This window comes from Pteropus medius, unplaced genomic scaffold, assembly GCF_902729225.1.
Source record: "Pteropus medius unplaced genomic scaffold, Ma_sr-lr_union100, whole genome shotgun sequence".
Taxonomy (NCBI): domain Eukaryota; kingdom Metazoa; phylum Chordata; class Mammalia; order Chiroptera; family Pteropodidae; genus Pteropus; species Pteropus medius.
The window spans coordinates 11,146,275-11,290,453 of NW_024340849.1; the positions used below are offsets into that span (position 1 = coordinate 11,146,275).

The window sequence follows — 144,179 nt, forward strand, 5'->3', positions numbered from 1 at the left end:
GCTTCATGTCTCACTTTAACTTATATCTCATACTGATCATGTGTAATTCCATCATCGATCCTCTAATTTACGCCCTCCGGAGCCAAGAACTGAGGAAAACCTTCAAAGAGATCATCTGTTGCTATCTGCTAGGAGGTCTTTGTGATTTGTCTAGCAGATATTAAATGGAGACAGAGAAGGTACTAAAAACAGGCATAAGAGACTTTTTCATTCTTATACAACCTGAACAGTGTGCTTGCTTCAGCAACAGCTTTTTCTTCTGTGTAGGGCATTGGTTGAGAATATGTATTGTATAAATTTAAGTTTATGATTTTTGATATAAAAAAGCTTAGTCTCTGTATATTCTTAATGTCATGCTACTCTTTGGCTGTACAGTGTTAATCCATATTATAGTTTGTGGACACTGTGGATTTACAAAGAAAGTCCTTATTAAAAGCTTAACAATGTCTCTTTCTTATAACTCATGAGGATTTGATACCTTGCTTGCTTCAGTAACATAGGAATTATTAGATATAGTCTAACAAGTGGTTTTTTATATTACACTACACAATATTGAGATGTAGAGAGTTGACTCTCACATTTAAGGGGAAAATATTGAAGAACAGGTGGTTAGCCATTCAAAAAATCAGCTGAAATTTTAAGTAATTTAATGTGTTCATTCTCCCTTTGCAAGAAACAGAAATGAAGTTCCTGTTGAGAGAAAAAAAAGTTCCTATTGGGGGAAAAATAAAGGTGAGATTTTGAGTCAGAAAACTCTGCGTGTTTCTCAAAGACACAGAGATTAGTTTGCCCAAGCAAACAGTTTGATTTTCCACACAGGCAAGCCAGTTTGGAGGAGGGGGAAGCAGCTATGGGGATTACAGTATTCTGGAAAAACCTGTTAACATGTCAAGCTAAACTTCTTGATACCAATCTATCTGCAATCATCATTAATAAAAACAGAGAATAAGCTCTTTCTGACCCTTTTAACCAGGGACCAGCATCTGCTGAACTACCCAGAAAAGGTGGTGCTCCGAGAGACCTAGCTTCCAATCTCTAAAGAACAGTACTGTTAGTGTCAAGTTTTTTCACTTTTCCCATGGAAGTGACTTGCTGTTTACTGATTGCTTACTTTTGAACTGGAGTGTAATCACTCATTATCAAGGTTTTTCACTTTAACAAAAAAAAAAAAAAAAAAGATTTTTAATTTTAAAAATCAAATCTATTGCATAAGTATTTTCAGGTAAAATTTGTGACTATCTAAAGGAAGGGAACCTCTCATGGCTGATACATTTTAAGCAGGAAAGAAAGCACTTACTGAACCCCAGAGGACGACCTGACATAAATTTACTTTCTATAACCACATTTTGAAGAGGAAATACTTATCTTGCTCCAAAAAGAATCCTACAGATTTGGCTGCTAGGCAATATAATCTATACTTTCCAATTCGTGTGTACTTCAAAATAAAGAGAGAAAATATATTAAGCTGAGGATTGTCAGTAAACTATCTTTTAATTTAATTTACAGTATCTTCAAATGTTTATGGGCAGAGATAACATGCAAAGGCACTTCTTAATTCAAATCTAAATGTTTTACATATTGACAAGTCCTGAGAAACAGTTTCGGCATTCATGTGAAAACATTATATTAAATATAATAGAGATGTTAAAGTTTACAAATGTAAGTTTGATTCACCGTATTCCTCTATTTCGACACAAAAATAAGTGTGAGGATTTTAATATAGACTGATATAGCAGTCAAAGCCCAAAGCTGTAGCTAAACACAGATCGTGTGCTGTCTTTGCTTCTATTCCTGTCCCTTCTTTTGTGTGGGAGTGTGAGAAATCTCGGGAACCATAGATATCAAAAAGGGAGCTATAAGCATGTCCCCTCTTCTGTGGTGGCTGTCCTCCCGGTGCATTTATTTCTCCTTCAAGTGTCACTTCAGATGCAACTTTGTTCCTTTAGAACCAGTCCACTTCTCCCACTGAAGGAAATCAGCTCCTTTGTCTTCATCACACCTCGACAGTGTCAGGGTGAGTGTTAGCCATGAACCTGCCCTGCCCCGCCGGCTGGGTCCCCTGCATGCCTGTACACAGTATTAGGCTTCGGTTTCTTTAACTGTGTCTTCCTCATTTTTTTGTTCTCCAAATATCCCTGCTATGTCACTTCCTCTCTCTCCAGTAAAGCCGAGATTCTCCCAGAGGGGCATATCCTTATCACCCAAAGTGCACACTTTACATTGCGTCCCCTTACGGTGTTGTAACTCTATGTGTTTTGACGAAGGTATAATGACATGTATTCACCATGATAGTGTCACGCAGAATAGCTTGACTGCCTTAAAAATTCTCTATGCTCTGCCTATTTACCCTCTCCCCCCCCCCCAAAAAAATCCTGGCCACCAGTGACCCTTTCATTGTCTCCACAGTTTTGCCTTTTCCATAATGGCATATAGTTGGAATGATACAGTATATAACCTTCTCAGATTGGCTTCTTTCAATTGGTAATATGCATTTAAGATTCCACTATGCATTTTCATAATTTGGTAGTTTATTTCTTTTTAGTACTAAATAATACTTCATCCTATGGATGTAACACAGCTAATTTATGTATTCACCTACTGAGGACCATCTTGGCTGCCCTTAAATTTTAGCAATTATAAACAAAGTTGCTATAAACATTTTTGTGTGGGCATAAGTTTTCAACTCATTCTGAGGCACAGAAATTAACTTTTTAAAACTTTGGTATAAATAGTGTGATATATGTGTCTATCCTTTAATATTTCATTAAAAGTGATTTGTTAGTATTTGAATTATGTTGGTCAAGAATATACATTCCAGATGGAGCTGATAATTGGCATCAGATACTTGTATTGAAATTTTTACCAGAAAGTTCAATTAATAATTATAAGATATACTGGAAATAATTTGTCACTAGTGAAATGAGTGATTTTCAAGACTTACTGTTAACTTAAAAGTTGTAATCACCAAAATTTGCATAAACAAGTACAATATCTGTGCCCACTGAGCAGCTAGCTTAACACTCAGACTCTATGCCACAAATTCCAAATAGTCCCATGTGTCCCCTGCCTGCTTTGAGAAAGTCTCTGTTGCCCAAACTATTTTGAAATTATTTTAAAATTGTTGAAGAATTATTTCATAACATATAAATACAGCTTCTGTTTTATGTTATAAGGAATACACAAAACAGAATGTTTAGTTTGATACCAACTATCTAAAGAAAGTACCACCAATCTACTTAGATACCGTCTACACACTACTTTCCATAGATCGTGAGTGATCAGTAGTCATTTTCCTTGGGTGATGATATCAAGGGACATGTTTGCTCTTTATTGTGTAAATTTACAATGGACATATTTTAATTTGATTAATTTTTTTAAAGCACTCATAAACATTACAACAGAAAGATGGCAATGCAATTGCCAAATTATCAATGATCTGGGGAAAAGAGTAAATGTGAAAGATGTTAGTTTTGAATGAGAGCAGATCTCAAATATGATCTCATTTGACCCTCGAGGCAGACTCTGGGAGATGGCCTCGTGTCATATGGCAGTGTCAAAGCCTGAAACCCAGCTTCTGACTCCTTCTCCAGATTTCCCTGTACCACAATTTAAGAATCTTCTTCTGTAGACAAGTAATTCTCCTCGTCATAAAGAATTAGTACTGAATTCTGATTACACCAATCTTTAGCTGTGAAATTTTAGTGAAGTTAGTTTTCTTCTAATTAAATGTGTATAATAATATCTGTCTGATGGGAATCTTCAAAGAATAAAAGGTAATTATAAGATCAAGGATGTAAAGTTCCACAAAACAGTGCCTAATACATATAGGTATTCAAAAATGGTAATTATCAGTATTTTTAAAATACAAAGTAAATAAATAAAAAACCCATGCATGAATGAAGACTGATTAGTTTTTCTGTCTTTTATCTTTTTCAGACTCTCAACAAATGGGCTTAATTATATAACTTTTCTTAGGTCACATTTTGTAATTTCCTTGAATTTGACCCTTTTTTTAATAAAAAATGGATATATTTAAACATGGTAGAAACATATGCATACCTGTGTTCTAAAAAAGTAATTTGTCACCAATAATGCTAATTGTTTTCAATTTTGCAGTGCCACATTTAATACTGAAAAAGGCTAATCAGAAAGATAATGTGCCAAACATGAAATAACCAATTAGCCCATTTCTTCAAAGATTAATTGATACTCATTAAACTTTATGCCATAAATTTAAGTGTTAGTACAAAAAAAAAGACATTATCTAAGTTGATACCCCTGATATTAAATGCAAACCCTTGAAAAAGACCACAAGAAATAAATTTATAGTCACATCTTGATGCTCAGTTACTTTATTAGTCCATCACATATTGATCGAAGTTAAATATATGAGAGCAGAAAGGACATACAGTGTGCACTTTATGCTCTTTGTACTCTTTGTGCACTTTTTTCTACTACTTTATGAACTTTACGAAGAGTGGCTTCAACTCCCAGATTTGCCAGCTGTAGAACTTTGGGCAAGTTACTTAACTTTCCTAAGCATCTATAATCTGAATTTTGAAATGCAGATAATAATAACCACCACCTCATCATATGGTCATCGATAAATATTAAAGAATGTAAAATTAGATCATCGATTTTAGTGGATCTGGTACTGTGCTTGTCACTGTAGGTATCTACTACTGCAATGATCAAACAAGTCACACTCAAACGGTCATCAGAGCCTAAATCCTAGGAGAGGTTAAATGATGACACAGACATGGATGTCCTCACTTTCTCGCTGTGCAGAAACAGGAATCCATTCAAATCTGTTTTCCGTATTTCATTTATTTCTAACAAGCAAAGCCAGTAAAAATAAATTCCTATCTTTATTACTTAAAGAAATTTTGAACAATCCAAAAAAAAAAATCAGGGAAGGTAGGAGATAGGATTAGGTAGGAAGACGCAAATTGTTTTAACAGCTTCGGTCATGTTTTAATATTTATGAATATTAATCCATTGCATAATGGGTTTAAGGTATGCTTTAATATTATGCTCCACAACTCAGAAATATATGACATATACTCTGCTGTAGATATTTAATATTATATGAAAATTAAATAAATACAACACATTTATTGTGTATGTGCTTAGTGAGAGAGAATATGCAAAATTATGTTTGCTAAGAACGAGAGTTCTTAGCACAATTTAATGTTGCCAATTTGGGGGGGCAAAGAAGAGTTTTGATTTATCATAGTCATAGGTGAATCTGGTCCTGGGTTAATAAAATTAATAATCCTAGTTTACAATTATTAACAGTGTTTTCATTGTCAAGAGACATCTGGAAGCCCCACAAATAAAGCCAAGTGGAAAAAATTCAACAACTCAATCAGTGAACCATTCAATGAGGTTTTGTATGAGGCTCAGCTGCGATGAAACTATTAGGGTTTGATTTCTAAACTTAACATCCTAAACAGTGTGAGAAATTTCACCCTTAAATTCAAACCACCACTGAATGAAATTAAAGAGTGAAAATATGACAATAAATTTGTTCATAATTCCATTCGAGGAAAATATCACTTAAGGTAAAATTTTATTGGCAAAAAGTTTAACTCCTCATTTTAAATGTGCTTTATTTGTAATACTAAAGGTTCAAAATGGCCTCATTTAAAAAAAAAGAATGCATACAGATTTTATATAAATCTCACAATATCCTGAAGATTTTGCTTAAAATAACTTTACCAAGTTCTTTTATTCAAGAAGAAAGCAAGAAGCCTTTAGAGTAATTCTTTTTGTGATTTTGTTTACATAAGATAATTTATAAAAGTCGAAATTTGTGCTCCGGATGTAATTTTTACCTATTAGTCAGATAGCTATTAGCTACTTACTATCAATATTAGAAAGAAAATCTATACATTTTCACCTGGGCCCTACCTCGGATCTTGCTAAGACATCAATCACATCTCTACATTTCTACATCAATGCCACATCTCCATCTAAACTTTAAAGTGGCTAAAATTGAAGTGTTCGTTGACACAAATATGACTCCTTGTTTTTACTCTATGCTTTCATCATTTTCTCTGGAACAGAAACTCAAAACTTTGCACTTTCACTCCAAAATTAAATGAAATTAGTGAGATTTTGAATAAAGATCAGGTACCTAAGGCCTGATACAAATGTCTGTGCCTTTTTGTATACACAATAAAGAGATATGGACAGAAAATTGACTCCTTTGGATACATAATTCTTCCTGGGAAAAACAGGAAGACATGAGCATGCTTGATTTACTCGGGTTCGGTGGGCTTTTTTGATAAGACCAGGCATGGAGAAGTCTGGGATATACATCTGCATTTGAAAGTCGTGAGCATGAACAGAGATAGTGGAAGAGACACACATGAGTGATTCCGCAGCATGCTGGGCCCCTGCAATTCTTTCCTCTCATCGTCTCTTAATCTCACTTCTGTGAGGCTGTCATCCCCATCACTAAGCAAAACCTGTTCTTGCTATTATGACCAGGATACTTCCAATTACTTAATCCAGTAATCGGGTTTGTTCTTATTTGATTTGGACTAAACACAAACTTTAACTTGTTGGTCACTTCCTCTTCCTTGCTATATTTGGCTCACAGGACACCAAAATCCTTGGCTTTCCTCGTACCTCAAAAGTATCTTCTCAGTCACCTTCGAAGATTCTTCCTCTCTCCCCGAAACACTTAACAGCTAGATCTCCCGCAGCTCAGGGCTTTATATCATTCTATTCTCCTCTCTAGCTATACTCACTCCTTTGGTAATTTCAACCAATCATAAAGCATTAAATACTATCACTATTCTGAAGACTCTAAAATGTGTATCTTCAAATTAGGTCACATCAATTATTTTCGGAATAACTATACTTGGTTTTCTAAAAGAAATTCTTAGTCAGGCTGCTCTAACAAATTGCCATAGACTGGGTGGCTTAAACAACAAACATTTATTTCTCATAGTTCTGGAGACTGGGAAATCCAAGATCAAGGTGCCAGCCAGGGCAGTTCCTGGTGAGAGCCCTCTTACTGGTGTCAGGCAACTACTATCTAGCTGTATTATCACATAGTGGAGAGAGAGAAAGAGCTAGTCAGCTCTCTTCTTCTTTTTATAAGGACACCGATCCCATCTCAGGAGCCCCACTATCGTGACCTGATTACCACCCAGACTCCTCATCTCCAAATCTCACAACATTTGAGCTTCAACATATGCATTTTAGGGGGAGATGGCATTTCGCCCACATCAGATCCTAAATTTACAAGTCTATTTTGAACCTTTGTTTTTTCCACCCCAAAATTCTCTCAGTGCGCTGCCCACATCAGATAATGACAACTGTACCCTTCTCGTTGATCAGACCAAAATCTCTGGTCATCACTAATTCCTCTTTGTCTTACACTCCATTTTGGATCCATCAGGATATATTGTTGGCTTTATCATTAAAATATATCCAGTGTCTTTCCTTTGGCACCTAGAATAGAGCTTCTGTATAAGAAGAGCTCAGTACGTGTTTGATGACTGAAGAAAAAAAGGAATATAAAAAAAAAAACAGAAGACAAAAAGCTAAGATTGGATACCCTTTCAATAATTGTATTCAAAGCCTTGGTGACTGAAGAATAATAGTCCATGAAGTCATGATCAAGAGGTAACAGAAAAACTAGGAAGGACGATACATCTAAAGCCAAGGAAAGAGTGAATGTTAAGGAATAAGTTGTCAATCATTTCAGTAAAGAAAGAACTGAAAGATGTTCAGAACATTTTCCAACTAGAAAAGTAGCATATTTCATTTGAGAATGGAATTGCAAAGATGACCAAGGTTTGGATGAAGAGATGAAAAATAGAAAACATGAGAGGAAGAGCCAATTTTCAGTAAAATATTGAAACAGATACCAGATGCTTTGGATTTCATATGGAGATATAGAAATCGAATGGGAGATGGAGCAAAGAAATAGTACAGACTCTCCTATTAACAAACTATACCGAATAGAATAGAGCTTAGTATTAAGGAACAATTTTCTCAAAATGCATTAGCTTCAAGGAAAATAAAATGCCGAGGCGAAGAACCAATACAGATTAAGAGGTTGAAAACATTAAATATTTACTGAAAACTTTCAGCAGTACAGCTAAATCATTTTCCCATAATTTTCTATATGTGATTGACTTTTCTTTTGAGTTATATTTTTAGTTATGCCAAGAAGTAGCTCTGTGAAGAGCTCTACTTAGGAATAGTAACCTTCCCAATCACCAGCAGACGAATTTGAAATGCCAACACATCTCATACTCCAGAGGGCAGATGACAACTCAGCACTCTCACCAGGGAACAGTGACATCAGTAAGGCCTAGGCACACTTACTGATAGAGGAATGTACCTGGATAAAATCCTGGCTTAATTGCCCTTTGGTTAAAATTCTCCTCTAAAATGAGAGCAGAGTGGTCAACAACCCACCACTACGTCCTAATCAGCTTTGGTCACCTTACCACCTCTTTTTTTTATTAGCATAGAAACCACTTCAGCTGAAGTCATAATGGATGCTTATTTTTGCTTGATTTATTCGTTCGACACTTTGCTAATTGCTCTTATATAATATTGTTACATTTTTATTTAGATGTTTTGTTACATATTTTATTGTAAACATTTAAAAAATAAGGTCTCGCTTTTATGTAATTATTTTAGATGAAAGAAAGATGATCAAATTCAGAAACTAAAGTAGAGTTAAATACTGAATAATAAAGAGGCCTTTGTCTTTCAAGGAAGATATGAAGAAATATATACAGAAAATTCTAATGAATGATGTTGAATACACACACACACACACACACACACACACACTGGTGTCCAGAAGTGTGTGGGCCAGTTGAGAGAATGGAAAGTGGGCCAGTTGAGAGAGTTTATTTCATTTGTCAGTAATTTCCTGAAATAGCTTTGTTAACTGTTACACTTATTATTTTGCTACTTAGGGAAACATTGAATTGCTTTGTCATTAACTTCAAAACAAGGAGACACAGGTCACCAAGAGGAAGTGTCACCAAGAGGAAGTGTCTCAGAAGCCTGGTTAGCAGAGGTTGTCCAGTGGTATCGCAGATCTGGAAAACAAGTGCCAGCTGGGGGTTTATGACTAGGCAGCTTTGATTATTTTATTTTATTTTATTTTATTTTATTTATTATTTTAGGTGAGGCAACCCTTGATTGACCTCATAGACCACAAGGATCTTGTCAGCTTACAATCCCTTATTTTTTTTATATTTTGTGCCTACGGCACCTGATCTTCCTAGGTGGTCTCTCATCCAAGTACTAACCACGCCCAACTCTGCTTAACTTCTGAGATCAAACGGGATTGGGTGTACTCAGGGTGGCATGGCCGTAGACCAGCTTTGATTTTAGAAAAAGTGACTCATTAAGAGGAAGAATGATCCATTAACCAGGAAAATGTCAATAAAGACTCTTCACAGTGGCCTGCCAGTTTTTAAAAAGAGTCACAAATAAATGCCCATGAGGGGTCACGACACGAATGGAATGGCACATCACTTGGCAGGCAGTGCCGCAGTGGAGAAAACTTCAGAGAACTGCATGAAACAAGGCTATCTGGATTAATTTAACCTAACGATGGAGAAAATGTGGGACACCAGCTCTTAATTTGATTATTCTAATCACAGGGGGATGAAAACATTAAAGCAGCGAAAAACAGAGTATAGCCCAAGAGGTTTGCTTGTTGTGTTCCTTTAAGTGTGGTGCCAATTATCAGTGCTCTCCTTGGCCTAAAGCTCACATTCTCTAATCAGCAAATGGTTTAGGGCTGCAGAGTTGGCACTGTTCTTTCAAAGACTGAGGACGGAACAGTGAGAATCAGCACCTACAGAAGCATTTCTGCAGGCTACTGGTGGCCGCTATTACTACCAGCCGTTTCATTCTTTTGTTCCTCTCTTTAGGGGAAAAAATTATAAACTCTTTGGGTCATGTTTCTCCTTTCATTTTGTTAGTTTATTGGGTTAGTTGGTTATTTTTACAGAAACATAAAGCGAAAAAAATGATCCTTTCTAAATAAGGGCTGGTATCACCAGAGTATTTGCCAACAAAAAATATTCTTTTCCATTATTTCAGAAAAAATATTTATCATCCAGGAAGGAACAACCGGATGCCTACGAGACTTACTTTTACATAGGTGTTCTATACTCACAGTCCCTGCTACATCATGAAAGGAGAAACAAATTCATGGCAGGAACAGACGATCTTCTGCTCCATGAGGCGATTTTCTCTCTCATGGGTCTCATGACACCCCAATTCTTATCTCAGAGGCCAAGGTTTTGTAGCTGTTTTTGAAAGTAGACTACATCATGTCATGAATCAAAGTATTATAACCCCTAAATTAGAGGGACATTGCTGTGAAGCACCAGGATTATTTTATGGGCCTGTTGTAATTCTGTAGGATCTTGTCTCCATCCAATATCCTGAGAAAATCTTCACCCAGAGTACCACAATAAGTTGATACCAACTCCACATCTAACAAACTTCATCTCCATAATGAGAAACAGTGTTTAAAGTGGTGCATAATATATTTCGTACTAGGCGAATCCAGTATCCTGGAGGTTTACAGAGGTGCGATTGACAAAGGACCCTGGATAAAAATGTCAGCTGCTGTAGTTCCTGCTGAGATGTGCCTTCTGCTACTGTTGTCACAGACGTACCTCCCTTGGTTGTCTTCAGCTTTTCCCATCTCTTTTTCCCAAATCGTTCTTCTTTTACAGAGTTCAGCTACTGCTCGGTTTGGTTTCTTCCATCTGACAGGTCTCCTTCCTGTCAATCCAGGGCACCAATAATTCTCCCTGGGAAATTTTGCTATTATTAGATTTCTCTTGAGATTTCTCACCTAATGTAGTCAATGACAAAATGCACATGTTTGGCAATAGTTAGATGCAATCCTTTCTCTTACAGTTTATCTAACCTAACAATTTCTATTATTTATGATTATAATGCAATGGATGGAATACCCACCTTAAATTGATTTGAACAATGAAGGGAATTTATTTTCCCACCTACTTTCACATTTCATAAACAGGCGTGGTTTCTGGTAAGACTTTTTCCGAAGGCTTACGTAACATATTGGGATTCAATTTCTCTCTTTTTTTCTAAACTGCTTCCTACAGAGTTCCATTCACAGTCTTTGCACAGTGGCCTCCAGGTGGCTCCAGGGTCTCCATTCATAAGCACAAAAATGGTCATGCCTGTTTCTGGTTTGTATTTTTATATTTTGCACCACATAGTAAGAGAAAGAAGAGGTGTCTCCTGCCCAAATTCTGGGATTCATCCACCCTTATTGTCGCTGAATGACTTACTGCAGCCAGGCTTATGGGATGTGTCAACTGGCTTCCATCAAACAGTGCCAATCCATGAGGAGTGGGTGAATCTCCCAAAGATACTAGGGTACCATTAGTAAGAATGGGGGAGTGGCTGCTTCAGTGACACTGAAAGAATATTTGCATATTCACTCGAACATCTCCTACATACATACGTCCTCTTGGAGTAAATCCATGATGACTTTACGCAGGCCAACATTTTTTGCAGAATTCCTTTAGATTTCAGTCTTCCCTTATGGCTTAGAGCATTGCAACAAACCCTAGCCCTCGTATTTTTAACTGCCCACTGATAAGATTAAGAAACATATCCCTGAGGTTCTTCTCCATCTGTCCAGGCACTAATTCACACTGATTAGCCATTTTGGCCATTGAATAAGAATGACCACTTATGAGCTTTGTTGAAAATAGCTGTATGACATTGTGCTTCTCCTAAACAATACTTCATTATGCACTTAAACATTTACTAAGAGAGCAGATCTCATGTTAAGTGATCTTATCACAATTAAAAAAAAAAGGAGAGGAAGAAAAGGACAATAGCTACTACTAATTCCTATCCCAGATAATTTTTATTCTTAGCAGTTGGCACTACGCATGGCCCCTGGGATTTCCTCTTCAATCTTCCTAACTGAAGTTGTTAAGAGAAAAAGATTGTGTTCCAGAGTTCCTGGCCAGCTAGCACACAGGTATAAAAGCCAGATCCACTGAATTTTTAAAATAGGTTTCGAATGTCAAAGCTAAGTTAATATGTTAAAATTCCAGTTTAAAAGAAAAGAAGTAGCCTTCAAAACTACAAAATGTTCACATTGTGAAAAATACAAACCAGAAGATGATTCATAAAATGTATGGCTCCTTTATCTTCTGATGTAAACAATTCTGCCTTTTCCTGCTGATAGATTTTCCCCCGATTAGATCTTTGATTTTCAAAGTGTAGTTCTCAAATCGGCATCACAGGTAGGACTTGAGAACTTGTTAGAAAAGCAGAATCCCAGGCCCCACACCAAACCTACTCAGTCAGAATCTACATTTTAACAAGATTCCCAGCATGAATGGCACATGCAGTAAAAATTGAGAAGCATCATGCTATATAACTGGAGTCCATTGCTTAGGATGCCTTTAGTTGCAAGTAACTAAAAAACAAAATAAAGTGTCTTGATAATAGATGGGGAGAAAAGCATTAATCTACGTCTGTATCTTGAGAAGCTGGCAAAAGAAATGCAAATTAAGCTCAAAGAAAGGACACAATAAAAATTAGTAACCATTGAAAGGGTAAACAAATGCACAGTAGAAAAACTCAACAGTTAAAATAAGTTATTTAAAAGGACTGATAAAATTGGTCAAATCCTAGTACAATTTATCAAGGGACAAATAGAAAAAAACACAAATGGTCAATACTAGATATAAAAAAGAGGATCCCATGACAGCTCCTACATATATTAAAAGGTAATGAGTTAATTTTGTCGAGCTATACATCAACACATTTGAAGAGGCAGATTAAATTGATGAATTCTTTGAAAAACATTACTTACAAAAACCAATAGAAGAAGAAATAGAAAAAATCTGAACATTTCTTTATCAATGGAAGAAAATGAGCTAATAAAGGCCTTCCTATAAATAAAAGCCAGACCAGGATGGCTTAATGTATAAATTTTTTCAAACTCTTAAAGAGGAAATAATAGTCACCTTGCACAAAATTGTCCAGAGATGAGGTAAAAAATAAACCTTTCAATTTATTTTATGAGGCCAGCAAATTCTTGCTACCAAAACTTGACAAAGCCACTAAAAGAAGGGAAAATTACAGACCAATCTCGCTCATGCACATAGATACAAAATCCTAAAGATATGAGCAAATCAAGTCAAATAATACATATAAAAGGATACTGCATTAAGACTAAGTGACTGCACATCCAGAATGCAAAGCGTATCTTAACATTTGTACATTTCCACATGAATTTTTTTAAAAAGAGAAAAATTTTATGACCATTTCAGTAGATGCAAAAAAATGTGTTTGATATAATAGAATAAAGAAGCATGAAACTTTTAAAGATTAATTTAATAAAATATATGAAAGATCTCTACTCTGAAAACTACAGAATATTAATGAGAAAAATTAAAGAAAACCTAAATAGAGATCCCATGTTTTTATGAATTATAAGATTTAATATATGAAATATGACAATCATTCCCAAACTTGCCTATAGCTTTGATTCAATATCAGTCAAAATTCCAGTAGGTTTTTGTGGATATTAATAAGCTGATACTAAAATTTATATGAAAATACAAAGAACCAAAAATAGTGAAAACCATATTGAAGAAAAACATAAATAAAATATTTATAAGTTACCAAGACTTGTTATAAATGTATAGTAATTATGACAGTGGTTTGGGTGCAAGATTAAAAAATATATAGACAGTGGACCAGATAGAGCTTAGACACAGAGCCATACTATATGGTCATTTAATTTACAGTGAAGTATAGTGAAAAAGAAGGATCTATTTCAGTAAATGTGTAGGTCACCTAGATATCCCCATGAGAACAAACTGATTCTTTTCCACCTACCACATCATACACAAAACTAAAATTAAAATATGTCAAAGATTTACTCATAAAAGGTAAAATAATAAAACTTGTAGAAAAGAACATAAGAGAATATATTCACAAACTTGGAATAGGCAAAGATTTTTTTTTTAAGTCAACACAAAAAGCATTAAAATTTTTGATAAAAATTAACATTAAAATTAGAAATTTTTCAGTCAGTATACACTACTCCCAGATTGGAGGTCTTCTTAGTTTCAACCAAACATTCAGACTTACAGGCTTAGTAGGCTATATTTGATGTGAGTTTACTCAGAAGTGTATTGGTCAGGGAACATAGCTTGTCAAAGTCTGTGGAAGTCTTTGAAGCAATACACAGAGCAGGACAGGATAGCTCAGGTATAATGAGATGAGATCCTCACCAGGGGGGTATAGAATCCTCCCTGGCTTAAACGCCTCAGTGCTTCAAACTGAAACTCTTGTAACAAAATCAAAGGCATAGCTTCCTATGGCTCTGCAAAGGACATGCCCATTTACAAGACTTACCAACCTCAGGGAGTGACAGTATTTACAGTTCTCCCCATTCAATGCGGTTCACCAAAAGCAACACAATTGACATCCTACCCTTATTACACTGCCAGATGAACAGAATTAGAAAGTTAACTAAAGGTCAAATTCAAATTCTCCAACAAAACAGAGCAGTGCTATTCAGATACACACACACACACACGTACACACACAATCAAAAAGAAAAAATCAGGCACCTAATTTTAAAAAAGTGGGCCAAAGACTTTCAAAAGAGGATATTAAGCTATATAAGAAGGGCTCAACTTAATTAGACAACAGGGAAATTTAAATTAAAATTATAAAAAGATATATCAAAATTTGCATGTGTTGCTGTAGAATTATAATTAGGTAGAATCTCTTTGGAAAACTCTTCAACAGCATCTACTAAAGCTGGACATATTCATATACTATGGTTCATCAATCTTAATCTTAGGCGTATGCTCAAGAGAACTGTATGTGTGTTTTCATCAAAAGACATGTGAAATAGAGATCTAATATGTAGCATACTGATTACAGTCAACAATACTATATTATAAACTTCAAAATCACTAAGAAACTAAATCTTAAAACTGTTCTCAGCACAAAAAAAGAAATGATAAATATGTGACATGATAAAGGTGTTAGCTAACACTACTGTAGTAATCATGTTGTAAAATCATTTGCAAAACTAAAATCGACCCAAATGTCTATCTATAATAGAACTGATTTAAAATGATGGTTTATATTAGAATGGTATATAATGATAAAAAATTGTAACTTATCTTTCAAACAAAAATTGAGTAAAGAGGCCAAACACATAGAATTACATACTGTATAAATCTCTTTCAATAAAGTTATAAAAAAAAGGCAAAACAGAGTAGCACTCCAGTGTTAATGGCTAGCTTTGTGGATGAGAAGACATGAGCGGTGCATCTGTGGTTCTGGGATACTGTTTCTTAATTGGAGGTGGCAATTACATGAGTATGTTCACTTTGTGAAAATTCATCAGGTGCATAATCACGATTTTTGCACTTTTCTGAATGTGTGTTAGACTTCAATAAAAGCATTATTTGAAGGGGGAAAGGGGAGTTTACTGGCTCTCAATGTTGAGAAGTTTAAAGACAGAGCAAGTCACACATGGCTTGATGGGAGAGTCACCTGTGTTTCTCTGAGACCCTATGGGCTTTTTCTTCCTTCACAGGTTAGATTCATTGTTAGCACTGCTTACCTTATGTTTGTGGAAAGGTGCCAGAAGTAAACAAGGCTTTTATTGTTCATATCAAGGAGAGAAAAGCTTGTTCCCCAAAACATCCAACAAAAGTTTTGAGCATCCTTCCCATTGTCCCAAACTGAGCCAATACGTGGTCATGGGAAAGCTTGAGCTAATTTGTGTGGGCTGGGTCACTTCCCATCCCTTTAACAATCACTGGGCAAGGGAGATGTGACTATGTTGGTTGACTTGTCGAGTAGAGCCTGCCTAAATAGCTATGGATGAAACTAATAGGGTGCTACACCATAGCAGAAGGGCAATTCCCCCCAAAGACAACTACGCTCTTAGGAAGGGGGATGTATTAGGGTTCCGGCAAGTCTGGATGTCAGTTCCCGAAAAGTAACTGAAAAAGGTTTAACTTTGTAATATTTACAAAGTTGTGTGCAGGGCTAAGAAAAATGAGAGATGCTAAAGCACTTTATAAAGCAACATCAGGGAGCTGGTAACGCCCCTAGCCCTGAGTAAATAGGGGAGGTTATAGTTGGAGAAACCTGGAGAGATTAGATATAGCTATACAGGGGCACGCTCAATCGAATCTGAGGCTTTTGGAAAAGGAACTCAGTTGATCCTTAAAAAACACATTAGGGAAACGGCCGGGGAAATGAACACCTGACCTCATACTTTTCCTTACCACTAATCTCCTGTCCAATTTTTCTGGAAGCTAGAGGGAAAGGTGAGCACTGATAAAGTCTATAAAATTAGGCTCCCTCGGCACAAAGTAGGTGTAGAGGAGTAAGGAGCGAAAATCTGAAAGAATGAATGGAAAATGTCCAATGGAAAGGCAGAAAGGATGTCTGGGTAGGTAATTTATAAATACACACTATAAAAATTACGTCATAAAAACATACGATTTAAAAGCATATCGTAGGACAACTGACAAGACTGCTCTTTTCAACCCAGCAGGCAGGCGTTTTGTGTCTTAAACATTTTCAGTTTATGGAGACTCACTAATTTTTGGACATTGCAATATAGGACCAGAAGTCATTGGAGCAGAATCACGTTAACAGCAGCCCGTTGGGCAGATGTCCATGCTTTTCTGCCTTCCAGAAGCTGGATTATTCGGCTCTTCCTTTGAACTTGTGACCAGTTGTTTTAATAAATCCAAATTTTCCTTCAATTGGCCAAATCCTTTCCCTCTTGATTACGAACTTCAAAAGAAAAATTAGAAATGAAGGAACTTTTTAGAACTAAAGAAAGGACAGTGGGAACCTACTTAGAAAATATATTTGCCCAGAGGGATAGAAACTGTGAGAAAAAAAAGGCTGGATGATAATAATAAAATACTGTCAGCATTTTGGGAGAATTGAAGTGCGATATTCCCATGAAAATGCTGTTTCTGTGCAGAACAAATAATGTGTTTAAATATTTTATGGACACAGTACCTTCCTAGACTTCCCTTTGTAGGACTTCTCTTTATAGAACCCCTGTAAGAGTTCTATACATTTTTTCCCATGAAGTTTCCAGTCGGTACATGGTTTAATATAGGATAGTTTAAACCCAACTACGGTCAGCCTACTTTTCTTTCCTACCAAGGTTCTAGTCCACATTCTAGGAAAAAGCTATCATTACAGAATTCAGATTTTCCGAGTTTGAATTGTGTCGTAAACATTTCTGTACGTTATATTTGGTGTCACTTACATTCTTATTCATCTTTCTGAAACACGCACGCTTAGATTTCAAGTGACCCACTAAGTGTTGTGAACCGAAATGAAGAATCTTCATCATCATACTTCTCAGTGCAAAAAGATGATTAATATGCAAGCGGCAGACTGTGAAGAATCAACCTAAATTGGCTGAGATTACTGTATTGCAAGACGCATTCGATCAGCACAATATGACATAAGTTTTAATGATAGGCACAATACTTGCATTCTATGGCAGTTACACAACTGATATGTAGTTCAAATAAATGCCTGCACTCAGCAAGTTTTGCCAAACAAAACTAAGTGCATTAAAAGCCCCAGGGTAAAATTAAATCAAAATTTGCTAAAAGTAGACACAAAGCCCTCCAAATGTCCTGAATTTATACGTAAGGGTAGGTTGTGGCCTTTCCCGAAGATATTTTCCAATATCTTTAGGTTATCCTGAGAGCTCATAATGAAAGATGGACATGGTTGTCATGGCAATTGAACTCCTAACATCTATTTCATTCCAAATAATTGGTCTAAGCAAGTCATAGTAATTGTATCCCCTTGCCAAAGGTAAGTAAAGACATGGGATCCAATCCCGGTCAATAAGAATCTCTTCACCACTGAAATAAGAGATACGAGGTAGTGACGGCCCTTCATTTTACTGTTGCTATTGTTTTGTCTGGACATAATACATTGAACTGCTGGATCATTTTGCAATCACTAGGTTAGTCGAGATGAGAGAAAATATCGATACCGTAAAGACAGCAGAGCCTAGAGATAGAAAGGACCTGGTTTGATGACAGCACTGAGCCAAAGAACTAACCATTCCTGGAGCCTGAACAACCCAGCGCCTCATCTTTCTCCTCTGTAAAATGGAGAAGATTATAATGCTTACTGGAGAGCTTACTATCAGGGACAAAAGAGTCACCACATATAATGTGCTTAGAATGATGCCTGACATATAATGTGAACTCAATAAAGAATAATTGCTATCCCCCTAAATCTATAATAATAGTTGTATAATTCATTTATCTTTTATCTTTTTTCAGTCAGAATCTTCTGTTTAGTTATAGCAGAAAGTATCTTAACTGATACAGTAGACCTCTTTCCAAGTATATAAGGCCGAAAAAGATGAAATTCCAAGTCATACTTATTTTCCTCTGGACAACTCTCATGTAGGTCCATTCTGCTTTATTTAGCATTTGAGAAAGATGACCAGCAGTGATATGGAAGGGGAGATGATGATGGTACTTTGGGAGGATTACTGACATGACCTCATCCTCTCAGAATCAATTTTAAATATTAGCTGAAAACTAAGCGATGTGATTTAAGGGGCTCTAGTCCAAGATTCCTCTCTACCTAAAACTCTATTATTTAGGATGGTAATTTTTTGGAGAAAAAAAAAATTCTGAGGAGAGTGCAGCTAGGTAATTTGTCATTCACATCTCATATTAAAATTAATTCAATAAGGATGTTTTCCTAAAATTTAGCTTACTCACAGTAGAAAAGAAGGGAGGGAGAGAGAGGGAGAAGGAAGGAAGGAAGGAAGGAAGGAAGGAAGGAAGGAAGGAAGGAAGGAAGGAAGGAAGAAGGAAGGAAGGAAGGAAGGAAGGAGAGAGGAAGGGAGGAGACACTGCTTTGAAAGAAAAGCGATATAAAGTTTTGAAAAAGAGCATTTAAGAGAAGACCTACCTGGCCAAAGGAATTTCTATTTAAAGATAATAGTATTCTTAGGATAAAGCAGCAAAATTTGTGTAATGGGTCTAGATAAAGGAATGAGAAAGAGGTGATTTAAAGGGATGTTGGAAAGTGATAAATAAGAGTGAATTACAACATAATACATAAAAACTGATACTAACAATACAGAGACAGTAGATATGTTCTGACTCAGTACTATTGTGTGGGTCCCCTCTCATCCTATCAGATCCTGAATAGAATGAGAACAGAGTTTATATTTTATACTTATTTTATAATTCTTTTTAATAGTTTAAGCACATGACTAGTTTTTAAAAGTCTTGCTTAGTTATAGTAATAAAAACCACCCAAACTCATGTGCTCCAGTGGAAGTCTTAACCAACTTTTGCATGCGCTCTTTTTTGATATAGCTTTCACAAATAATGCAATGACCTTGAAAATATGTTTGCTTTTTATTCCAAAAATTTTTGTCTCAACACATTTGAAGTCATATTTTCAAAGTATGCATTTTATGTTTACTTTTAAAATTAATTTCAAAGGACAGAGATTTGAACTGACTTAAAGCCACAAAGATCCATAAGGATACTGTTTTGTTTTATAGGTTGGAGGGCTGACCATACCAATTAAGTCTTCTGGAGGCTTTTAAGAACTGCTTTGTCTACTCCCAGTGGCTACCAGATATATGAGATCTGTCTTAGTCAGCTCAGGCTGCTATAACAAAATACCACAATCAGGGAGGCTTCTTAACAATATAAACTTATTCTTCACTGTTCTGGAGGATGGAGTCTGAGATCAAGGTACCAGCATGGCCAGGTTCCATGAGGGTCCTCTCCAGTGTAAAGACTGCCAACTTCTCATAGTATCCTCAGATGGTAGAGAGAGAAAGCTAGCTCTTTTCATAATCCTATTCGTGAGGCCTCCACCCTCATGACCTAGCTACCTCCCAAAGGCCCCACCACCTAACACCTTCACATTGGGGACTAGATTTCAACACAGGAGCATTGGGGGGACACAAACATCCAGTCCATAACAAAACTGGTTTAGGGTAAGTCAGTATGCTAAATCTAGAACAAAAGTGCTGTCATGGCAAAAATTTTCTATACAGACATTGTATGACATTTTTTTCTGTTCAAGAAAAATAATTTGAGCCATCTTAGATTGAATAGCTATTTCAAGCTCAAAATACATTTTTAGTAATATTTTACATTTCGTGTTAACTCTTTGAAATGTAATGTTACTAGTTAGTCAGTAAAAAAAAAAAAAAAAAAAAAAGATCTCTTGTAGAACAAAGTTAGACAGCATGAATATTTGGTTTCAATGTTCCAATGCTAACCATGATAATAAAACTCAGATAGTAATTTATGTGATATTTTATTCCACTGCTACTCAAGTAACAGATTTTAAACCTGTGATATTGGTTCTTCCAAGCCAAGAAAAAAACAAGCAAAAATTAGAGAAATGAAGTATTCAGTCATGACAGGGAAGGACCAAGCGGAGCAAAAACATCGTCATCACCGGTAGCACCCACTGAGAGTGGGGTTTATAGTGTTTAGCGTCAAGAAATAGAACATGCCCTCATGAAGCCGATGGCCTTCTTTGGAAGACAGCCCTTTGCCTTTTTCAATTTTAATTATTTATTTTTCTTTTGCTATCCACAAGTTCCAAAGCAATGACGAAATCAGAGCTTGTACACCCAAGAAAACGTGAGACAAGAATGAAGAAGTGATTCGAGCGAGGTCTTGAAGGGAGCGGGAGGGTAACCGAGATGAGGAGAGGGGACCGAGCAGACAGGGCCAGTGTCACCGTGTGTACTTCAGATCCAGAGACTAATAAATAGTTGGCTTTGCTGAATTGTAGAGCTCAAGTGAGGAAGGGCCGAAGTTTAAAGCGGTAAGTTCTGCACTGCGGAGGGGCCTCGATGCTCAGGGACCCCTCAATCGTCTAATGTGGCATTTTACTAACGTTTTCTGAGCATGTGTCTTAGGAATGAAAATCATATCGATACTTCTGAAAGTGACAAAAATATACTGAGCACATTCTATCACCTTAAAACAGCGTGAAGCATTTTAACTAATTTAGCTCATATAATTTTTGTAACATCCTTGAGATAAATATTTCCTCCTAAAATTGAACCTGGCGAGGTCAAATAACTCCAGGTTGAGCTAGCCAGGAAAAGACAGGTAAAGCCCATCAATACGGAGCACCTCTGAAATATCTTCCCTCAACAAACATGAGTGTAGAGAACCAAGTTTAGTTCCATGATCAAATCTAGGATTTCTAGTTTGCAGTGTGGGCTCCAAGGAACAGAGAGACCGCGGGTGGCAGAATTGGTGTCATATTTCTTTCAGAAGCGCTCCGTGGAGGAACACACCCCAACACTTCCGCCTTCCAGGGAACAGGTCCTAGTTGGGGAGATAATTGTATCTTTTCCTAGAGTCTCAAGGCATCTATTTTTAGGCATCGTTAATATATTCATTAATTCTTTCTTCCTGGTCTGCAATTAATCTTCATCATAAGCAACCCACTCTTGAATCCATGTGATGTTTAAATTATAATTAAATAAGGAACATTCAAAGGCCACTTGTGACATTAAAGTAAAATTCCTCACAAGTGTATTTAAGTATACAATTTAGAAAACAATAGGTCTAGAGATATTAAAAATTGATAACGCTTTACTCAGTTCAGCTGAACCAATAGGGATGCCAGACATGACTCATTAAGCATAGGACATATCATCGGCAGGAAAAAAAAAAGGTAATGATTCAGTTTGGGGTAAGTGGATGGTGTGACAATGTTTTGGCAGTTACCGAGCATGCTTTAAACATCTGTAGCATGTGGGTTTTAATAATTTTCGCAGTGTTCCGCTGTCTAACTTGTCCTGAGCTGTAATTTCAGTGTGAAATTTTCCTCTCTGCTCTTTCTGAATTGCAAACAGGTGCAGAGAGCTGCAGCCTGCAGGGCTTTTATTGTTGTTCTTTTTATACAAATTTAATCACCAAAGTTTTTTTTTTTTTTTAATCTACTTCTTCCATCGCATTTAAGAAATTCACTATTGAGCATGTATACGATTAGGCTTCGATTCTAAATATATTCACAAAGCAAGTTAGGCACATTGTCAAAACACCCATGGGAAAGAGGATAAAAAATCATACTTCCAATCCTTTCCCTGGGCTCCAAGATTTATACCCAGGAGCCTGGGTAGATGCTAAATTTTCCTTTCAAGCAATGCAGGTTGAATTTGTTTCAGTGTTGGCCTCTCCACATCTGCTAAACAGCTAACTAATTGAATCTCAAAATAATATTACAAAGGTATTTTCATTCTGTCTTGCATGTCTCTTTACTCATACTTCAGTGTTCCCTGTCCTATTCATCTAGCTCCCTACTTCTGTAGTCTTCCTTCACTCGCTTTTGAAGGCCTCGTGTAGGATCAGCTTCATCCCAAATCTGAGGGACAAGTCTCCCCTCAGGCAAGAGGGTATCAGAAAGGAATTCTGAAACGCTCCACCAAATCACCCTGGTTAACGATCAACTCCTTCTCTGCATCTCAGCTCTAAGCATTGGTAACTGGGTTCTGGCTGGCTTCCTGTGCTTTTGTCTGCCATGTGCCCTAGCCTCCAGGATGTAAAAGTGACTACAGTCCAGCCATCTGCTGTCTGAAGTTACTGCCTGCTGCCTGTGAACAGACCATCCTGACCAAATCTGTTTCTGAAGAACCACCTGACCACATGAGTGTCCCCATTGCCATACTCACCGGGGAAGAAGAGAAGGTCCTTCCATCCTGTGCTTTCTACTGCTCACTTATGTGACACTGTCCACGCCATAGGCATCAAGGGGTTATTTTTTGCCCTACTATTTAGATGTTTTCTTGCTTGCTGAATTTCACCTCTTCCTGGTCCCACCCATCAGCCTGTTGGCACCAGCAGCCCCAGCCTCAGATGACAAAATTTGGGTACTGGCTTCTACTATCTCATACTGCCCCACTGAAGTTATTAAATCATTTCTGACAGTTTGCCCTGGGCTCAATTCTCACTCCTTTTACTTACATGCTGTGTAAACTTAGCAAGTTACTATATCTTGCAAAGCTTCAGTTTCCTTATCTATAAGGTGGGCATAATACACTCTAGTCATTGGTTTGTGTGTTTATATGATACATATAAAGAACCTAGGATAGTTTAAAGCAAATAAAATATATACTCTCAAATATTAATTACTTTTCCATTCATCGTGAAGTATAACATGAAATGTTATCAAAGCTAAATTTATGGAAACAAAAAATTGAAAAGTAAAACTCTATTTAAGCTATTTTTTTCTTTCCATTTTAGATAAGTATTTAAAAAGAAGAGGGTACCAAAAATTCAGCAGCAGTGAGTGGAACTTTGGTTTACCTACTTCTACAGAAGAAACAAACAAATAAGAAATATTTAGTAGTTTCGGTGACAACAAACAAATTGTTGTAACTATTGACACTGCTTCAAGTCATAATATGGTCATTTAATTTGTACAGAAGTCTGGGGCACTTATGCTGTACTTAGGGATTTTTTATTTTTCATGTGGATTTAAACACTACTGGCTCTGTCCCAGGGAAATGTTTGGCTAAAATTTTACTTCCTGGGTGGCCGGAGAGAATTGTATTCTGCAACTAATAAGGCTCAGAAATCTTAAAAGTGCTTGGACAAGTGGCTTTCCATGGCCTTTCCACATTTCCTTCAGTCAAGACTGCAACACTGTTTTTGTGAAGAATAAATCCCAGGACAAGGCCACGCTTGTAAGCCATGAGGATCTTCCAGGATTGTATGGGGGGTGGTTGGGGGTGGGTAACAATTTCTCCTTAGAAAGATTTAAGGAAGTAGGTTCTCCGTCACAGGTGGGAGGCAGAGGTCAGGGTGAGGATCATATACTATGGTTTCTGAATGAGAAATTGTCTTCTGAGTTCTTGGGCTATCCTCTGACGCCAACCACTTTTAAGTGCTCGTATTCTGCATGGAAATTATTTTGGATTGACCTCGCTTATTCTGCAAGGTAAGACACACCTGTAGGCCATATATGGTGATTTTGTGGGGAATAAAGGAAAGTGTATTTGAACCCAGATCAGCACCTCTGTTGCATCTCCTTGGAGTTCTGTGCAAGGACCAAGAATGAAATGAAGGGAGGTTGAAGAAAGAGCCACTGAAGAAAAACATCCCAAGTAAAGAACTCGGTGGCAGATGTGGGACATCCCGTTCCTCCCCATGTCTGCTACCAGAGGTTACTTTGAAAGTGGGGAAGCTGCATTCAGCTCTAAATTTTTCCTTCTGGCTTCCTGATAAAAATCATAGCATAGATGGGAAAAGTAGAGAAATACCGATTACAGATTCTTATGAGCTGAATTGTATCCCCTCTAAATTCATATGTTGAAGTCCTAACCCCTAGTCCTCAGAATGTAACTGTCTTTGGAGACAGGGTCTTTAAAGAGGTGATTAAGTTAAAATCAGGCATTGGTGTGGGTCTTAATCCAATCTGACTGGTGTCTTTATAAGAAGAGGATATTAGGACACGGACACGCACAGAGGGAAGAACATGTGATGACCCAGAAGGAAAACGGCCGTCTGAAAAGCAGGGAGGGAGGCCTCAGAAGAAACCAATCCCACCCACACCTCGATCTCAGACTTCCAGCCTCCAGAACCGTGAGAGAACAAATTTCTGCCGTGTAAACCGCCAAATCTGTGCTATTTTATTCTGGCAGCCCTCACAGACTAAGACACAGGTAAACCTAAGAGAGAATCATCCCGCATTCAGAACGATATGAGAGAATTTTGGACTCCTTTTCAAGAGATGTAAAATACCCTGTGTCTCAAGTTGGGAAAAGGCTACCAAAGTAGTTGGCGGAAATGCTAGAAAATGACCTCAAACAACAGATGAGTGTTTTAACTAACCTGAAGTCCGACGTGAGGCTTCCCTCAAAATGTAATGAACATCGTCCTCTTTAAATCTACTCCACTACCACATCTTATGGTACGAATTCAGTACTTAAGAGAATCCGATGTGAATCGCGTATTCGCTGTGTGATCTTGGATAAGCTTTTTCACTTTTTTGGCAAAAAGTGTCCATCACATCATGTCACTTCCTTTCTGAAAACCCTACATGATGGCCCATCCCATTTAGACTAAAACTCAAATGCTGCTCCTGCAGACCCTCTGAGCTGAGGCCGCTGCTCCCGCTGGGCCTGGGTCCCCGGGCCACCTGAGTTTCATGTCCACCCACTCTATGCTGTTCTCCCAACAAGGCTCTCTCCTCAGGCCTGTCTACAAGTTCTTCCCTTTTAAGGAAATAGTCCTCTCTAGATATCCCCACGTTTCATTCCCTCATTATATTAAATTACCTACAACGTGACACTATCTAAAACATGGTCCCATCCGTTCACTTTCCCTTCCCATATTTTATTTTCTATGCCACTTCTCACCACCTACCATTATGTCAAAGATCCAGCTTTGAGTGTGCATTGCCTGTCTTCTCCACCAGGAGCAGGCCAGGGAGAGCTGGGTCTGGGACCTTCCATCCGCTGCAATACCCCCAGCACCTGGGACAGCGCCCGGCTACAGGCATTTATTTGGTTTACATTTGTTGAAAGAATGATAAATAGGGATATTAGCTGTATATCGTTCACACTTATTTTCGAGACTACTTGTGCATAGAATTATTTGTGTCAAGTCCTTCATAAGAAAAATAAATGTTTTTAGCTATTATTTTATAGAAGAAATAGATAGGTAAATAAAATGCGTGAGAGGCAGGCATGATATAGGTTTTATGCTAACACTTCAGCTAGGAACAACTTTGTAAGCCCAAACCAGTTTTTCTTCTCCACACTCAAGCACATGTAGTTTAAAGAGACAGTAAGCTTGAAGGGAGACAAATATAACCTAGCAATGGCTTGGAATCAAAATGAGTGACATGTGATACTCTCAAACCTAGCACGTCCAGTGTTTGAGTTGGAAAACAGGATTAAGGTTGAGAGGATAAACTGTTTTTCAAAAGTGTGTTTTGCCAATAGAGGTGAATATAATATTTTGCTTGAAGTGTTACAAATTCCAGAATACTCTACATATCCATATCACTGTAAACCAAAATGTCCATCTAAAGCCAAAAATAAATTATTTTTTGGATTACCCACATCACTGCTCCCTTCTATTGGCATGAATAATTAGGAAGTGACCATATGACTCAAATGTCAGTTTAAAATAAGCCAACCAGAATATGAAATGCCAAGTACCTACCCCTCCCCAACTGTGTACACTACTTCTCTATTTTCAAGTCAATAATCTGTGTGTGGAAAATGTGAAGCCCTACAATGTGAATATTACACCTTGATTTCAGGAAATGTAACTGATACATTTGCATCCACTTAACAGTTTACTTAACCTCTTCCTTCTCGTCCTTGGCAAAGTTTCCTCCATTTAATACCCTTAATTTTTTAGCTCCTAAACCCTCTTGACTGTGAAGTTTTCTCTCTTTTTTCTTTTTTTCTTCACAATCTTAAAAGAAGTGATAATATTCATATTAATAGATAAATAGGAAAAACATTTTCTAGGTTTCTAAGTGGAAATGAGATGGTCCCACATTTTCTTAATTATCATAGCTCTGCAGTAAAAGAAATAAGAGCTTAGTGGATTAAACATAGAGAATTTTGCGAGCTACCATGAACAAATGGTCTGAGCAGATCTTTTGAATTTAGAAATTTTTAGCTTAGTCACTGTGATAGAAAGCAGCATTGTGTAAATTCCTACTGGATGAGTTTATATAATCCTGAGAGTAAATGCTTAAATGTGATTAAAGTCACATTACAAGTGAGATCTGTGACAATGAGATATTACGGGAAAAAAATAAACATAGTAGCCCAAAGATCTCACCTGAAAACCAGTGCTGTGTTCTTTAAACCTCCTGTAAGTAAAACACGATGGGAGAGAATGTTTTCTTTTATGGAGGGAGTTTGAAAATAATATAATTAAAGTTATACCAAAATGTATCAGCACGGTTAGAGAACTAAGAATAGTTAGACAAAACTGGAGTAGGCGAGTGAATAATGGAATGCTATACTTTCAAAACAGACTTGACATTAGGAAATACTTAAACATATACATAGCAGACGTGAAGGGTAACCCTAACTGAAGAAGTTGGTCTCTTTTTATAAATTGCAGATGTAAAGTAAAAGCATATATAATCATTGACTAACAATATCATTTCAATTACATGTACTAACAGGAAAAAAAAGTATTCAGTGATTAAAAAAAAAATGAAATCCCACTAAAAAAGGACAATATTGGACTTTACTGACTTCTGGTCAAGATGGCAGCGTAAGCAAATGTTGTGTTTGTAATAACCATCATTAAGAACCATCATAGGGAGTGTGTGACTGATTTAATTTATTTTTCCAACAAAACCACTTTTAGAATATAGGGAATTTGCAATATTTCCCACAGATTCATGCATGCTCTCAACAAATAAGTCTTATCTAATATACGAAAGAAGATATCAATTCACGTATATTTACACATTGGTATTTAATGTTTGTGGGTGTGGAGCTTTTCCTGAGTGATAAAATATTTCTCTATATAACTTGCAAATATTTAGCGGTGGCATCAAGCCCAAGAAACCAGTCCCCTCCAACCACAACAGTTTGCTGTCCTTGTTTATGGTTCCACATCTACCCAATAAGGAAAACCTGCAATTGCGGTTATCACGCCCTACTCCTAATTGATGACTTACGAAGAGTGATTAACACTGTATTTGCAATATGATACATGGCTCATCACTATTTGCCATCCTCATCGCCATCAGTGTCAGGAGTAGCCATACCAGTTAGGATACCCTTATGGGTTCAGTGTGTGAAATGACTACTGAGAATGTTTTCCAGGTGGATCGAACTCGCGATCAAAACTGTAGGGAAAGTGAAGAGAGCAGGTTGACTAGAAATGTCATTTTGTTACCATGAGTAAGGATAATTGCTTTGTCTCAGGTGCAGCATAAACTTCCTGAAGGAAAAATTAGTAGACATTCAAGGTGCTTCGAACCTGAAAATCCCAAGATTCTATGAATAATCAAAAAGTAAGAGTTTTTTTTTTTTGGCTCAATTTATAATCCCGAATTAACCTTTAGTTTACATGGATTATTTCACTGATTTTGGACATAATTGACTTCAGATTTTAAAAAGTAAGGGGAAGTACAGGATGATGAAAATTAATGGTTGAAAAGCCACAAGTGTTAGAGCTAATTTTCTTGATAAGTGCTCTTTTTCACACAGGTAGAGGTTTTAATAGCTTTGTTCATTTTTTCTGTTCATTTTTCTCTGATTATGTTGTCTTATCATTTTTTTTCCTTAGTCTTTGTTTATCAATTGCTGAGCTGAGGAAGAACAATTTAGATTCAAGATACTGCTTTCATCTCAAAGGAAAGAATGAAATGAGAATTATCTCAACTATCTGCAAAATCTTACAAGTACACAGCAAAAAAACAATTATTTTCTTTTACTGAACTTTTCGAATGGAAAGAATGACACATCCTTGGGTTACAAATTGTAAATAAACCTATTTCCTTCTGTATATGAAGGAGCCTCAAATGTCAATGAGTTTTCTTTTAAAGCCTCACATTCAGTGAGGAAGAGAAGGAAGTATAGCTTGAATCTACTACCACTGTGAGTCCTTCTATGAGTTCATCTCAGAACGATGGTCATTTATTCCTCTGCTGCACAAGACGCTCTCTTGTTCTCCCTCCTCTGTCCTTTATTCTTCTCACAATTTCTTCTTTAATTACTGCTATTTCCTTACTCTTTGTTTTTCCCTTTCCGCATCACTGGTGACATTATATAGTTTTAAAAATGATTTAAAATGATTGAAAGGATTGACTCAAAGAGTTCCCTCAAACCTAGTTCAAAGAATACGAGAGTGACCAAGAGAAAAATCTCCTCTCCAAGCTTTAGAACAAAGCTCTCAGCCAAATGGCTGTGGCTGGGAATCTCTTCCCACAACTTCCCATTGAGGGCCCCTTCTCACCATTCAGGTCTCAACTCAAATGTCGTGTCCTCTAATGAAGATCAGGGACCTAAAATAATAGGGAACAAGCTTGAGAGTGGAATTGAGACAAGGGTCCCTAGTCAGCACTGATTTGGGGGAGGAAACAAGCACATGTGTAAAAATAAAAACAAGTAGTAGGCGTTTGTGACCAAGGGTGGCCATCACCGGCCCCGGGCTGCAAGTATCTGGGATCCCCTGGAGTGAGTAGCCGCCCTGAAGCCATGATGAAGCCTTCTTGCCACTGCTGCCCACAAGCAAGAAGATGTGAGGTATGAGGACCATCAGCAAAACGAAAGCCTCCCTGCCCCAGAAGGAAGCGGGAGTCAACATAATACAGGATATTAATAGAATGAAGGGAAAAGAAAATGCGTGATCATCTCAACTGATGCAGAAAAAAACACTTGACAAAACCCAACTTTCAGGATAAAATCACTCAACAAACTAGAAATAGAAGAGAAGGTCCTCGACTGGGTAAAGGGCCATCTATAAAACCACGGTGTTTTTGAGCATGGCCCAGATCAGCAGGAGTGGGGAAGTGCACTTCATACACGTAAACAACTGTGGAGGAAGTATGCTGGGATTGATGACAGCTAAAAATGCAGCCGTGCATGCAGGCGGACTTGCGGTCAAGGCAAATGCTTTTTTGCATATTTCTTTTGTTTGAGCCGGGGAGATTTTAGGAGAAAAGCGAGAGAATAAGAGAAGCAAAAGGCCTTGAGATGAGGGCTCACGGGTTCCAGAACGTAGATTGAGAGATCGACCTTTAAAGGCAAGAAGGCCACTTTCTCAGTTATGTCAAGAGATAAAAAGAGAAGATAGATGCAAATATGAGTAATTCTGAAGATGTGTAGGAAAACAGAGGAGGTTTTCTGTAATGGTTTATTACTTTGTCATTAGGGTATGAGTTAAACCATAAATTTTGAGTATGACGGTACAAAAAAGAAAAAAAGATGGCATAGAAGGTTAGGGAGAGAAGAGAAAGTCTGCAACAGTTGGCATGGAAAGTGAGAAGATTTAGTTTGTAAGAGACAGAATATCGAATTATTTGGCAGTGCTCGAAGCCCAAACGACACTTCAGCACAGACACTTGAAATGAAATCAACGAGTTCCTTGGTAAGGGTGTTTTCTTGCCATGCTCACCTGCATGAGTGCGGGTATAAAGAGGTCATGTGGCAGAGATTGTCTAGGGTTGGGTTTTACAAGGCGAATACGACCCTCGGAATGTGGGAGAAGTGAGTTGATGGTGTTTGTTTGTTTGTTTGCTTGTCTGGAAAGAAAGGCAGACTGCCACATGTGGCGCCTCATTTGGCTGTGGCTGCAGTCTTGGCTGCCCTGTGGTCTCCTACAAATAGACCTTGAGTGCTTGTTTGGTGGATCTAGCAGGGGAGCACAGCTACTCACACGCCCTTGATGGAAGAACGGCCCTCTCTTCCGCAGAGTGGACAGCTCTGAGAAGGACACACATAGAGCAGTGAGGGAGGAAGGGGACACCCGCCTCGCTGGCCGGATCAGCCGAATCAACCCTGGCGATGAATGAGGTGGCAGATGCCGCAGCCAGATCGCCCTCACATTTGAGTTGACAGTTATTTTAAGGGAGGAAAGGGTGGCTAATACGATATGGAAGGAACATTCACTGGAGTTCAGGTCAAGAACTGGAAAGACGAAAATGTAGACCGGGCATCGTTATAGATGCTGACAGGAAATGGGTTGGAGAAGGAGACAGAGAATCAGCATTCAGTCTCCAACGCAGAAATAAATGTCCAAGGGGTCCTAGGATGACAACAGTGAGAAGGTGGACTTGGGGCTATGTCTGGATGTGTGAACAAGGGTTTCTGAAATAGAGTTAAATTAACAATGGCCTGGAAGTGACAACGGATGATGCTGAGAGACTTGAAGGAGGAAGGAGGACAGTCATCCAGTCTCTGGCCCCAATGAACACAACGTGTAAGAAAAGAAGCTCACCCACTTGATATGATCCAAAAGGAAGCAGCGACTTTAGGGAGCAATCAAATTCAGTTAAAGTGAAGAGGCTAAGAAATTCATGATATACAGAAATTAGCTATTCGTATACCAGGAGTTCCAGTGCCACACCCTAAGGATTTGAAAAGACAAGGACTGGAGGATGTGTCACATTAAGAAACATGTCCAAAACAGAGACTCATGGACATGGACAATAGTGGTTATCAGACCCCGGGGGGCGGGGGCAGTAAGGAGGGGGTACATGAGGTAAAAGGAGTCAAATATGTGGTGACAAAAAGAAATCTTACTAAGGACAGTGAACACACAATGCAATAAATTTATGCCTTACTGTTGAATTGTACACTTGGAACTTGCTGGATTTCATCAACCAATGTCACCATAATAAAAAACAATTTTTTAAAAAGAAAAGAAACATGTCCACATGTGGATGAGACTTCAGGTATTCATGGTTGATTAAGGTGCCTTCTATTCCTTCTGCTAATGACTGAAGCAAACAAGAGTGACCAATGTATAACAGTGCTGTCCACTGAGACATATAAACCTGAACTTGCAGTTTGTCCTAAAATTCTCCCATCTTTTTTTTATCAGTCCAATCCAGTTGGTCACCAAGACTTAGATTTTTCTGGAAGTTATCCCTTCTCTTCCATCCACACTGCCTTTTAGTTCAAGCACTCTACCTCTCTCCCTTGTAGTCCAGTAATAGCCTGATAACCGATATTTTTGCCACCAGCCTCAAACCCATACCTTTAAGCCCATCATTCGTGTTTCTGACGAGCCGATCTTTCTTAAAAGCAAATGTGATCAGGTCTCTCCGTTGACCGCCACCACCCCCCCAACCCCCTCCGCCACCTGCAGGGGCCGCTGTGAGCTCTTGTCAGGACACACCCAGTCCTTGCTCATCCAGCCCTACCTCTCTCCAAAGACATAGTGCTCACGCCTTCCCCACACTAAAGCTTTATTTCTGACATGCTCAACTTTTCACAATATTGGCCAGGGTCTCCTTCCTCACTGGGTCTCTGTCAGCTATGCCATTCCCTTCTTCCTTCATCCAGTTAATTGCCACACCTTTATAAAACCTCAGTTCACGTATATACAGGGAATCGACACTCACATGTGACCAGGTTGGGTCCTCTCTTCTTCTGCAGCATCCTGCCAAGGGCTTCACTGAACTAGAACTGCTCAGGGTAAAAATACGAGTTACACATGACATGTTTATCACACTGCAGCACAAATATATTCTCTCTTTAAAAGTTTAATCCTTTTGTTCTTACTGCTATAATGACTGATTCTATTTGGTTTTTGTCTCAATATATCTTTATAGCAGAAAGCTAGATTATGGAAATGATATCCTGGGGGAAAGTTTACTTTAGCTACCTAAAGAATTCATGACTCAACTTTCACGGGAACCAGTCATTTCTTGTCAGTTACATTGTCACATAAGGTGAATCACTTGTGTGAAAATCTGATCCCAGGAAAAAATATGTGTGAGAAACAGGAACAAATGTATCTTTGTCGTCTGTGCATTAAATGAGGCCACTATCATTTAATGGCCTTGTTAACATTTTACAGAGACAAACAACCACAAATTATACGCCCGACTCCTGGGTCGCCACTCCTGGGTACCTTCACATGTCATTGCTCACAAAGTAGATGAGGTGAGAGGAAAGATGAATCCAGGCAAACTCAGTCATCTGTGACGCAAAACCATTTAGAGCTCATGACATAATGAGAAACCTTTTGGCAACATTTCCACACACCGAATAAAACCCACGGCCCAGGCCATTCTGTAAATTTTAACTTAGTGTTTATGAAATCATGGGAGCAACATAGTTTCATCCTGTGGTTAGTGCAGCGGAGTTTAGAGAACACAATGACATGGGGTGGGGTCATTGCCTTCGGATCCATCTCTCTGTATCTTGTCTAGAGATATCAAAATTCCTCTGTCAGTTACAACTATTTTCTTCACTCCCTACTTTCTCCCGCAGAGGATTTCTGAACATATGCCAGAATGCATAAAATAATTTTGGACTTAAATACATATGATCATTAATATTTATTGAATACTTCACTATGTGCCAATACTTTTGCTAAGTGCTTTGCATAAATTGTCTCTTGTGATACTTCCAACAACATTAGCATGTATGAGCTTTTTACTGTGCCGACTTCGCCATGACAGAAAATAAATAAATAAAATCAGGTTACAGGAACATGAAAAAACGAAATCTCTCAGTTATGCCTCTTTGAGACAGGAGAAAACATGTCAGTTCCTGGTGGTAGGCTAATATTTTCATGTACTTTCTCGTGTTACCTTTCACAAAGAGAATGGTCAATAACTTCAACAATACCCCCATAATAAATTCATCAGCAGGTTTTATGGCGCTGTTTCCTGTAGGATTTTTCAGTATGTGCTTAGGAGTGAAATACAAAAGCCCTAATAAAGACACTTCTGTAAGGAAGATGCTGCATGGGACCTGCATTCCCCTCAACAACCAGTTGCAGATGTCATCAAAGGAGACACACAGATGGTAAATAAGCATGTGAAAAGAGGATTAGCATCACTTGACATTAGGAAATTGCTAATTAAAACAGTGAGATACCACTAGACACGTATTAGAATAGCTAAAAATCCAAGCCCATGACAATACCAGCTCTGGGTCATGATGCGAAGCCAGAGAACCTTCTATCCATTGCCGGTGGAAGACAGTTTGAGGGTTTCTTATAAAGCTAAACACAGGCTTACCACATGACCCAGCAAATACGCTGCATCCGGTGGAGGGACCTGTGTTCCCCCAGCCCCCAGGACGCTTGTCATCCCTGGTTCTCCCAGAATTTACACTCTCACCAGAGCCCAGAAACTCTTAGAACCATTGTCTGAACCAGGCTGAGTGAGTGGGGCCCTATGTGCTGCTCATGTCTACCATTCCAGGAACCACCCCTAGCTTTTCTTCCACTTCCAGGCCATATTGCATTCCATTTTGAACGTGGAGACATGAAATATAGGACTTCCCTAGGAAGCTTTACCCAGAGAGATGGATTGCCAATAGCGGTTTTCTTGTATTTCTCTTTACTTATCTAGGTATTTCTTTTTCCATTCTCACCTAAAACCTTTTGATTCTTGGGTAGGAATTAAGATATCCCTATGTGACTCGCTATCCCTTTTTTTTTTTTTTTCTATTTAGCTTCCAGGCTAACAGATGCCTTTAAAGATAGAAAAGTCTTTCCCTTCCTGTGCAGCAAAAGCTTCCCATGGATCATATCCTCATCTATTCTACTCAATGGTTTCCTCTATGCTTAACTCTCTAGGTTGAATTGATATATGAAAACCAACTTAGAGAACATTGAAGAAGTATTTTTTTTTTCTCTCTCATGAAATTCAGGCTTTCCAGATCATTGTCCTGCTGTGGACTTTAAAAAAAAAATCCTTTAAACTCAAGGCTGAGCAATTATTTCTATGTTCTAGACAGTTTGTGCTGTTCCTTTCCAGAGGCAATAAATTTGAACTTAATGGCAGAAGGGCTGCAAGCAATGAACAAAATAATAATTCTCTGCCTGTGGAGGATCCTCATTGCCTATCAGGGCAACCTGTTGACAACTACAGACATAATAAATCTCCTATATGTACCAGAATGAATGAGCTACATTTTCTTCCTCCAATCCTCCTTATGTATAACTCCTTTCAACTCTTTTTGTAATAGTTTTACAATAAGCAATTTAAAATTCTGTTTTCTGGCCAGGTTCTCAGGTGTACTTCATTCATGTAGGGAATCGGGTATTTAATCAGTTACATTTATGATCAGATGAGCATTTCCCCAGGAAAACAAGCCTGAAATAGGAACAGGATGTCTAACGGAAGCAAAATGTCATTCTGTGACTTTCTAACCTTCACGTTTGTAGGACCGCCCATGGTTTACAAAGGTCCTGTGCATACGTCAGCATCACATGCCGTGAAAGCTTCCTTCCTCAGAAAGGGTTGTCCAACCCAGTATTCTCTTTCCTCCATTGTTAACAAAAACCATGATCATAAATGGTCGAACACTTCTTATGTATCTGTCACTGAAATCAGTATATGAATTCACTCGTTCAATCTTCCTGGCTGTGCTGTGACGTCCTGGCAGTATATCTTCCTTGCACACATGAGAAACGTGAAGCTTTAACAAATAGAATGGCATGTCCAGAGTCACTGGCTGCCAACTCGGCATCTGAATCCAGAGCCATGTCCAGAGCTCTTACTCTGCATAACATGATTACAATGTCACTCGTATCCTACCAGATTCTTTACTACAAATAGAGATAAGAAGTTTACCCATTAGTTTATTTCCGATGATAATATATTGTACTCCGTAGATACATGCCATTATGCAAACATTTTGCCACTTTAAATGCCATTGATATTCCCAACCTGTGTTTCCTAATCCACAGAGGAGTAGATTAGGAGAATTATGAAAGCAGAGCCCTGTATTAGAGGTATGTGTGTGCAGTTAACATAGAGACGCAGCTTGTAGAGATAACGTTACCTTCCTTTACAGATATTTTAAACACAGATATTCCTGGTATACTTTTTCAAAAACCGTAGATTGTCAGCATGACTTCGTTACTCACTTCAAGTCCACGCGGACCTAACGAAATACACATTCTCTTTAAGTGTCTCAAAGCGCTCAGCTAGGAACTGAAATGGCCTCAGACAACATTTGCCTTTGTACCTATTTGAGAACTACCAGTAAATGATTTGCCATGTCTTAAGCATAATAAAATTCATAAAATTAACTTCTCTTTAAAGATGCTCACTGCCTTACTCAAAATATTTATTAAAAGAGAAAAAAAAAATCTTGTGATAATGTCTGATTCTTGGAAATACATAAAAATCTTGGAAATGTGTAAATGTCTCATTCCATGGGATGAAAGAGATGTACAGGAAAGCTAGAAGTAAAAAGAAAAGAAGAGAAGAGAAGAGAGAGGGAGAGAGGGAGGGGTGGGGGAGGGAGGACAGAAAGGTTAAATTAAGGCCTTTGAGTAGAAAGAAGGCCCTGGAAGTGACATTAAACATTATATCACAAACTAACTGGTTAGTCCTTGTATTTTCCATCAGGAGACCAATTTTTCAAGCTAGGAAAAAATGGCACAAAGGGTTACTCTAAAAGAAATATGGAGGAGTCAAGAGGACATTTATTGTCACTAATAGAGGATGAGTATTGCTCCTGATAGGCAAATCGAAACAACATTTCTAGAAGCATCTGAAAACATGCCTATAAAAGCTCTCAATGCTGCATTGTTTCTATGAAGGAGGACTGAAAAGAGCCCAAACGTGTATAGTAGAGTGTGGGTTCCATAAATACACATACACACCATAGAATACTATGAATTATCTATTTTTTCGATATTTTTATAATGATAAGGCTGCACAGACTGAGTCAAATTTCAACAACCTCTGAAAGTAATCCCCAGGAAGGACAATGGAAGAGACAAAATGTGTCAGGAGCAGATTAAAGATAACTTTGACGGTATGCCAAAAACAATGGAGCTCTCTATCCCAAAGCACACACAAAGACACACATAGTTCTTTCTATTAGACACGTATTTCAGAGAGGAAAGAAAAGCAATATTTACCAAGCTAATACTTCTCTTAACCTTCCATTTTCACGAAAAAATAAGCCACTTCCTTTTTTTTTTTTAAAGGAAATAATTTTTTGTAAAGGAATAATTTATAATTTTTTTTAAAGGAATAATTTATAATTCTTGAATTCTTCTCTTATAATTCTTGAATTCTTCTCAAAGGTCAAATTCTAAGTTATGGTTGCTATGCTTTTGGTTTGAATAAAAGATTAAAATTGTAAATTGTGACACGGTCACATGTATGACACTTTTTTTTTTTTTTTTTTTTTGCTAATAATTGTTTCCAACCTGGTTTGCTAATATGGCACATAGGAAACCCAATATGATTTAGGAAATTTCAAGTTGAAAATGTCACATCAATTTCTTTGTCCTCATGGCAATGAAAGTCTTCATTAATTTTTAAAAATGGGAAAAAAGAAAAAAATTTAATTGAATAGTGATCTTTGAATAAATGTTGCCAGATTTCTACCTGCAGTGAAACTAAGGTTTTAATACTCAAAAAATTCTTACTGTATTGAAAAGCTTAGAGACTTGTTTGCTAATCTCCTCATATGCAATGGCGCTTTTAGCTTAAATAACTAGTAATTTTTCATCTGGATTTATAATGGAGGATGTAGGGCCTTGAACAAGAAGATAGTCCTCTTTTTTCTTTCTCTCTTTCACTCTCTCTCTCTTTTGCCAAGAATACGTGCCAATTCAGCCAAATCATTAATAAACTGCACCTGGAACAAGTTCTGGGTAAGCTTTATTTTTCTCTTTAAAATGTACCCCCCAAAAGCAGAGAGGGACATTTTGGTAGAAATTTAATAAATATTTTTTTCCCCCTCTGGTAGAGCCAGAAACACTTGTACCATAAAAATGGACACGTTTCATATTTTGTTCCCTTTTCTTCATAAAACTCAAATGTGGGCAACCTAAATCCTTTTTCTGACAATGCACAACTTTCTTAGCGACATACAAAGTAATTAAGAACTGAGGGCAAGGAACGTAACAGCAATTCCTGCTAGCAAAGGGGGCCTTTTTCTTTATAGAATAGAAAAACCAAGTGTGTTCTCAATCTATTAAATTACCACCTATTAGAGTCCCAAATTTTTCTTTCGGTTGAAACTTTGCTTGTTTGGAAAGGAAATATTTTTACCATTACAGAGTAGTCTATCTACTTGCATTAAATATCTACTTCTGTGTAACAAATTACCCAAGGCTTAGCAGCTTAAAACAACAGTCATTTACTATCTCAAGTTTTTGTTGATCAGGAGTTTAAGAGCAGTTTAGCTCGATGGTTCTGGCTCAGGGTCTCATGAGGTCACAGTCAAGGTGTGATCCAAAGTTATAGTCACTCATAAGGCCTAACTGGAGCTGAAGGGTCCACTAACGATGGCTCATTGGCATGGCTTTTGGCAGGATGCCTCACTTTTTTGCTGAATGTTGGCTACAGGATTTATCACATGAGCCTGCCATGTCCTAGGGATACACATGACATGGCAGTGGTGTACTCCAAAGCAAGCGATGTGAGAAAGAGCAAGGAGAAAGTCCCAATGCCTCTTACGACCTAGTTCTGGAAGTCACACACTGTCATCTCTGCTCTATTCTACTTATTAGAAGCAAATCACTAATTCCGGTGGTGCGAGAGGCGTGGAATTTGGCTCCAGTTCTTGTGTGAGGAGTATCAATGACTTTATGAACATGTTTTAAAACATCATAAGCTTCGCATTTTTCTAAAGGGCCACTAGATTATGAAATCTTTGAGGGCGACAGTGTGTAAGCAACAAATGAAACCAGGAACGAACTGCCCTAGAAGTTATTGATTATTTATCCTGCCACTTGCAGAAGAGAAATTAAATAATTCTTCTAAGACTATCGTAAAATTTTTATAGAAACCATCTAAAAGAAATTCTAGCATGGACAGCATCATTCGAGATAGACGTTGGTATGGTTTTTTCCTTCTGTTCCATAGCTCTACATTTTTATTTAAATTCACTAACGGGTTGAAGAACCTGATCAATTAAAGAACTAAAGAGAATCAACATCAAAGGAAATCTAAGAAACTTGGAAGTATGTGTCAGAGGTCTTCTGGCCTCAGTAACCTCTGTGGGCTACTTCTTTAGAGTCATATCTAAATTCATAATAATTGTTCTTTTCCCTATTATGTGCCACTGTTAGCTCTGCAATTACCTGTATCTTAGCCAACTTTAGTTAGAAGTGCTTTCTTCTGGTTTAAATAAGCACACTATAACTTATACTGAATTTTCAATGCTAATACTGAATTACCCATTCTAATGGAGTCAAATACTGATGCAGATAACTGAGAACAGACTTTCAAATGGGTTAGAAATGGGTTTCTGTTTAACTTCCATGTGTAGAAAGGCCATTTTTACAAAAGACTTATCTTCTCAAATGTGATTTCAGGTTTTAAATTGGTTTTCATGCCCCGATACACACAATTTGATATAAAGAAAAATATTGAGAAATACCTCTATTGGCAAAAGATGTTGATTTAACAATTACTGTAGATATTTCATAAATGAAAAAATTGAGGTGCCTACATAAATTCCATGTTATTATTAAAAGTTTTGTCAGTTAATGATAGAAATAAGTTCGTTTAGTTTCAAAATATGAGTTTTGTAACTGGCCTTTTGTTCATCTGCTGGTTTAGGCTGGGCAAAGTACAGACCTGTTTAGACTTAGATCAGTGCCCTGAAATGTTACCAAAATACTTTATTTTTATCCCATATTTAACACTGGATATAAGTTGGCCTCTAAATAAAGTGGATTCCTAGGCACAGTGAAGTTAATTTCTTTGCCGTGGGAAAGGAGGAGGGTGTGATTGACAACAGATAAAATCCAACGAGGAATGGTGTTTCACTTCTGAGCACTAAGTAGAGGTATATGTGGAGGCTTCATAGAAAAGGATTAAGAGAAATTCTGAAGTACTGGCTTAGGTGAGCTGTCAGTCACACTTGGTTATCAGAAGGTACTGAACTGCCCAAGGCTTTACTGTCAAGTAGACCAAAAAGTTCTTAATTGAAATCAAAACTTCCTATGTGGTATTATGCTTCAGTAACTAACTAGGCTGGGCTAAGCATCCCATAGGACGTTAAAACAAAACAAGTCTCTCAAATAGTACGTAACAACTTACCACAAGGCTCTTACTCATTATAGCAAGCAAAACAAATACAAAATCCTTCTTAAGAAAACCAACAGTTCACTCAGTGATCGGCAAATGTCATTCGAGTAATTGTTTAAAATGAAAGGGGTTCCGGTTAAACTGCTCATCACTATTTAAAAGCAAACCTCCATTTCCTAATGGTTTCTGTGGACTTAGCTGACTGAATCGGGCTGACTAGTGAACTCGACAGGGCTGCACCGACTCCCACTGCCTGGTGCTGCTTTTGTTGAAGTCCATCCCCCAGACGGTCCTCTCTGAGACCTGGTATCATTAGTGTCATCCAAAGTAAAGTACCTACAGGGACCTGCAAACGACTTAAGTGAGGAAAGCTAGTTGGATTGGTAAACATTACAGAATGGGGGAAATTGTGACAGAATGGTGAACTTCAGCCCTGTCTATAGAGATTATGGATACATAGCCTCAACCCCCATCAATTTTTGGCAAGTGGAAATGTGTACCCAAGATTGCTCGATCGTCGATTTTTTTTTCAAAAGAAACTGGAAATCTGAATTATGTGAAATTGTCCGATATTTAAATGTTGCCAACGACTTTTTTAAACCCGTGCTACACAAACGAAACACTTCTGCACGCGTCCCTGGGTGGCCGTTTTGCAATGTGTTTCATGCCATTTCAACCTCTTCTTTGCCCGTATTATTATTACAACTTCATCGGTCAGGACAACAAGTGAAAATAAAAAGTAAAAGGTTTTAGGTTTTCCTAGCTGATGAAATTATAGGAATTTAGAAGAACAGGTGGATCATCAGAAGAAAACATGGGAAGCTGCATAAAATGTCTTATGTCTGGAACAAATTCTCTTAGCCTATTATAAAGTATTTTATAACCTAACAAAATCTCCTAGTAGATCTTTATTACTATCAATACTCTTCAGTTTTGTAGAAATGTTCTCTTTCTAGATATCTGAAAACTTCCCCAGGAATGACTGGGAATGTTGCCTTAAAATCGCCATTTTTTACTGTGGTATAATTGGAATATTGGATAACTCTAAACCAAGACAGATAACTGAGCTGAAATGTAAAGAAATTTTTGTCAATTCTCAGGAGGAAAAAATATTAAGAAAACATATCCCCAAATCCATTTCTTCAAGAAATATTTATTGAGTGCTACTGTGTATCAAGCCTATGCCATATGCTGAGGACACAGTGGTGAGCAAGACAAAATTTTTGCATTTGCTCATGAAGTGTACACAAAGCAGATGTGTCCAACAACGAAAAGCAAATAAGATGGGGTGCAATGGTGCAGTACAGGGTATGTGCCGTGTGTGGAGGTATGCCGCTCAGATTCTCTTCCAATGAGGGGTGTATTGGCCAGCCATGGGAAGTGTGGTCAAGAGAGAGCTGTCCACACTCCAGCCATTGCAACTTCAGGCTGTGCCTCAGCTGCCAACAGTTGTCTCATCCATGATCACCCCTATCCTGCGGAGGGCTGTATCCAGTGCGGGAACAAGGAGGAAGATATAAGATTGGGCCATTCCAGCCCAAAGTGAAGAATTCCAACAGGCAATGCTCACTCCGGAGCACCCTGCCAGGCTGGCTGAGGCTTCCTCAATCTTACCTTGCAGTTTGATTCCTCCCTTTGCTCATCATGCTCCCTCTCATTTCCTTTCGCTGGAGTTGATCCCTAATAAACAAATTTCACCCCAATCTCCATCTCAACATCTGCTTCTAGGGAACCTAGCCTGCAACCCAATGAATAGCAGAAACATTTACCACGGTAGGACGACAACAATCAGAGAAAGCTTACCAGAGGACATAGCATTAAATCTAAGATCTAAAAATGGATAAAGGTTAACCTATCATTTAGCAAAATAAGGGAGAACAAAGGACAAGAAGAACAAAATCCAAAGTTCTGGGAAAAGAGAACTGTGGAAAGAGAGGGGCATGTTTTGCACAGGGAAAGTAGGAGATGAGAGATTTAGGAGTCAGACCTAAAAGAACCTCCCAAGTCAACTTAAGGTTAAAATATGTCATAAGAACAATGAGAAACCACAGAAGATTTAATCAAGGGGAGTGATCATTCTGCCTGCAGCAGAGACACACATTTGGAGGGGGACAGTGCTAGAGACAGGGCACCCACATAAGCAACTGATGTAATCTGGGTAAGAGATTGTAATGAAAACATCTAGAGTCAGGTCAGGTGGAGAGAAATGAATGGACACAAGAAACACAAGTGGTAGAAGTAATAGGACTTTTTGATTTGGTAAAGGTGAGATGGTTCAGAGAGAGAGGAAAACTGAGAATGTTAATATGTTTTCTAATTGGTCCTTTCCAAGATAGGAAACGTGAGAAAAGGTTTGTGCAGTAGGGTTCTCCAGAGAAACAGAACTAATAGGATACGTAGAGAGATATATATGAGGAGATTTATTACAGAAATTGGTTCATGAAGTTATGGAAGCCAGGAAGCCCCACCATCTGCCTTCTGCAAGCTGGAGAATCAGGAGCTGGTGCTTAATTCAGTCTGAGTCCAAAAGCCTGGAAACCAGGAGCTCTGATGACATAAGACAGGGAAGATAGACATTCCAGCTCAAGAAGAGAGAAAGGATTTTCTTCTTTTGCCTTTTTGTTCTATTCGGGCCCCCAGGGAACCGGATGAGGCGTGCCCACATTGGTGATGGCGGATCTTTTTTGCTCAGTCTCTTAAATCAAATGCTAATCTCTTCCAGAAATGCATTCACAAACACAGCCAGAAATACTGTTTTACCAGATATCTGGGCATCCCTTAGGCCAATCAAGTTGACACATGAAATTAACCATTACAGTTTGGTAGGAATGATTTCAGCTTTGGATATAGCGGCATTGTTATAGAAATCTGTCTTTCAAGAGAGAATCATCAGCATTATCAGAATACTATCATCATATCATCACCATAGTATTAGCATATCATTAACCAATTGTATCATTAGCACATCATTGTCATATTATTAGCATATCATCAACATATGGGTACTCGCTAATGCTATGGGATTGGAGAACATCTTGAGAGAACATTCGAGTGATAAAAGAGGAAGGGCTTGGGCAAAATTTTGAGTTCCACCAGCACTGAAGATGAGCAAAGTAATGTAGCCTGCCTGGGAGAGAGGCCAAGTAAGAAAAGGAAGGACACTATCTGCAGAACTTAGCAGCACCTTATTCACGCAGAGTGGGTAGGCAGAAGCCAGAGTACAAGGAGTTCGGGAGAGAATGAGGCACTGGAGACATCTATTATAGAAACGTTTCAGGACACACAATGTGAAAAGAGGGAGAACCAGGGAGAGCTGCTGATGCTTTGATGATAATAACGATGCTTCGTAATTGCTGGGTTTGTTGCTGTTGTTGGTTTTGTTTTAATGGGAGACATTGGTTTAAGTGGTTACAGGAAGGAACCAGTAATAGGGGAGAGAATATTGAAAAGAAAGGAAAGGGAGCAATAAAAATATCCTGGGTAGGGAGGAGCATATGGGCTCTGGAGAACAGGTGGAGGGTGTACCCTTAAAGGTGCCTCTGTTTTGCATCCACGTCTTAATTTATAGAGGTGACTGAGGGATGACATTGAGAAGTCAATGCTTTTGTAAGTTTGGCATTACAGTTCCTCTAGAAACAAAAGGTACAACTCACCGTGCAGAGCCACAGGAAGGACACCAGGGTTTGGCCAGGAGGCAGAAGATGGGCACGTGGGCAGCGCTTAGGTCACCACCTTTACTGGGGTTTCTGTAAAAAAGGTAAGGCAGGGCAGAGTGAATAGTTTGGGATTGGCTAGCTCAAATAATTCTGGCAAGCTCAGGGATATAGGGGTGATGTCTAGTTGCTTGGTACTTGGCCCTGGGATGATTAAGGCAGAGGAATACTGTCTCTGGTGGTATAATAGGCCAGATGGAGGAGATGTGGCTCTGGACTGGCTAGTTTGCACATCAAAGGGACACTCCCAGCTGAGTCCTTTGCTAACTCTAAAAATTGGCTAGCTCTTGGGAGCAGCAGCCTCTGCCTAACCAGAAATGCTTTTTTTTTTTCCTTTTTTTAAAGGATGTCAACACATCATAATATACAGAAAATAAAATAAAAAACAAACCAAGCTTAATACACTCTTGAATTGTAACATGAGAGAGAGAAAGAGAGAAAGAATAAGTGGACTCACGTTCTAAAGTCTAGAAGAAAATATGAGTAGTTCACTTTCTTTGGACTCTATGACCTCCGTAGAGTAGGAAAACAGTGAACTGAACAGAGAGCATGGGCAAGGAGATTTGGCAATAGAGAAGATATTTTGAAAAAGAGCTTTGGAGATTAGCGGAAAGAGCTTATGACAAGAGAAACCAAGTAGGTCTACTGTGCAATTGAAAAAAACTTTCTGCTTCCACTGACTATTTACTTTCTCTTAATCTTTTAAATAGCAGGGAGTTTTCACTCATCACAGCAGGTATTCCTAGCTTGTTCATATGGGCATCTGTTCCCCATTGCTCCTTCCATGATTATTTTAATAAACAAACATTGAGTAACACCCCAGGGCAAATTTGAAAAGAAAGTCAAGAAACTAGCTTACAATGTTGCTAAAGAACAGAATTCATAGAATCATAGCTGCAGAATTTCAAGGGACCACACTGGATGACCAGTCCATACTGATTGACCAGTCCTATTGTTATCCCAGAGAAATTGTCATCAACATAAGTTGCCTCTTGATGGGCATGCAAGAGTTGAATTTCTGAAGTACCAAGATATCTCATTAAAGTAGATTTCAAATAGGAGATGTCTTCTGGTAAGAAATGTCAGGAGAGTTTCTTCTAAAGTTAAAAGCTGGATTCAGTAAATCACCACAGATTCTAGCAGATACTATGCTAGCTTTCACTGAAATACGCTATGTAAAAGTAGAGTCATAAATAAATGAATCATGGAATGTAAATATCTATGTCTTATGAATAACCCATACAGAAATATCAGCATTTATAAAATAAATGTGTTAGAGGATTATTATTTATACTCTGAAATGGTGGTTTTCTTTTTTATAGATTTCCCACAGGAGCAAATTCTTACAATAAAAATGTGAACATGTTTGATCTAATAGAATCTCTTAAGGGAATTTTTATCTTCAGTCACCCCCTCTTTCATTTTTCACCTCTCTGTCTTATTTCCATGTGGCTCTGTCTCTTTCTACAATGATTACCCATATGAAAATAGAACAAAGAAATTTGATTTCCACATAGATATAGACAGATGATGATGATGATGATGATGATGATGATGATGATAGGTAGATGACTGATAGATTGATAGATAGATAGATTTTCATAATGTCTCTCATTTATGTACAAGTTACTTTAAAATATTTTACTTTTTTCTACCACCACCTTCCTACTGCACAGTGAACCTCCTCTCTCTAGATCATCATTGGACTGCAGACAGTCAAATCTAAGAGTTTATTGCCTCTCCAACAGCCTCTCCCTCCCACCCCCAAGATTTTTTTGACAGGAATCAGGTGATTACATGTTTCATGACCACAGCAGCTCGTTCAGGATCCATTCCCTCGACAGTGAGTGGCTTAGGCATGGGTAAATGATGCAACTTTGGAAAATGAGGTACTTTAACACATTATCACAAACTTAGCTGTTATTATTCTACTTGGGTCATTTCTTACATGCTTGGTACGTGACAGACATAGCAAAGTGTTTTACATACATACACTTACTGAATTCCCATAGAAAGCTATTAAAATATCTCAGTTTACAGATGGAAAAAAAAATGCTCAAGGTTATATAATGCTATAGTCATGTTGTTCTGTAGTCTATGTTTGCTATGGACTGAATGTGTCCCCCTAAAATTCATATATTGAAACCTACTTCCCTATGTGATGGTATTTGCAGGTGGGGCCTTGGGGAAGTGATTAGGTCATGAAGATAGAGTCCTTGTGAATAGGATTAGTGGCTTTATAAAAGAGGCCCCAAGGAGCTCCCCTTCCCTCTCTGCCCTGTGAGGACACAGAGAAAAGACAGCCTTCTATGAACCAGGAAGCAGGTCCTCACAAGATACTCCATCTGCTGAGGGCTTGATCTTGGACTTCCAGGTCTCCAGAACTGTGAGAAATAAATTTCTGTTGTTTATAAACCCCTTAGTCTATGGTTTTATTTGTTTATTTATTTTTATAGCAAACTGAACAGGCTTTGGCAATGTTCTACTTTTCTTTATCCTTTGGAGTATTTTGAGAGCAGGGACCATGCCTTATATGGTTTCGAATACCCAGGGGTAAAAAAAAGAGCTTGTTTCTTGAATATTTGATAATTGAATGGAGCACTTACTGAATGAAGACATCTGTGACAGCGCAGGTATATATGAATATAAAAAATGTTTTTGATGTCTTACACTCTGTTTTGGAAAACAGAGCATGAAAGTTTGGTACAATTATGTATTAATTTCTGTCTTCCCCTCCCCCCACTTTCCTGTGAGTTTCTTAGTGCCACAAAACATGCCATATTCACCCCGGATTCCATGTGCTTATCACAGGTTCTTGACAGAAAAATCAAAAAGTTACTCATCAGAAATTAATGTTGGCTTTCTCTCTCCATTTTATTTTGTGCCATATAAATGCTCAAGACAGTAACAAATCTTTATTAAATCTCCAGTATCACATCCAACACAACAGAAATCAGAATTGCTGCCTGGCTAAATTTATTTTAGTTCCTTGTGACCTGCCACAATCCATCTCTTCTCTATTTTTTTTCCGGGGGTCATGCAAGTGAATTGAATGGGGATGTGGGAGAAACACCACTCAATTTTCCCAAAGCAAATAAAATGCCAATATTAGCACATGTGCCACAATTTGAAAAAAATGAGATGCGAATCCACTTTAAGAAATACGTTTCCCCTAATGTTATTTTTCGCAGCACTTCGCTATTCCTTTTCTTAGACTGGGATGCTATCATTATCCTGTTTTGTGAATCTATATCAGACTTGGCAAAATAGATTATGAGCTCTTTGATGGCAATTACATTCCATTATGAACAATGCACACATGAATGCTTACAGATTATTCCAGTATCTCTGAGATATTCTAAATATATATTGGAAAATAGAATTGTCTCTTTAAGTAGAATCTCAAAAAGGCATCCAATCTAGAGACATTCAGGGTATTTCGAAGATAGTGAGTGTTAACTGCATATCTGGATATTGCGTATCAGACAACTTTTAAGAATTCCTGAGGTGGCAGAGTTGGGAAGCATAATAACCAAGAGCCCTGAAGAAAGGAGAAACAAAAATACTCCTGAGGAAGGAGGCACAGGTTATTGATTTATAGTAGCTAAGTTTTAATTTACTCCAAAAGAGGAAAAATGGATAACAAAGAGAAGGACCTTGTTCTCAGAACTACTCTGGTGAAACCATCAGATAGATAATGTGGTTACATCCGAAGTCAGCATTTAGAAAAATTGGAAGTTTTAACATTGAGGAAGTCTTGCTGTATTGTCACCCTGAAGACACAAGGTTGCACAGGAACAAGATCAAAAGGAGTTCAGCAGAGAAAAAGGGCTGAGTCCTCCAAGGTTTGCAAACGCCCTACGAAGTATCTCTCAATCACAGCTGAAATACCAGAAGCTGGAAAGAAGAGGCTGTATTGACACATGTCGGCTTTTATTCCTCTAGTCTTTCTTTCTAGAGAAGAGTTCTTTCTTTTCCTTTCTGTCTCTACAATTTTCCCACTATTCTTTACTCCTCTCTGCCTCTTTCCCATTTTGTTTTCTCTCCCCCTTCTTTATAATTCATCATCCTTTTCCCGATTTGCATCCCCCCATCTGAATTCACAAGGTACGAGACTTTTAAATAAAATATATTTATAATAAGATAGATAAGTTATGTATAAATACAAACAAAATCAACTTGTAATAAAATAAAGATTTGTAAATAACCAAAGTTGCATTCATTTTCTAGTGTTTACTCTTCATTTAAGCAGCAGGTGAAATGAACGTATATTTTTCTACCACTCTAGAAATTCTACAGCAATTTGCAAGTAAAAATATGTTCTTACCCACTTCAATTTAGACATGAAAGTTCATTTTTGACAGATTACCTAAGAAAATTGATTTTTCTGCTTGGAGACCTTCAAAGGAAATTGCACTGAATTACCCTGTGTTTTAGTATATGTTATATAACAAGGATGATCATTAATCAACACTGATTTTTCTTTCTTTCTTTCTTTCTTTCTTTCTTTCTTCCTTATTTTTAATCTGACTGTCCTATTTTCTAGTTTGCATTTTCTTCTTCAATGCAAGGAACTAGTTTTCAGTTACCAGTCAATATTTTAAATCCGTTTAAAATATACTGTTAAGTTCTTAGAAATGTAGTTTAAATTCAACTTATAAATTGGTATTGATTATATTTGAAGAACTTCTAAACGATGATGTAAAATATATGTAAAAGTTGCCTTACAATTTTTCATGCAGGAGGTAAAGTTTAAGTCCTAATTACTATTTTTTATATGTTGTGTTTCATCAATAAACTTGCCTGTTCTAGAACTAAAGATTTATTGAACAATTTAATAGATATGTACAAAAATTTAAGCTCTTTACTCTTACTCCAGAATTCATAATGTGTTCTGAGGAGATGGCAATTCTGAAAATATCTAATCTTATCCCCAAATCTAGACAGAAGCAAATTGTAAACTTTATTATTTTTTTTCCTTCAGTCTGAGGGAGAGCATAAATGGTGACATGGAAGGAAAGTGAGGATGTCATAAAATGAACAAAGAGGTGACTTTCTCTGAAGGAAGCAAGAGCTTCGGTAATATATCCTGCATAGGGGGATATCTAACATTGAAATGGGATGCAGTCCATACTTGGAAGTGTGAACTATTGTCCCCCAAATTTAAGAAAATATCAGAAAAGAGCATGGCTTTCAGATGGCCTAATGTAGGTTGAAGACTTTGCTTCTAAACTCTCTTACTTTTCACATCATTCCTTTAGGCCACAGAATGTGTGACAGTCAAGCTCTGCAGTGAGGGCTCATGGTTCAGAAAAGAAAAAAATAGTTTTAGATACAGTATAAGGTAGTAATTAATCTATTTATTCTACTCCAGAGTGAAAAAACATATATCTATGCAGAGTTCCTGAAACAGGAACAAAATGAAAACAAGTGGCATGACAAATATGAAAACACATCAAAACAATAATAAAAATCAAAAAACAACTAGAAGAAAAATGAAAGACATACAAGACTGATAAAAAAATTGGAAACTTGATTTCCTTAAGATCGACAATTAAACAAATGGAAATATATATATTTGAGGACATGATGCAAAAAAAATTTCCCTGAAAAAAAAAAAAAAGAAAATCTGTATTTGCAGTTTAAAAGAGGGCGTTGTAACCCATAAAATTTAATTTAAAATGCTCAATTACTAATACATGTCCTACTTGTATTATTTATCTTTAAAGTCTGTCAAACTTTAAAAATAAACAAAACGTGCTTTAGTCTTCTAGGCACAAATATCAAATCTATAAAAGGAAAAAATCTTCCTTCCTTCCACTTTTCTAAACACTAACTGTTGAAGACAATGGAACAATCTCTACAAAGTTAGAGCTTAACCAGTCAAGATAACAGTTAACAAATTAACAGTATGCAAAAACTAAGAATATATGGTATCCAAATCATCCTTGAGGAAAGAGGTTCGGTGTGGTAACTATTGTGTCAAATCAACAAAGAATTCAGCCTTGGATAAGCTGTAGCAAAGGGGTTGATTGTGAGTGATGAGTTCATTTAAATAGTATCCACTGAACAATCATGGCCATTATGGTTAAGGAACAGTACAGCTCATCTATTTGTACAATGTAAGATATTGATAAAACTGCTTAAAATAGGAAAGCGGAAATGGGAAAGTATATAAATGTTAATTCTCTGTTTATTGGAGCAGGAAAAAAATAAAACTCTAAAAATGAAATATCTGTGAAAAATACTATCACTACCTCAAGTTTCTCACAATATTTTTTCTTAGCTTTAAAATTATCTTTTAAGAAAGAATGTCTATGATTAAGAAATGCTCATTAAATTTAATAATTCCTACAGCTTTACCTGTCTTTTTGATTGTGTTAAATTCAGGTAAAAATAAATATAACATTTTAGTTATGAATAGTATTTTTAATATATCATATTTATGAAAGCATTTCTATCCACCCAGCTATCCCTGTGTCCATTCTTCTGTAGAAATGTCCAGAGAAAGATGACTATGTTGATATATAAATGACAGAACATGAACAATATTTCTGAGTGGTGAAATTTGAGGGCTTATCTTTAATCTTTGTGCTTTCCTACACACACACAGTCCAGTATTCTGCAATATAAGGAGTCCACATGAAAGGTTCTACAATGCAAGGATGAAGATGATGTTTAATCCATGCATGCTCATAGAATAATCAATGGAAGAGTTTTACCAATTGACTAAGAATGGAGCAAACAAATGGGAAGGTGGTCTAGATAATTGCTGCAAAATGGTTCGCAAAACCTCAAAAAATGTCTAAAAAGAGAATACATTTGTATTTATTTTTATAGAATGTAAAACAAACATGAACCTATAACCATGCATTGTATTTATAAAGGTCAAGAATTTCGTGGTACAGAGATGGGAGAAAGAATAGGAAATATGTATAAAACATTTTATCTTAGATAGAGAGAGCTATAGATGTGTAGAAAATGGTTCCATAATTCATCTCGATTTTACAATTAGAAAAAGTAATATTAAACAAAGTTTTGAAATTTTGATTTATTGCTAACAGAACTTAGTATAAATTCTGAAAGTGTAAATTTGCAGTTAGTCCAGAATTAACATTGTACTAAAAGGTTTCTTTTCAAGTGATTCTTCATTTTTTTTTTAATCATGCCATTGTTATTATTAAAAAATGCTTTGGTCTCATGGGTGACACATGGGGATGATGTGACGTGACAGGCTGCATATAACTAACTAGCTGCTGATGTCAACAGCAGCCTGATTCATGAGATATGCAGGGTTGAAAGTAATAGATGGGGCTTTCAGCAGCATTTAAAATTTTAATATTCTCATAAAGTTCATGTTACAAACATCGCTTCTAAGTAGAACATATTTCAAATGTACAATCAGAAAGGGAAATTTGAAAAAGAAAGTCACTGCAAACATAAGCACGTAACAGTGATGGAACTTTTATAAATGAAATATTTTGTCACTTACTATCTACTCGATTTTCTAAATATGCTGTTATAAAAACTCTTGACAAATGATTTTACAACACCCTTATCTGTAGAAAAAAATAGAAATATCAGTAAATAAAAGGACAATACATTAATATTAATAAAAGTTTTTGCCATTTTAAAAGAAATTAGTAGGCATTTTAACTTGTAATTTTTTTAATGAAAAGTAACTAAAACATATTTATTGCCTGAAGGATGTAAGGTTTTATATAATTATTTTTCATGTTATGTAAACTCAGATATTTTTAGTTGTCCCAAAAGGAGGGCATATCCACATTCTTTAATTGGCATCTGTGATATGTGTAATACCTTGGTTGAATAAGCATGACTATGGAAAAACTGAAAATGCAACTTTATTTTCATCTCACAGTCATTTAAAGTTAATTTCATGTGGATAGATTTCTCCTGCTAACTAGACAAAATTCAGGGCCAGGTCCATGATGTTTCTCATTACTTTTAAGTAATAAAAAGTAATGCATTTACCTCTATTTATGAAAGAGTTCAGTTCAGTAATGCATGTGTCCAGGAATAGCACAATACTCAAAATATTCAAAATTCATGTAAGTTATGGCATCTCTGCCCTGATTTAGGCCTGCTGTGGCTGTCCACTAGCAGTAAGTAAGGGTGACTTTGTCAGGTTTTCTGTTTCCTTTCACCTGGCACTTTATTCTCTCCTTCTCCATTCGCTATTGCATTTTCTGCTACCTGTCAGATCAAAACGGCAGGAGAAGAAAAGAAAGGAAAAAGTTCTTATTTACAAAAATGGCTGTGAAGTGAAATAAGTCCACTTTGGTCTTTGTTAATGTTTAAAGTTATCTAATACAAATAAATAGATAATAGATAGATGACAGATAGATCGATAGGTAGGTAGGTAGGTAGGTAGGTAGATAGATAGATAGATAGATGATAGATAGATAGATAGATAGATAGATAGATAGATAGATAGATAGATAATTGATAGATAGATAGATAGATGATAGATAGATAGATAGATAGATAGAAAGAAAGAAAGACAGACAGACAGACAGACAGATGACAGATAGCTGGATAAATGGATAGATTGATAGATGGAATGATGGGTGGATAGATAGATAGATAGATAGATAGATGGATAGATAGATAGATGATAGATTAAATAAAGTCATCTAATAGAGCACTAGGTTAGGTTTTGAGGGTTTTTTTCCACTTCCTGTTTTGCTATGGCTCTTTTTTTTCCCTCCACTTTCCTCAATGAAAGTAAATGCATCTTTCTGGCTGATGGATTTTCCTTCTTTCATCAAACATGCTAACATTCTACCTTTAGAGATAAAATTTATAAATAGAGAAAAATACTTTTTGGACTTTCTATACAATGGTGTTGAAAATTCTGCACTTTATTTAGGCACATCTACTTATCTAATGTGGAAGCGTTACCAAGAGCATGATGCTATCTGTTTCCTTTTCATTTACAGTCTTAAGAAAACATGCTATTGAATTATTTATGATTTACAGTCTAAATAAAAGAGATGGAAAAAAACAGACTAACAAACTTTTTTCTTGCAAAACTGACTTGTCACATTTAGTTTACAAGAAACGGTTATTCTTCCTGTAAGTCCCCAAGAGAATGGAGACATTAAATTCTTAAGCCTGTGCTCTTCAAGTTGACTTCAAGAACTGGAACTAGAAGCTCACTTATTCTAAGAAACACATGGAAATCTCCATCTATTTATTCCAGCCTCTGAGTAACAAGATGTTATCACTGATAAGAATAACATCATTGATCATACTGTGTAAATGTACTTAGAGTTTGGTTTGGATGGGTATAAAGTATAAATACAACCTAACAATGCTGACGAAACTAATCAGTCAAATTCTTAAAACTCAACCACAAGAACACCTGATTTTTTTAAAAACAGGTGAAAGATCTTCACAAGCACCTCACAGATGGACATATGAAATGATGCTACACATCACACACAATCAGGAAATTGCAAATTAAACAAGGAGACACCACTTATGTGGGAAACATACCTATCAGAACGGCCAAAATCCAGTACACTGACACCACCAAATGTTGAAAGGATGTGGAGGCACAGGAACTCTCATTCATTGATGGTGGAAATGCAAAAGTGTACAGCCACTTTGGAACACAGTTTGGCTGTTTATTACAAAACTAAACATACTCTTAACATAAAATCCAGCAATCTTGCTCCTTGGTATTTACCCAAAGTTGTTGAAAACGTAAGTTCACACAAAAACCTGCACATGAATATTTATAGCAGCTCTATTCACAATTACCCAAACTTGGAAGCCACCAAGATGCCCTTCAGTAGGTGAATGGATAAATAAACTGTGGTATATCTAGAAAGTGGAATGTTACTCAGCACTGAAAAGAAATGAGCTATTAGGCCATGAAAAGACATAGAGAGATTTCAAATGTATATTATTAAGTGGAAGAAGCCGATCTAAAAAGTCTATATACTGTATAATTCCAACTATAGAGACAGTAAAAAAATCATTGGTTGCCAGGGGTTGAGGATGAAGAAAGGGACAAATAAGCAGAGCTCAATGGATTTTTAGGGCAATGAAACTACCCCGTATGACACTATAATGATGAATACATATCATTATACATTTGTCCAAACCCACAGAATGGACAACATGAAGAGGGAACTCTAAGGGAAACTAGGGACTTTGATGGTTATGATGTATTAATATAAGTGTATCAATTGTAACAAATGTACCACTCTGGCAAGGGAATGTTGAAAATGGGGGAGGTTATTAAAATAAAAATATTCACGAAAGGATCAATAAACCACAACTCTAGAAAGCTCTCACAGACAAGAGTTTTCCCAATTTCATCAGTATCCTTACTTAATCTTTTTATACTAATCTCATCTCTGCTCCTTCTCCCTCACTGTGCTAAAATTACTCAGGAGAGAATAGAAAATAAGAAGAAAGAAAAAGAGAAAGTAGGAGGGAGTTGAGGAGATAGGGAGAGAGCTTTAAGAGAAAAAGGTAGAAAAGAAGAAAGGGAAATAAGAAGAGAGAGAAGGGAAGGAAGGAAATAAATACTAGAGAATCTGGCCATTCGTATCTTCAGGAAAATTTTAAATGTAGCTAAAACTTTATGAAGTATTTGACAGTTCTTATACTGAAGTTAAAGTAGAACTATATATATTTAAGCATGAGTTCTACTATTTATTTAGTTTCTCAGACTTGCTGTAAGCCAATCTGTATGAAAATGGTCTAAATAATAAAGTATAGCAAAAGGCAGGTGAAATATTTAAATGTTAAAAAAATAGCAAATGGAAAATATTAGTAAACTATCAATTTATAAGTCTAATTCTAATGCCAGTCAGTCACTTATTCACCCATTGAACAAACCGTTGACCTCTTACATTGGACTGCACTAAGGTTTAAGAAAAAAATCATATTATATTATTTATTTTCTTTACCTTTTATCAATAAATGTATGTTATATTTGTCCTCTTCCATAAATTTGCAAATGCTGTTAATTAGAAAAGGTTTATGGAAGTCCCTGATTTAAGCCTACAGACATAAAAATAGGATCCTTATGTAAGTAGTTACAGCTTTATTGTTATAAGTTATTTTTGGTATATACGTATATATACGATACATTGCCTTACCACAATATCAAAACAGTGATGTTTTCTAATAATTGCTGCAATAATTATGTATATGTTTGCAGTTTTATTAGCTGATTCCATATGGCTGTAGGCACAAAGATTTTTCTAAGAGCTCTAGAATAAAGTAAAGTCATACTGTTTTTAAAATTTACCTTTAAGCATGCTTTTTAAAAATCCAATCACAATAGTTTATTTAGATCCTCCAGGGTACTTCATAAAACAAGATGAAGCAGAGCATATAATTACTTTCTAGAGCAACAGATATGTTCTCAAGAGCAATTTCTATCGATTTAAAATTTTGGCTTATAACCCTTAAAGCTCCCTGTGCTGTCCTTTTATTTTAATTTTTATTTATTGTCTCATCGTTTCCACCATATAGCTCACAATATACCCAATACTGATTGTTTTCTCTTCTGGATATATGCCGCTCACTAATTCTATAGATTCGTTTTTACATTAATAAATACTAACTTTTTGTTATTTTAACCAATAGTCTCTACTATTATTTTCTATAGGAGCCTTCTGATAATCGTAATGTTGATAAAAGGATTGTAAGTCTCAGTTCACTCCCATTGCCAAATTTTTTCGTCACAGAACAAACAGGGTTTTGTGTTTTGTCACCTGTGAATTTTCAAGTTATCTGACTAAGATGAGTACTGGAAATTTATCTTATATTTTATTTGGATTGTCTATTATATTCTATGTGTAAGAAAAAAATTGTGGGATTTTTATATGATATGTGTCTTAGTCCATCCAGGCTGCTATCACCAAATGCAATGGCTGAGTGGCTTAGAAACAATGGCAATTTACTTCTCACAGTTCGAGGCTGAGAAGTCTAAGATGCAAGCAACAGCAGAATTGATGTCTGGTGAGAACCTGCTTCCTGGTTCATGAGCAGTTGACTTACAGGGCAGAAGGAGCCAGGGAGCTCTCATCCTCTCTTGTAAGGGCCTTAGCCCTTCCTGGGGGCTCCACCCGCATGAACTAACCACCTCCCAAATGCCCCACCTCCAACTTCATAAAAATTAAACGAGAGAATTACGACTCTACCTTTTGATTCATTTAATCGGAGGAGCACAGGGTTTGGAGCCAGAATGCCTGTGTTCAAATCCCATTTCCACCATTTAATAGCTGTGTCACCTTGTGCTTAAGTTGCCTCACATGCAAAATGAGTGCTCTTGTAAGCATTAAAAGAGCTCATATTTGTAAAGTGTTTAGAGGTGTAAGGAAAATGTTTGTTATATATACCCATTTGTTAAAGAAAGGATTCTTTCTAAACCAGGAATGATAAGAATCATCAATACTTTCAGATTTCTGTCAATCACACCAATCTGGTAAACTGTGTCAGTTTGGTTAAAATAATAATTGGAAGAATGCAGAGAATATAAAAGTAGGCTCCATGAGAAACTGTATTACATTATTATTTGCCTGACCCTCATACCTAAGAAAGCAGGTATCAAAGATTTATCATAAACTGAGATTTGTTCTTTTTGTAAGTAGAAGCACATACTAAAGGAATCTTCAAAAATTCCTCAGAATGTCTGTTATCAAGTGAATAATGGGCATTTTACATAAATAAAGATTTCATGAATATTTAAATTTGCCTTAATTACCTCTTTTCTCATAAGAATCAAGGATATTTTTCAAAAGCTCTTTGAATATTTTATCTTTTACTTAATAAAGTATTTCAATTTACATAGGGTTAAAACTTTCAAAACTGAAAACTTTTTACTAGCTCTGATTTTACAGTATTACAATGTTATCAAAATGTCAAATTATTCAATATGTAAATTAAATTATGTACTCATGGTAACAGCACAGAAGTCCAGAATTTGTTGTTCTCTGTCATGTGATACATCTGCCTACCACCCAGTGGTAGATTGGGACAAGCGGAAGTAAAGAATATACAGATGTTTAATAGTGTTTTGAGAATGGGGTAGAATTCAGAAACTAAGAATGCAATTTAATTCCCTAGTAGAAAGCAGAGATAGAATTTATTTGATATAAAATCTTTTGTTACCACTTTCTTTCAGATTTTTTTTTTTTTAATTCTGCTTCATCCCTGCCTTGCTTTGAATGTTAGTTTTGAGAAGTGTGAGGCCAGGGTAATTCTCTTGCCCTGATAAATTATTGAATCTTTTAGTTTAGAAACTCTAGAGATTATTTTCTTTATTTTAAAGTCTAATAGTGTCATTGGGGTATACATGCTGGGTGATTGTTCTGGATCAATTCTCCCAGGTAACTGGCAGGGCCAATCTAAAAAGATTCAGGTCTTGTAATTCGAGGAAGTTTTTGTGGATTAATAAATAGTTTTAATTATTAATTCTATTTTATTGTTTTTACCTTCAAGGATTCTAATCACACGTAACTTGCTTGCCTTCTTCCATTTCAACCACTTCCTCTCTGACCTGTTTTCACTCCACGGTTCTTTGTATTATGTTGATTCTCTTCGTTGTTTTTCTCCTTTTCTTCAATGTCCGTTACTTACTTTTACTGTTACTTAAATGTATTCTACACTGAGCACTTTGTAATTGCTTTTTGTTTAGTCATTATTTTTGACATAATATTTTTTTCTTTGTTCAGACAGCTCTCATTTCCTTTCTCCCTGTTCTCTCTCTCTTTTTTTTTTTTTATGATTTTCATCTTTAAATTAGTCATTTAAGGTCTTTTTCCTATCCCCAAATGTTTATATGAGGGTATTATTTCAGTTTGGGGCATTGTGTTACATTTTCCTTCTGTTTCATGTTGGGTTTTTTGCAAAATTTTTCACCAGTTGAAATATTTTGATTCACATTTTAAAGTTTCTTCTTCTAATAGTTTTGAGTGTAAATAATGGGCTCTTCCTGTTTCTAAGCATTTGGAGGACAGAAGCCCAAGTTCAAGAGGTTCAAGAGGATTCTCTCCAGTCAGTTGAACGAGTTTCTCGAATAGCTGATGGTAATGTGGTTACAGAAGAGGGATAAGGCTTGACATATCATGATAATCATTTATTTCCGTGAGATCCTTAGTGATCACCTTATTTCCATCTTTTCCTTCATAGCCATATCTCCATGCAGAATTGCCCCTTCTCTATTTACCTGATGTTTCCCAACAAGTAATGTTCTTTGAGGCTGCAACTTCCAGGCTTGCTTATTTTCAAGCTCCTTTCTTGTAGCCAGTGTTGTGAACTACAGGATCCTAGAACTGTGCTAAATACTTAGGCTTTTATCATTGAATTTTCTCCTTCTGTGTGTAATTCTTCTGCGCTTCCTCTGAGACCTCTCTTTCTTATGCCTTCCTACGCACTCTCCATACCCACAGGCTGCAGTAGCAGCAGTGGCAGCTGTGATCAAATGTGGTGTTTATTTCTTCATTTACAGGTTATTCGAAGGTCGTGGTATTTTCTGCCTCTAGGCAATGCTGAAGATGTTGGTCTGATGTGGTTACATTTGTGTTCCTTGCTGATTTTTATTTTAGGGGTGGAGAGGATGTTTGGGAAGATTTGGAAGAATGCAGCCGCCATTATAATCCAAACCTATAATCCCACCATAGAATTAATTTAAAAGAGAAAAGAATTGATTAATATTCATGTTGAGATGGGGAAGAAAACATTCTTTTTCTTCTAGACTATTTCCCAAATGTCCGTGAGTGTCTTCTCTCCATTGTGGAATCTCCCGCTGGAATCTCGATGCTGATTATGTCTCGACTATATCAATCCAGCAGCCTTCTCTTGAGTCTTATCTGAGCCAGCTCTTCCAACCCACACATCCTCTTCCACATGCAACCGGGGTTCTCTTCCAAATCATGAATTAGGACATGGTACCACTCAGCTCAAAAACTTTCAATTGTTTATAAAATAAATAAAAACACTAAATCAGTTACTTTGATAAAAGCCAAAAGCTCTTTTTCAGTAATTATGTCACTTTACAATATAGTTTGTCAAGTCTGCTTCAAAAATGTAAGTTGTGAAGGCTTACATTGATTACAAGAAATATAAAATTTTGCAATATTCTCACCATATTCTTTCCACTAACATTACAATACTGTAATTATATCACATGGTAAATCAGCTTGCCACTGCGGCCTTGTCCTCTGACCTTTGATAACTTAGCTATAGCGAACAGACCTTTTCCTCCTCAGAAGATCATATCGGGTTGAATATGGGTTCCGAGTTTTCGCTGCATAGGTACTTCGGAACCAGGCATATACTTAGAAAAGCAAAGAATTTTGTAGTCGGCTCTAACTTTCCATTGTCAGTTTGAACCAGAGTATTTCACTACTATAGGACAGTGAATTTGTCTTTTGATCCTCACACACGTTAGATTCTAGCATTATAAATGCCAAAGATTTGGCAAGTAACAGATGAGGCTATACATGACTATGAAATGCCCACCTCTCCAGAAATGAACAAGGACTCTATATCTCAAACGTTCGAAGCCTATAAAGAAACATTTCAGTACTACAGGAAGGAATCTAGAACGTCTGTTAACTAACACTAGACGTATGAATATCATCCAAAGTTTCATTCACGATCATGCCACAAATAATTTTGTGGACCTATTTCCATGTTAATATTTTTACTAATACCAATAATGAAATAAAAATTATGAAGTAAAATCCCTGTCCTTGGCCTCGTTTTTTAAAATGTTTTATAGTTTTAGAATTTACCCCTATCTCACAATTAAGATCTGAGAAACTATGAATAAGTAAGCAGACTCTTAAAGGCAGAATCATAAAATATATTTCTTTAATCTAAATAAAATATATTTTATTTCCATTGCTTAAAACTTTATTTAAAACTAGTAAAGCTTTGGGGATGTAAAGTATGGCATAGGGAATACAGACAATAATATTGTAATAACTAAGTATTTATTGTGCCAGGTAGGTACTAGACTTATTGGGAGGATCACTTTATAAATTATATAAATGTCTAACCACTGTGCTATATACCTGAAATGCATATAAAATAATATTGAATGTCAACCATAATTGGAAATTTTTAAAATGATGCTAAAAGGAAAACAAAGATGTAAAAAATAATGAAATAAAATAACATGTAGAGTTCAAAAATAAAAATAAAACTAGTAAAACCTGTCTTCAAATTAGCTTGAATAAACTGCTTCTCAACAGAAAATAATGTGTAGCAAATTAGTTTTGATTAAATTATCAGCAAAATTTATATCCTTGTTTAGAAATTTTTCAAAACTGTAGTTAATTTTCTGATTTTAATATTTGTTTAACAACTATCCAGGATAAAACTACGGTTTTATCTTGTAGAGCAGGGATTCTTAATCTGAGGATTCATGGGTTGAAAATAATTCAAATTTGTGTCTACATGCTGGTCCTTGTGGCCCAATGTGCTTTTTAAAATGGCAAGAGAGTGTAACAGACTTTTAAGAACTAACCATGTTAAAAACTCCAAATAGAAATATTGCTATTTTGAAATTTTACATTTCTCTCTAGACCATTGTCTTCGGTGGCGCCTTTAAGCTATAAAAATAGTTTGGGATATCCTCCGATTTGAAGTGAAATATGAAATATTTAAAATAGCAGGGCCTGATCAATTTCTTTATGACAATGCATAATATCTAATGTAAGCTAATTTATGATTATAGTCCATAGCTATACTAGAATGAAGAGGAGGTAATGATTTTCTATTTTCTAAAAATTTCAAGTATATTAGTAAATTAAATTTTTATTATTCCTTTCATCTATTTATAATTATAAAGATCAATTCATGCCTGCCATTAGTATGGTATTATCTTATTACCTTATGTTACATGTTAATAAGCACATGTAGCTTATTATTTTTGGTAAAATTTAACTGGCAATATCAATGACATTGATTTTAATTAAAATACCCAGTCAACCAAAAAAATAGATTGACGTACTGCATTCCTTTCACAGTTAGATATGGCGAATAATCAATCCTGTCTAATTGGAGAAGATTTAAAATGGATTAAAATGGTTTCCTTTAGTAATCATTGAGCCTCAGGTGTCCGGACGATTTTTTTAGTGTGTTATCTCCTATTGATTGAGAGGAAGTGCAGACTTTTTTTAGTCCCAAATGACATCATTTAAAAAATATATAATAAATATTGGCTGATAGGAATTGCGGTAAACCACAACCATAAAAAAAAGCCTAGAACTGGATATGGTAACTTCGAATAACTGTTCCATCTCAGAGTCATTTTCAGCTACCATTTATCTTATTATTTTATAATTGTAAACGTGTGGCGTTAGGTAGTTTTCAAATTATTCCGGAGACCTGAGAAGCAATTTCAAAGGTTGCTGACAGATTAGTGTGACAGAAAACTTCGTGTTATGTGCAGATTCTGCTTTTAAAACATTGCCTAATGAGATGCAATGAGAAACTTCTGGAGATTGCTATATAAGAAGAAAGAATAATTTTCATACTGAAAAAAAGTATTGAGGAGGCTCTGAAACAAGCAGTGTTTGGTACCACTTTGTCCCTTTGATTGGGAGGAGTGTTCATCAATGGCAATAAGGTGTCGCAAGCAGAGGTAGATTAAATGCCAAGAGAGTCAGCTGAGTAAGGTGCAAGCAATCTGACACGATTGAGAACACAGGAGCAAACAGATCACGATCTTAACTCCATCCAGAAAAATTAAAACGGAATGTTTATTTCATGCTCATTCTGGGATTGGACCACTCCCCTTGGACAGGTCATGTTTTCCTGTGTTTCTTTGTTTATAAATAGGGATATAAACACCAACCAAACTCAGATTTATTGTAGGAAAAGAAAACATACAAATAAATACAATTGCAACATATTTTGAAAATAGAAGGTGAATCGGTGTCCTTTCCTGCATTTTCTAAGTATTAGCAACCAAAATCTTTCCTTCTTCAAATATTTCTATTTCATTAATCGGCCAATATTTATAGTATATCTAACAGGGTTTACATTGTACTTGGTGCATTGTAAGGCACAGAAGTAAGGAAAATATTAAAATGTTTATCTCTTTCTTTAAGGTTTGAAGTACATGGCAAAGTCCCTTGCACACATTATTCACTCCATTGCTGAATTTCTTCAGTTTTAGTAGGAAAAGGTTAAGGAGCATTTATAAAGCATTCTTATTAAGCAATTATGGCAAAATCATGTGTTCGAAACTAAAAGCAAGCAAGTACTTCATGGTTTTCTTTCTTTTCTTTTTTTAAAATCAAGTTTATTGGGGTAACATTGGTTAATACAATTATATAATTTTCAGGTATACATTATCATTTGACATCTGTACATTCTATAGTGTGTTGACCACCCAAAGTCCAGCTTCCTTCAGCTACCATATGTTTGTTCTCCTTTACCCACTTCACCCACACTTCACTGATTTTAAAATGTGGAAGTTACTATAAAATGGAAGAAAGACTCAAAGAATGTGTCTCCCACCACCAAGAAACCGGATACTAATGGGAGCAAAGCACAACCTCAACAGTAGTTTTGTTTCTGGAAAAATAAACAGAAACATCAAACTTGATTTTCAACAACAAAAAGCACTGCAAAATCCAAAAGAAAACTGAACTCCACCTTCAAGGGGAAAATAGTTCCTATAAGAAATAACCCAGTGGGAATTAGAATCCAATTTTATGTGATTAAATTAATAAAAGTAAATAAATTTTCATTTGAAAATTAAATATGCTTTAACATTCAGAAGCCATGATTCTACACTTCTTTACCCAACTTGATAAATTGCTGATTAAAAAGTAATCACTAGAATGGGTCATAATTAAAGTCTCAAGAGATAATTTTCATATTTATTACTAGAGTGCTGGGCATATTCTGTTACACTGAGATTATTAACTATTAACTACCTGAAGGGCAACTACAAAGACAAAAGTTCCTGAGACGGTTCACTGTTTTGTTGCTGTGACCTGGGCATGCTGCTCTGTGCCAGGGTGTAGGCCACACGTTGTGCCAGTACCGTCAGAGTCCTTTGTACAGTAAGTTGCTTAAGTGACTGGGCTAAATGGTGGCTGACAACGTGACTTGGTGAGCTGAGATGTGGACAATGAATGGAGGTCAAAACCAGATTAGTGGTGAGAGCAGAAAGAGCATTATTTGACCAGAAATGGTCACAGCTAAAGCTATGAGAAAAGCAACGAAGAAAAGCTGGATCTGGGATTTAATTATCTAAAATGGTTTAGATAGCCCCAAGTCAGCTATTGATGAGGCAATCTATCAACCGCTTTAAATGGATGCCAGGACTCAGCATCCACATCGGGCAGTGCTGTAACTGGGAGCTCAAACTGTGTGGTCCGAGTGTAGAATTCTCCTTCTAACCTTGGCATCTTGTTTGTTCATCAGGAGCCCTGTCAGCCCCAAGGCCTATGGTCAGTCCTTGAAAGAGCTTGACAGCTAGAATCACACCAAAGAATTGAGTCTTCTCTTCTTACATCCCCATTTGCCAGCATATGGTTTCGGCCCTTCCACAAAATAAAACTCTGTTCTGTCCAAAGGAGAACTCTGACTTATTTTTCAACAAGTCCTTTTTCTATGGAGAGTTTCCTTGCACCTGTTAACTAGAGTTTTTTTTTTTGAAGAAGAAGAAGTTAATAATATACTATTGCAGACCACCCAGATATCAAACTCAGTGTATGACTCTAAAGTTGAGACCTCTTGGTTCCTCTTTTTTGTCTTTGGACTTGATGCTCCCTTGATTTATTTAAAATGGCAAACATGAATTTTTAGCCTTCTTTTATGAGAGGCAGGATAGCATGGTGGTTGAGAGTGCAGACTTAGATTGCCAGTGTTCAAATTCCAGCTTTATCATTTACTAGGTGTGTAATCCGGGCAACTTAATTCTTCTGTGATTCTGTTTCCTCTTTTATCGGTAGAAATAAGAGGAATCTTCCTTATAAGGTTTATACTTGTAAAGCACTTAAAACAATGTCTGGTACACTCTGTGAATATGAGCTGGAAAAAGTCTCCTATTTTCTAGACTTGTAATATCTTTCAGACAGCTCATACCTGGCTGAAGTTCTGATGCTGCTCCCCAACCCCCGTCATCTCTGCCTCATTGTTGCTGATGCCCCCAGGTGACATTTATTCTATTATGTCCTAATCTTGGTAGGACACTCAGTAAGGGAATATATTTCCTATCATGCTAAAATCTTATTTAGAAGATTGTTTCAGTTTCTCATCAATGGGGGAAAAAAAGTGTCAGGGATAAGTTTCACAACACGCATTTAATGTAAGAAAACAGCTGAATGCACATTTCACAACCCTCAGGCTGGCACTTTATCTAAATTATTCTCCTCCTCAGAAGCTTTATTAGTGTTTTTTCTTTATGGGCAGACACTCTGCACTGCTATTATACTCCCAGATGGGGATGAGAACTAGAACGTCCCTGAGCTGCTCTTACTGAGCATGTGTACAGATGAACAGAGCAATTCTGATCAGAAATCTGAGAAAAAAGTAAAGCCTGGAAACGTCATAAAGAAACTAACTCTTTCCGAAGTCAATGCCAGTGACCCTGATCTCATGCCAAGTCTTCAATTACTGTTCTGCTGTTTCCTTTATGAGAAAATGGATGACAAAACCAGCTACCCTTGGATGATCCATCCGTAGATTTTTCTATTCTGAATATCGATTCAGGAACACGTTTTGAACCATGGAATGTGTTCAGCTGACATCCTCCGTGATTAGCAAATGTTTGGTGCTGTCCATAATAGCCACAGAGACATTTGGTCTGCACAGAAAGGTCCCTGAAGTGTGAAAAGACAAACAGCAGAGCCATGAACAAGTCACCGCCCAGGTTCTCGGCAGTTACACTCAAATATGGCCACTAACCTCACAGCTATACCTATAGAATCAAATCTGTATCACTGAAACTTTTCACAGATAGAATGAATATCAAGCCAATAATCAGGTCGATAGATATATAGCTAATTCTTGAATAACATTGGGGTCAGAATCACTGACCTCCTCGTAATCAAAAATCTATATGTAACTTTTGACTCATCAAAAACAGAACCACAGTCATCCCTCAGTATCCACAGGAGGTTGGTCCTAGGATCCCATGCAGTTACCAAAACCCATGGATGCTCCAATCCCTTATGTAAAATGGTGTGGAACTACGCATATATTCTGCCCTCCCCATATGCGATTCCCAGCTGGGAATGTGAATCCTGGGGATGCGGAGGGCAGACTATGTACTTATGGGGGGAAAATCCACTTAAAAGTGGACCTGTGTAGTTCAAGCCCATGATGTTTGAGGGTCAACTGTACCAGAGAGCAATTGCTCCTGGACTTCAGAGGAACCCTCCAAACCTCATGACAAAGAAGAACATGAATCTACGTGAAATTCAAGAATTCTCATAACACCCATAAAATTTGAACAAAGCTCAATGTCTGTATTCTATAATGAATCATGGACCAAATGTGTCCACGGATGTTTTGGATGGGACCAAATGTACTGCAGGTCCTCAGTAAGTGTCAATATTTTTCATTCTTCTGGGATATTTATTCCTCTTCAAATTTTTATTTTCCCCAATTATAAGACACAGAAATGTTTCTCAATTATCTTGACTTTCACCCTTCTTAGATATCTGTTATGGGCTGAATTGTGTCCTCCTCCCCCAATTTTATATGTTGAAGCCCTAATCCCCAGTACCTCAGGATATAACCATATTTGGAGAGAAGACCTTTGAAGTGGTGATTAAGTTAAGATGAGGCCATTAGGGTGGGCCCTAATCCAATCTGACTGGCGTTCTAATAAGCAGAGGAAATGTGGACACAGAGAGAGATACAGAGGGGCATGTGCACACTGAAGAGGCAGCGAGAGGCTGGCTATCCTCAAGGCAAGTAGTGAGACCTCAGAAGAGACTAGCTCTGCCGACACCTTGATCTCTAACTACCAGCCTCTTTGATCACTTTCTCCTCTTTGTAAAAAAATATGTCCCTGTTGTTTGAGACACTCAGGCTGTGGTATTTTGTTTTCAGCTAATACAGTACCCCATTCAGGAAATTGCGAGCTCTTGCACCAGATTTAATTAGTCAGCCAATTAAATCCATAGGCAGAGCCCCCAAATCTAAATAATTCTACAGCAAGTTACAAATGTCTACATTGTGTCAGGTCAAGTAAGCTTTCTGGAGTCTACCACCCACAGTTAACAAATCTTGAAGAATTGGGTGAAGACACTGATTTATTTAACTTTCTGATTTGGTAAAATTACCAAATTAATTTGAGCAGACTGTGATTATGTTCCCCAGATGTTTAACTCCACCTTTTTTGTTGGAAGAAGCCAATGGGAACTGTATTAAGTTTCTAGGGCCGCTATAACAATGTACCATAAACTGGGTGGCTTAAAACAAGAAACATTTATTCTCTCTTAGTTTTCACGGCTAGAAGCCTAAAATTCAGGTGCTGGCACCTATGCTCTCTCTGAAAGGTCTAGGGAAGAATTTATTCTATGCCTCTCTCCTAGTTTCCAGTGTTACCGTCAAGCTTTGGCATTCCTTCACTTGTAGACACATCACTCCAATTTCTGCCTCTATCATCGCATGGCAATATGTCTTTCTCTGTGTCTCTTCTCTTCTTATAAGGACACCAGACAGCTTATAATAAGGCTCCTTACTTCAATATGATCTCATACTAACTAGTTACATTTGCAACAACCCTATTGTCAAATAAGATCACATTCTGAGGTTCCAGGAAAAACAGGAACCCAGTACAGCATCTAAAAAGAGCAAATAGATATCCATGCCAGATATTGACAAATGACTGGCAAGACCCGAGATACACTTTCTTTGCATTATTTGGACAGTTGTGGGTCTTGTTTCTCTAACTCTAGGTGGGAAAAGGATCACAAAAAATTCAACAACAAAGACTGGGAAGAGAATAAGGCAGCAGTTATAATGAAGAAAACAGAAAAGAACTTGTTCAAGAAATGATTGTAGAAATTTTTCTGCAATCCCTTTATTAAAAAAATTCTTTACACAGCAAATTATAAAAGGTTATTCTAGTTTAATTGTTAAGACTAATAATAAAAGTCAATTCTGAGGCATAATTACCTGCTACATTTTATGTAAGTGGTAGAGCAAATTTCTGCTGACCTGTTGGCGACTTTCCCATTGTCAGAGTCCTAAAGCAACTTATTTAAATTTTCTGAAACTTAGGACTCTCCCTAAGATCTGCTAACCCATCTTTCTCAACTGAATTAGACTCAGAGGATGCTAGTGGAAGAAGATATTCTTTTTCTCTGAAAAATGTTAAGCCAGATCTAAATGGTGAATCTTAATCCTTATCATCTCATTCACCTTGGACAGTCATCACACTTGAATGTCTTCTAACTTAGAAACCACCTTTTCTTGCACCAACATCCACCCGAAGCAAACAAAGGCCAGGGCTCATAAAAATATTGTAAGCCTGCCCTTGGAAGTTTTGCTGTGGCCCCTTACAACAACACGCATCTTTTAAAGAACTGTTCTGTAAAACTTTCCTCATTACACATTTAAATAGCTGTCTTCAGTTTCTGTTATACAAAGACCTTCCCCAGGCCAAACCACAGTTTGCTCCTTGGATTTTCATTGTCGATTTCCTACTCTTTTAGTGCCCAGTCCCCTTCCAGTCTATTAATATTTTCCATTCACTCTCTCATCCATTTTTTCAGACAATGTCTATACTTAGCACTTATTCCTTTTTTATGGGTACTGATCCAGGCAGAACTGAACTAATGCACCAATATGCCCTCCTTGGGGGAAGCTGATACCGAAATATTTTCTCTTATATCATGATGTCATGAAAATGGTCCTTGTTATGTCTACTTCCTCATTCCTATCACTCCTCCACATACTGAAATCCAACATCGATTCTACCTGGTCGACCGAAGCTACCCTCTCATGTGTCTCTTGATGCTGTTGAAGATTTTCTTCATTCGCATCCCCACGCCATTTTCTGCTGGTTCTCTTAAGTTCTTAATTTACTCTTTTGCTACCTACTTCCCCTTTTTCATGCTCTTAAATAATGGCTTGAGGTATTTGTTAGTTCATAGTATTTATTGAGCACCTACAATGCATCATGTATGTTGCTGGATACCGGTGACAAAAAGGAATAAGACAGACATTGTCTTTATTCTTGTGGAAATTAGATCTTTGAATATTAAACACCTCCTAAGTGATGTCCCACAGCTTTAGTTACTTCCTGTGAATCGATAATTTTTAGCTTAATAGTCAAGTTATATGCAAACCACTACACTCTATGCAATTCCTCCTGATGGCTCCAATTACGAACAGAATAAAGTCTAAATTTTAAAAAGGACCTTAAAATATAAAACCAACATACATCACTATTACAAAGCAAAAACAGTCAAGCAAGCTAAAAATTAAAAGGCGAATAAATCGACTAAGATCTGGGGAAAAAAAAATTTTATGAGACATAAAAAGAGCAGAAGATTAATCGAAACATGTAGAACTGCATATCCACAGGAAAAAAACTAACCTCACAGGAAATGATAAAAAGAACTGGCTAAAAATTTTACAGAAGACCACCAATGATCAATAACCATATGAAAAGGTATTCGGTCTTATTGGTAATCAGGGAAACTCAAATTAAAACCACAAAGATTCCATTTCACACTTACCATATTAGTGAAAATTTTAGTCTTCTTAGTGCCAAGTATCATTTGCATAAGAAACAAGATAAATACTCACCACTGTTGGTGGGAGTGTAAATTGACTTAACCTTTTAGGAAACAAGATTCCTAGCAGAACTGGACATGTGCATAGCCTACCTTGATCCAACCACTCCGTAATATATTCTAAACTCTTACACATACATAAGAAGAGCATGCTCAGAAGTATTGTTCGTTAAAAAAAACAAAATAACTCAATTTCTCATCAACTGAAAAATTATGAAACTAATGAAACTATGAAAATTATAATACATCCTTACAAGAGAATACTACTCCTTCTAGTATATAATAACAAGAAAATTTCGAAAACATAATATCTTTCAATTAAAACAAGTCACAAAAGACTACACATAGAATAATTCCATGTATAAGACTTTGAAAACAGGCAAAAACAACACAGAAGTTTAGGGGTATGCACTTGGGAGAGTAACACTAATACTTAGCATTCTGATTAACTGTGGGAGAGAGGGTGGACATGCAATCAGGAGGAGCAGACTAGGGATTTCTAGGGTGTAATAATGTTCATTCTATTATGATTTAAATTCTATGCACGTGATTCCATTTAATGCTACATTTTACAATAGGAAATAAAGATCACCGGCATCTGTGTTCTACATTTCCTGTTATCCTGAAATTCTCAGCCATGAGTTGTCCGCCAATATCACCACAACCAACACACACACACACACACACACACACACACAATACCAATAACACCATGGTTTACTCCCATTGTGGCACAATTTTCCATTGTCCAAAAAAACTACTTTCAACTTTCTCTAATTTTGCACCTGCTATTCCTTCCTCCCCACTGTTGGGGGAGTCAGTTTAAATGGACTCTTTGTAAAACTTTTCCCAAATCCCTGAGGCAGAGTGAATCATTTCCCTTTTTGAACTCCTGTTCCCTTCTGTTTAGTATTTTTTTTTTTTTGCTGCTTTCTCTAAATCATGTTAGTTATTCGTGTGACTTCTCCTGTCCAGCATGTCATGAGTACAGAGATATTAGCTCTTGTTTATCTCTTCAAAATTCTCATTTCTACTCTGGCATTTGATAAGTGTTCATCGAATTATTTTATTTGAAAGAAGAGAAATGAAAATAATTGCTATATTTGAAACATAATATTATGTAGTTCTTTGTTGCACAGTGACACAAAATCTATTATTTACAGGGCAAAATTTATGAAATATACAAGCATTGTATTTAGAACAATAGAAAGAAGATTACAAAAAATAATGTCAGGGACCAGAGTCCTTGGCAAAAAAATAAAAAAGGAAAATTATGAGATACATGATCATAATCTTACTCAAAACAGAGGGAAAACTTGAAAAGGTCAGAGATTTGATCCTTTCAAGTACACAATTAACTCTTTAAAATGATGACTGAAAAAAATAAAAACAAAAATAAATAAAAATAAATAAGTAAAATAAATAAAATGATGACTTAAGACATATTCTCAAAGATAAACTCTAGAACATTTTCCATAAAGTCTGGGATTGGAGTGTTTGAGTACTAGAGATGGAGGGGAAAATCTTTGAAAGAATGTGTTCCTAAGGAAAGCAGTGTCAAGATCTAGTGTTTATGGAGGATGTGAGCCCTCGCCAACTGTAGAAACTGCCATTTGCCCAAGATCAAGAAAGCAAGTGTTTGCAAGTCACAAAAGGGAGGGCATTCCAATGGGCAGTCTACACACCTTCAGAGGAATGGTTGATGATTAACTCTTCTTGAAAACTCAGAGTCAATCCATTTTACCATGTGGAAGTACCAGCTGGAGTACTTCCACATTAGGATAGTACTCCACCTGCTAGTATTTAAACTAAAATATGATTTTCAAATATTACATATATTTAATTCAAAAGATTTTGTTTCAAGTGACTTAGACACCTACCTTCAAAATCTGAAGATTTGCTACAATGAAGGATGTTCATTTTAATGCATATTTATGATAAAAGTGACTAGAAACAAGAAAGCCCAATATTTCTGTAATGTAAATCTTAAAAGTTCTCAGAAGAAGAAAAACAAATTGTAAGTATTGTATGTGATGGATGTTAACAAAAGTTATTGTGGTTATCACTTTGTAAAATATACAAATATCAAATTATTATGTCGTACATCTAAAACACAACAAATTATTGTGTTATATGGCTAATACAATGTTATGTCAGTTCTATCTCAAGTTTAAAAATTAAAATTAAAAGATTAAAAAAGCAATAAGTTTCATGAAATCATAGTTTTAAAAAGATAACCTACAAATGTTAAAATGAGACATACAAATGCCTTTTAATCCCTTCCCTTTGACAATCTACTTTTCCTCACATGAACAATTTGCTCCATATACTGAAGAGTAATGAAACAACAGAGTAGAGAAACAGCAAATATGAGTATATCATTCTCAGCTGACTTCCTCGATACATTTCCCATGGCATCTTTTTGTGTGTGTGTGTGGTATAGATTTGCAGTGAATCAACATCAGGCAAAGGTTCTCATAACATTAACGATGCATGTGGGAGACACATGGCATCAACGAAAGTCTCATAAAATGAGTGCTTGCTGTTCTTTGGGATCTCAGTCAGTACGCGTTAAAAAACCATGTGTAGTTGGTAGCACTTTAAGAGCCTCTCAGTGGAAGTTAACAGCAGCCAGAAGGGAGTCACTTTATTTTGCTTTTGAAAGAAGACATGAAAACATGTCCACCCAAATTCATGGGCCATGCCCGTAGAGCCAAGAAGGAACTAATTTAAAAAAACGAAAATTATTCCAGGCTGTCAGGAAATTTACCCAGGAAGGTATTCCCTTTTTCTTTCTTTCTTTCTTTTTTTTTTTTTTTTGTCCTTTTACATTCTGAGACCCATAAACAGCAATTCGGATTGATCCACTGAATTTTAGTCACAAGATTAATTTCTAACATTCTTACTGGAATACCCAAGACAGCTGTGGCTAGGAGAAATTGATGTAACTACTCATATAATAATCAAAACCTCCCAAAAGTACACCAGCATGACTCCTCGAGACCATATATAAAAGACAATCTACGTTTATTTTATCCAGTGATGTATTTACACTTCATCCAAATGGAAGATCGGCTTCCACACAGATAATTTGGCACTGTAATATGAAAAACTTTTCCATAGCCACAGTTTCCCAGCCCCAATGTGCCATAGACACATTAAAAAGATGACTTAAAGGCTAACTGGCATAGATACGACAAATGTCGATTGTATGACATCGAACAGAGTTGTGGTTGCTTGATAAATATTTAGTAAGCATTTGTGCATATATTTGATCTTAATATCAAAATACTGTGACATGAGATATGCTGAAAACGTATCATGTCCCATCATTGTCATTTATATATTGTGTTAGATCCACTGATTCTTTCTTATAAAAATTTTGTCTTGGTTTATTCTTGGGCTACTGGTTGAAGAGCAAAGAGTTTATCTTGTTATTTTCATCACACATTGCTGTTTTCTCTTTTGGTAAAAAAAAATGTAGGCTCCTAAATTCAAATTCACTTGTAATAAAACTGAGTCATCTCCATCGATACGCAGACTATCTCAAAGATATATTTTTTATCTAACTGGGATGTAAAACATGAAAAGTATTTTATAAGATGTGATGATAAAATAATGAAAATTATTCTTATTAAGATAACAAGAATATACTATATGAGAACTTGCTATATGAAAAATTTGGAAGATGTTTTCTTTTCTACCTCTGTAATATAATAGAGCTATATATGAGTTGGAATAAAAAGAATTTTTATTAGATTTATTTGAGAAATTTGGTTTACTTTTTCTGGAAATACACACACACTTCAAATATTCAGAAGTATTTTCACATTTTCACATTAGAAATCTGTGTTACTTGACTTCTACTTTTGAAAAGAGTGTAGAAGTACCTTTCCTTATTCCTTCTATTAAGTACAACAACAAATTCTGGAATATATATATATATATATATATATATATATTTAATATATATTTAAACATAAATATTTAATGTTTAAATATAAATATTTGTTTAAAAACATATTTAAACATATATATTTAAACATTAAATATATGTATAAATATATATATTTAAATATATTTAAAATATTAAATATTTTACATTAAATATATACATGTATAAATATATACATATATTTATACATATATTTATATATACATATATTTATACATGTATATATTTAAACATAAGAAGACTCCGAAAGGTGGAGAGAAGTCAGACCAACTAGAGACCTTGAGTCCCAAAAAGTGACACAGTGGTGAGCTCCCTGGTTTTTGTTTTGTTTTGTTTTGTTTTTGATGCATATATCCCAGATTTGGAGCTGGAGAAGCCAACAACACAGAACATTTAAAAAAATCCAAAAGCCTGTTCTCTCAGGCCAACATACCAAGAAAAGGGGCAGCGTAGCAAGAAAGAAAACTTTTAGACAATCACCCCACTCCCACCTCCAAACAGCACCCAGCAATAATGAGTAATAAGGACCCGTCTTCCACCACTGCCTCCCACCCCCACTACTGGGGTGGTGTTGAGGAAGCCTGGTGGAGAGACAAGACTTTTGCTACCACCCAGCACTAATGAGGCTGGTCTCTCTTCAGTCCCCCTTCACACCCAGCCACAGTGATGTGAGCTGAGGTCTAGTGAAGAGCCAGAACTCCCAGACCCATCCAGCAGTAATGAAGAGTTCAGTCTCCCATCTCACCCCAAACCCTCATGCCAGCCGAGGCCAAGTGAGGAATCTAGACCTCTACCCACACCTGGCAGTAATGAGGCTGTGACCCTCCCCCAACCCATTCCCTGCTAAAGTGGTGTCAAAGGAAGCCACATAAAACCGAAGATTTAAATAAGATCCAGAGTTCCATAACATAATACCCCAAATGTCTATATTTCACTGCAAGTATCATTTAACATACTAAAAACCAGGAAAATCACAACGTAAATGAACAAGAGGCATTGAAAAGGCTAACACCAAGATGAAAGAAATGTTAGAATTATCTGACAAAAAGCGCAAGGTAACTATTATAAAAATGCTTTAAAGACACTTAAAAATACTTTACAAACACACTTAAAACAAGTGAAAAAAGGAGCCTCAACAAAGAAGTAGAGAATATAAAGAAGGATTAAATGGAAAATTTGAGAACTCAAAAATATAATAACTGAAATTTAAAAAATTCATTGTATGACCTCAAGAGTAAAACAGAGAGAACAGAAGAAAGAATTAGTAAACATGAAGGACAAGAGAATTTATTCAATCTAAACAACAAAGAAAAAATACATTGAGAAAAAGATAATGAACAGAGCTTCAGGGACCTGTGAGACTACAGAAAAATATCTAATATTCATGCCATCGGAGATGCAGAAAGAGGGGAAAGAGAAAATGGTGCTGAAAAAAATATTCAAAGAAATCATGTCTGAAAACTTCCTCGGTTAGAATTTTGTAAACTCTTTTCTTTTCCTTTATATGCAAAGTAACTGATTTGACTAGACTGTCCCGATTTCATTTCTTTCTTTTGAAGTTAACCTCAGCTGTCTCAACCAAAACATTTTCACGATGTTCTTTCTCATTTCTAAAACTCATTGATTCAAGATGAGATATATTTATGGAATACATTCGAGTAAGGAAATATAAATCTATTGGTAGACAATAATATAGTAATAGAAATTTAAATGGATTTGAAAGCACAAGAAAAATAGCTAAAACAAACAAGAAAGCAGAAGTAATGACCTAGAAATAGTATAACCTGATGCTTAAGAAAAATCACAAGTTGAAAATTTAGAATTGCAATAAAACAAATATAAGATTCCTTCTAAAATGTCAAATGTCTATGTATTTTTCACTCTTTTGATCAACTGGTTGGATGTTATATATAGTAATTCACTAGAAGAATTTATTAAGAAAAAAATAATAAGAACAAACCAATAATAATCATAATCATTTATTGAGCTTTTCCTATAACCAAGTAGTGTTTAAAGTACTTTACCTGCATTAGTTCATTTAATGCTTGCAACAACCCTATGACATATTAGTATTACCTATTTGATGAATGAACAAAGTTAGGCAGAGGAAGATTAGGAAATCTGCTCACAATCGCAAAGCTAGTAAGTGCCAGAGCTAGTCACCCTGGCAGTCTGTGTGCAGAGGCTGCAAGTATAACCAATAATAAGATATATTGTGTCTTGAAAAAAAAATCAAGGAATAGAACACCAAAGAACATTTTCAAGAACTTTCTTCACTAGTAAAAACTCAAAAAAAGTTTTCAAAAAATGTATCAGCTTTAAAGAATAACTAAAATATTAAGTTAGCATGTGTTCATACCCAAGTAATTGAGAAATACATTACTAAATCAAGCAGCTTAGAAATATCAGCTATAAAACTATTAAGTGTCAGGGAGGTAAACAAAGGCTTTCCTACTTTTGGCCCTCAAACACTTCCTTATAAGAGCAGATACGTTTCTATCACTTCCAGTCAAACAGACCAGGAATAAAGATGATAACAAACAGCCTAACACTGAATGTAGCAGCTCCCAAAATAATTAATGATCATTTTCAACGTGACTAGGAATATTGATAGAGAAACTCTTTTCATAGAAAGTATTATTAGTAATCATAGGGTTCATCTTACATAACAATTGCAACATTCTATTACATAAAAAGTATGTGAATTTACTCTAAAACTTTTAGAATACCATTATAATTTATTAATCTATAGAGATGCTCTTGACATGATATAATATTCTAATTATCTTAAAGAAAATAGTCTTTATTCAACTCTGGAAGAGTTTAGAATTTTCATGTATTCAAAACTCTCCATATGGAACATCTCCCCACCTCAGTTCATACTAAAGTGTGCATGACTAACAAAAGTTGACGGTTTTACTTCCCTCTCAGATATATCTTCCTTTCACTAGGACTAATTTTGAAAAAAATATCCTCTAGTTAAAATGATGAAAATGCCAGTATGAAATTTAAGACACTAACCAGTAAGTAACAGATAAATTTTGAGATATCTTAAGAAGTCCTCAAATCACAATGTCAGAGAGTTCTTGATTTTTTTCTGTATAAGGGTGATATAATGCATAACAGATACATTAAGCTAGAGGAATTTTTTCCAAGAAAGATGAGGCAAGAATAAGGGTAAGTCTTCAGTGGGGCAGGGGGTGGGGCGGGGGGTACGGGGGTGCTGAGGAGAAGCGAGAAACTGTGACCAAGTTTGCTGAATTAAAAAAGAAGACACAGGATAATTTTTAAGTTTGTTGTGATGTGGTTATGGACATATCTTGTGATTATGTAAACCTTTGTTTTCTCCATGCATAATGTGAAAAATAAAATGATAATAGTAATGTCAATCTAACAACAACGAATAATTAAATAAGTCATCCATTTGTTCAGCAAAGATTTCTTGAACACTTTCCTATATGCTAAGAAGCTCATGAACAAGAAGAATAAAATTAAGTAACTTTTTAATAAAAACTTTAACAATGTGATACTCTTTCTGAGAATACACGCACACACGCACACACACACACACACACACACACACAAAGTACCATGGGAACACAAATAAAGAGAAATAAATTCTGCTGAGTTGTACATTTGGTGAAACAATAATAAAGATATAACATGATGAGCGTCATATGGAAGCCTGATAATTAGACAAATTATAGAAGAGTTTTTCTGATAGAATGACGCAGGGAAGAGCATAAAGGTGTTAAAGTCCTTGAAGTATTTTTAGAACCACAAATGACAATCTAGTGTGGCAAAAACACAGGGAGCATCAGAGTCAGGGAATGAGGTTGGAGATGAGAATAAAAATACAGGTTGTAGACACGTATGTCGTGAAGGTGCTAGTTGCTTTGATGAGCAATTCAAACTTATTCCTTTCTGCCGTTGTTGGAAAGGTCATTCATGATGGTTATAAAGCAAGAGAGAGAAAACAACAGTCTGCAGGTCAAGTCTGGCCCGCCACCTGTTTCTCTGCAACCTGTGAGCTAAGAATAGTCTACGTGCTTTTAAAAAGGTTTTTAAAACGAAAAGAATAACATTGCGTGTCACAGAAAAATTATATGTAATTCAAATTTTAGTGTCCATAATTAAAGGTTTATTGGAATATGGACACACTCAATTGTGTATACACTGTCCATGTCTGCTTTCATATTACAGCAGCAGAGTTGAGTAGTTATGACAGGGACGATGTGACCACAAAGCCTAAATTATTTACCATCTGGTCCATATAAAAGATGTGAGATAGAGAATAGGCCGAAATCATGAAGACATTTGTAAGAAAGTTATTGCGATGGTCTAGGTAGTTAGAGCCTGTACTAGGGCAAGTAGCATGAGGGGTTGGAGGAAATGCATATCTGAGAGACTTCTAAGTAGCACAAAAACTTCTTGACAGATTGGTCAAAAGAGATGAGAAAAAAAGATAAATCAAGGATGACAACAAGATATATAGATAGGTATTATATAGACAATAAATGTAGAGATAGCGAAGACACTATCTACACTAAAGCTAGCAGGAAGGGCCAATTAAGGAAAAGAAGTTGGAAAAAGTGAACTAATTTTATACATGCTAAATATGGAGTATTTGTAGAGGCATCTTTCTTTACCTTTTATTCTTTGCATATCCAGTAAACGAAGAATTGTTGACCATATGTGCCCTTGATTATAAAATCTTGTTGCACACAGACAGGTCTGCCAGGTCTGTACAGTGTCTCAACCAAGGAACCCAGGTCTGTCCACTTATAAAGGATTTCTTTCCTACGTGAAGTCTGTCTGCTTCCTAAACTGAGGTGCCTGTGTGCACAGAAAGCCACAGCTTTCGTCCTGAGGTCCCTCCATTCTAGTTTGGCTTTGAGTGACTAGTTTTTAGTTCCCATTCTACGAAGCTGGAGGAAGTCTAGCCATGAATGAATATTATGGGTGTGGATTTGACTATACTCAACTTTGTACCCCATTCACACAAGGCCTTCCCTCTGGATTGTGCCATGCTTGGGTTCTGCATTTCCTTGGAACCCCAATTCTTCTGCTGATTGACATAAAACAGCAAGAATGCTCTCAACTGCAACTTTAAATCTTCATTGAAAGATGAATTTTTATTTAATCTACTTTTTTCCTGTTTTGCTAAATTAGTCATACTGAATAGTTAACTATTTTTCTACTGATTTTGATAGCAAACTAACTACATTTTCATTTTAATTTGATTATATGGCTCAGGAATCACTATTCCAAGAAACCTTTCTGACTTCAGCCTCGTCGTTCTGCTTCTGTGCTCCCATAGTTCCTGCCACATGAGCAGAAGCCACCTTCATGTAGTTCTCTTTACTTATCTGTCTTGCCCACTTGACTGGGCACCCCTTTAGGACAAAGATTAGTTCTTTTCTATACTCAACATCAAAAAGTTCCTGAAAAGTGGGCAGTTTCCATATTTTCTTGAATTAATAACAACAACAATCACAGCTAATGGTTACTGAGTATTTACTATGGACACAGCACTGTGCCAAGTGCTTTGCACACAGCCACTCATTCAATTCTAACAATGACCTTATGATATAGGTACATTTATTATTTTCATCTTGCATTTCAGACTTTATACATAGAGAAACTGAGGATCTAGAGATTGCATCCTTGAGTAGTATGCCAGAATGTCTCTCTTGCTATACCTCCCTGATTTAGAAATGGATGGATGGATGGATGGATGGATGGATGGATGATGGGATGGATGGATGGATGGATGGATGGACAGACAAATAAATAAACAGGTCAGCCTTGGGACTTAACTAAAACATTATAGAATATGTGAAAAGTTATGAACTAGGGATGAAATATACAATAATGTAAACATATGTTTCCTCTTTTCAATGCACTTACATTATAGTAGGGAACATGAAATGGATCCAAATTACCATAATACACGTTAGAATGTGATAAATACATTAGAAAGGTATACATAGAATGCTACAGTTAGTCCAAGTGAAGCTGCTCTCAACGGAGACAATTAGGAAAGACTTGATGAATACTGTTTATGCTTATTCATTCAGTTATTTATCAACAAACATGAATCCAGTGTAAAGTATCAACTGGGTAAATATAGCAAGTTATTCTAAATTCTTAATTATTAAAAATAAGCCAAAATTACTATTTTTAAATGGCCAGAAAGCAATTTTTTTCCTTTGGTCTCTAAGGCCAGAAAAGTCAATTTCCCATTTGTTCTCAGGGGATCATTTTAGCAAGTACTTTCCGTTTTGCAGCTAGCTATACGTCCCCTTTCTCTGCAATTTTAAAGGCAGCCCTAAACACTTGTAAAATAATCCAAAACTTCAGGCAGATATTCTAATTATTCTGAATAATGATGTGTCTCTTCATTGTGTAAATTAGTGGGGATAGAGATGGCAGCAGATTTCTAAGAAATTATGTCAACTGATTTTTTTCTTGTCTGTTTATTGATTTATCAGTGGATCAGAAGGAAAATGGGGTGTAGAGCCAAAGGCCAGATTTAGGGGGATTTCCACAGCAAAAAGAAAAGTAGGTCACAGAGACACAAAGGCGATGGAAGACATGAAGAGAGTGTGATGAATGCCCAGTGACAGGCATGGTCTCAGGAGCACGTGTTTTGACACCAAAGTTAAATATCCTTCTTCTGCAAAGTGTCGTGGTCATTAACATTTGCTCATTCTCCACAGTCTCTTGTTGGGGAACAGCTGGCCCTGGGCTAGTGTTCAGGAGAAAGCTGCAGAGCAATGTGGAGTAGCAGACCAGAGAAGGGCCAGCCACAACCAGGACCAAAGCCCCCCAAAGAACCCGAGGCTGGATTCCTTAGTCCTGCTGGGGTGTTCTGGATATTACATTTGCACATGAAAGGAAAGGGTGGTCCCAATGGGCTAGAAAACATGGGGACACTGCAGTTCTCACAAATGAATATAATGTGGTCTCTGCTCTCAACAGACTCTCTGTATTGGGCCTCGATGAATGAGTAAAATTCAAACTCATTCTAGGCAGGTGGGAAAAATATGAACAAAGACAACAAAGTGGAAAATTCCAGAGCATGCAGTGTTTTTCTGTTTGTTTTTTAAATTTAATTGGGAGAAGAAAAGGATTTTCTCTGTTCCAAAAAACTTACTTAAAACGTACTTTTGGATCCAAATCCATTTATAAGGAGGGGACTTACTGAATAAATTAGGAAAACAAAATGTACTAAGTCTTCACAAATGCATGGCCAGAAAGAGATATTTCTAACCCAGAAATGAAAACATGGACAAATAATTATTTTTGGTTTCTAATTTGCAATCAGAAATGAAGTAGCATATTTATTCCATAAATATCCATCATTATCAAGTTCCATTTATAGTCTTAATCTAGAAGTATATTTTAAAATGTTTAACTATAAATATCTCGTTTAACCAACTCATATGATTGTAGCAAATCTTGCCTTTTCATTAATCTGCAAATTTTCAGACTCTTCTAATGCAAACATTTGCCTAAAAGCAATGAAAACATAAGTATGATAATAACAAATATCTTGTTTAGAAAAAGATGGCTTTTAACAAATTTTAAAACATTTGCATAGGTACTGTTCTCATCAGGTTCAAAGGTCTTTCTCATTATATTCTCTCAAAATCTTTATAAAATACGTTGGGCAAGAGATAGCTCCATTTTTCAAAAGAGGAAATTGAGGCACAAAGGTTGAAAAATTGACTCATCCAAAAATAAATCCATGCCTTCATGCTCATTTAATATAAGATGAAGGAGTCAAGAATATACAATGAGGTAGAGACAGTCACTTCAATAAATGGTACTGGGAAAATTGGACAGATACATGCAAAAAAATGAAACTGGACCATCTTCTTACACCATATACAAGAAAAGACTCAAAATGGATTAAAGACTTAAACATAAGATCCAAAACCATAAAACTTCTAGAAGAAAACATAGGCAGTAATCTCTCTGATATTGCTACTAATAATTTCTTTCCAGACATATCTCCTCAGGCAAGGGAAACAAAAAATAAAATAAATAAATGAGAGAACATAAACTAAAAAGTTTTTGCACAGCAAAGGAAACCATCAACAAAACAAAAAGACAACTGTTTGAATGGGAAAAGATATTTGCTTATGATACATCTGATAAGGGGTTAATATCCAAAATAATATAAAGAATCCATACGACTCAACAACAACAAAAAAACAATCCAATTAAAACATGAGCAGAAGACCTGAATAGATATTTCTCCAAAAAAGAAATACAGATGGCCAATAGATATATGAAAAAATGCTCAAGGTCACTAATCATCAGAGAAATGCAAATTAAAACCACAATAAGATATCACCTAACACCTCTCAGGATAGCTATCATCGAAAAACCAAAGAACAAATGTTGGTGAGGATACAGAGAAAAGGGAACCCTCATATACTGTTGGCGGGATTGCAAATTGGTGCAGCCACTATGGAAAACAGTCTGGAGGTTTCTCAAAAAATTAGAAATGGATATACCTTTTGACTCAGCAATTGCACTTTTGGGTATTTATCTAAAGAAAACCAAAACTATAATTCGTAAAGATCTATGCACCCCTATGTTCATGGCAGCACAATTTATAATAGCCAAGATATGGAAGCAACCTAAATGCCCATCAACAGATGATTGGATAAAGAAGTTATGGTTCATATATACAATGGAATATTACTCAGCTATAAAAATAATGAAATTTTATCATTTGCAACGGCATGGATGGACCTAGAAGTTATTATGCTGAGTGACATAAGTCAGACAGAAAAAGATAAATATCATATGATTTCATTTATATGAGAAACGTAAGGAACAAAAAGAACAAACTAATTGAAAATAGATGCACAAATACAGAGGACAATCTGGTCATAGCCAGAGGAGAGGGGTGTCGGGGGTCTGGGTAAAAGGGGTAAAGGGATAAAGAAGTACAAATGAGTAGTCGATAGATGGTCATGGGGATGGGGAGCACAGCATAGGGAGCACAGTCAGCAGTAATGTAACGGCTAGGTGTAGAGCCAGAGAGAAGACAGAGTAATAGGGGGGGATCATTTCATAAACTGTATAATGTCTAACCAATGTACTGTATACTTGAAACTAATAATAAAATAATTTTTTTAAATTGGTTCATAACTCCAAAATCACTTACTGGTTTTATCTCTCAACTTCAAATTTAGAGGTCTTGATAATATGTCAAAATGCTTTTTTTGTGTCTAAAAGAATCCTGTGTCCCCTACATTAAAAAGTCCCTGATAAATAATAAGACCACTTGAATTATAAATTTGAATGAACTATACTTTCTAAAAAATCAAACTTATCATTGATAATGTTCTATCAATTCAAGCAATGTAATAATTCTGGGAGACAAGCAGAAATCGAGAACAGACACATTCATGATGTGGAAGAATTAATCTGTTAATATCTAACAAATATTTATATTCCAAATTCAGTGGTGTTTGACATATGTTGTTAGTTACACATAGAAGAAGAAACCACATATTTTAAAGCTTTGCCCTCGGCCAAAACAGTTGTCAGGCACAATTTTTTTTTTAGTTATATTGTATCACAGGTGAAATCAATATCTCCAGAGGCTGATAATAAAGAAGAAAAAGTATAGACATAAATTGATTTAGCAAAGGAAATGGATGTAATTATGATGCTATGATCAACCCAAAATTGGGAAGAAAATTGTCAGATAAATTCTCTCAGCGGTACAGTTTCATGCTTGAGGTAACACGACCTTCACTAATTGGGGCCACTGTTCCCCAGCAAGGAAATACTGCTACTTTTTTTTTAAATGAGGAAATTATGTTGAACATAGGGAGTAAATGGATATAAAAGATGAAAAATCACAGTTTCAGATGACACATAAATATGCAGAAGATGTATATTTAGAAATAGTCATTTTTTTAATAGAGAATATTCTCATTGAGGAAGTGGTAATCTTGAGAAAGAGAATTCACTTTAACACATGCTTTTTTTAAATTCAAGAGTCTGACAGGCACACAAGAGTACCAGTCTCTGACACAGAGGACAAGATAAGAAGTAGAACTTGGTAGACTTTCTTATTTACAGACTGCTCACCCTTCACAGGTAGGGACCCACCTGTGTCACCAGAGCCTGACCTACGAGTTTGGTATTTAATAGGCACTTGGTAAATAATTTTTAATGTATGAATAAAGTATTCTGGCTAACTGAATTGCCTGACTCACTAAGATTTATTTTACAAACCCTATGTCGATTGCCAATTTTCAAGGTATTAGAATAAATGAAACTGTGTTTAGCCCCAAAGCATTTCTGATCATTTTCTTTTATCACTTGAAATATTCATAAAAATCCTCAGAGTCACTCAGTGACTCAGGGCTGCTTTTAGGGACAGCATTATTGTACAGTGTTGAAAACTTTTTGGGCTACCTGCAACTTAAGTTCTTGGTCTAGATTATTATCTATAAGTTACAGGTAATCTATAAGTCGACTTATATTTGGATAAATTGTTGGCTAGAGTATCATTTCTGAACAAGGAGCGATTTATATTTGATATCTGAGTTTACTCACTCTCCTCCCTCCTTGGTAGATTGACTCCCTCGATGTCATTTTCTTACACAAGAAGAAACAACTGGAGTGGTTTATTCACTTAATAAATATATTTTTGTTGAGCCCATCTTATGCACCAGAGGCACAGCAGTGAAAAACACAGAAAATACTCCTGCCTTCACTGAGTTTACTTTCTACTTAATAAAAAATAAACAGTAAATAAATAAATCATCAAAATTTGCCAGAGAATAAAGGCTATAAAAGAAATAAAGAGAAGTGGTTGGGGGTGGGGGCGGGATAGGGTGGTGTGAGGGATGGAAGCACAATTCTACGTAAAGCAGGCCAAGAAGGAGTCACTGGTATTGAGTTCAAACCCCAAAGATGTGAGGCGGTCAACCATGCCAACGGCTGGGGGAAGAATGTCCCAGGAAGATGGATCAGAGTTTAGAGGCCCTGAAGCGTGAGCACATCTGGTGTGTGTTTAAGAAACAGCAGGAGGTAGTAAGGTTGGACAAGCAGGATGAGAAGGAGCGTGGTCATGGGAACAGGCTAGGAGATGAGGTCACAGAGGTTACGGCTGTGCCGTGTGTGGTCCGGATAGGCCGTCGTGTGGACTTTGGCTTTTCCTCTAAGCCAACTGTAGCCAACAGAACAGAGAAGCTACTCCATCAGACTTCTATGTTAAAAATTGCTCATGCTACTGTGTTAAGAATACACAGTGGAAGAGAAGCAGCAAAAATCCAGGCAAGGGGTGACTCAATTGTGAGACCAGGGACTCAGGAGCATGGAGATCAAAATATCGGTATTATTGTTGGTTAAAACTCAGTTTGGGACAGTGAGGACAACAGTGAGGTTTTCCTGATACTGAATCTCATAGTTACCCACGAGGGTGGGGCACTGGTCAACCATAGAGTCTAAACTAAGCTGACCACCACATAGGCAAGGACAGAAAGGACACAAGCTCTCCTCCTGCAGACACATTGTAGGAGAAAGGCAGGAAAGGGCTGAGCCAGATTCCTTGTCCCAGTGATATAATTTACTCCTTTTCCTCTGGTGAGGATGAGTGAGGGGTAGAAAAAAGCCAGAGAGGTGCTGTAGTACAGATCCCTCCAAATGGAATCAGGAGAAGGAAAAAATATATCCCTCTCCACCCTGCCTTGCTTTGGGTTGACTGAATGCATTGAGTTTAACCATTAACCTATGATTGAGCAAGAGTACGAGTTATGGTGTTGGGCAAGAAGGTGAGCAGCCTAGCAGCGTGGTCTCATTCCCACCCTCAGGAGGCTCCTCTCCCAATACCGACCCCTGCTCCATTGTGGACCCACGTGAGAGACCACTGGTGAGCATAGTAGATTTTACTCCCATCTCTGAAGTGTCTATCAATTAAATCAATTCAGGAGGTTCTTTCCCAAGTCTAGACTGTCTGCTCTATTTACTATCTCAAATTGTATTTCCAGCCACAGTGTGCAATAGTCATCAGAATTTCTGCAATGAGATAAAATGTTAATATAAAGATACCTCATATAGTACAGGACAACAAACCAAGGATGCCTCAAAATTTGAATATGAAAATTTTCTAATTTAATTCCACCTCAAGAAGGGTTATTTAACAAAAAGATTTTCTCGCATTCTCTCAAATTCCCACGGAAAAATAAAATCTGAAGATAAAATCCATTTGCAAATTAAAGTCCAAAGACATGTAAATCCTGAAGGCATGAAGTCTGAAATTAAATTATCTTGCCTTTGTGAGTTAAGAGTCTAGAGAAAGGAATAACTTCAATTTCTTATTTTGTTCATTCACAACAGAGGGGATTTTTTTGCAGCCTATGTGTACTGGGAGTTCTTCGAGCAGCTATATCTTGAAAAGGTGAGAGATACAAGCAACAAAAGAAAAATAAACTTTCTCTTATCTTCATGATTTTACAACAAGGAGCAATAGCAAGATTATACTTCAAAACAATGGTTCCCAGGTCCCCGAGAAAGACATTCCTTGGCAAAAGTTTAAGATTTATTCATTTAAAAGGGACAGAGAAAAAATTATGACTACAAATTTCTTAAATAAATGCTCTAAGTAAAGAGGGGGCCAGGGACCTATAGTTAAATAGAAACCTGTCTAAAATTTAGTGAAATGGAGGTAGCATCAAGGCCATCCTGGTCAGTTGACACCAATGGACAATTTAAAAAAATACATCTTAGCCAAGGTATATGTATTTATTTAAAAAACAAAACTTTGGTGTTTGTTAAAATTTCTTCCATGAGCCTTACTGGAAAAAAATCTAATTCTAAAATATTATTTATATAGGTCACTTTTCAAAGTAATTTGATAGGTAACTATAGATCTTATAAAGGAAGAAAATGTAAGCAACCAAAAAGAAGTAATATTTCGTTTTTTCAAAAGTTTTATAAATGAGCCTAGTATGATAAGTAAAAATGACTCAGACTTTAGAATGTTTATCTAAAGGTCCACAGAGATTAACCAAAAGAATTATGGTTTTTTAAGAGAAAGCACAGGTTGTTATATCCAATGCATTTCTGAAACTCAATTATAGTCGAATACATGAAAGTTACAACAAATAGATAGGCCAAAATAGGGGTTCTATTTCAAGATAGTAAAAATATTGCAGTCCTTAGTCCAGCTCTTCACTCGGATGTCAGGCTCACTGTAGAAGCCTGCAAGCTCACGGTTCCTAGGCCTGGTTCAAGCATTCACCAGGATTCTAAAGAAAGAAAGAGAGAGAGAGGGGAGGAAGGAAGAGAGAGGGACTGACAGAGACCACGGATAACAATAAAACACACCATCCTTCCCATGGCTAACATCTTTCCCTACACTCTCCAAAAAAGAAAGTAACTTTTAAATCACTAGGGGCCATCACCCCATGCAATGCCTACTCCACTGACTCACAAAGTCCTGCTAAAGGACATTCATATGAAAACTCACATAGCCAGCAATCGTTCCTCGTTTACAAACAGGAAGGATTTTGATGACATACTTGTTATTAGTCATTGCTGCTCTAATTTAATTTCACCTCAAGAAGGTTTATTTAACAAAACATTTTCCCATTTAGATTACCTTAAATAAATTTTGTGTAGGCATATTCAACATCTTTCTTCAATTAAGTTGGAAGAAACTGATTCTGGCTTACCAGTGAGCGAAAAGCTCTCGGTAGCGGAAAGATGTTATTGGAGCACTCAGAGTAGCAGACGAACTAACCCTTGGCAAGGACAGAAATCAGAGATGCTCAGGGCTCTCAGAAAGAGAAAACGATAAACCTTTTCTCTCAAGCTTCCCGATCAAACATGTCACCTCCGACTGCGTGTTCTTTCAGTGAAACTCTGAGAAAGCTTTCAAATTTCTAAAAAAGAGACCTCTTGGCTAACCATGGATTGTAACAAGTATCTCTGTCATTAGATACGTCCTTTTTTTTTTTTTGAATTGTGTATAAAATTAAGACTAGTGACATAAAACTTATTCTTACGCTAACTCCAAGGCATTTTGAAGAAAAGGAATAAATATGGCCAGAGACTTGCTCCTACCATGAAAAAGAATGATAGGAGCTTGTGTATAATACAACCTTAAAGATAATGCTGTATTATACATAAACAAATAGACCAATAATAATACAGAAGAGAGTGAGAGAGACAGGCCCACATATCTATGGAGATTTGATGTGTGATAGCGACAGCATCAAAGAATAGTGATGAAAAGGTAGATTATTCAATAAGTAATACTAAGATGACAGAATAGTCATATGGAAAAAATGTAAAGCTGTATCCCTACCTCACATTATATGCAAAAATCCATTCCCATTGGATTAAAAATTTAAATACAAAAAAATATTTTTTATTCTTAAAAGAAAACACAGAATACAAAGGAATATCAAATGATAAAATTTTTCATAAATAAGATACAAAAGGCATAATTCATAAAAAGAAAACATTGATAAATTTAACCTTTTCTCAGAAGCTAAGCAGGGTCGGGCATGGTTAGTACTTGGATGAGAGACCACCTAGGAAGACCAGGTGCTGTAGGCATAAAAAAAAAAAGTTTAACCTTCTGAGCATAAGAGGATAAAATGTATAATCAACAATTATAGATGAATATTTTTTTAAAAAAAAGATAGATAGAAATCCAGAATATAAAAGGACTCTTATAAGATGAGAAGAAGCGGGGAAAAAAAAACAATAGAAGAGTGTATTAGGGTTCTCCAGGGAAACAGAACCAATTGGGTATGTATAGATTCATGTAAGAGGAGATTTATTATAGGAATGGGCTTACGGGGCATGGAGCCAAGAAGGCTGTATGTCATCTGTAAGCTGGAGACCCAGGAAAGCCACTGATGTAATTCAGTCTGGGTCCAAAAGTCTGAGAATTGGGCCTGATGGTGTAAGTCCCGATGTGAGTCCCAAATCTCAAGAACCAGGACCACCGATGCCCATGGACAGGAGAAGAGGGATGTCTCAACTGAAGCAGAGAGAGTACATTTGCCCTTCCTCTGCCTTTTTCTTCTATTAGGGCCCTCAGAAGATTGGATGGCGCCCACTCACACTGGGGACACCCTTTTTCTCTAACCCCTTCACCAATTCAATTTTAATCTCTTCCACAAACACATTCACAGACATGCCTAGAAGAAATGTTTACCAGCTTTCTGGGCATCCCTTAGCCTGGTCAAGCTAACATATGAAATTAGTTACGACAAAGAATAATTTGAAAATAGGCCATTCACAGAAGAGAAATTGCAAATGACTGATAAAAACAAGTAAAAATGTTTTAAAGTCGTTAGCAATCTGAAAAACACAAATCATAATACTAATCGATTCTACTGTACCCGTAAAAGTCATAAAATCATGAACTGGAAAGGATATGGAGCAAAGGGAATTCTTATACACTGCTGGCCAGTGTAAATTGATAAAATCATATTGGCGAGCAGTTTTGCAATGTCTCAAGGAGATGAAGTTGTATATATCTACATAGATAGGTATACATATACATATAGGGACACACGTAAATATCCCATACCCAAGAAATTTCACTCATATATCTATAGATTAACCAAACTCGTACATGTGTACAAAGAGATAAGCAATATATGTTTATAGCAGTGATTTTTATAATTAAAAAAATCTGAAAACAATCTAACTGTCCATCAACTGAATAATGGCAAACTTATAATAGCAGTGAAAATAAGTGAAATAGAGATACATGTATCAACATAGATGAATCTCACTAAACTAATATTGAGCAAGAAAAAAAGTAGCATAAGAGTAAATGAAATATTATTCATAAAAAGTTTTAAAATATGCAAATCTAGGTTGCATGTATTACTTAGGAACATAGTTTGAGCCTTTTTTGTAAGTATCGAACTTATTATAAAAGATGTTTACCTCCCACATAATTACAGAAATGCAAGTGTTAACAGAGGTTGAATTACCTAGAAACTACATTAATGTGGAAGCTCTCCTTCTTTGAGACATTTCTTTCCCTGGCCTGATGAAGTAAATCAATGTTTACACTTCATAAAGCTTTTGACACACAGAATCTTAAATTGCAAAAATTAATTCAGCATAAATGAAAAAAGAATAATTAGTTCTGTTCATGAAGGTAATTATTCAAATACAGTGGGCTTGTAGACTGTGATGAGCACACAGAATAGATTTGTACTTTTTCAGAAAATTTACAAATGTAATTTAATGTGGTAATGACACATACAATTGCTTCACTACGACAACATTTTAAACATATAATACATTAAAATGTAGTACATGTTTCACAGGTCAATATTTCAGTGCCTACATTATTTAGACCTAACCAGATATCATTGACCATGTATTTTTTTTTTTTAAAGATAATTCTAATGGGATGTTTAAAAAAAAAATTAGGCTGAACCCAGAGAAGAAAATAGATTTACTCAAATAAGCAAATCGTTTGTTTTCTAACACTTAAGGGATGACAAAAGGAAAGAAAACCAACATTGCTGGGTACAGAGTAGGCATAAGACACAGGTATAATTTTTCACACTTTATAAATTAAAAAAAACAACAACAACTGAGGATTAGAGAGGTCAGAAAATTTATATAATGCCAAACAGCCAGAAAGTAGACAAACTGGGGTATAAATTTCATTCATCATTCTAAATCCCATACCATCCTGCCTGGGAAACAGCTGGCTAATAAGGAGAAAATGATGCAAATAATATAGTTTTTTTTGCCCACAGTTATGGCATTTTCCAGACTAAATATTAGAGAAGACCGTGTGTGTGTGTGTGTGTGTGTGTGTGTGTGTGTCCTTAAGACTATATGATTATAAAACTGATTTTTTTTTTAAATAGAGATTATAATATCCTTCTTAAAGATTATTGGCAGACCAATAAATATACTCGGGACTTTTTTAAATGGGTAACTTTCAAGAGCATGTTTGGAAAAGCATGAGCTCGGGTTACAGAACACCCATCCATATGGACTCTGTGACCACTTGGGTGGCTAAGAAGGAGTCACATAATTCTGTCTGAGTCTCAAATTACTCCAAGTTCCATGGTGGGTGTGGGAGGGCGGGGAAAAGGAGGAAGAGGACAACAACTACTCAGAAAATTTATGAAAATACGAAAAAAATTAGATCATTTATATTAAAATACTCTGTAGGTGCAATTAGTATTTATAAATAAAGTTATGTCCCTTTATATAGTATTTTAGAATTTACCAAAAAGTCTACTATTTTAGATATAATAGACTACTTCCTTTTAAAGTTCGGGCATCAGATATTTTGGGGGTTGGTTGGTTGGTTTGTTTTAGGAATACATACAGATGCTGAATTCAAAAATGCTTGTATTCTTAAGTAATCTATTATGTCTGAATTTCAGTCTACTTTGTCTTTGGTATTGCTATGCTTCGCCATTATTTTGCAATGAGGTTGGAAATGAGGGCTGACTATGAGAGATATCAAATCTTTAATTAAAACCTTTAGGATCTTATGTACTGATAAAGGAAGCAGAAATAAAAAGGGGTATACCCGGCATGGTTTCCCCGGGTTGTAGCTTCTCTGACTGTATGAATGCTCCTGCCATGAACCAGGATAGGGAATGGAGCAATAAAATCAGATTTATAGAAAGAAGACAAATTAAGTTTTAGATATGCTGAATTGGATGTATCTATGGACAAACTGAGGTTCCTTGGAGTTCATTTCTCTAGACCTCAGTAGGAAGGTGGAGGCTGGGCACCAAAGAACTTCCAGTATTCATTAGCTAATATCTACTTTACCTGTCAGTCCCAGAGTTAGATTCTTGTGACCCCAAGATGAATAAAACATAGTCCCTGCCTTCATAGGCTTGCATACGAGAGAGGTTGTCAAGCCAAATGATATATATTGTGATGTGTGCCGTCATATGGGCACATTAAAGGCATGTGGAAGTTAAAAAATAAGAAGTAAAAAGCCTGAATCTTCCCAGAGGCATCAAGGGTATTTCACAAAAGTAACCGTTGACCTCTGTCTTGAGATGGGTGTTAAACATTCGAAACACATATTTTAAAGGTTTCTTCTTGGATTTGTAGCATTACATATAGGATTGCCTGATTTAGCAAATAAAAACACTGGATTCCCAGTTCAATTTTAATTTCAGATAAATAATGAATAAGTTTATAGTATGATTATTATTGTTAATCTGAAATGAAATTGAATGGATATCTGTATTTTTTTCTGGCAACTTTTCTTAGCAATCAGTGTCATCCAAAAAGTAGTGGAGAGAGAGATAAAATTAGTTAAGTAACAAATGAAGCAGTTATTATTAGAAGTTAAATAACTAAAAAGAATTATAAAAGAATAGACAACATATATCATAAATATTCTCTGTTCCAAATGCTTCTTATAACAGAATATATGACCATCGATGCTTTCTAAAATCTCTCTAAAGTCATTGTAGGAAAAAACACAGACATAAATTAGGTTTTTGACATTTGCTTTACTGATGCTAATGGATAAGAATCTCTTCAACCTGAATAACATTCTCAAACAACACTACTCTTACACTCTCAGATAACTTCAGCAACTTCACAATTACAACAGCCAGTTCTCCAACATCGTGATGACTGCTGTGACTTCTTAACTAGAAAACGTCATTGCTAATTTCATGTGAGCCATATTGGTGAATCTGCTTGTGCAACTATGTACAGCCCAACAGCATCGATAGTAATGAACAGCAGAGGTTACAGAAATCCTGACATCCACCACGATAATTTTTAAAGTCACATTTTTACCATTAATTTTAGCATTTCTTACCTCCAGGTTTTTCGAGTGGTCAACAAGTCAATTAATCACCTGGAACTTTATTACTCTAACAATGAAATGTAGTGGTTGAAATAAGTCGCCTCTGAAATCTGAAAACCTGTATTTCTCTGAATCTTTTTTAAAATGTAAGCTTGAAGTCATTTAGCAACAAAAATAGTAAATAAAATAAAGAACAGTATTCAAAATAAAAATGAAAGTAAAATCATTTCCATAAAATCTTCTTAACATACTTAGTAATTTTTATTACTAAGATACATCAAACACATGACTACATATAATCAGCAGTTTGTTTTGATGTTATTTCTGTCATCGTGTTATTGAAAATTAGTAAAAATGCTTCAAAAATCTCAAAAGTTTACATCTAATTTAACTAGTATAAAGTACATTCTACCAGCTCAAATAAAGCAAATATATTTGATTTTTAACAAATATTTATATAGTACTTAGTATGTGTAAGAATTATTCTTAATATTCTATTCTTATCACTAATTCATTTATTCTTCATTTATAATACTGGTAGGAAAACAGTGGCCCAGAGATTCCCCAGGATGAAATAAACTAGAGTAGAGCAGGCCCAGAATTAGGGCCCAGGCAGGCTGCTCTAAAACAAGGCCCTGGACCATAATGGTTGGCTGCCTCCCCAACACCAAAACGTTGATAGTGTTAATTTACAACTGCGTTCAAATGAATCTAGGCCACTATTAAGTGCTGACCACCTACCAGACACTTTACCTAAGTTATCTCAAATCATTGGCACATCACAAGGAGGTCTTTTTTTTTAATCATCCCTAGGTCATCAGCAAAGCCCAGAGGTTGAGACTTGAAGACACAGTAGGTCGTAGCTGCTAAACTGGAGGTTTCAACAAAGGTCTCAATGGCTTCAAAACCCAAGGACTTTCCGTTCTCTAAGATGCTTCCTTATGATGATTCAATGTAGTTAATCGGGAGCTCTAAATTCTCAGAAATATTTTTCCCTAGGATATATTTGCATTAAAAAAAAAATGCTACAAAAATACTCATAATTAAATAAAACAGACCAAAACACGCAAATGGGCATGCACACATGCACAGAAAAATCAGCTACAGTTTGACTGTAGGAATAGTTTCTTCGGCTGAGAGTTCACTGACAGGAGGAACTCTAGTTGATTCATGCTCGTGTTCTCAGAGTTTGAGACAGTGTCTAGAATAAAGTTGTGCTCAGTAAATGTTGGATAAAAAAATGAATGACAACATCTCCACATTCCTTTAAGAATTTTCTAATTCTTTTTAATTTAATAGATATAAATCTACTACATAGTGGGTCCTAGGACTAGGGAACCACTTATAATTTATTCACTAATATCAGGTTCTAGTAAAAACTACAACTCCTACCAGCACCTTCTCCCAACCTCCAAATCAAAGCTGTATCTCTTCGAACCTATGGGTTAATAAATCCATCTCTGAGCAACAGAAGTTTAAGTTATCATTAGAAAAGGTGGCTACTTGTATTTGGCTTACTCTTATTTTGAGCTAAATATCCTTATTACTGCTTTAAAGTTTACCCCCTCCATGATGCTGCAAATAATAGAATGAATGTATTTCCTAAAGGAGCTCCCAAGAAATTAACGATATGAGTGGTAACATGAAAAATCAAAATAATATTTCAATTCAAGTAGAACCAATTAAGCACTAACTCAATGTTTTGCTTCATATCTTCGCCAACATGAATATATGAATATAGATAGTTTATGAGCAATATGTTTTTACTTGTAAAAATCAGACACATATACACACTTGTATTTATATATTTATATAGAAAGCATATTGAGCATATTTACATGCTATGCATGTGTGTGTATGTGTGTGTATACACATATGTTAAGAGGTCCTCGACTTAAAAAACAGTTTGTTCTTTGTTTCTAGGTCAACTTTTGGAGTTTGGATGATACATTTCTTTGAAATTAACCCAATAAGTTGGTGCTATAGGGCTGAAAATAGATGAGGCACAGTTTCTGTCCTCAAGGGAGACATGATATATTCTTACCACATAGTAGAAAAGACAACTGTATATAAACATTATAAGAAGGACTTCAGAGAGGAAAGGAAGAAAGCTTCCTGATGTGTACTGGACATGAAATGATACAGAACGCTGCTTTAAACTGGTTATCGTTCTTATAGTTCAATGGGTCAACTTAACGCCCCATCGTAGCACTGTGATCATCACAGGGTCCTCTGACAGACTGAAAACAAGAGACAAATGCACACAGCGGGGCCTCTCAAACCCAGTTCAGAGCAGCAGTGCCTTAGGCAGATGATGTCACCAAAATACGACATTTGCAATGAAGAGCTTAAAAAACTACCTTCATAATTAAATAAAACAGAAAAACACACAAGTGCCTCATTAATGGAAATGACTCTTATGCCAGATAAATCTTCCAGTGGCCTCTCCCATCATGTCTCTGCACTGTTTGAAGACATTCTCTGTCCTCCTCAAAAAAGACGGAACTGAAATTATCAAAGTAATCTCTGACCTTTCTAAAAGTAAATGACAAAACACTTGAAACCATCTTACTAAACACAACACTGAGTATCTTCTCTTTAAATAACAAAGTAGATTTGTGATATATGGTTAATTGAGTAGTTTTTAGCTTAAGTTCATCTTCCAAAAAGCTGTATCATGTCACCAATTTGAAAGAAGCATGATGAAAAAATTTTTGCATGTTTGTGTGAATGGATGTCTAAGTGCAAGACAAGTATGTGATATTTAAGAAGAATCAAAGTTGAAGTGTCTTTAAGTTATATTTTCAGAGATGATTCATTTTCTGCACCTTTTCATCACTTGTCTATCCACAGCAATTGGCAGCAAAAAAAGCAATTCATGCTGCTTTTAAGGCTAGTTTTAAAGGGTTTCTACTTGTATAAAGTATTTATTCTATGTTTCAGCAAGCTATATGCCAAATCTCTCTTATTCACTTGGATCTCCGCCATAATAATATGCAGTATTGTTAATATGACAGCTGGTCATCAATATCATTAACAGGACCAAAATGTGTGAAACTGTTTTCATGTATGTGGTGTTCTTTTGGAGGCTGTGCAGTAGAAAAAAAAGGAAAAACATTGCTTATGTGAGTACTCTAAAATTGGTAACATTATAATTGCAATTTGTATGTGATGAATAAAAGCGACAGAATAGAAATTAAGAAATTTATATTTAAATGTCATCTCTGTAAATAAGTTACTATGAACCATGGAAAGAGAAGAGAAGATTGATTTGGGGGATCCTATAACCCAGGGGTTCTTAACCCCCAGGCCACAGACAGGTACTGGTCCATGGCCTGTTAGGAACCGGGCCACACAGCAGGAGGTGAGCAGCAGGTGAGCGAGTGAAGCTTCATCTGTATTTGCAGCTGCTCCTCAGTGCCAGCATCAATCACCGCCTCAGCTCTATCTCAGACCATCAGGCATTAGATTCTCATGGGAGCACCAGTCCCTGGTGCCAGAAAGGTTGGGGACCGCTGCTATAATCCATTCTATCACTAACATTCTATGACTTTCAATGAGTATCATATATCACTGCATGGAGAAAAGTGATCCCTTTACTTCTGTACAAAAAGTGTCAACCATTTGGCTCAATGAATCACATAGATCTCGCAGACATCACGCAAACACTTAATGTAATTGCTCAGCAGAGAGAGCCGGTTTGAAAACAAGCACATCTAATATATCACTCCTTTATGCACTTGGTGTTCCAGTCGTAACCTGAAGAATGTGCATCACATTGCCTCGGCTCATATAGAAACTTCTCACTCCCAAACTCTAACATTCCAATATTCTTTTGAAAGGAATTATCCAGCCTCAGATGACACTATGATTCCCTTTATTATCTCAGCCTCCTGACCCGCTTTCAGTGCTGTTAGCTCCATGCTGTTCCCGATGCCTTTGAAAGCTGTTTGCTTTTCCCTTTGCTTAATTAATTCCTTCTCATCTTGCGGATCTCAGCTCCAGCATCATTGTCTCAGGGAAATCTTGCTGGGACCATCTGTCTATGTCCAGTATGCACAGTATAGGCATCCATATCGACATGAACCTCATCTTGGTAACGGGTTGTCGCAATTACCGGGTTAAACTTAATGTTGCTTCTCTCATGAGGCCACCAACTCCGTGAAAGCACTGATTAAGCCTGGCTTTGATTATCATCACCCAGTACTGTGACTATCAAAGAGTGGACTCTCAATTACTATTTTTTGAATGGAAGAAATACTTTTAATACTACTATTATAATACAATATAGTAACAAATTTTGTATTACATCTTATTGTCAATAATATTATATTTTATTTCTCCCCATAAGTTCTTCCTAAAGCTTGATAAAGGACTAAATAAAACGAAGCCTTAAAATTCTACCTTTAGGAATTATGTAAATCCATGGATCCCTGAGTCTACAATTTTTATGGATACACTCAATTTCAATGACATGACTAAAAATCTTAACCTTTGAAGTATTCTTCTTGCCCTTCACACTTACAGTTAAGATGAAAACCCAGTATCACTGAACCTTACCAGTTACCGATCCATTTATAACGATATTGCTTGAACTTGAGTCAGTTTCAAAAAAAAAATACTCTTTAAAAAATGCCAGATTAAAATATGAAAGACTTTTTGTAGGGCAATTTTGACAAAGGCAATAAAAAGAAAAATATTTCCTTTTTACATAAAACAAAATGTGTCTTATAAAATTACTAAATCCAATCTATAGTTCATTATCTATTTTTAATATTTTATTCCACTGCAGAAGAATTTAAATGTCATCCAGCCCCGCCTGACCACACACATGGAGTGCATACACACTCCAGAATTTCAGCCAGCAATGGCCAGTGATGTAGGACAGGCGAATGTAATGCTAATGACACAAACATTTCTATGTCTCTGCTCTTTTTATGAGAAAGGATAGCTTTGCCCTCTTTTCTACAAAGCTATTTCCCTTTTGAGTTTCTTCTCAAGAAGTTTAAGGTGGTAAAGATACTTCAGACACCTTACTTTAGATTATGGGACATTTCTCTCCATTTAAAAACAGCATTGTTTCGTGAAAACGAGGGAGTGGAATTACAGCACACTGGATGATGTACTTTGTCTTATCTTCCCTCGCATCTTAAGCTGTGGTCTCTCAAGTACAATACTTACAATGTAACTGAAACTTTGAGGCTGCACATTACCTTAGGGTTGCTGGTTGTTAATAATTCCATAAACATGGGAATAAAATAAATATAAAGTCATTCTCACACATTGATAAGACAAAATAAACTCTTTATGAAACAATGTTTGGGGAACGAGGAAACTTTCTACAACTGGTATCCTATTACTTTTCTAATAAGATTTTTCACATTTCTGTAGAAAATTATTCTATGATCCATATGGTTCAGATGAAGGTTGCTAATCATAATAACCAATTTCTGAACCATAGAGAAAAATATATAATTAAGGTGAACTAATCACAGACCTTCAACCCTGTCCAGATATCACAGTAATATAATAGTAATAAAAATTCTGAAATGCTATTATGGGTCCAGCACTGTTTTAACATGTATCAACTGATATTAAACCAAACACTTTGGGGGTCTCAAGCAAGAGTAAAAAATGGAGGCAGCATTTTTTATAACTAATTTTAAGGTCATAAAAAGCCTATGCCCAAGGTAGAAAGACTCACCCAGACCCCGGTTAGGGACCGAGCAAGTCCCCAGGAAACGGAGTACGCAGGCTCTCCTCTCCTGTCTCTCTCATTTCCCACTCGGGATTTCTAGACCGTTCTAAGAGCCTCTCATAACCAAATGACCCTATCAGAAGGGCAGGGAGAGAAGTAGCACTGTCATCTTGGGATCCCATCTGGCCAGCCACCCGCTTGGGAACATCCAATGCTAAGAAAAGCAGCCACTCAGGCTGTTCAGGGCACAGGCTGTGTGCACGCCTCCCCCGTCCCACACACATTGCTTTGCCCACTCCCCCTGGGGTCTAGGGTCTTCTCTCAGAATTCCCAATTGATTATTGATGTTTCAAAAACTTTTGTACGAGAAAAAGGAGAAAAAAAAATCTCAACGTGTTCCAAGTTTGGTTTCCAAGTTTCGAAGCCCTTGTATTAATTTGTTAGGGCAGCCATCACAAAATACCACTGACTGGGGGCTTGGACAAGAGAAATTTATTTTCCCATAACTCTGGAAGCCTGACGTCTGAGATCAAAGTGTCAATAGTTGGGTTATTTTTTTGAGGACTCTCTCCTTGGCTTTCAGCTGGCCACTTTCTTGTCGTGTCCTCACATGGTCTTTCCTCCATGTGCTTGCATCCCTGGTATCACTCTCTTTTTTTTAAATTTTTCAATTAGAGTTGACATTTAATGTTATTTTATATTAGTTTCAGGTGTACAGCATAGTGGTTAGACATTCCCCTGGTATCTCTTTGCATGTTCAAATTTCCTCCTCTTATAAGAACAGTAGTCAAGTTGGATTAAAGACTCATGGACACAGACAATAGACTAGTGGTTACCAGAGGGTGGGGTGGGAGGGAGGTAGATGGGGTAAAAGGGGTCAAATATGTGGTAACAGAAAAAAATCTAACTACAAGCAGTAAACACACAATGCAATGTATATATATATTACATTATATAAAATGTAATATATATACACATTGTAATGTAATATATAATGTAATATATATAAGGCATATATATATGCCTTACACACAATGTGTGTGTGTATATATATATATATATATGCCTTACTGTTGAACTGTACACCTGAAAATTACTGGATTTTATTAACCAATGTCACCATGATAAAAAAAGAAAGAAAATTAAAAAAAAAAAAATTGGATTAGAGCCTACCCTAACGGCCTCATTTTAACTTAATCAGCTCTTTAAAGACTCTATCTCCAAATACCGTCACATTCTGAAAAATGGGGTTAGAGCTTCAACATATGAATTTGAAGGGAATAGAATTCAGCTTTTAACAGGTTTTGAGTGTGGGACCCAACCAAGGACCTCTCTTACCCAGGTCTGTAGGTGATACTCATCTTGTTTTAAAAAAGTATGATTATCCTCATTTAATGGTGAAGGAACTGAGGTATAGAGTGGTTAAGTAACATTTCCAAAATCACAGAGGTCATAAGGAGAAGGTCCAGCTCCTGAGACTGTGCTTTTAGCTAGAATCCTCTAAGATCGCTCCATAAAGGAGGATCACGTGACCTCAGCTAAGCCAATCGAAGTTTCTTCCAAGGAGTCTTTGACTCTAAGAGGAGAAATACAGTCCTTTCCTTTCTGATCCCAGAATCATAAGCTAATGAACCTGCTCTTGGGTATTTCAACAACCACCTGGAATAACTTGCTTAAAAGAACCAAACCCTTATAGGAAGATACACAGAAAGGAGACATGGCAAATCATGAAGAGGCTGGAGACACTGATCCTGGCTGGCCTTGCCACTTTCGAGGCTTGACCATTTCTCCCTTTGAATGGACACACTAACCAACAGCCTTCTTGGAAAACATTCTGTTTGTTTATGCTTTTTTCTTTTCCAGCCAGAGACAGTATTTTTGTTGCCTAGAATGGAAATGATCTTGACTAACATCTAGGCAACACAGAGAAGTAGTATATCAAATTTAGTTTGCTTTGTGATGACTTCTCCTCATTCTTTAGAGCCAGCAGACGCACTTAAAACTAATCAAACTAAATTAGTTCTTTTTAGTTATTTAAATTAGTCCTTTTATTGTAAAAACCCTGTTTTGCTGGGCTTCACATTAGGATTTTCAGTTAAAGAAGCAGAAGCCTATTTCAATGACTGGTGTGGAACATTTTAGAAATCAGATCTGTTCAAATGTTCACTCTTACTATTATTCCCTTTTATCATTACAGTGTGACACGCTGAGGCTTCAAGGAGGAATCATTAAGCTGTAATATATCATTTGGCAAGAAAGAGCGAAAAAGCATTCTCTGAAATTCATTAGTACTACAAATGACTTATAAAACATAATAAGCAATGCAAAAAGCAAACTGCAGGTAGTTTATTTTTAAGTTCCCCATTACCTGTTAGGGAAGGAGAAATGACAGCAGTAAAAAGCAATAAGTAGATAGGATAGAAGTCTCAGTGAGACATCATTCAAATTCTAAAAAATAATTCTAAATTAAAATGCCACCAACTGTGGCTACATGTTATTAACTGGAATCAGTCAATTTAGGCAGAACTATCAACCTGGCTGGAGCGAGGATATGGCCCTAATTAAAATACTTCAATATGGCTGAAAATTTATTTTCATAGTAACTCTGAACAAATGGCTGAAAATTTCAAAAAGCTAATAGTTTGATTTCTGTTTATTTTAGCTCTTTGTTGGAATTCATATATTATTGTATGTTCACTCTATTCCTCATACTGGGCCTTCCATTGCTAGGGAATATAAATCAGTGGAAGATACTATTCTTTCACTCAAAGGGTGAAGAAAACTATATGGGTAAATGACAAGTGAAGAATAATTTTTACAGCTCCCACCAAAAGAGAAAACATTTTACCCTCCTGAGCATCTTGCATAGTTGCATCATTACAAATGCATATTAGCTTCTCAATAAATGAAGGTTGATTGATGAATAATCATGTGTGAGAACATATATTATAGACCAAACTTTCCTAAAGTAATTTAATTTCTGTACATGGTAAAAAAAAAAAAAATCTCAGTATGCTGAACGAAAAGGAGTTCACAAGAATAGACAAGGAGAAAAGCTTAATAAAAAAAATACTAATGTATAAAACATTAAAACTAACATTGATAAGCATTATCAAAGATAGGAATATACTATCTCAAAAGTTACACAGTCGACAGAGCCTCAACTTCAAACCTAACATCATTCATTCATACTTGACATATTGGTCTCCCAAACCATCTACCAGAACTTGGGGGTGGGGGTTGGGGCTAGTGGGGAGGGGAAGCCATGTCATTTCTTAAAGTTTGATGGATAATCATGGCACTACAACAACATTCAAGACAAATTAATTTTTAAAATATATTTTAGAAGAAAACGTATCTATAGTCATGATTTTTTTTCTAGCTAACCCCTATGAATACTTTGTAAAAACAGAATGGCACAGAGCTTGGACCCTGTAAAGATTCAGCTCTTTCTTGGCTCCGCCATGTAATAGATATATGAGTTTGGGCAGTGAGGTAATATTTCTGGGCCCAAATAGCTTCTGATAGTGATAAAAATGGTGACAAATGGTAATAATGCCAATACTGATACCTACCCTCATGGGGTTCTTTAAGGAATTAAACGAAATAATCTATATCAGGAGTGGAACAACGCCTGGCCTATGGTAAGAGCTCAATAAGTGCAACACCTTTTAAAAATGGTGGTGTAAACAAGAAGGACTGTAATATAATTCAGAGGGTGGAGCCGTAATCTTCAGATGGGATGAGGGCTTAAACTAAGCCCAGGAGGAGATGTTAGGTCCTACCATGTGACTTCAGCTTCTATTAAAACTGTACCCAATGTGCTTTGTGCAGAGGAAGCATTTAACACATGTAGAATTCATGGCAAGGGAATTAATTGCCTCAAAACAGAAGATGAGCAAATTTGAGAGAGTTTAGGTCAGGAAGCAGATTTCCCGGCAGCAGCAGACCAATGCACTAGAGAGTGCATATCTGGCAATGACCAAAAAGATGGATTATTAAGAAAGTCTTGATTGCTCTCTGTTGCTATCTGATAGATTGAATCCGTGATTTCTTCCACTTTATACTTTTTGATTCTGTTCTACACCAAATGTAAATGCAGCCTATTTGGCCCCAGCCTCTACAATTCTGCTGCCACCCAGCATGCCCTGGCAAGGCAGGCATGCACATGCAAAGCTACATTTATCTTTCTGAAAGCCATTCCTTCAAGCAAAGCAATGTCATTTTTTGTTATCACATTTCTTAGTTTATTTGAAGCATTTGGGAAAGGTTTACATCCTATTTCTGAAGAAGTTTGCCAATTTATGTTGTTTGAAAGCATCGAGCTTCTTTCTAAAACAGTAACAGGAAGAAATCATACAAGGCTCCTGACCAGTCCAGAAGTTTCCCATGGGCAGTTTGGCCCCAGACAGAAAGGTTGATACCACCAGGTTTGCTTTATAGAAGCCACAAATTCCCATAGCACAGGCCTTCCCTATACCACTCCTATGGACAGTTAGAAAGGTCTAGATTAAAATGTGCTTCAGGAAAGGATCAAATAACTTTATTCACTCTAACATACAAACAGCTAATAAAGCCCATTTTATTTTCATGTCAATGGAGTGTCATAGGCTTGACACATATCAAGGAAAGAAGTGTTATGTGTATGTGCAGGGGCTAGGGAGTAGGGGACTAGACTTTCTTATGGTGATTATAAACATATATGTGTTTATATATTATATAAATAATAGAATATTTTATTATATAAAATGTTATGTATATTATATATATATAATATTATTATATAAGACATTATATATCATAAATAACCTATAATATATAACAAATTACAAGTGAGACCTGCAGAGGGTAACCTTAGAGTTAAATGTGTTAATATTAATCTTAATATTCAAGTAGCCTCTAAGGATCAAGTCCTTCCCGACCAGGATGTCAGAACGTGCCAGGCCATTAAAGCTAGCTGCTCATGATTGGATGGACTTTTCCCTACAGCCTGGAATCTAATTCGTCACCTTTTTGTGCTGCCACTATGACATTTTCCTTTTATGTGCCCAATCTTTTAACACTTCCTCCTTCTTTCATTAGTAATACATGCCTAGCCTTACTTCGTTTCATATTATAAAAGAATGTTCAGCTGCAACATAATTTTGTATTACATTGGCAGCCAAATCAAAACAAATTAAACATTTAATATTATAAAATTTACATTACAAGCCTTGGCAAATAAAATAATATATAATTTAGGCTCTCTATCTGCAAGAAAACTTAGAGTCAAAATTGGGGGAGGGAAGGCTGTAAACATAAGACCTAGAGCTAATTCATCAGATGACCATAATGAAAATTCAAAAACACATTGATAGAGTTGACGATTAGAAACATAAGCAAAAAAAAAAAAACCTTTAGGATTCCATTCTTTCCAAAAGTCAGATGCTCAAATCAATGATGAAGGATGCCTCTTAGCAGAAATGCTTGCAAAAATTCTTAAAATAGAGACAATAGACACAATTGGTGGACTAAAGCATTATAAATAATCATCAAATTCTATCTGCTGTAAAAAGTGATTGTACTTCTAGTCTACATTGATAGTGGTTACAAGGGCCAAGTCAAAGGACATAACAAAATCGTTTCACGTTACAACAAAACATTCAGGGTACTTTGGTTGTTGTTTCACATTGATTTTACATATATTACATATTTTAGGGAAAAAATAGCAAAGTAAACCACAGGACACTGAAAGGAATTAAGCAATGTATTGACTATTCTTTGTCATGATTGTTACAACTGTAGATCTGTGAATACTGACCTTAAAAAGATTAGGAGTCATTATGGGAGTCATGATGGGAGCCACGAGACCTGACTTATTGAGGAAAAAAAGCAGCCCATGCTGTAACCTAGAAACTGGACTTCTACCTCTAAGGCATTTGTGGAAATGATTTATGCTTTCAGAAGGAGTTAGATAAGAGATATTCTAGGAGCCTTTAAACTTAAAGATTTCATGTGCCTTTGGAATTTAGTAATAGATCTGGAGATAAGTATTTGGGAAATTCAAATAGAAGAGAGAGCTGAGCCAAAGAGAGTGGTAGAATGCTACATGATTGGAAGCACAGAGTATCCAAATATAAATCCAGCCATGCAATTGTTACTCCCTGTTCTTGCCCTGCTCTGTCTTATTATGCAGCTATGCAACTGAGCACTGCTTGAACTACATGTGCAATGCACCACGCTTACCTAGATGAGACTCTCTGGGTCGAAAACATTGAAGTGTGCCTTTACTCAGAAATAAAGTTTATAAACTTAAATAAAGTTAAATATGCCATTTGCACAGAGGCAGCCCAAATAGCTATCTTTTTCTGGAGAGCTAATTCACTTGCCATTATGTATATATTAGCAGCCTCCAAAGTGACATGCATATGTTCACAGCAAGATTTGCCAGGATGATCCATCGGGGTACTGAGAAAACTAGTGCTTTATTAGCACATGTATCTAAAATTAAGAAAGAATGTAAGCTTTACGAACATTTACTATATGGATTGACATATGTCAGAGTCAAGCTTCAGACCGAAATCCAAGGACAGAGTGGGAGTTCTACCAGAAGGGGGAGCTGAAGGTGAGGCCTTATCTCCCTGCTTGTCATCGGAGTGCTGTTAAGGTAGGCTTCTGGTTAAATGTGCTTATAGAATACATTATTTCAACTACTTTAACTCGAACAACCCACACGATATAGAAATATAGGGTTTCAAGAATGCCTACACAGAAACCACAGGTTACCTCTAATATTTTTAATGAAAGCACATGAGAACAATAAGAAAACATCAGAATTGACCCTTTTTCTACTTTAAAACAAACTCTTCGTTACCTCCATTTGAGGTAAAAATAGTGATGATATAATAAAATGAGACAAAATCCCAAAATAAAATTATATAAAAAACTATTTAAGGTATGAGTTCACATCTCTTAGAACTAATGATAAGCCTCACACTAAGTGTATATTCTGCCTTCAAATGATAGCCATAGTATGACATTATCACTCTGAGCAAGACATTTAAAAAGTAAGCTACTAATTAATAAGATTTTAGTAGGAGAAAAACAATGTTATGCCATAAATGAATAAAAAAATGAGTAAATATTAGGTTATTTATTTTTATCTTATACTTTTTAAATGTCTATATTTATATGTATTAAAAACAGACATATTATAGTATACGTATTATGCCTAATATAATATATAGTATACACATACTCAAGATAGATAGAAATAGAGATGAACAGTTATGCTAAGGGTTCAAAATGCCAGCTGACAAGAAATAACTATATCATATACATATATATAAAATATGTATTTGTGTGTATGTACATGTTTGTGTAATAACCACTTTATTTAGAAACTTGTGGTTTACCTATAAATGCTCAGTCCTTACAGGACTCTGAAATATTGGTTAGCCTTTGGGGCATTTAGATTTTTTCTTATTTATTTATGTACAGTCAGGTAACCCTTTGTAGTATTAACTATTTTTTCAGTTTTTCATTTCCTCAAATTCCCACGACAATACTGCCTGAATTTTATAAAATGGTAAAAAGGCATTTTTTCACAAACTTTTAAAATAATGGCTTTTCCTACAATAGTTTATATTTACAAATATTTGAAAAGTAAACCAGACAATTTGTATTCTAAACTCTCAATGATTATGTTTCTATCAGTCAAGTCTCTCAAATCTGAGACTCTAATTTTATGCTGATACAGTTCCAATGGTGATTTCTACCACATAAATACTTCTAGGCCGAAGCAACGATCCTGTCTGTGTTCATTATTGTCCTAAATCACAGATATTAAAGATACATAAACCATGAAGCCACCTTGCCATATTTATATGTAACACTTCCCAAATGACTCAGATAGGTTGTGTTTATACATCTAATTAGAGAATTGAAAAAAAATTAAACCAGCACCTGATACCAATGGACAATACAACTATATTTTTATGTATCATTATTTACACATATTTCATGTTTAGACAGGTATAAATAAGTTACTTTTACTTTTGTTAATTCTTGCACAGCTTAATTTAAAACATTTCAAAATAGACAAGAAATTAAAGTTCTATATTAGTTGACTTTTTGTTTCGAATATTGTATTTTATTTGATTCTTTAGTATATCACATTCTGTACCTATACTAGTTACTTCTTTTAATAGACTGTATATTTTAAAGTGGTTTGGAGTTCGCAACAAAAATTGAGCAGTTATAGAAGTTATCGATGAACCCACATTGACAAATCATCACCACCCAAGTCCACCCAGTCTTTGGGTTGTTTATTGGGTTTGGATAAATGTATGACATGTATCCACCATTATTGAATCACACAGAGAAGTTTCACTGCCCTGAACACTCTCTGTGTTTTGCCTATTCATCCCTCCCTCCCTTCTAACCCCATGGCATCTGCTGATCTTTATATTGTCTTTATAATTTTGCCTTTTCCAGAATGTCGTATAGTTGGCATCATACAAAATGTAGGCTTTTCTGACTGGTTTCTTTCACTTAGTAATATGCATTTAAGTTTCCTCCATGTATTTTCATGGCTTGATAGTGCATTTCTTTTTAGCGGTGAATATCCCATTGTCTGAATTTACCACAGTTTATCTATCCATCACCTATTCAAGGACATCTTAATTGCTTCTAAGTTTTGGCAATTATGAATGAAGCTGCTGTAAACATTCATATGCAAGTTTTCGTGTGGACGTAACTGCTCAGCTCCTTTGGGTAAATACCAAGGAGCATGATTGATGGATCATATGGTAAAGTATGCTTAGTTTTACGAGAAACTGCCTAACTGCTTTCCAAAATGGCTGTACCATTTTGTATTCCCATCAGCAATGAATGAGGATTCCTTTTGCTCCACATCCTCACCAGCATTTGGTGATGTAAGTGGTCCAGATGTGGGCCATTCTGATAGGTGTGTAGTGGTGCCTTATTGTTTTAATAATTTCATATGTTTCTTTGCCATCTGTATGTCTTCTTTGGTGAGGCTTTTGTTTTTTAAATAATACTTAAAAATTTTGTTAAGTTTAGGTTAAGAATGTTAAAATGAAGCATTTAAGAGCCACAGAGAAACAGCAGTAGCATACATCAGGGAGCTTTCTGCCTTTAAGCTGAACAGGAAATCCCACTATGAAATGTATTAGCTGGTTTTCTAATCAGCTTAGCTTTAACAATTGAACTTTAGTAAACACTTATCCAAACTCAGAAGCAGCAGCTCCCCGCACATCGATATCAGTTTGATTATTGTCCCATCTTTCCTTGCTTCTCCTTAAGTATACTTTCTTTTGTCTCAATTTTAGTTATATTGAGTCAGTAGAAATAGCTTGAATTAAAGAGCACTCTGTTTCATTAAATTCTCTTGATATTGAAGACTTGCCCTCGAAATTGTCTAACTAGCTCCCAAATGAAAAGAATCAATTAAAGCTTTTAAAGATATAAAATTCTTTGTACAATCAAGTAGTTAGTCTAAATTTAGATATTCACTAAAGTGCTGTTCAGAGTAAAATGTAAAGAAAAAAAAGAGATTTTGAAAACTCACATTTGAAAGAAAATATGTGCCATGTTTCTTACTAGTAACCAAATGAGTACTTATCATTTTCCTCCTGGAGGTGGCGGGGAAGATCATAGATTTTAAGAGAGAAAGAAATATGTTTTCAGATTCTGACTCTCTCATTTACTAGCTGTGTTATGTGGCGGGTTATCTAATCTCAGTTTCTTCATGTGTAATTGGGGATAACAATACATACTCATGTTGTCACTGTGGGAATTCAATGAGCTAGTGCTTGTAAAGAATCTGACACAGTGATTGTCACACCATAGGTACTTCATAAATGAGAGCGTCTAGTCTTTTCATAATTTATCATAAGGAGGGCATGGATAGAAGGAAGGAAGGAAGGAAGGAAGGAAGGAAGGAAGGAAGGAAGGAAGGAGGAAAGGGAGGGAGGGACGGAGACGAGAGAGAGAGAGAGAGAAAAGAAAAGAAAAAAAAGAAAAGAAAAGAACCCTCCCACACACAAAAAAGTAAACACTGTTGTAGTGAGAGGCTCTTCATTCTGTTTTAAACATAAAAATTTCAATTTCCTGTAAAGTATAGTTTCAAAAGTTAACCACACACAGTAAAATAAGCCAGTCACAGAAGAACGCATTGTGCCTGATTCCATTTACATGTGGTATCCAAAACAGATTCATAGAATCAGAGTAGGGTGGTAGTCGGCAGGGGCTGGGGGTGTGAGGGAAATGGAGGGTTGCTAACCAACAGGCATTAAGTGTCAGCGAGATGAATGAGTTCTAGAGATCTGCTGTATGACACCACCTACGGTCAGCAATACAGTATCATTGACTTAAAATTTTGTGAAAACGAGGAGATACCATCTCACACCTGTTAGAAAGGCTATAATCAACAGGACAAGTAATAACAAATGCTGGAGAGGATGCAGAGAAAAAGGAACCCTCATACACTGCTGGTGGGACTGCAAATTGGCACAGCCACTATGGAAAACAGTATGGAGGTTCGTCAAAAAACTAAGAATTGATCTACCATATGATTCAGCAATCCTTCTACTGGGTATTTACCCCAAAGATTTGAAAACCCTTATCTGAAAAGATATTTGCATACCGATGTTCATAGCAGCTTTATTCACAGTGGCCAGGACATGGAAGCAACCAAAGTGTCCTATAACAGATGATTGAGTTAAGAAGCTGTGGTACATACATACAATTGAATATTACTCAGCCATAAGAAGAGATGAAATACTGCCATTTGCAACAACATGGATGGACCTCAAGATAATCATGCTAAGTGAAATAAGCCAGGTAGAAAAAGTTGAAAATCACATATCACTTATATGTGGGCTATAAACCTAAAAGCAACAAATGAACAGGACAGAGACTCATGGTCACGGACAATAGACTAGTGGTTACCAGAGGGTGGGGGAGGAGGGGGGAAGCAGACAGGGTAAAGTGGGTCAAATATGTGGTGACAGAAAGAAATCTAACTTTGGGAGGTGAACACACAGCGCAAACATATATATGCCTTACTGTTAAAGTGTACAGCTGAAACTCATTGGATTTCGCTAACCAATGTCACCATAAAAAATTAATTAATTGATTAATTTTTTAAAAGGAGAAATGTTGGGGTATGAAACGTGAGACTCCAACGGTTACCATTGCGTTTGCCTACAAGTAATGGAAAATCTCAGTATAGTGGTTTAAGCAAACAAAAGGTTATTTTTTGTATATCGAGAAGTCTGGAAGTAGGCAGTTATCTGCATTGGTTCATAGTCAAGGTTTTCGTGGTCAATATCTTCATGCCTTGGCCTTTGCCTGTGGTTTCTGGAAGAAGGAGAGACAAGATCGTAAACTTCCACGGAAAGAACTGTGCTAACGGACACTCCTAACTGCTAGGAAGACTAGAAAAGCAAGAGATGAGCTATTACCAGCCTTGGCAGCAGGTACGAGCCAGGGAGGAGGAGGAGGAGGAGGAGATGGAGCGCTACATGGGCCACGAAGTCATCTACCAGTACTCAAAGGCTGGTCATTCAAAAGAGAACTGACTGTAGAATCAAAACCGGCCAGCAGGATTTTTCACAAGAGCAATAGCATCCAGCTCAGGGCTAGCCAACGAAAGACTAGGCTAGGTCAAAGACTAGTAAACGACATTCTTAGAAAGAGTCGAATGAAAGGAGAAGGCCTTCTTGTGAGGAGTGACCCGCAAGGGATTCCTGCACTGAAAAGGCGATGGAACAGAAACGGAAGCAGAGGCGCCAGCCCCGCTTGTCGCGGTCCACACAGCCCTTCTCACTGTCTGCGCTTCTCCCTCATCGCTGAGGGCGCGCTTGCCTGAGCGAGCGACTTCTGGGCATCGGCGCTGTCCCAACTCCTCACACGCCCGGTCCCAAGAGCTGTGACTCCTAGTTCAGTTTTTCTCACTCCCTGGAATCCTTTGAGCTGAATGGCGGGTCCGAGGAGGTCTGTAGGGCATTCGAGCTACCATCATCTCACATGAAATGCTGAGGGCCCCTAGATCATAAGGAAACTAGCACCTCTTGAAGCCAGGATTTTCTATCTCCCCATCGTCCCCAGTTCCAAACCACGTCATACTTATTTCCTAGACATTGCTCATGTCACGTGTCCCTTTATTAAACCTGACGAATTGGTTCGGGCTGGTTGCAGTAGCGCCCTTCAGTACCCCGTAATTAGCCACGCCCTGTCTGCTGTTGTGTTCTAATAATGATTGCAACTCCGTCTCCAGGTTCTGCACCCAAAAAGCAAGAGGAATTGCAGTTTTGATTTATCCCTCAGCACTATTTTCTTGCTGACCGAAGCCACTTTTGAAAAGTGTTGTTTCTCTGATTATAAAAACATAAAAACAAAACAAAACAAAATAAAATATACAGAATGCAGGGAAAATTTTATGATGAACATTAAAAGCATCAAAGATAACCACTGCTAACGCCTGATGCATGTCCTTTCGGTTTCTATCTAAGTAAAAATACACAAGAAAAAATAAATGTATATGTGTGCAGAGGGAGGCGTAGCTTGGAAGCATACTGAGCATGCTACTTTATATCCCTGATTTATTATCACTTAACATGTCGCTAGAAGCTACTTTTTATGATTTCAAATATTCTCGAACTAATCGAGTGGCAGTTATAAAACAGACAGTCATAGAACTTTCTGTAGAAGGAAAGCATGTTAAATTACTACAGTATATTTTCTCTGGAAAAGTGGTCCCTGGTTACTTTGGGGATACAGCTGGCCTCAGGGAAAGGAGTAACTGAAACAGACTTAAGAAAGGCGAATAGGCCACGAGTGTGTCTTTCTTATTTAGCGTGTAGCCTTGGAGTGTTTCCATCTGTCACAAACACCCACAGTGCTACCTAAGGAGCTTCTGAGGAGGCTCCACCTCCACTTGGATAACTGATGGCTGTGAAATGAGCGACACCTCAAGATAACCAATCATCTTAGGGTAAGAGATCTGACACTCTAAATACGGTCGGCATCAAGCCTCTTGGGGGCGATATTAGAAGAAGGATTATTTAAATTACCTTATTGTGGTGAAGTCACTCCCGGGATAACGTGACAAGGGTTACCTTTTATTTCAGACCTATCAGGGCCACCTTGAAGCTACTTGAGATTTCTGAGTAGGATCTGCCATCATTTTCCTTCTCATCGTCTCACTCACGTTTATCCTCCCTCCATTCCCAGGACCCAAGCCTGGTAATGAAACATCTTTCTAGCCATAGTGGTTATGAATTACTAGGCATTTCTCATGTCTACCTTTTTCGTGTGAAATACTCCCAGGTTCCTAACGCATCTAATGAACACATATTTGGTAAGCAATACTCAAGGCATTACCCAATGCCTGGTCTTGCGTTACTGGGGAAGGGAGGGGAGATATCATTACTAGCATCAGGACAGTGATAATTTAGTTCTGGGTGCAAGACAAACGTGAACTAAAAACAGCAAAATGCAACAATATAATTATATGATAAATCTAAATACTGTGACCTTGGCCACCAATATTTTAGGAGTTCAAAGAAGGAAATTGATGATTATTAAAATAGCCAGGGAAGACATCAAGGAAAAAAATACAAGCTGAGACTTGGGAAGAATATTTACCCTAAAGAAGATGTAAAAATTAATAAATAAAAACTTCATTTAAAATGAAGTAGGGCTATCTATCCAAAGAAAATGAAAACACTAATTCTAAAAGATATACGCACCCCTATGTTCATTGCAGCATTATTTACAACAGACAAGGTGTGGAAGCAACCTCAATGTCTATCAATAGATAAGTGGATTAAAAATATGTCACACACACACACGCACGCACGCACGCACGCACACACACACAATGGAATATTACTCAGCCATAAAAACGAATAAAATCCTGCCATTTGCAACAACTTGGATAGAGCAAAAGGATATTACATTAAGTGAACTAAGAGAGAGAATGATAAATTCCATGTGATTTAACTTATACATGGAATCTAAAAAACAAACTTACTAAACAAAACAGAAACATACTCATGGACATAGAAAACAAACAGATAGTTGCCAGAGAGGAGAGGGGGTGAGGGGAAGGACAAAAGAGATGAAGGCGAATAATAAGTACAAATTTCCAGTTACAAAATAATAAGTCATAGGGAACTAATGTACAGCATAGAGAATGTAGTAATAATATTGTAATAACTTTGTACATTTTTAGGTTATCAGAGTTAATGTGGTGACCATTTTGTTAGGTTTGTAAATGTTGAATAATTATGCTGTACATCTCAGACTAATAGAATATTTTGTTAGTAAAATTATTTTAGTAAAAAAAATGAAGTCAGGAGGCCAGAAGGGGGCACTCTCATGCCCTGCATCTATCAGGCGGAGCCCAAGAGGAAGAACTCTCTAACAGCTCTCCCGACTCCCTCCTCTCCTCTAAACTGAAGGAGTTTCCTCGCCTTTGTTTCTTGGGACTTGTGCACAATTCACCATTAAACCTCATGTCTTGAATTACAATTCTTCGTTGTGCCCGAATAAACCCGTTTTGCTGGAGAAATATCTGGCTGTCTATTTGTCAACAAAAAGAAGCTGCACAAATTGTGAAAATCATGGAAAGATAACTGGGGACCCTTTTAGTTATCCTGTGCCCATTGGTACAACATCTGGTCATCTATCTAGCAAAACATTATTGAAAATTCTCTCCCTCAAGTTCTATGCTATGCTTTGGAGATTCATAGGTGAACAGCAGAGATAAAGTCTCTACTTTCATGAGCCTGTGTTCTGGAAAATCCTCTTCCACACATGTTTATAATTAATGATCAGTCAGTGCAGCTCACCTATTGCTCTGAATACCGAGATTTTTATTGTTCCTTCAGGGCATCCAATCAGTAGTTTATGTTCAATAAATCCTATTTGTTGACCAGATAGTAGCAAATCTGCTGAAGATGACTTCTGACATCTGAAAAAATTATAAGTTTTCTAATAAAAATGTTTTTCTTCTCATCATTCCCTCTGGCGAACATATAATTAACAAACCTCATTGTTTTCGTTCAACTCATTTATTTGTTATTTGTTATTGCTCATTTTTCCCAAGGTATTGTATCCGGTGTCACCACCAACTAGTCTTTCTCCCTTTCAGTAAATCTTCTAACTTAACTCAAAGACCTTGGAATTTTAGGAACACTAACAGATTTCCTAAATATTTTCAAAGAAAAATGCTTTAGGAAATAGAACACGAGACAGCCCACTGCTGATCAGCAACCAGCTCAACATGTTAAAAACGCCAAGCTGACAGTTGATGGATCCATGAAATCACACATCTCGTACATTAACCAAACACATGCTCTGGGCAAGCTCATCTTCAGAATCCCTAATCATCTTCCAGCCACGTTATAAAGGTTTCAGATAAGAGTGTCCACTCCTTTTAAGTTAACCTAGTCCTTCCCAGCTGCTTTCCCTAAAAGCAGCTGGGAAGGACGAGGCCTCCGTGTGAAACCCAGAGAGCGAAGCTCTGCCCAAAAATGGCCTGTAGAATCTTCCACAGAAAAGCGTAGACGTATCTACAAGACAGATCAAGTTAGAATCTCCATGAAAATAATAACTTTTGAAAACAGCTGCAGCTAAAGACTGTGGTGTCAGTTTCTGTGAAATTTTGGAGATCATTTTAGGGCATTAGCAGCAAATAAGAGAAGAAGAGTAAGCATTTGATTTTCTGGTAGCTCCAGGACCCAGTAGCCAAGGGATTCGGAGAGAGTTTGTCTCTGCCTGTCCTCCACCCGAGTATGTTGGTGAGGGTGGGGGAAGATGTCGACCCACACCTCACAGGCCTGATTGCTAGGGCAGGGCAGGTCTTGAGGTCACAGTGGAGACGAGAGTCTTGTTTGGACCCAATATGCTCTGTTTGGGGTTTATTTCAGCCCAGAACAGGTATTGAAGTTTAGTTCAATGTCTACTGTCTGCCCAGCACCATACTGAGAAGGACATACTCCCCACTTTCATAGACAAAGTCTGTTAGAAAGGACAGATTTGTAAACAAATAAAACTGTGCTGTGTAACGCGTGTGCGCGCGCACACACACACACCCCCACACACAATTATATGTAAGATACATCAGTGGTAGGAGAAAACAATTAACATAGTGGAGGCAGGGAGCAGGGAGAACTTTATGTAAAAAGTAACACCTGAACCAGGCTTTCATAATCAGGGATTTTATAGGAAGTCAAGAGGGAAATATGCATTCTAGGAGGAGATGAGAACATGGTGCAATTGCATGTGTGTGATGAGAATTACAGAGTTTGCGATGGCTCAAACATCGGTATGGAAGAGAGACGAGAGGCTCTAGAGAGGGGCCAGGTCCTCACATGCTTGAGCAGCACATGAAAGAGCTTCAGCTTCATCTTGTAGGCACAAGGAGTCACAGAAAGACTGTGAACAAGAGATCGTACTTTGGAATTTAAACTTTAGAAAAATGACTCTAGTCATAGTGTGAAATATAGATTTGCAGGAATAAGACTGGATATGATGAAATGAATAAGCTGGTTATTGAAATAAGCGGGGAAAAAGGAAGCAAGGGAAACAGGCGGTTGAAAACTAGAGAAGTTAATCAGTCAGCATGCAAAATCGGAAGGCAGAAGCAGATGGGCAGTCAGAGGGGAGACCGTCACAGACCAGGAGGGTAGCAAAGAGCACAGAGGTAAAAGCTGATCTGAGGTTAAATATGCAGTAAGGACCCCTGTGTCACTTCTCTGGTGTATGAATAAGTGATTCTTATTTACTCTGGGGTCATTTCTTAGGGCATAAAATTGCTCTGGGCTCTAGTGACCAGGACTCTGGCAGTGACCAGGCCCCCCCGGGAAAGTCGAGGGCAGCAGCACAGACAGTGACCGGGGCACTCTCCATGTATCTGTGAGAAGAAATTCATGGAGAGCGCCCCAACATCACTGAAAAATACATAACAATCTACTTACTAACGTATGTTATGAATTAATTAAAGGGATGCACAAGAATAGCGAGGATACAAAAACGTGAATATTTCAAACTTTGAAACATTCAAATACAGTCTGGAATTGTAAATTTCCTCTATACTGAGCTGTCACATTTGTGATTTTATCACAGCTACTCCTCTCTCAGCGTTACGACCATGGCAACTTTTTATCTACTCTTCTCGAGGGTCTGTGGTTCAGGGGTTTTACACTCCTTATCAGATAAACCATACAGTATCTCTATCGCAAGGGTATTTATTAGTGCTCATTTTCCCTCTGTTCTTAATTTGAATAGAAGCATATATCTAATGTACTAAAAGATGCTTTCTCTCTTGGGTTCACGTGGCCTGGCCATGTAAAGGAAAAGAAAAAAATGAAACCAGAAGACAGACCTGAGAAGTGTTGAAAAATCACAAAATTCGCTCTGCACTTTTTACACACAGGTAAAAAAATATCTCTTGGCAAAATAATTTGTTACGTTGACTCATTGAAATATTAATGTTGAAATGGTCAATCCCTTAATATTAATGAGTTCGCAATTTTTCCCTTGAGTCCTCACTCGTCTCAAGATAGCTTGGCTTTTTCATTTCTCGTGTCCAGTCTTCTGGAATGCACAGACTTTTTTCTTAAGTCAAAGTCCTTTGGAGAGGAGAGGGAGGCCGCCTCTGAAGCATTTGTGAGAAGTGAAGAGATGCTCCCAGCGCCCCAAAGGAATCAAAGTCTGAGGCTTCAAGGGGAGTCAGCAGAGACATTGGGGACTGTGCTTGTCTCCCATCCCACCCCTATGGGTGGTCAGACCTCAGTAGTGTGTGTATGTGAAACAGCTGTTGAGAATCAGCACTGGGTGTCTAGGTTCCCAGATGTGTCAAAGATGCCAGCGTGTTCCAAAACCGCAGGGCCACAAAACTCAGAGAGACCCAACAGGCAGGAGAATGCGGGAGTCTCATCAATGATCAGTAGGTCCCCAAGACTCCTCGCTGAAGCTGTGGCCCTTCCCAAGCCCCAGGACCTGAGGCTGTCCTTGCAAAAAGAAACATATGCCAATGGGGGCCCAGAGTCAGAATCAGGTTTATTTAAAGAAGGTTTTAACGTGCTTTTTCAGCTGAACTTGTGGACTGAGACTTGTACCCAATGCAACTCTATTATTATACTCCAAATAGCTTTTCTATAGTTTAATGTTTATGGTTATGAATATATTTTTTAAAAATATCACTTCTAGGTTAAAAAACAACAACAGAAGTTGAAGCAAAACTTCAAGTTTAAAAACATAAAAACAGTTTAAGTAAATTTGCCAGGAAAGAGCAAAAATCTCTCTTTTATGTATGATTCCTAGCTCCTTGGATCTTTAAGTTTTATTTTCATAAAGGCTTTGATGAGAGGTTGAATTATTTGAAATTATAAAGGGTTAAGAAATTTAAACACTGCCACATGGTACATAAACTAATTGTGAGATGTTTCATCCCCAGTTAAGGTCACCATGAACTAAGATAAAGACACTATCTGTAGCTGCTACATGGTCAGTGCCTAGAATTATTCATTATAATAAAAGGTAACTACTCAAAGAAGAAGTTAATGTTGGGTCATTCTCGAGGATATGGAAATAAGACGAAAAGAGTTTTACATCAACACAATGAATGGAATAGCATCTTGCTGAGTCAATAGGTATTCTACCCTGACGATTGTCTTGAAGATGTGACTCAATTTCAGCTTTTCCTCTTTGCCGTGTTTTATTTCTTCCTCAGTTTTTAAATCAGGGTGCCAGGCCCATATTCCAATGTCCACGTTGCTATGCAAAAGTACAGATCATTTTGGCCTGGCTCTTCCTCCTGCTCCTAACAATGGTTAAATAAGTACATTGCCTTTGCAGCTCGTAATAGCCCTGCTGTTCCTTATTCTTCCCCTTGCAAATTAGCCCCTTAGGTAGACACTGACATTTGGATTTAGAAATGGTGTGGAAAACTACTCAGACTCTTAGAGAAAATCGAAAAGGATGTGTCATAATCATTCATTCATTTAAAAATTAATTATTCTACATGTTAGGGTTATGGGTTTCTGAAACAGTGGTAATTCTAAGAGCTGAAAGAAAGCTAGGGTAGCGACATGCAAATGGACATTTGTTTGCTGTTATATTGGTTCAAGCAGATTTACTTTTGTTTCAATAACACTCTCAAATATATGAATACAAATAAATACAAATCCAATATGAATAAATGCTTTGAGTATGAACATATATTTAAAAAGATAGATAAATGTGCATATATCTACCTATGCATGGGAGGTTTACTCACTCGCACAGGAACATCTCTTGCAGATTAAGAGAATGATGGTTCTGAAGAATCATGTCCAAACTAATGCTGACCTTTGACAGCCTATTAAATCCTTAAATAGTTCCCAAAACAGCAAAGGAAGGGAGCGGGGAGAGGTAACATCGAATTGGATGCTTTTATTGCAATAATTCCAACATTAGAGGCCAAGAGCCCACACTAGGGTGATGGCAGTGTCCCCCCCCTCCCCATCCCAACAGATGCAGTATCACACTCACATGTGCTTCCTTATACCTTGCCAGGGCCTAGTACAGCACAGTCACTTAATACATGTCTGTTACAGTGAATAAATCCAGAGACATTTGGGGGGAAGACAAGAGAATTCAATGAGTTATGTCTCTTGATTTAACATAGAGTCTTAAATCAAGGATTCTCAAATTTTTGAAATGGAAAAAAAGTAGAGTTGGTTCCTGGGGAAAATTTGTTTCTGTGTCTCTGGTGGTCAGTTTTATGTGTCAGATTGGCTAAGCTATAATACTCATGGATTCAGTCAAACACTAATCTAGGTATTGCTGTAAAGGTATTTTGTAGATGTGGTTAACTTCATTGCTTTTCTTTTAAAAAAATTTTGCTACTGTGATACAATAATGTAACAATTAATTACTGCCCTCCCTTCAGCATCTAGCTCCTTGGTAATATAAATTGTAGTAATAAAAAGTAAATGTTAATGAAAATAAAATTCTTATACAGCAAGTGCTGTTAATACATATATCGGCATATAAGTGGCTCAGGCAAAAGTAACCCAAAAGTCTTTTAAAATGATAATATGGCTACTTTTAATTTTCAAATGAAGCCCTGACACTTAGATTCTCAAACCATTGCATTATAATCGCGTTGCTACAGTCAGCTTTCTATTTAGGCATTTAAGCTTCCACTATTTAGGGAAAAGTCTAAAGACCAAAGAGAGGCCATCTCATTATAAAGTGCCATTTGCTTGAAAATGACAACCCCCAAAAGGATACTGTTACCAGAGTTCTTACTAAGACAGTTATCAGTCAAGTTCTCCAGAACCTCCTCAATCCACTTGGCGTGGGGTATGTTGATTTTTGACGACGCCTGTATGGGGGATGATGTAGGCACTGGAAGCCCCAGGACTGAGCTCAGAGTCAAATATCTGGGCTGATGATATCTGGGGATAGGTCTGGGAATGATGAACAGGTATATTTGAAGCAAGGAAAAGAGCATGAATTCTGAAAGTGAAAGGGTGGAATGATCTAGCCAGGGTGAAATCTAGTCTGGGGAAAAGAACATTGGGGTGAGTTTGGCAATGGGGAGACAGGTGGTATTCTGAAAGCAGTTTCTGTGCTCTTTGAGCTGCTGAGAGAGAAAGAGAGAAAATAAGAAAGATTAAGTTTTTCTATTTGTATTTTAAAAGAAATCTCTCATTCTTATGCCATACAAAGCCTTTAGTATTTTCACTGAAGGTAGGACTAATGATTTTTCTTATTGTAATGCCATGTTGAAATAGGTCACAGAAAGAGGTAACTGTTTAAGTAACATTGTTTTCAAATTTTGGTTAGTTTTCTAAGATATGTGATTTTCACAAAGCTACCTCAATCTCAGAAGCTAAAATTCCTCTCAATAATGATCTAACACAAACGTCACCTCCTCCATGAAGCCCTCTCTGCTCTTCCTATTAAGATACAATTCTCCTTTCTTTGTTGTAGTCATTAGAGACAATCACAAATATTGTTGTTCTCCTGCCTACAGGCACATGGTACAACTTGCACTTGCTCATCCCCTTGAAGTCAGGCTGGTCATGCAACGCATTTTGACCCACTGGAATGTAGGCAGAAGACTACAAAAGCCAGTGCATGATTTTCATGTTTTCCCACCCTCATCATTTATCCTGCCACACACCAGTAACATTCCAGATGGTAGGACCTCCCTCAGGCTGGGTCCAAGAGGGAGGAGACTTGGAGCAGAGCTTCTAGTGGAGCCATGATGAGCACATCAATGTGCATGAAAAATAAACATGTGTCATTACAGGCATTTAAGATATGGAAGCTGTTTGCTATCTTAGCATAATCTAGCATTTCTTCACAGATACATAAACCCTGCGAAGCTCTCTACTGGAACTCACCACTTTCTGTTTTATACTTAAATTTATTGGTGGACATTTCTTATCTCATACTCAAGCCTGTAAGCACTTTGAAGGTGGTAGGATTATCTTATATATATTTTATTATTTCCTATTATGGTAAACACATCCTATGGGTAAATATTAGTAATTGGATAAATACGTAGCAAAGACGTTATTTATTATAGCTATGACAGCTATCTATTATTACAATGAAACAAAATTAAAATGAGTTAAAACTCAGCATAAAGTATTTTCCTAAATTTCTTGAGTCTTTCTAACTAATGCCCTGTAACTATGAAACTCCACGATCTTCATTTAAAAATAGTTGAAGTCACCACTGAACCGATCCATGCTGAGACAAACTTGGCAGAGATGATTGTGTTACTGTCCCAGAATGCATAAAAGCAATCAAGGAAAAGCCATTTTAAAGTAAATCTTAATAAATATAAGAAATGCTTACTAAAGGAGAAATTTGTAAGAGCCTCCAAAGTACACCCAAAAAAAATAAGCTTTAAAAGAAAACGTGAATATAATAAAACTCATCCAATATTTCTATGGTTTTGAGATTATGATTCAAGCATCAGATTGACAAATTAACACAGAGCTTTTGGTAAATAAAATAAAATTGGTAAATTGAACCTAACTTGATTATTTTTTTACAAAAATAAATGTTTAATGATGAGGGTTATACATCATCTAAACTTTTTTTTCTGGGTAAACAATTCATTTGAAACCAAACTTGTAGAAAAATCACAAAATAGCTTAAAAACAGAAATTTCACTTTAACTTAGTGTGTTTCATCAACAATCCTCATAAAGACAAAAGTTCATCATAAAATGATGAAACTTAGAGAATGGATAAAATAATCATTTGTTATTAACCCAAGCTACACTTTACTTTTCTGAAATAGAAATAGATTAATGTTGCTTCTAACAATCATTACTTTGAAATGCTTTCCTTCAATTATTAAAGTTAAGTTTTTAGTATTCTAGAACTTGTAATAAATAGAAGAAAATATTCTGTGACTGAAATAATATTTTTAAAAATTACCAGACATCATTCTTTAAAAATATATATTGGTATAAAAGATTCTTGTCCTCACGTTCCCATATGTTCGCTGGTCTTCCCAAAGAACTTCATGTCATTTGGGAGTTTCAAGTCCTACTTCATCTAGGGGCCAGTTTTTGTACCTAGCAGGTACCATGCCAAAAACAATCTCCGTCTTCAACTAAATACCTGTTGGCATCTATTTAGCCTCATCTGGTAAGCCAATGAAGTGATGGTCTAATATACAGCACTCATTAAAGAGAGCTTCAACTCTTCTATCAATCAGCCCTCGTTGTCAAGACCCTGGCCAACCTCACAGGCCAAGTATCTCTACAGTGAAACCTCCCCAGGAGCAGGTCCTTCCTCTACTGCCAGAACCATTTGAATTCAGCAGAAAAAAAGAAAAAACAAATTAAGAAGAAAAACAGAGTTGGGGAATAATATAAGCCTGGACTTTTGGGCTACACACTTCATCCAGGATATTCACTGGAGCTGGCTCTGCTCATCAGTGATGTTAGGTGCTTGATGATCAACTTGATGATCGAATGCTTGATCACCCATGACTGCATGGGGCAGAGAGAGACAGAGAGAGACAGAGAGAGAAGTTATTGTCCTCACACAGGTCAGGTTTTGTGGACTCAGAGCAAAAACAGAACTAGCTATAGATTTTTATTATTTTCTAATCCCAAGAGGCAATTTTTAAACCTTCAATAATTTGTGAAACTAAAGCAGAATGTCAGCAGTAGCTGCAAAATTTTTTGAAAAGGCAGGATTTCAAAAGAAATGGAATTGCCACAATAAGACTTCGATTGTGCTCACTGAAGTTTTCTAAAACCCTCATTAATTTTTTACAATATGGAGAGGTACATAGAAGTGACTATTTCCCATCCACTGCAGTCCTGCTCTAGGATACCCAGTGCTGTGTATAGTTATGTCTCTGGACTTCTTTTCCATCAAGCTCGAGGTTCAAGTACACACACACACACACACACACACACTCTTTATTTTTTTGCTAAAGTGTCAGTGTCCTACCTATGTTAGGCGGGTGACTGTTTTAAGATAACATTTAACGAATATCTTCCCAAGTCAAAATTTTTTAAAAGTCAAGGTAAAAAAGATATCTTTTTTAGTTTCAGTTTTTTGTTTTTCTTATGAGTCATGGGCGACCTATTGCTTTATGCCAAAATGCTTCCTGTTTTTCTCCTATTCTGTTTTATTAATTACAAACAGCCCCCTCAAAACAATGAATAAAATATGCTTTTTCTCTTATTCTTCCTTAAAGTTCCAAGCAGAAGAGGTTTGAAAAAAAATTGCTATTCTTAGTAGAATGAATTGAGGTTCATTACAGTCTTTTCTGTTTGTTCGTCTTTCTGTGTAGCATCCAAAGTGTAATCACTCTTGGCAGGATCTTTACACTGCAGATCAGAGAGCTCCAACTTCCATCGGAGCCTGCTGTCTTATCACTGCTCCTCCTCTCTCTAAGAAGGGCTTTGATAATCAGGTTCCCTTGTGTCTAATAATACAGTTAAAGACATATGGCAATTTGGGCTTTGTAAGCAACAAACAAATCTCTAAAGACATTTATTCACTAGGAAGGAAAACTAAAAAACTTATAAATTCGGTAGCAAAAATTACTTCTTATTTCTTTAAAATCAAATTTCTAAATGCTCTATAGAATGCTTTTCATCCTTTGGGATCTTTAAATTCCAAAGTTAAAAGTTTGTTTGAGACAGGGAGGTTAAATCAAAATTTCTTTTCATTATTAACTTGAAATTTTTTCTCAAGATAAATAGTAGTGAAAAGAATAAATATATTTTGGGGGGTAAATGTTGTTATATTAAATGGCCTCTTTTCTTTCTCCTACCCCCCCCCAAAAAAAAAAAGATATTTAAAGCTGACAAATCTGGAACAGCCATGAATCTAAATTTTATTAATCAGAGAACAGTTAGTCCCTATATTTTGAAAATACATATTTATATTTATAAATAAAACTATATGATGCCTTAGATTTGTCCAAAACAGTTGGTGAGGACAGAGATGGCGATACTTGAATAGGGATAAAGATGACTTATGTCAGAATTATTAATTGTTGAAGATAGACGGATAATGAGTACATAGATTTATTGCACTATTTTCTCTATTTTCTTCTGTACTTGAAACTTCTACTATGTTTTGTTCTTTATTCTAAATAACAGATTGAATCTGTTTCAATTTCCTACTAGTCAGTGAAAATAGTACTCCTTTACTGTCAAATTGTATTGCCACTCAGTTTATTTTACCCGTTTGTGACAAAGACTGCTGTTCATTCCCCAACATCCACTTTTCTCTTCTTTCTCAGTAACACAACTTTCAGCTTAGACTTCTCTTAGCTCGCCTTGCAGCTGGCCACATGACCAAGATTTTGCTAATGAGATCGAAGTAAAAGTGATCTCTGCGACTTCTGAGATGCAAGCACCCCTTCCCATCACCCCTTTCCCATGGATGGAACGCGGAAGTTGCAGTGAACCAACTTGGACCACCAGGTAAAGGCAATACCCCGGGATGCAGGACGAGTGTGTTTTCCCGCAGAAATCACTCATCATTCCTGGTACTTGAAACAGCAGCTACATCAGTTACTTTCCTTCTGTACGTCTCCTGACAGTTTTTAGGTTGAAATACACAAAATTGAACAATTTCGAAAAGAAATAATGAGCAACGCAAGATATGAATACGATACAGCCTGTGAATATGATACAGCTTCATACATTGAATAGATTTGTATTAACTTGATTATAGATATTTTAGACAAGTTAGATCAGGCATCTAAAATGGAGGTGCAGAATTGTTAATCAGATTGTAAGTAAAGTCAGCTGGCCGTGAATTGCTGATAACATTGAGAGAAATTATGGTAGCTGGTGGTAAAGAGTAGATTCTGAAAGCCACTGCAATGAGAAAATCCAGTGCTCAAGTGGGAAAATTGTCTTTAGGTAGACAAAACTTATACTCAAATATTGATACAAAAATATGAAATATTGATAAAATATATCCTGAAGCTCATTAAAGAAAAAATAAACTAGAAAAAAAAATTATATAGACTCCGGAACTCGACTGCCCACATTTAAATCCCAGCTGTTGCTCTCTCTATGTAAGATCAGGCAAGTAACTGAACCTCTCTCTGTTTTTGCTTCCCATCTAATCATCGGAGATAACAATAGCGCCTGCCTTATAAGGTTGGTTTGACAATTGCTACGTGTTGAATTGTGTTTCCTCCAAAATCTGAATGTCGAGGTCCTAACCCCCAGAACTTGAGAATCTTATTTGGAAATAGGGTCGTTGCAGGTGTAATTAGTTCAGATGAGGTCACATGGGAGTAGGGTGAGCCCTGATCCAATATGACTGGTGTTCTTATTAAAGAACTTTGAGGGCAGACACGCAGAGAGAACATCATGGGAAGATGAAGGCAGAGATCAGGATGATGCTTCCACAAACCGAGGACCACCGAAGATGGCCAGCAAACCACCAGAAGCTGGGAGAGAGGCATGAAACAGATTCTTCCTATAGTCCTCAGAAGAAACCAACCCTGCCACACCTGGATCATGGACTTCCAGCTTCCAGAACTGTGAGAGAATGAATTTCTGTTGTTTGAGTCACTCAATTAGTGGCATTTTGCAATGGCAGCCTGAGCAAAGGAATACAGAGATTAAGAGAGTCACTACCCGTAAAGCACTTAGAACAGCATCTTGCACATAGCAAGTGTTTACTAAAAGTTAACTGCTGTGATTATATTAAATTATAAATCTTTCATTTATGTTTTAATTGCATGATTCTGCACAGTACCAAGAACTATAATAAATGGGAAAAATTAAACTATAATTATGAAGTTGGTACATTTATCAAGACTAAATGATTTCCTACATTTAAGGAACTGTCATGGAATTATGATATAAATTATGATAAAACATTTGTTTAAATGATCATTTAGTTATAAAATATGCCATTTTCTTGCATATATTTTTAAACGGGAGTATGATAAACTGAATTGCATTCAATTACAAAATGATTAATATGTAAATCAACCGAAAAGCCTCAAGATAACTCTCAGAATCTCGTTTACTAATTTACATCACTTTATCGTATTTATCTCAGGCATTATTTTATTTTACTTATTTTTTTACAAAGTACGGGTTCGATTTTTTTTTCCCTCTATACTGGCAAATAAAACTACAGTGTGTAAGAGCTTTATGAGGAACTGAAGTTATCCTTGACTTAGATCATTATTTTTCAGAAAAAAAAAAATGGCTTGGAATATTTTGCCACTCTTCCGTTTTACAGGTTTTTGGCTATTAGCCAATATTCCAAACATTAAAATGAAGCCCTCTGATCAAAGTTAAAGTATTAGTACTCTATGCAATCTTGCCACTTATAATGAAATTTTCAAAAATGAATATTAGTTGAGGACAGAATTGTGTTTACTTAGAAAAATGAAAGCCTTGGAAAATATATTTGAATCATATTCATTTTTAGAAAGGTTTTTCTGACATTGTTTTTAGCAGCTGACTATAAGATTTTTTTTCTCTTTTTCTTTTTCCTCCTCCTTTTTCTCCCCACCTCCCTCTCTTATCGTGTTTCACTTTCTCCAAATATATAAGAGTAGAGCTACACAATGCAAAAAGCCCATCATTTAAAATAAAAGTCAGAATCGGTTTGCCAGCACCAAAGAGTTTTTTTAACTGAATGCTTATTTCGAGTTCTTATTGGCAAAGCCTGAATCTCAAACCACAATCACATAATCATTATGTGAAGAATATCACACTATGAGTTGGAAGAAACAGCTGTCATAATTTTACACTAAATTATTCAAACCTCAATCGTTTTATCCAAGAACAAAAGCTACTCAAAATATCAGATAACATTACAGGCATACTGCAATGGTATTCATCCTTGAAAATACAGAGGCAAAAGTTACCTTTGAAATCAATTAGAATGTGTCGATATTTAAACAAATATTCAGGCACAATGCTGCTATGCCCCCTTTGTTCAGTGAGGCAAACCTATAAAATCAGACATGTAACAATCTGCAAAAAGATGTATTAAAGTTTTTTAAAGTGCAGAAGTATTATATAATACATGCCATTTGTGTAAGACACTTATTTGCTCAAATGTGCACTGAAATCTCTAAAAGTCTACCTAAGAATCTGAGGAAAAGAACTGAATGACTGAAATCCAGTGTGAGGTGGCAGAATACCTTCCATCGAGTACCTTCCTAAACTTTTGTATATTTACAGTGTGCCCTACCAACTAATCATGGGCTAAATGAAGTAAAATTATTTTAGAATTATTTTCAAGGCAACAAGGTCATCTTGATAACTCAAACATAGGAAATAGCCTCCTTCTTCCCAGATACAAATCTGAGAATGGTGTTGCAAAATTTCAGTGTCCTTATGTAGGCCTAGGAAAATTTTTCTAAAACAATAATTTTCCTCCCACTACATAGCTTCTGAAATTTTTTCTCATGAAATTCAAAACAAAAAAACAAAAAACAACAACAACAAAAACGCAGTGGAGATTCTTACTATAATTCAACAAGTGGGGATTATCACAAAGCAGAACATCATATCTGAATCTCCTGGGCTCGATTAATGAAGATTTAATAACTTCTTCATATACAGGTGAATAGATCCCATATCCTTTTTGATTTGCTTAAAATCTAGACTAACCAATAAATTAAATAAGCCTAAATTAAATAAATGAGATTTATGCACAAATTTTGCACATATATGACATCAGAGATTTTTTTTTTAATCTGCAACTCAAATTTCAAATTTTAACTTGGTCCTTTAAATTTTTTTATTGTTAGGAAAGTTATTCCATTTCTGTTTTTCTGTTTTCATTTTATTTTATTTATTTTTATTCACAAAACATGAAAGTGACCATTTTAACCATCTTAAAGTGTTCAATTGTGTGGCCAGTACACTCACAGTCTTGCGACACTATCGCTACTGTCTAGTTCCAGAACATTCTCACCCCTCTAAAAGGAAACTCATTAAGCACTTGCTCTCCATTCTCTCCTATCAGCTCCAGACAACCACCAATCTGCTTTCCATCTCTACGTATTTGCATATACTCGATATTTCACATATCACTTTAAAGTGCACAACTCAGCGCAATCACAGTGTTGTGCACCATCACCAATATCTAATTCCAGAACATTTTCATCACCTCAAAAAGAAACCCTACACCCATTAGCAGTCACCACCTATACCCATTCCTCCCAACCCTTTACTAATCTGCTTTCTCCATCTATAGATTTACCTTTCATAGACATTTCATATGAACAGACTTATACAGTATGTGGTCTTTGTGTCTGGGTTCTTTCCCTCAGCATAATGTTTTCAAGGTTCATCTAGGGTGCAACATGTATCAGTATTTCATTCCCTTTATGGCTGAAAAGTATTGCATTGTAGTTATAAACCACATTTTGTTTATCCATTTACTGCTTGATCCACATTGGGTTATTTCCACCTTTTAGCTATTGTGAATCAGTGCTGCTACCATCATTCATGTACAAGCTTTTGTTTGAACACCTAGAAGTGGACTTTCTGAGTCTTATGGTAATTCTATGTTTAGCATTTTGAGGAAACTGGTTTCCACAGTGGCTGCACCATTTTGCAGTCCCCTCGTTACTGTACAAGGGTTCCAATTTCTCCACATCCTCACTGACACTTATTTCACCTTTGGTCATAGCCATCCTAGTGGTATGAAGTGGTATTTTATTGTAGTTTTCAGTTGCATGTCCCTAATGACTAATGACGTGTCTTTTCGTGCACTTGTTGGTCATTTGTATGAGTTCTTTGGAGAGATGTCTATTTAAGCACTTGGCCCATTATTGCATGAGGTCACCTTTTTGTTGTTGAGTTGTAATTCTTTATATACTCTGGGTATCAGGGCTTTGTCAGATATATTATTTGAAAATATTTTCTCCCATTCTGTGAATTTTTTCACTTGAGTGATAATAGCTTTTGATGCACAAACGGTTTTTAATTTTGGTGAAGTCTAGTTTATCTATTTTTTTTTCTTTTGTTGCTTATGCTTTTGGTGTCATAGTTAAGAAACTATTGCCAAATTCAAGGTTATGAAAATTTACTCCCCTATGTTTTCTTCTAAGAGTTTTATAGTTTTAGCTCCAATATTTAAGTCTTTAATCAATTTTAAATTTATTTTTGTATATAGTGTGAGATATTTCGTTATTTTGCATGTAGATATCCAGCCACTTGACATTTGAACTAATAAATGTAGCACATATCAACTTGTACTACATTTGTATGAATACTATATTTGATGTGTTAAATTATCTTCTAGTAGTAGTGAGATAAATTAAAATAATTAGGGAACGTGATATATAAATTAATTCTACATTAGGCTTCCATAATTTTCATCATTCATACTAGTAAATGAAATGAAAAATTTATAAGCAATTATGAGACTATTACTTCCATTTGCCACACTGAAAATCATCTGAAACAGTCACACTGAAAATGTACATAATATGTAACTTAAAAGAGAGTTCATTGGTATTTAATTTATTGGAAACAACAGATTTTAGCAGTGCAATGTTTCTGTGTAAAAGAAGTCACAGCAACCTTGTTCATCTGCTCTGTGAAGAATTTTTCAATACAAACTAGATGACATTGGGATAATCTGTTTCTTTGGTAGGGAACACCAAAGGATTAGGAGCTGAGAAATTCTGTAGAAGATTTGAAACGGTAATAAAAGAATTCTTCTGTAATGAAAGAGGAACCAAGAAGGCAAAAGCTTCCTTAGCACAATAAAAATGTTATTATTTTCCAAGAAAGAGAGTCAATGTATAAGAGGAATATGCTTTTCTTAGACGAGCATAAGCTGTGTTGTCTTCGGGAGAAAACTAAGTTTCTTGTAGAAAATGACTGTCATATTAGGGCCACTCACATCTATTATTCCTTCCTGAAGCCTCTTTATTTTTCATATGGAGAATGAAGTCTTTTGATCATGGGCTTGGTAGGACCATGTAGCCAAAGAGCCTGAGTTATCATTACAGACCACAGGGGTCTCAGAGATCCTTTCTACCACATCCTTCTTTTGCCTCCCAGGGCCAAACACAACCATACGATCCAAGATCAACCAGTTAAACACTCTTTCACCTCTTAGATGAATTCCCGGAGAGGTAAAATAAAGACACGAAAAATGGTTTATTTATTAACCTGGGTGAGATAATTGAGCAGTTTCTGTCAAGAGATGGCTTGGATAGCCTGGTTTCAAGACTGACTGGTGTCATTTGCTGAAAACCAAAGACATCTAACATGATCAAGTCAGTAGGTTGTGTTTGCCTTCATTAAGGAGAAATATCTCTGACGTCATCACTATATGGAATTGGTGGTGCCTTTGGGATCTTCTTTCTCCTCATGGCACAGGAGCCCACTTTTTAGAGAGCACTAGAGCCCTGTTGAAAAGACAGCCTGCCATAGCATCCTTTCCTAGCCAAAGATGACAGAGTTTGCAAGGCAAGAGAAAGGAAGATGGCCAGATTCCTCTCTAGTGTGGAAGAGTATTCTAAAGAACAGGAATGAACTGGTACTTCTAAGGCAGAGTAGGAGGAGAAAATTGAGGTGCTAAATGTTGTGGAGTGAAAGTACATGAGGGTTCCCTTCCCTCTACACCCTCGCTGACACTTGTATTTTATTTGTTGATGATAGCCATTCTGACAGGTGTGAGGTGATACCTCACTGTGGTTTTAATTTGCATTTCTCTGACGATTTGTGACATTGAGAAACTTTTCCTATGTCTATTGGCTATCTGTATGTCCTCTTTGGAGAAATGGCTATTCAGATCCTCTGCCCATTTTTTAATTGGATTGTTTGTTTTCTTGGTGCCAAGTCGCTTGAGTTCTTCATAAATTTTGGATATTACCTCTTATTAGATGTATCACAGGCAAATATTTTCTCCCATTCAGTAGGTTGCCTTTTTGTTTTGCTGATGATTTCCTTTACTGTGCAAAAAATTTTTCGTTTGATGTGGTCCCGTTGTTTATTTTCACTTTTGTTTCTCTCGTCCAAGAAGATATATCAGAAAAAAATATTACCAAGAGCATGTCAGAGAGTTTACTCTCTCTGTTTTCATCTAGCAGTTTTATGGTTTCAGGTCTTATGTTTAAGTCTTTAATCCATTTTGAGTTTATTCATGTATACGGTATAAGAAGGTGTGCCGGGTTTTTTTTTATGTTGTTGTTGTTGTTGCATGTATCTGTACAGTTTTCTTGACTGAGTCATTTTGGATACCCTTGTTTCTTTTGGTGCTTCCGTAATCTCACAAAAGCTAAGAGGACCCAGATCAGGGGCTCAAAGCAGGCAGCTGGCAACTCGGAGCTGGCTCTAGGTCTAGCTTTCTCAGGAGTGATGCCAAGGGAAACGGATGTTTCCCTCTCATCCTGCCAACAGGGCAGATATGTAGGGAGCGGCTGGGACATACACCCTGTTTAAGAAGAAAATATTCACTGACCACAACATTGCCATGAGGTCCTAACACCCAAGCATGGTACTCTAGCATGTGATGGTGGAGGATACAACGAGGACAATATTTATAAATTATAGTTCAAAATGAATCCTTTCTTGGCCATCTGCCAGGCATCAAACTCTTGTATCATGACAATGCTTGCTATTTTTATTTATAAAGAAATATATCCCTCTCATTATTTAAAAAAAAAAACAACTTTAACTTATTTTCATTGTATTTATTTTGTGCCATTTTTAAAAATACGGATAACTATACAGTGTTAATGATTCAATTTCCTGTGATATGAAGTCTTTCTTTTTATTGCTTCTGAGACCATCTGAGTCTTTTCACTTTTTTTTTTTTAATCATAAACTAGTCTCCACTGATCTCGGCCTCCTTATTAATACAAATCATATTCTCCTAAAACAAATGAGGCTATCAGGTAGGCATTTTAAATGTGCTTTTTTCCTTGTCATGTAGTAATCCTATTTGGTGAGAAGGATGTCCTATTGGGCACACAGAAAAATGTTCTATTTGGCTGCAAAACGGTTTCTTTATGAGCTTAGAGCTGGTTTTCTCAGTTGATTCGCCCTTGAGCAGAATGCAGTTTATCCAGGCTTAGTGTTAGGATACAGGAATAGTTCACAAGTTTCCCCGCTTGCAGATAAGCCTGCCTCCCGTCTGAGATGCTAGAGAGTAGACAGTAACTTAAAATGCCTAGCACATTCCCTGCAAAATAGACCTTAGAACAATGCAGTTTCCTTTTAGGTATGTGGTCCCATCCTTACACTCTAAGTAGGAAATTATTTCCACCAAAGTTTCATATGGGGAAAACATCTTTCATTGATTTCCAATTTGGAGAACAAAGATGTGTGTCAGAGACCCGTGATTTATCAGTTATGCCTACTCAAAGCCCTGAGTTAAGAGTTACTTTGAGAGAGTTTGTCAACCAAGTCTCCTCTTTGGCCTTCCAGAAGTTTGTCCATGCCCTATGAAGTCTGTTTTCTTGGGATAGGTGACTATCCTTGACATCTAATTAGGAAATGACAAAGGGTTTCAAACCTGTGTACCCATTGAAAACATCTGATACTCCAGTTCCATCTCAGAGATTCTGACAGTATTTTTAAATGCTCCTCCAGGTGATTCTAACCAACAACTACATTTGAGAACCACTGACCTTGGGTTGCTCCCTAATTTTCCTTAATTTCAGCTCAGCTGCCATGCAGAAATACAGTAGTTCTTAAAACTTAGCTCCCAAACCAGTAGCATCAGCATTCTTTGGGAATTTGTTAGATGCCAATTCTCAGGCTTTGCCCCAATGCATCAGAAACTCTGGAACAGACCCCAGAAATCTGTGTCATAACATGCCCTCCAGGTGGTTCAGATGCACACAAAGCTTTAATAACCTCTGCTGTCAAATATAAAGGCTTTGCAGACTCTTAGAGTCCCACCTCTTTTTAAAGCTGTGCCACCTCCGTTCTGGACTGAAGCTTCAGGAAACAGGCTGATGCTATTTCTTAACCTTCTGTTTTCTATATTGTTGTCCATAAAAACTCCTATCTGAATCCCACATCTGCTCAACTTTTTTGTGCTGTTGTGAGATTATTCTTCCCCATTTTAGGTATTTTAATGGACAACGTAGTAGGACGTTAAGCCAAGGGGTTTGGGCACACAAACTCAGACACCCTCTCCCTCAAGAGTTTTGTTTTTTACGTTTTTTTTTTTTTAAGGCAGATTCTTTATTCTTTACTAAATAGCTCAAAATGAAACAGTTCTTTCTCTAAAAGTCTGAAACTTAGATTGGCAACTCAGATCTGACTTGGCAGTTGGAAACTCAATAAAGTAGCATTAGGCAAGATAACTGTGAATCGATCGTTCTTACGTTTAAAAAGAAAAAAGGAAGAAAAAATGAATAGAAAGCTTATCTTTCAAATCCATGCTTGATTTTTTTTGATTATTTTTTTTCTCCTCTCCCTTCTCTCTCTCAAGGGAATTACATAATGGCAGAAAGACCTTTTTAAGGGTCAATGGGAAGTGGGTGGTTGATGAATGGTCTCAATTTCTTTTAAACAGCAATGACTCCAAAAAAATAGGTCTAAAAAATAACTTCTTGAAATGTTTTTGAATCAAGAAGAAAAGTTAGTAGATGCCATGGACTGAACTGTGCTCTCCTCCCCAGTGGTCATATGTCGAAGGCCTAACCCCCACAACGTGACTATATATGGAGATGGGGTCTTCAGCAGGTAATTAAGGTCAAATGAGGTCATAAGTGTGGGGCCCTAGTCTGATAAGACTGTAGCCTTATCAGAAGAGGAAGATCCCTCTCTCTGTGTGTGTCTCTCTCCACCACCCCACCTTCTCTTCTTTTCTCCATCATCTGAGGACAAAGTGGAAAGGCGAACATCTGCAAGCCAGAAACTGACCCTACTGGACCTCCATCTGGGACTTCTAGCGTTCGGAACTGCGAGAATGTAAAGTTTTGTTGTTTAAACCACTCGGTCTGCGGTATTCTGTTATGGCAGCCTGAGCTAAGACATTAGGAAATTACAAAAGAATAACCACAGAGCACGTTTACAGAGTACGGTTTTCACGTTTTAACAGAGGAGGGGGACAATTGAAAGGATTTCTAGTTTCATGGCTGCTCTTTTATGCGATAAGTTTATACCCAGTGTGCAAGTTGCCTTCCTTAAAATAATCTCAGCTACAAGATAGATAGGCATGTGGGTGTTGAGAAAAGGTATGAAAAGGATTCAAAAGACAGTAGAAAAATAGGAATCATTTAATTTATGTTAAAAAATAGAATTCAAAGATGATATTCCTGAAAGGAAACCAGTAGAAATTCATCCCAAGTAAACCCCATAACATTTGGCTGCATTTTGCATGTTGGCTGCTTTCTTATCTACTAGCAATGGAAAACGTTTCTATAATTCCAATTTGCTTTATCAAAATTGGGAGCTGATAGGTTGATGAACTGCTCATCTTTTCTGGGGGAGCCCATGCACAGGGGTAGACCAGTTCATGACAGTCATAAGGCTACATCAGGTCCACTCGGCAACGTGTCCTGGGTAAGTAACAGCCTGCAACTGCTTCTCTGAGCAGAAAACACTGTTAGGAAAATTTGTACCAGGAAAGGAAGTGGGGAAAGCAGGTAGATTCATTGACATGGCCCGTAGAATACCATCTGACCTCTGGCAGAGCCATGCCTAGAACTCAGGCCACCTTGAACCAAGCAATTTTCCAAAATTACATCCAAAAATGTAATTTTCATTCAAGTATAAGGTAAGTTAATACCTTAATGACAAAAGAAAACAGCATAAACATAATTGCCCATTTCCTTATATTAGCATAGTTCGAGATGTGTTTTATGAAAAACTGGTCATCTGTAAGAGGCTAATAGGAATTTCTCGAAAAAAATTAATGCTGGTAATATTTATAAATATTCTTTATATGTTTTATTTTTATATGTACATATGAATGTGCGTACATGGGAATGTACATATAAAAATAGACTAGACATTAATGTATGTGTTTGGCAAATTGCTAGACATCTTTATTCGGTGGTTCTTTTTGTTCTAGGCCAATCTGCTGAATGTCTGAAAATGACATAAACTCAAGATGTTTAATCTGAATATTGACTCATCGACTCTTACCAAGAAGCCTTCATCATGCGACGCATTTATATGATTACGTTTGGGAAATGTCGTGCTTTTTTTTTTCACATTACAATAGTTCATTGTAATATTATGTTCTATTTCTTGGCGCTTACCCTGTCCGTAAGGGTGCCTTACAGCTCAGCGGCTTCTACTGAGGTTCTCTTGATTCCTTATAATTTCCAAAGTGCCCCTGGTCAAATATCTTGGGGAAATGTCACCCTCAATGGTACTCTAGCTTAGAAAAAGAAAAATAAAGGGAGTGTGTTACGATCTGCACACACAGGCACCATGAGTAATCTGATAAATAATGTAAAGCGAGCAATAGCTCTGTGACATTTCTGTTGTCTGCTTCACATCCAGGAAATAGGACTCAGTTATCCTCACAGCTTCGTGGCCACTGCTGTCGTTACCAGGGGGAGAGGGGGCGGAGATAGCTGGCAAACATTCAATTCTACTCTCCCAAGGAGTTTGCACTGCTATCAGCTCCCATCCTCCTTTTCCACCTGCTGTCACCACTCAGCTAACTAGTGCCCGTCTCCCGCCTCATTAAGAAGAAGGCGTGCTGTGGAGATGCTTTGGGCGCAATCACAGCAGAAGAGAGTGAATCGGTACTAAAAGTACTAGAGCTGCCATGCACTTGAGCCACCAGTTGGCTCGGGTGGAAAACAGCGAAGCCTAATAGTGACTTAAGGGAGGATAAAACTGACGAGAAGGGTGATGCGGTCTGAATATAAATGTAAAAAAAGTTAAAAAAAAAATCAAGTTGTTGAAATGGACTACTGCTGAGGAATTGCAGAAGCATACAGTGTCTATCAAAGACGATGGTAGTAGAAATCAAAATAAGTCAGTGTCATTACAAAACAGGCCACCCTAACGAAACCGCAGATCTAGGAGGAACCTTGGAAACACTATGTCTTGATGATGTCACATAGATGGTTTGTTTGATTTTTCAGAGAAAGAGTGAAGTTTGCCTTTGAGATAGGTAGTCCTGAATCCTGAAAAAAATAACTCAAGTAGATTCCTTAGGTGAACACAGTTAAGGAGTCACACATTTCTAGGGGCAAGCTGTGAAGTCATTACGAACTGAAAAGCCCGTGATTTATACCTAACAGGTATTATTTTATTCATTTAATTTGCTCTTCCTCATGACACTGTAAGTCCCGTATTGGCAAGAACCATGGTGGCCTGTCCCATTCACCACGCTCCTTCAGCCCATACAGCACAGGGCCCCACACACAGTAGGCCCTCACATGTGGTGGGATGTAAACACATATGAGTAAAGCATAAATCACTAATCTTATGCACATAATTTACAAAGTACAAGGGCGGGACTAACCCGTCAACAGTGCTTGTCAGGTGGAATTGTTAGTTCCAATTATTCATTAACATATTAATACACGACACAAATGTTAAAGATATATTTAGTACAATACTTATCTAAGAGATCTAACTTTATGTTTATCCTTCACTGTTTCTGTTGTCTTAAATTCAGGAATAATTACTCATCCTTTTATTGTACAATAGCGTCTAGTAAAGGTCACTCCGGTGGTCATTGCCTCTGAATAGGCCATCCTATTTCTTTTTGTTGGACTCAGAAAAACTGCGTTTGTGCTGATTGCAAAGTGAAAGGCCATTTTGTAATTAAATTTTCACATGTACATTTTTGTCATATTCAGGGTTTAATAAATCAGGGCGGATGACAACAGAAGAAATGTGCGTGAGTACAAATAAGTGTCTCCTCGTACCATCTTATCATGATTTCTAAAAATGTCTTTAACTAGAAGTCATTTTTATGATAACGTGTATTTATTTTTCAAAATAAAATACTTAAAATTTCTGATGCCGAAATGGACTATTTTCTTATGCAAATTCCTCAGACTTCTATTACAGTAAGACAGTGGATCAGATTCCTGTGTGGCCATTTTCTAAGCTGGGACAAGTCATTTAACCATGGAGCCTCAGTTTCCCCATGTTCAAGGAGCATTAAGTGCCCTTGATAATGATGACCACGCCCCCACTTCTCATGTCTAACCACTTACATCGTGCCAGGTAAAGCTCTAAGCACTTTCCAGATTTGACTCCTTGAATCTTCATGTTACTTCTCTCAGGAAAGTACTATTATTATCCTCATTTTACATAAGAGGAAACTGGAACACAGAAAGATTGAGTGACTCCCCCAGACTCACACAGCTAGTAAATTGCAAAACTGAAACTTGGGTCCAGGCAGTGAAGCTCCTGAGTGCATACTCCTTACAATTCCACGCTATCCATTCACGGGGTGTTTTTTAAAACCAGATCACTCTCCCATATACAAAAGAAATGTACTTGCTCTGTTAGCTTAAATCAATATGCACGGTTAAGATTCTAGAGAAATTATAGCTATTACCTATACAAGAAAGTAAAAAGAAATGGTTCCATTTTCTGTTTAGAAGAGGCCTCTGCATCTGCTTTTTCTGCTATAAATATCCATCCACTAATTTTTTATTTTGTCATGTTCAATATACACATTTCCATATAATTATTTAAATGCAATCGACTTACGATCGTCTTTAAATCTATATTTGCCACTTGATTGTTTACCTAGGTTTTTTAATATAATTCAGGTTATTTTCATTTAAATATCTACTGCAGGTTAGTACTGAATGTTAGGAAAACTTGTTACAGTAATTTTCCTGATAGCTTAAAATGATTTAAAACCACAGAGTAGCCTTCACAAGGTGAAATGTACAATCCATGAATCCATTTTCAAGAGAGGAAAAGGACTTCTGGAGACATGTTTAAACAGAAAATGCTTAAAAAGGAAAAAAGAGGGAAATTATATAACCTACTATACTTCCGTACTTCAAAATCTTAAAGAAATAAAATTGGGATGGAGGTAAACTTATTCCCTTTTATAGGGCATTATTGAGAGCAGAGAATATTAATGGTCCTCGTCTGGGAACTTCTGAGTACTGTGCCAAAACCAGGAATTATTACTCCATTTTGAACAGATTTGTAATGGAAATTTTTAGTACTAGGCTCAGGCTGTAACCCTGCCTGTCAGATGCTTATATACTTTCACTGAAGGGAAAAAATAAGATAATGAGAATCCCCATTACGAAATGGCAACGGGGTACCACTGAAATATAGATACAGACACAGTCTCTAAAGCAACCTATATATTAAAATTGTATGCTATATTGACCATAAACACAGATATTGAAAGAGGAAAGACATTGTTTTAGCAAAGACTTTTAAAAAAATTTTTTTTTAATTTATTTAAATTAGTTTCAAGTATACCGTACATTGGTTAGACATCTATATGGTTCAAAAAAACAATCCCCCCAATTGCTCCTTCCCTCCCCTGGCCCTCCACCTAGCCATCATATTACTGCTAACTGCATTCTTTCTGCCATGCTCCCCATCCCCATGACCAACTATCGGCTACTAATTTGTACTTCTTTAACCCTTCACCCCATTCTCCCAGTTCCCCAACCCCTCCCCCTTGTCTGTCACCAAATTGTCCACTATATTTATGAGTCCAGCAAATACTTTTTAAATGGCTTTCATATATCAGACACATTACATACTATAGCTACAAAAGACGAGACCATGTTTTCAAAGTTCTTACAGAAAAAATATGAAGACAGGCCTATCAACAGAAAAATCAGCACGTATCACCAGAGGCGCTTTGATACAAGTAGGCAGAGAGGTTTCATAGCTCTCCTCAGAAACTTAAAGAGGTCTGTGAACCAAAAGGTTTGAAGGCCACTGAAGAAATCACATTAATGTGCTGAGTTTGAATTTTTATCCTGAACGTTATGTGATACCATCTAAGAATCTGAAAGACAGAAAACCTCTTAATCAGATATGAATTTCAGTACAATTAGTTGGACTTTGGGTTACAACAGGAAAGAACGTGGGCTAGAAGGAAGGAGGCTGGCAGCTTAAAGCAAAGTTAAGAGGGTCTGCAGTGAGTAATCAGGACAAGACATGAGAAATGGCTGAACTCGGGCAGTGTCATAGAAATGGATAGAGGAGGCTGATTATAGAAATATCTACGAGGTACAATCAGGACTTGAGAGCGGATTAGATGCAAAAGATGAAAGAGAAGACAATGGGGGTAGATCTGAAGATATAAGAATAAAGGGGGTGAGCAAACTGGGGGTGGGTCAGTGCAAGAGGAGAAAAGACTCATTCAGTTCAGAACATCTGAATTTGAAGAATGGATTAAACAATCAATAAAAATGCTCACATGATATAATAGTTGGATCTATGGCTCTGGAGCTGAACAAAGAAATGCAAGTGAAGAGATCAAGATTTAGAAGTCATCAATTCACTCAGGCTCTGACTGCTGCTAACGGAGCATATGAGATTGTTCAGGGAAGACAAGTAGCGTGAGAAGAAGTATGTGAAGAACTCGGTGAACCCCAGAAACACTAATATGTAAGGACAGACAGAAAAGAAAAGGCTGAGAATTTTTTACGAAGAAACAGCGAAAGAAGAAATGAGAAGGAAAGCATAAGGTTTCCAGAAGCTGTCCCTATGTGGCTTCCAAGAGGAAAGTGATAATTAACCAACAATGACAAATCTTACAGCATTCTAAGAGAGCCAAAGGACTAAATTTCTTCTCTAAGATGATGGGACGCAACCAAGGCTATGAGTTTTTATATGGACGGTCTTGCTTTACCTGTATAAAGTGGCTCAAAACTTGTTTCAAGAAATCCCCTTCTTTCTGGAATCCAGATGGTGGGCACAGATTGCAGCCTGAGTTTCACTAGGGAGCACGCCAGGATGAGAAAGAAGAGCACAGCAGAGGGACACAGCCTCTCCGGAGAACCAGACAAGGTCGTCTCGCTCTCCTGCAACTGCCTTCTCGATCTTTCTTCCAACCTCTCAATCGTTTCCATATGGGAAGGGCCAGGTTCCAGAGATAGGTTAATACTTCTGATACTGATTTCTCTGGCTTTTGCTCAGCTACACATAAAGGAAAGTAATGAGACGCGTCCTTTGCCAAAGATTCTCCATTGTGAAGAAGTGAGACGGGTATGAGCCCTTTTTGATGCAGCTCCTCACCTTGACCCCTTTAAATCCTGTCCTTTTTCCTGACTTTGAAACAATCGATGCGGACATGGTGCCAGAAGCTGCTGCAGTCACCTTGTGTCTATCAGTGTAGCTATCACTGACATACAGAGGATGGCAGAGCTTACAGATTGAAGGAAATTGGTTTCTAGATAACATTATTAAACGCCTAAAACGCACTAAAAAACATTCGAGTCTGGACTTCTTATTATGTGAGGAAAAAACCAACCTACATAGTTTAAGTCAATTTTAGTCAGATACTCTGTTACTTAAAACCAAGAGCATTCTAACTGAGGTACCCTGTATACTCGGGGGCCTAGATAACCATGTTATTTAGACATAATGGAATAAATCCATACGATCTGAATAGGAATGATATAATGCTACTTCTGAAAAAAAGCCAAACTGTGCAAAGTATCTAAGGAATACGATAATTTATTTTCCTATTATAATGAAAATGCATATTTTGACAAAGGCAGTAGTTGAAGCATACAGCCTGAAGTATCTACAGCATTTGTGAGAAGCTTAAGATTAATGGTTCTGGGAAACACGGGGACATTTTTGAATTGAAATGCAACAAATTAATAAGCTCTGCACATATCTGTTGCTGAGCTGCCACAGAAAAAGAACAAAACAGTGTGTCAGGAGACTAGATTAGGATGGCAAACAAACTTCTCCCTATACCTCAACTTGAAGTTTGAGGTCAGGTTTTTATTTGTTTCTTTGTGTTTTTAAAGTTTCCAGACACAGTGCATAGCATTGATTACCAGGATATATGTCTGTAATAAGCCCTGTGTAGACAGCAGCAAATGAAACCATTGGGGCAGGCCTTAAAGAAATACGGAAAGAATCCAGGTAGATGAGAGCCAAAGCCTCTCTCAGTCAGATACCAGCCAGGTAAACACTGCATAAAATAGACAGGTTCTTTCATCTTGCCACGTCGTGAGATTCTTTCAGAGCAATGGCAGGAGTCTGCAGCTTCCAAGGGAGCAGAGGAACGTTGCTTTTCATTCCTAAAACATCCTCTTTATTCTGATGACCTCCAAAATTAGCAAGGAGTGAGCTATTGGCACAGAAAGAATTGGCAAATATTACCGGTGCTAACCTATCATCTCAGAGCCAGAAAACAAGGAAGTTCTCATGGAAGATATTAGCCTGATCTTTTTTGATATTAAAGACACGGGCTTACACCGGATATATTTTTGTGATGAAGTAACTTTTCTAAAGCAACTAGGATGGTCCCCTATGGATGCGGTGATAAACAAAACTCCCTGCATGTGTTGTTCTAAGTCACAGAAAGCCTTTCTTGGCTTTCCTGTAGTTCTACCACAATCCAGCTCTCACAGGGCAGATATTGTCTGCTGATGTCTGTGCAGTAACTTTAGCCAAGTCATCAGGGCTCTTCCTGAATGTCTGAGAACACATCAATTACACCAAAATTTTCCATTCGTTCAAGACTTGTCTGTTTTTAGTTTTCTCATGAGATTCACAAAATACATCAATAACTGTAGGGCTTCCAGAACAATGATTAGGGTGGCAGGAGACCACAATATGCTTAGAAGGGGGTGTGCAAATAGATCTCGCCGGATGCCAGCAAATAATAGCCTCTGTGTTTTTCTTTCAAATCAGATGTTACTCATTGGTTTCGTCCGTGAGAAATGTGCTGTGTTTGTCTGGAATCACAGGTATTGTTATTCTCTAGGCAAATTATGAACAAACAAAAAGAAAGATCCCCAACTGTGAATGTGTTTCTGGGGTCTGAGGTAAAAGGGAACTCTTTTGAAAAATCTGAGGGGTTAAAATTGTAAGCTCAATATATGCTCTTCCAAAGGCAAAACTACATTTTGAATAAATCCACAGGCAGAGCTGAAAGCCAGTTATTGTTTTCTTAGAAGACTAATCAGAATTAGTAGGGTTAGCATTGCATCAAGGAAATCAAAACATTACCGTTTCAAACACATTCTCTCCACACCAGTAACTAAAAGAACAAAAGCTCAAAGCATCCTTCAATGCCCAGATAATCCGCAAGGTTCTCAACTTTAGTGAAAAATAATCCTTTTTTTAATGGTAGCAACTTCAAACTCCATTGATCCAGGTCACTCAGTCAAGAAAAGTCTTCTCTCACATGGATGAAAGTATATGTGTCATCTTTTGATTGACCTATCTTGAAAACGTTTTTGACCAGTTATTTCTCAGTAGTGCGTTCGAATAACCAAGGTGCTGTCCACTTTCAGTAAGGTCTGATTAATTGGAGATATCCTGATCGTAATTTTCCTTTTTAACACGGCCACACTGACATGCCAGGAGTCTAGAGCTGTTGCTACGCACAGGCAAAGCAAGATTCTAATGGAATGATGTACATGGCGTGGTACTAAAAGCCTTTATGTTTTCCACTTAGATGTGGCTAAAATCGCCCCCTGCAGCAAAACTTTACTTAACTTGGAGTAAGACAGTGTTTGCAGAGGTTCCTTTTAAAATATGAACACGCTATCCTAGGTTCTACTTAATGTCTTGAGCCATTAATAGTCACTAAAAACTCACTCATTTGATGAGCAAAGAGAAGAGTCCAGAGAGTGAGAACAGATATACTTTGAGGAGAGGTGAAGGCAGAAGATAAGAAATTTTAGAGCATGAGCAAGGCAAGAGGATGGGTGCTATGGATGGAACTGAGTCTCCCCAAGTTCATATGTTGAAGCGCTAACCCTAAATGCGCCTGTATTTGGAGACAGGGCCTTCAGGGGTTCATTAAGAGTAAATGAGGTCATAAGAGTGGGGCCCTGATCTGATAGAAATAGTGTCCTTATAAGAAGAGATGCCATAGTATATGTCTGTGCTCACGCTCACGCTCGCTCGTGCGCGCTCTCTCTCTCTCTCTCTTTTTCTCTCTCTTTCTGTCTCTCATTCAATATCTCTCTCTCTCTCTCTCTCTGGAAAGGGGGATGCGAGGAAAGGCCATGTGAGAACACAGGGAGGAGGGGGTCATTTGCAAGTGAGGAACAGGTCTCACCAGAAACCAGCTCTGCATCACCTTGATCTTGGATATCCAGCCTCTAGAACTGTGAGAAAACAAATGTCTGTTCTTTAATCCACTCAGTCTGTGGCATCTTATTATGGCAGCCCGGGTAGACTAATAAAATGGAAAATCCCAAGAATACAAGCAAATCCCTAGCTTCAGAGAATAAGAAATGGAAAGAGAGAAAGGGCAAGAAGTGAGGTGAACAATCAAAAAAAAAAAGGGCAACATTTCCCAATGTTGCATCGAGGCTTAAAAGCTAACTAGCCACGTACAACTGATAAATGAACCAACAGTCCTAATCTTGGGTTGAAAGGTGCACTATAAGTAAATCATAGATATTAGGAACCATCTGTATTTCAGATCAATATACTATTTCAAAATGAATTTAATAGACTACACATAATAAGAAAAAATTCCACAGGTATTTTGTTTTTAGTTCAAACATTTGTGTAAAGTTCTAGAAGTATGGGCACCAAATCTTAAATAAAAGTTATTTACCAATGACACAACTAATTTCAGCCAACAGGGAGGATATGAAATACTGTCTATATTTTCCACTACCGTGGACTAATAGCTTGTCAGAGCTGGAGGCAAACTATGAGATTAGCACTCAATCCTCCCCTTTAATACAATTATATATTTGTTTGACTTTATTTAACATTACTGAAAATAATTCTTTAAGATAACTGTTAAGATCATTATTTACTTAATTATTAAGATAATATTATACTGCATTCAGAAGGGTAAACTTAATTGTTTTAAAATGATCGATTTCTAACCTATCAATTTCTCTTTACTCAAACCAAAATTATTCTCCAGCTTTGAGGTAAAATTTTTTAAATTATTAAAGCATCAGTCTAGTGCATAATAGAAACACAGACATAAACACAAATGTATAGATATTTCTAAGTAAAAAAATTCTGTAGGGTCATTTGAGATTTCAGTGTCCAAACCACTGAAAGGCTTTTCTTCAGTTCTTCAGTCCCTCCTTGTGCTAAGCACTGGAGGGGCTGAGATCACCCCGAGAGATGATCTTTGGCTTCCGTCTGCTTTGTGACTAACCCACAGAGTGTGTGCTGTGGTCACATGACAGCTTCAACCTGTTTCCTCCAAAGCTAACCTTTACATCGCTTATATAAAAGCTTATGACCCCGAGACTTTTCTTTTCTAAGGAAATAATGGCAATCCTGACCCCAGGATCGTTTTATTTCATGGTTTTTTGTTCTTGTTTTTGTTTTTAAAGAAAAGGATTAGCAATATTTATTTTAAATACTGGCGAATTAATAGATTTTCTGAGTTCATTAACTAAGATATAACTAATAGATATCATTGACTAGTCATTATAGCTTGAAAGGCTTGTAATAGTGTCTTTTGAATTGATTTATTGCTATTCCCTCTTGCACACCAAGACACGTTAAGAAAGCCTGTATGTGTTTACTTGTTATCTATCTTTGCAAACATATATATATGTATATGTATTTATATATGTATATGTGTGTGTGTTTATATATATATACACTACAGAAATAATATTTTTGAAACACATCAGTGTGACTCTTTCCCTCGATCCGGCCAGAGTCACACACAGCCTGGAGGAGAACTGGGATCTTTTGAACAAGAATGCACATGAAACAAGACAAGTTACAGCTTTTGACTATAACATAGTATCTTGCGGCACAAAGTCTCACCATGGTCTTGAAAAACAGAGTTTGCTGAAAGGAAAAACGGGCTTCTAAATGTCAAAAATGTCCTTTTATGAATCAAAGTTATGATTAATGAGTGAGCCAGAAGCTCTTCCTCCCGTTGGAAATTCAAGAGAGACTATCTCCTGGGGTGCCCCTGGGGTGCCCCTGGTAGAATGGAAATGATGGCGTGGCATCTTTAGGCATGGAAGGAACTTGAGACTGCACTCTCTAGCTCCTCACAGCTTGCGAATGGTGTAGAAAGGATCATAAACTTCCTTCATGTCTCTCCCCATGCTAAACTCAGGAAAAAGTTGAGGGTTCTGGGCTTGTGCTTGCTGAGGGCTATGTTAACACACCTTCATAGGGGTGAGGTAAGAACTGAGAAGGGTCTGAGAGTTTACCTTACCTGGAAGCTAGTAAATTCGACTCCCACTGTTCTGTAGACACTGGAAGAAAACACCAGACTCCTTGGACAGAGCTAAAGGGCAATTTATAAGTCATGGTAATAGCGGTGACCTGATTTTCAGTATTTTTTTTTGCTGATTATCCAAGCACCAGCCCCACAGGGCAACACAAAGAATACCTAGTGACAACAGCTTACAACTTAAGGAAGCCAACTTTTTGTAATGGAGAGTCAACATGCCTGCTCTTTGCTCTACCTTCTGAGGCCATTCAGTGTACAAATACACTTAAATGATAGTCCAGAACAAAGAGCTCTTAGCACTTTGCCCATAAGACTTGCAGAAATGCCAGATACCCATGGAGAACTGTCCCCTAACAGGGTGAAGTGAGCCACTAGCTGGGTGATACAGTCAAGATCAACCAACCTGGAGTCACAGCCAGACCTACATGGATCTAGAGAGTTGCTCAGAGCGCACGTGGGGCCTGGTTTAAAGCCCCAGAGCAATCAGCATGAATTGCCCATGTTCTGAGACTAGAACACAAGACACGGCCACCTCAACGATGAGGTCAGAGGCCTACGTGCAGAGACCAGCATGACGAGACGGTGTCACTGGAGTCGGGTACTCATTCCCACGAATGCCATGAGGACATCTTTCATCTCTCTGCACCCAGATGCCACCCTGAGAAGGAAAAAGTAAGGGAAGAAACACATCTGGCAGTGACTTAACCTCTGAATTGCCTATTTACTCAAATAATACTGAATTCACCTGAAAGGGACTGTATTAAGCGGAAGAATTGGGGCACCTTTAACTGGCATGTTTACTTCACTGCTGGACACCCCATTCCAGCTTTGACATAAATTGAGACTCCTGAGCGAGACAAGATCCATCACAAGTAGACAGAACTATTTTTGCCTGAGTGTCGTGTGTAAACTTTGACCCAACACTTAGGTATTAAGTGTGTACTTCATAATCTAGAATGCCACGATGATAGAATATTTTTATGTCATCATTAAATTTTTAAAAGGTATGTTTAGGAGATATAAAAAATATTACTTTATACAGTATGTATATGAAATGTAAAGATATTGCAGACCAGAAAAAAAGATAAAAAGTAGGTCCTTTAGAGTTTAGTTCAATTCACAGATGATTCCACAAATCAACCAAGGGAAAGAGGAATTTTTTTTTAAGCTACAACCATAACCTTTTGAAGTTAATGTCACAGAACACAAATATGTCCTTTCACAAAACGTGCCTTGGAGAGACTGTCAGAGGTGTGATCACAGTTTAGCAGACTATGAATCTGATCACATCTTCCAGCCTCCACAGATTCCAAAATCAATAGTTACATGGCTCTTCTCTGAACTTTCTGTACATTTTTTTTTTTAGTTGAAGCCAATACCTAGGACTCTATAATGAGTCTACGATTTCCAATTATTACCCTGAGGTTTCTATATGTGGCCTTCTTATTAATGCATATCAAGATCAATAGCTGTATTATAAAATATCCTCGCACAGAAACCCAAAGACCTGCCAGCAAAGTCTGGTTCTGCCACTACTACCTTTGTGTTTTTAGATAAATGACCACTTTCTTGTCCCTCAACTTCCTCATCTATAAAACTCAGTAGATAATTTATCACTAAAACTGATTTCA

General features: G+C 36.8%; 1 protein-coding gene and 1 pseudogene across 1 annotated transcript in view; one reads left to right on the forward strand and one right to left on the reverse strand.

The window, feature by feature from the left end:
* MC4R (melanocortin 4 receptor) overlaps window positions 1-457 on the forward strand; it is a 1,720-nt gene extending 1,263 nt beyond the window's left edge. The window contains exon 1 of the mRNA XM_039838468.1: window positions 1-457. This exon is cut by the window's left edge and continues 1,263 nt beyond it. Coding sequence (XP_039694402.1) covers window positions 1-164 — 164 coding nt within the window. The 3' untranslated portion in view covers window positions 165-457.
* An 8,787-nt stretch (window positions 458-9,244) lies between these two features.
* Window positions 9,245-9,363, reverse strand: LOC120589848 (uncharacterized; annotated as a pseudogene).
* Between the last annotated feature and the right edge of the window lie 134,816 nt (window positions 9,364-144,179).